Here is a 144,179-nt window from a genome sequence, read left to right as displayed (position 1 = left end):
GTTATAAGTGAGTATGCTCTCACGCCTCCAGACTCTCGCCCTAGTGCGAGTTATAAGTAAGTATGCTCTCACGCCTCCAGACTCTCGCCCCAGTGCGAGTTATAAGTAAGTATGCTCTCACGCCTCCAGACTTTCTCCCTAGTGCGAGTTATAAGTGAGCTTGCTCTCACGACCAATGACCTCTCGGTCAGGATTCCATACTTTCGTCCCAGTGCGAGTTATAAGTGAGCTTGCTCTCACGACCAATAACCTCTCGGTCGGCATTCCATACTTTTGCCCCAGTGCGAGTTATAAGTGAGTCTGCTCTCACGACCAACGACCTCTCGGTCTGGATTCCATATTCTCGCCCTAGTACGAGTTATAAGTGAGCTTGCTCTCATGACCAATGACATCTCGGTTGAGATTCCAGACTCTCTCCCCAGTGTAAATTATACGTGAGCTTGCTTTCACGACCAACGACCTCTCGGTCAGGATTCCAGACTCTCACCCAGTGAGAGTTATAAGTGAGCTTGCTCTCGCGACCAACGACCTTTCAGTCGGGATTCCAGACTCTCACCCTAACATGAGTTATAAGTAAGATTGCTCTCACGACCAACGACCTCTCGGTCGGAATTCCAGACTCTCGCCCCTGTGCGAGTTATAAGTGAGTTTGCCCTCACGACCAATGACCTCTTGGTCGGGATTCCATACTCTCACCCCAGCGCGAGTTATAAGGCTTCGAACTCTCGTCCTCGCATCACTACACTACCACGCTTTATAACTCATAGGTCAGCCTTTTGCACTCTTAAGGCCCGGGCGGGTTATTAGCCAACAAAGAAGGGCCAGAAAAAGGGGGGGGGAATAAACAAAGACTGGAGCCCAACCAGATTTGCATTTATTTAATGGAGTACATGGAACATCTCTCAAGCTCTCATTTCACAACTGGGGATATCTAAATTAATTAGAAGTCCGCGCCAACGTAAGTAGCTGGGCAGTACCTCGAGCAAAAGTATTCTGGGCGATCTGCTTGCCCCGAGTTAGATCATGCTTGAGCCAGCTCGACCTTGGTGAATTGGATAATATGGCGCTGCTGAGCAATAGTTTCGTCTTTGAGCTGATTCTCTTCTTGAAGAAGGGTTATGGAGGCAACATGGTTCTCTTTTAGATAGATCGGGAAGTGAGTCTGGCTCTCTTGATCCGCATAAGCTTTCTTCTTTAACACTACTCCGACTCGGATTTGAGATTTGGCGGCTAACTAGAGTTCGTCAATATCTTGGCGGAGAGAAGACTGTTTTGCGTCATCTCGACTAAAGCTATATCCTTGTAGGCAAGTAGCTGATTCATGTGGGCTAGTTGCTGGCGTAAAAATGACACCTCATCAGAGTCAGGGGTGGATTCCATGATCAGAAGAAGACAACAAGAAAAGTACAATGATACGAGAGGACTCGGTCCTTTTAAAGAGGAAGGCAGGAAGAGGTGGCTTTAAGGCATTTATTGGGCTCTTCTCTCAAGGTTGATTGAGTAATTAATCAGGTTGCCTAGCTGAGGAGCTCGGAAAAGATGCAGCATTTAAGAATGAAATAGTGGAACAAGTAAACTGGAGCCTGAGTCTAGTCAGTCAGACTTGAGTCTCCTTCGACTAGACTTGGGGGAGGCTTATGATACGGTGCGTGATGGCAGGGTCTGATAGGGCGTGGCAATCCAGAGTCAAGGGGAGGTGACAGTTAGAAGTCAAGGGGGTGTAGCGGTCAGAAGTCAAGGGGGCATGGTAGTCAGAAGTCAAGGGGGTGTGACAATCAGAAGTCAATGAGACGTGGCAGTCAAAAGTCAAGGGAACGTGTTAGTCAGAAGTTAAGGGGGTGTGTTAGTCAAAAGTCAAGGGGGCGTGGTAGTTAGAAGTCAAGGGGGTATGGCAGTCCATAAGCACGGAAATAGGAAGTAAAATCGGGTGACGACTCCAGCCACCTAATTCCCGGTCGGGTTCTCACAGATCAAAACTCTAGGTCGGGGACACCTGGGTGGGTAGTCGGGGAAATGCCTGGCTGGAATCTGACTGGTTGGGTTTTCGCAACATGATTGTACTGGAGCCAAGTGCACTCAGCAAGCTAACTCCTGGGCGGTCAACTCCCGGTCGACCCTTAGATGATCTATCTATAGCTCCTGACCCCCACAGTTTTGTTGGAGTGTATACTAAAAGCCTAAGCTTTTGTAAACATTTATTTTGAATAAAGAATCATATTTGATCAAATTATCTACATTTATTTGTAGTTGTTCAATTAATTTATTTTGTAGATAACATAGTATGTGGTGTCACATACAGAAGATAATGTTATCAGTACCTTATAAATTATAAACAGTAGCTCACGACCAAAATGGAAAGGAACAAACCATTGGAAGGTCGTAGTGTAATTAGGAATTAGTTTATCTTAACTATATAATTACACTAGTATACTTAGAGTGTATTGAGTAGGACCATTAGAGGTCGTTTTTTTATACTAACTTTATAAAGGAACAAAGACCTCAGTTATTATGGAAGTATGTGCTCTTAATCCTAATATAATAACAAGCACATATATTTGATATCTATTTCTTTAATTTATCAATGGGTGTGATTTAGTTCGATAAATCAATAAGCCCAATAAGTTGGGAAATGATATCACTTATAGTGTGTGTTGTTGATTATAGAAGGAAACTGTGTCCTAGTGATCTAGGTTGATAATGTCCCCAATATGAGCTCATAAGGATTGTCATGTTAAACCCTGCAGGTGGACTTAGTCTGACATGACGATAAGGTTGAGTGGTACTATTCTTGGATTAAGATATTAATTAAATGAGTTGTCAGTAACTCACTTAATTAGTGGACATTCGACATCTTAAACACAGGGAGACTAACAGACTCATAATAAGAAGGAGCCCAAAAATGTAATTTGGGATTGGTGTGGTAGTTCAATAATAGTTCTCTAGTGGAATGAATTATTATTGATAAAATTAAGTTGTGTGTTCGGGGCGAACACGGGATGCTTAATTTTATCGGGAGACCAAAACCAATTCCTCCTCTCGGTCCCTATCGTAGCCTCTTATTTATAGAGTACTATACCCACCTATACCCACCTTAATACCCATGATGTAGGGGCCAGCCAAGCTAGCTTGTGGATCAAGCTAGGGTCGGCCAAGCCTTGGTTCATGGGTGGTCGGCCCTCATTAAATTAAAAAGAATTTTAATTTTAAATTTTTCTTATGTGAAAGATATAATTTATTGGAGAGATTAAAAATTAAAATATCTCTTTTAAAAGGATCTACAAAAGATTAAAGAAAGAGATTAGATCTCTTTCCTTATTTGTAGATTGAAAAGATATTTTATTTTTCTTCTTTGTAAATTATTCACATGTTGAAAAATTAAAATTATAAAAATTTCTTTTTATCAACCATGAAGGGATTTTAAAGGGAAATTTTATTTTTTAAAATTTCCGAAGACAAATAAGGAATTTTAATTGTTGATTAAAATTGCCTTGTTTGCTCTTAATGATGTGGTCGGCCATGACATGAAGGTTTAGGAAATTTTGTTTAATTTTTCTTAATTAATTCATGTCAAGGAAAGTTAAAGAAATTTTATTATAATTAAATTTCCTTATTTGCCAAAGCTAAGGATTATAAAAGAGGGGGTTTTGGGAGCCTTCAAGGTGAACAATCTCTATTATTTTCTCCCTCTTTTTCTTCCTTCTTGTGGCCGGCCCTTCTCTTTTCTCTTCTCTCCATCCTTGTGGCTGAACCTCACATCTTCTTGGAGATCAAGTGGTGGCCGAATTCTAGCTTAGAGAAGAAGGAGAGAAAGCTTGTATCCCTTGGAGCATTGGTGGTGTTTTCTCTTCATCCTTGGAGAAGCTCTTGTTGTGGCCGAACCTTGCAAGGAGGAGAAGAACGTGCTTTGGTGGTTTCTCATCTCGGAAGATCGTTGCTCACACAACATCCGAGGTTAGAAGAAGAATACGGTAGAAGACCTAGAGGTTTTTGCTTACAAAAGAAAAGGTATACTAGTATTTAATTTTCGCATTATATTAGTTTTATCTTCATGTAAAAATACCAAATACAAGAGGCATGCGATTCTAGTATTTCGAATTTGTTTTCGATGTTGTGTTCTTTTGTTTTTCTTTTCCTTATGATTTGATTGTTCTTTTCGGTTGACCTAAAGTTATTTAAGGAAATTAAGTATTAGCTTTCCTTAAAAGGCTTTGCCTAGGCGGCGGTGGTTGTTCCCATATCCAAGAAGGTCATGTGCCTTGCTATGCAGTCCTGGAAGCTAATTCTAGAAATTAATATTTAATGAAATTAATAACCTAGGTGATTTGGATCGAACGTGTTAAGTTCCGCAGGAAATCCAAGTCTAAACCTAAAAGAACAAGTAAATTAAACTTTGGATCAAACGTGTTAAGTTCCGCAGACGATCCAAATTTAATTTAAAAGAACACATGGTAGCTAGGAAAGGTTCAGACTTTTGTATAAAAATTTTTGTACAGTGGAACCATTAGGTTTTCCGAGTAGCAACCAACAAGTTTGGGCCAGATGGTACACCCGACTGATTATCCCGAGCTACTCTATTCATATTCGGTCAAAGAAGGAGGTGTTACAGGATAACAAGGTCAGAGAATCATAACCGCTTGTCAGAGAAAACTGCCAAGTGTCAGGGAATATTCCAACGATTTACCATCACCTGCGAATGGAACCTTCCTTCAGGCTATAAAAGGATGTCACATGTCCTCCATCATCCGACAAGTCCTGACACTCGACATTCGCTGACATCAGTCAGGCTCCAGAAGGTACGCACTATCATAAAAGAGGAAGGACCTCACCCTTTCGCAGGTACGCTCTCTCGTGCATTTGCACTTGTCTTCTGTTTTATTTTCGTTTCGTACACTGTTTTCTGGAGAAAAAGTACCTGACTTGAGCGTCGAAGGGTCTGCTCCGGGGACTTTTTCCTTGGTTTCTGCCCTCTAACACCTGTGTGCTCGTCTAAGTGTGCGTAGAGCTCAAGTACCGTCGGCTCAAGCATCACCGGCCGTCAGCACCACGTGGGAGCCCCTTTTCAGAAGAATATACGAGAAAGGTGTTTCAGTTGCCCCCAACGTCCACACCAGTTCACCATACCTTCATCTAACTCAGATTTACAGGCAAATTAAAAATACACGATGTTTTCTAATTTTATACAATCATAGCTACTGTTCATCGTCTCGACTCGATCATTGACTTGAGTACTGGAGGATTTATGTCAGAGATCCCTTTCCTGATCTAATCATTGATGCCCCTTATAACACGCAAGACCATTTAAAACCACTTTTATTAAATCAGAGTCTTTAAATAATCAACATCAAAATCATCTTCTCAATCAACTTATCTTCTTTATTTTCAAACATCGTCAATGATATTTAATTTTTCTATTATAAATTTTTCTCTTTCTGTTAAGATTTTTTTAAACTGAGTTCCTTATATTATAATTTTTTTAAGTCTTAGGTAAGGTCTATATAAATATTTGTTAAATTAGAAATGTAATATGGATGGTTTTTGTAAAACTTTCAAAAAGCTAATGCATGTTTGATAAATTGGCCGAGAAGAAAATTTCAGATTTTGTTCAGGAAGGCAAGGGAAAGAGAGAGAAAGGCTGTTCATCAGAAGAGAAAACGCCTGGTTCTGCTTCTCTCGGCCCCCGTTTTGGTGTCGAGTCGAAGTGGCCCGCCGCGGCGGAGGTCGCCCCACCGGCGATCACTTCTCAACCCGACAACAAGGACGGTGACAGCCGCATTTACCCGACATCCCTGTATCCTCCTGATAAAGCCTGCAGCCCTGCACCCACTCCTTTCCTCTTCTTCTTTTTCTTTTCTTCTGCCTCTTTTACTTGAAAAAGATGATAACAATTAACTAAAAACCACAACACAAGCATGCTCTGCTCCTTCTGCTTATCACGTAAAGATTTATTTTATTAATAAGCTAGTGAGAGGAACAGTGGGATCGGCAGGAAAGAAATGAAATAGTGCAAGTTGACACAGTTTGAGATGCACAGCACAGGTTTAATTCCTTTGGCGAACTTCCCGTTTACTCCTGAAACTGTTTCAGGGTCATGGGACCTCTGAAACTGTCTTTTTTTTATTAACAAATCGGCCCTGCTTTCCTCCTATAAATACTCACTCCACTTCCCACATTCACTGCAAAGCAGAGCAGAGCAAAGCAAACAACTCCTCTCCATCGACAACTGTTGCACCGAGCGGGGGTTTCTGCGTGAGATCGACAGAAAATGCAGTATCAGGCTGCGGCGGCGGAGGCGTGGGGCTACGTGACGGCGGGGAGGGGAGCGACGATGGACGCACTGGAGCGGGTGGAGAGGCTGGCGTCGGAGAGCGCGGTGGTAATCTTCAGCGTGAGCAGCTGCTGCATGTGCCACGCCGTGAAACGGCTCTTCTGCGGCATGGGCGTCAGCCCCACGGTGGTGGAGCTGGACGAGGACCCGCGCGGTAAGGAGATGGAGCGCGCGCTCTCGCGGCTGCTCGGCGCCGGCTCCGCCCCGGCCGTCCCTGTCGTCTTCATAGGCGGAAAGCTCGTGGGTGCCATGGACAGGGTAATGGCAGCTCACATCAACGGCACCCTCGTCCCCCTCCTCAAGGAAGCCGGCGCTCTCTGGCTCTGATTCAAACAGACCGGAGGGCAGCATCATACCACAACTGCTTCTTATTCTCCTAACAAAAAAAAACTAAAATCTTCTTCTTATAAATCCTTGCGATCGAGTTTGTCTCCTTTTCAATTCATGTTCATTAACAAAATTAAGAGAAGAGAGTGAGGGAGATCAGGGAGGTTGGTTTTTTAGGTCCTCCATTTTGGTCACATCATCACCTCATGCACGATCACAGAGATGTGCATGCGCTTGATGGGGTGCATTTGTATGCCTTTTTTTTCTTATTGTCTTCCCTTTTTGATTTTTTTTGCCTTTGGGTTTTGGAGTGTAACTTGGTTTGATGATGATGATCTTTATGTATAGAAATGTCTTAAAAAAAAAACAAAACAAAATGCAGTGCTACTTTGTTCTTCTTTTGATATCTCCCAGGTTAAATACTCCAAATCAGAAGAACTCGATTAATAATTTATTAGATTTCAAAAACAAATTCCAAAAAAAAAAACAGAAGTAATAAAAGGAAAAAGGGAAAAAGAGAAGACAGTGTTGAAGATTAGCAATAAGAATGTGCATGCTCAAGGAATGCATGCGGGACATTGCGGTGCGAGTGGAGGACAAATTAACGCCTTCCAACTGCTTACCCTCCGTACGAAGTGACTTCTTTGTCGGTGCTCCACCATTTTTTTTATTTTTATGAAATAAGCATCTGTTAAAAAATTCACTCTTTTTAATGAGCTGGAAATAATTTGCATGTGTTCTATTTTTGTCAAGAAGGTGATGAATCGTATTGACAGTACTATTGAGTTTGGCAACAACAACGAAGAATTAATTCCCTCGCTTCCTGCAGGTTGTTTGGTAGCTTCTATTATGTACCATAACTGGTGATAGAATCTTCAGGCACTTGGGCGAGCTCGGACAAGTAATTGGCCCTCTTTATTGAGATGTAATATAGTCAACTATTTAATTACTTAATTATGTGACAACAGTCGAATAGTAAAGAATTAGTCGATAAATTTAGGAAGAGACTTGAAGGCTATAAAAGAAAAGCGACTTTATTTAAGGTTGACGAGAACGTAAATATCATTGTTAATAATTGTAATTGCCAAATAGTTTAAAATCACACTTACAAATTGACAATTGTATTGACCTCCTTGACTGGCCTCATAACAAGCTCAATTAGAAAATAACAGAAATCACGAAGATAATTAATTAAGGTTGGCTCGACTTAGATCATTTACAACCCTATAAATTATAAGGTTTAAAACTGTAATTTATTTTGAAATTTTTATAAGTTTTGTCTAAGAAGAAGAAATGAAAAATCAAATATCTATAAAGGAATAATAACGTAAATTGAAAAAGAAGGAGAAGTTAGTCGACAACTAGAGACAAAACAATATTTACAGGAAGACCAAACGGCATGTATGAGATTGGATGAAGAATTAGATGTCTCCATATATGTAAGTTGGTTAGGGGATAATAAATTTATTATATAAAGAAGAGATTAATTTTTGGTGGATACATGTTCTTCAAAAACAATCATTTCCATCTCCTAACTAATTTGACGGTCAGCTATAAACTTACCAATTATTTACCCCACTAATCCTGTCTGAAAACAAATAAGATGGTGCACTGGCAGGCGCGCGGCTTCAGTGTTAACTACGAGAAGAAGAAGACTTGGATGATGAGGACGAACTTGTGCATGCCACAGATAGAGAAACTATGGTGTTAGAGCAAGAATCAAAAAGGGGATCCTTAACACAGATACTTCGACGCTCAAGTCAGAATAATGGCTAAAAATGGAGAAAAAGATGAATAATAGCATATATGTGTGTGTCCATGTATTGTAAAAATTACCTGGTCAACGAATAGAATCCCCTTTGTATAATGACCCTGAGAACCTCTATAATAATAAGGCGTTAGAGAATGTTTGGTGTCAGAATATGTCGAATAATGAAAGATATACAGTTACCCTTCAAGGAAGGTTACATTACCTGTATATGAACTGTCTTTCATATCCTCCACAATAATGAAGCGGCTTAGAATGTTTGAGTCAAAATATGTCAGGTAACATCAAGTAATGGAAGGGGTATGACCACTCTAAGAGGAAGGTTTCATTGTAGATATATGTTATAATAGTAGAATATTCTTTGACGTATAGTTGTTATTATCTAACAAACTGTTACGATTTTCTAACAATGTTGTCTCTTATAGGCAGTCTGACCGACCTTGCAATCGACCGACCATATGATGAGAGACTAAGATATAAGAAGTGGGGAGCTCAGTCTCATAGCTTTGACCGGTACTTTGTGTAAGTACCCCGGGTGAGTTTTGATGTGATCAACTGGGTTAAGTTAGACTTTATATTAATTGACGTCTTGTGTCTAAGTGTGTAGGGACTTAGAAACACAAGAAGTCGAGTGGAAGACACAATAGATAAGAAGGATGATAGGGGAAGCGAGTCGACAAGCTTGGTGCATCCGAGAATCTGTGGAAGAGTACATAAGCGAATGAGAAAGACGTACATGACACTTCCGAGGGACAAGAAGTTAGAGAGGAAGGCTACTCGAGGAGAATGCTAGAGTTGGGTTCAGGTGAGTTCAACTCTGGATGTCCGGAGAATAACCTAAGCGATCGGAGAAGCTGTTAGACAAATCAACACGAAACTGACTTATCCAGTGCCCGTACAAGGTCCAGGTGCTCGAACAAGCTTGTGCACCTCGTCGAGCCGTTGCAACCAGGATCAGATTTAGAGTACTCTGCATCAGCAAGACTCCAAGAGCTCGGATCGGTCTAGGCGCCCAGACAGTGATAACTTCATTGACAAAAAACCGTTATAGAGTGGATCGAGATGACCACGTCCAGGCGCCCGGGAGTTGCCATGTCAGCAAATGACTAGTTTGACCAATGAGCTATAAATAAAGCTCTGGTTCTCAAAGTTTAAAACAACACACTATACTTACATTTCTGAATTCATGTTTTAATTCTGCTTGTTCTTAAACATTGTAAGGGGTTGCTTCATCTCCGGCTCTGTCAAAGAAAGAGCTTGATAGTGGGCATTCAACTGCCTTAAATTAGCAACCTTCCTGATTGTAAACTAAGTATTCTTAGTGTCCCTTTTTCTTTTTAGGCTATTAATTTTTAATTAGCATATGCTAACTAAAGTCCAAAGATTAAGAAAGGTGTTATCTTTTGTTGCAAGCAATTCACCCTCTGCTTATTTACATGGGATCTTCAATTGGTATCAGAGTCTGAACGCTTCAGAAGGACTAACTGTCAACTGAAACAGTCACTCATCTACACACAAAAATTAAGGAGCTGATCACTAGACTCATGAATCTTAGAGAAATGGTAACAAACCGAGATTCACTAAGGTATGCTTTAAATACTTTTCCGAGAACACCAGAGTGGACATCTATAGTAGACTATTTCTACATCTCCAAAGACCTCAAGGTAAGTATATTAGAAAATGTATTTTCCACTTTCAAATTACATGAATCGAGATACGCATGTCTAAAAAGGGAAAAGGAGCTAAGCCAAAATGTAGCACTGAAAGCTAACCAGAAAGACAAACTGGATTTCGACACATCACTCAACGAAAATGAAACAACCTTTATGGTAAGGAAGTTTAGTAATTTCTTTAAGTCTAATAAGTTTAACAAGTAGCAGGCTAAGAAGCTTTTACAAAGTAAACAAAAGATTTGGTGCTATAACTATTAAAAAGAAGGACACGTTAAAGACAACTTGCCTGAAACTAAAAACCAAGGAAAAAGACAAAGTCACAAAGACAAAGGGCGAAGACGGATGAAACACAAAAAAATCTAAAGGCGACTTGGGACTAGACTTCATCCTAATCTGAGACGGAGCAATACACCGGACTTGTGCTAATGGCAAGTCACCAAGATGAAGAAGACGATGAGACTTCATCCGAGATGAACATTAAGAGTATCGATGAAGATGGAACTTCGAATGATGAGTCCAACACAGTAAGTGAGGTATGACTCTTACCTCCCGACCTGCTTTAAGATGCTATTCAAATACTATCTAGAAATTTATGTAAACTGCAAAATAAATATATGAATTTAAAAATAGAAACCAAGGAGTTAAAGATAAATTTAACGAAAGCATGTCCACTAGAAGAATTCAATAACATTTAAAATAAAAATATAAAATTGAAAGGATAAATACAAATTTTTAAAAAGTATGCAGGTTTAAATTCTACTATTCCAAATTTCAAATAAATGATTTAACTGGTATATTAGGAACCATAAGGATCAAATTATAAAAATAGATAGAAAATTTATTCCAAAAAATTCTTTTGTAAATCTAATAAACATAAACTTATTTTGAGTTTCCAAATCAGGCTTAATCTAATTCTATTAATTTTTTAAGCACGTAAATTTAGTGTAATTTTAACATTGTTTAAGAATTTAATTGTTTCATTCAGTTATTGTTCATATTTTAAGTTGAAATTTTTACTGTGTTACATGATGATTTAATCGACCAACAGAACTATTTTTTAATTTTTGTTTACCTCCGTACAATTTTTAAATTTCTTCTTTTGAAAAATGAACTTTAAATGATTAAAAATTGTTATAAAATTTATTTTTCAAATTTTATTTTTTCTATAATAATGAGTTATGTTTTATGTTAGAGTAAAAATTTTTAGAATTTTTTGATTATTATATAATATTTTATAAATTTTTTATCCAAAAATATAATATAAAAATTAATTTTTTTTGGAGATTAATTTTGAAAGACTTGATTTTTCAAAAATTTATCTTTGTACTTTGGATAGTGAGAAAAATTAACAAGATTTTTAGGACTTGAAAACTATTTTTAATAATTAATTTTAAAAATATTTATTGACATCGCACTACAAATATTGGGTTGGTGAAAATTTTTATCCTGATGTAGCTATTTCTCTTTGACTTTGACATAAGTCTTCAAGATTTTTGGAAAAATAAAAGTATATATATATTTTTATTTTTCTTAAAATAGAGAATTAATCGATAAAAAATTATTTCTTTGAATATAAATTTCAATAAAATGACATATCTCTAGAAAATATGTTTTGTACCATTTGAAAAATTGTCAATATTTTTCTAAACTATTTTTTTCATATTTTTTCATATTTTGTTTTTATGTGAAGAGTGAGAAATTGGGATTAAATTAAGGGGAGGTTTATTTATTGAAATTTTTTTTTTTGTACTAATTGCATATTTCATTTACTTGTTCAAAATATTTTATTTTGGTTTAACCCTAACTTAATTTGAATTTCACATAAAAAAGGGAAAATTATAAGTACCCCGGGTGAGTTTTGATGTGATTAACTAGGTTAAGTTAGGTTTTGTATTTTTTGACGTAATTTTTTATGCTTTGTATTTAAGTGTGCAGAGACTAAGAATATAAAAAATTGAGCGAATGATACATCAGACGAAAATGATAATATGAGAAACAAGTTGATGGGGTTAGTGCATCCGAGGGACGAAAAGCTATGAAAGAGTACATCGGTAGACAAGAAGAATGCACGTGACGCTTCTGAGGACGAGAAGTCAGGGAGGAAGATTGCTCGAGGAGAATGTCAAAGTTGGGTTCGGATGAGCTCAACTCTAGATGATCAGAGAATCATTCAAGTGATCGGAGAAGCTACCGAATAAGTCAACACGAAGTTGACTTGTTTAGGAGCCTAAACCAAGTCCAGGCGCCCAGGCGCCCAGACTCCAAGAGCTTAGTCTAGGTTCGAGTGCTTGGACAAGCTTGGGCATCTCATCAAGTAGTTGCAGCAAGGATCAAATCTAGAGTCCATGTTAGCAAGACTCTAGGCGCTCGGATCAGTCCAGATGCCCGGACATTGATAACTTTGTTGATGAAGAGTCATTGTAGAGTGGATTGAGACGACCATGTCCAAATGCCCAGGCTGGGTCTAGGCGTCCAGGAGTTGTCACATCAACAAATGGCTAGTTCGACCAATATGCTATAAATAGAACTTTTATCCTTAAAGTTTAAAACAACACACTGTACTTACATTTTTGAATTCATATTTTAATTCTGGTTGTTCTTAAATGTTGTAAGAAACTACTACACCTTCAACTCTGTCGAAGAAGGAGCTTGATAGTGTGTGTTCAACTACCTTAGATTAGTAACCTCCCCGGTTGCAAATCAAGTAATTCTTAATGTCATTTTTTTTATGTTATTAATTTTTAATTAGCGTATGCTAACTAAAGTCCAAGATCGAAAGAGGTGCTACATTCTGTTGTAGGCAATTCATCCCCTTTCTTGCCGCCCTAGATGGGATCTTTGTTGATACGGTCTGACCTGGCTGCTGTTTTGATGTTGACACTGATTTAAGTTTGTATCAGATATTAATTAAACTCAGATTGATTACTGATCAATGTTGATCAGGTGGAAGGGAAAAGTCCAAGTATGGAAACTTGGCACGCGAAGTCAGAGAGGGCTCGGTAGCTCGTTCTCCGGACTAGGTCAGAGAGGGCTCGGTAGCTCGTTCTCTGGACCGGACGAAGTCGGAGAGGGCTCGGTAGCTCGTTCTCCAGATTAGGTCAGAGAGGGCTCGGTAGCTCGTTCTCTGGACCGGACGAAGTCGGAGAGGGCTCGGTAGCTTGTTCTCCGGACTAGGTCAGAGAGGGCTCGGTAGCTCGTTCTCTAGACCAGAAAGGCTTTAGGGTTTAGGGCTGGGAAGCGCCAAACCTACCTTACATAGGCATTGGATCGGTCTGTTGACCGATCCAGTGATACTATGGATATCTGATCGGTCAACAGACCGATCCAGTGATACTGTGGTTATCTGATCGGTCTGGTGACCGATCAGTAACCAAACAGTAGCTTTCTGTGGGTTATCTGATCGGTCTGGTGACCGATCAGTAACCAAACAGTAGTTCACTGTAAGTTATCTGATCGGTCTGTAGACCGATCAGGAAGCGATGGGATTCAGAGGACAATAGGGGATCGGTCTGTGGACCGATCCACCTATAGGCTGATCGGTCCACAGACCGATCAGAAGCCTCCCAGACCGATCAGGATATGTCCTGATCGGTCCAGAGGGCTATGGATCGGTCTGCTGACCGATCCACAACACTGTCTGTTTCTCTGCAACTTCTGATTCGTCTGATTTAACCATCTGGTGTGAGCTTTTTACGTTGCAGGTTGCAGGTATCATGCCAGTGCTTAAGTTCAAATTAAGGTCTATCAGAGGAATAAGACAAAGTGGTTTTTCTACTGTGTTTGGCTGCAAATGGTGCAATTGGAGCATCAACGGTTACTGGCGATCTGGCTGTGTTCTGGTTGCAATCAGCTTGACTCCTGGCTATTGGTTCGAGCTCAGAGACACCAGTGAAGACCATGGATGGTATTGGTGTGAGTTCAGAGAACCAGGTGAGAAGGAAAAGTGATTGGCGACGCCTGAGTTGGCAGCAGCGATTCAGTGCAGGTTGCAGTGATTCGATACAGGCAAACGCAATGGAAAAGGCAGAGGCATAAGAAGAAGGAGTATGAGATGTTCGAGATAACAACCAAAAAGGAAAAGGAAAAAAAAATCTCTCTCGGTCGATCAAGCTAGAGTGCTGTGTGTTTTTGAGCTCTTGGCTAAGGAACTTCTTCTGGTTTTGCGCTCTGCTTTCATCGTGGCTGTAAGCTTATTTTTCATACCCTTTAGCCACTAATCCCTGTAAGTCTTGTGCTTCATTTAAATATTTTCTGTGACTTTGTGGAGAGGTTACTCCACCGAGAAGGAGAAATTCTTAGCAGGAATCTATCCGGGGTGTGATCTACCGAAAAATCAAGGGATCGTCCACCTTACGGACACGCCGAGGAGTAGGGGCAAGTTATCCTTGAACCTCGTACATACTTGTGTTAGTTGTGGGTTGTTTCTTTTCCTTGTATTAGTTTTTCTTTTGCATATTTCCGCTGTGCTAACAGACTTTTGTGAGAAGATTGTTTAAGTTTTAGAGGAGGCTATTCACACCCCCCTCTCTAGCCATCCGAAGGTCCTAACAAGTGGTATCAGATCTTGGTGCTCTTCATCCGGATTAACACCCTAAAGAGCAAGAAGATGGCTATGAAGGAAGGGTTTAGCACCAATCGTCCACCCTACTTTAACGGAGCGGACTTTCAATATTGGAAGAGCCGCATGGAATATTATCTCAAGACCGACATCTCCATGTGGTTCTCTGTCAAGGAAGGGTTTGTTGATACAGTCTGACCTGGATGTTGTTTTGATGTTGACACTAATTTAAGTTTGAATCAGATATTAAATTAACTCAGATTAATTACTAATCAAGGTTGACTTGGTTAACCTGATTGACCTGATTGGGAAAAGTCCAAGCGAGGAGCTTGGCACGGGAAAGTCCTGGTGAGTGAAGCCAGGCAGTGGGAAAGTCCTAACTGGGATGTTAGGCAGTTGGAAAGTCCTGGTGAGTGAAGCCAGGCAGTGGGAAAGTCCTAACTGGGATGTTAGGCAGTTGGAAAGTCCTGGTGAGTGAAGCCAGGCAATTGGAAAGTCCTGGTGAGTGAAACCAGGCAATTGGGAAGTCCAAGTGTGGAAGCTTGGCATGTATGGTCGGAGAGGGTTCGGTAGCACGCTCTCTGGACCGTCAGGGGTGAGGGCAGCAAGCTTGGAAGCTTGACTCGAGACTCACAGCTTTGGATCGGTCTGCACCGATCCAGGAACATCTTGATCGGTCCGCAGACCGATCCGGTGATACTCAGTTTTCACGATCAGTAAGCTTCTCGATCGATCCGCAGATCGATCGCGGATCGATCCTCACTGTGGGTATATGATCGGTCCGGGACCGATCGACAACACTCGAGCACATCGAGTGTATATCGATCGGCCTGGGACCGACGTACAACACTCGCAGCACATCGAGTGTATCTTGACGTCCGGGACCGACGATAACACCGAAGCACATCGAGTGGATACTTGATCGGTCTTACGGACCGATCCAGTCGAGTCCTGATCGGTCCACAGACCGATCAGGCTTCGTTGCCAGATTCGCGTGAAGGGGTGGATCGGTCTTGGGACCGATCAGACAAGCACCTGATCGGTCACCAGACCGATCAGTGACGATAAATAGAAGCGTGGATCGGTCTGCTGACCGATCCACAGTATGGCTTGTTTTGCATGTGCTTTCTCTTATTGTTTCTGATTCGCAATTGCTTTTACCTATTTCGTTTCTAACCATCTGCTGCAAGCTTTCTCGAAGTTACAGGTTACAGATTACTTGATGTTGGGTGAATTCAAATTAAGGATCATTAGTAGAAGGCGACGAAAAAGCTTTTGCTGTGTCTCGCTGCGGACAAACCAGTTTTGGTAGCAACGTCTCGTTTGCGATCTGCTGGCAGCCGTTTGGTCGAAATCAGCTTGACTTGTGCTGATAGGTTCAAGCTCAGAGGTACCAGTGGAAACGAGGATGCCATTGGTGGGAGCTGAGACAATCAGACAAGGAAGAAGCGTGATTGGCGACGTCGTGGACGGTTGCAGGGATTTGCAGGGATTTGCTGCAGGTTTGGCAGAGATCCGTTACAGAGCAGAGAGGCATATGAAGGTGGAGAGGAGAGGCTCTCGTAACAATGCTTTTTGTGCTCTTACTGTGAAAAACACTGTGGAGAAAAAACTCTCTGGAAGATTGAAGCAGTGTGCTTGTTCTTCTCTGATTGTGGCTGTGAGCTTCCTTTGATCATCTTCACTTGAGCCACTACTTGTTTTTCAAAGAGGCTATTCACCCCCCCTCTAGCCATCTAAGGTACCAACAAGTGGTATCAGAGCGAGGTTCTCTTCATTTCGGCTTAACAACCCGAAGAGCAAAACAATGGCCATGAAGGAGGGATTTAGCACCAACCGTCCACCTTACTTCGAAGGAGCAGATTTTCAATATTGGAAGGGCCGCATGGAGTACTACCTCAAAACCGACATAGCCATGTGGTTCTCAGTCAAGGAAGGTTTCACACCACCAAAGGATGAAGAAGGTAAGGAACTCGAGTCGTCAAAGTGGTCTACCGAACAACTCCGCAAAGCACAAGCCGATGCCAAGGCTATGGTCACCTTGCAATGTGGAATCGCCAAGGACCAACTCGTCAAGGTAGGTCCGTTCTAAAGTGCAAGAGACCTATGGAACAAACTCATCGAGCTCCAAGAGGGAACTCGAGATTCTCGGATTGCCAAGAGGGACCTATTCTTGAATCAGCTCCAAAATCTAACCATGAAGGACAATGAAACGGTGAGTGAACTTCATGGGAGATTCAAGGAGATCATCAATGGTCTCCACTCCGTGGATGAACGGGTAGAAAACCGTGACCTAGTAAGGTACGCTCTTAAATCTTTTCCTAGGAATGCCTTGTGGTCATCCATGGTAGATGCCTACAAGGTATCCAAGGATCTTTCCATTGTTAAACTAGATGAATTTTTCTGTGAGATGGAACTTCATGAGCTTGCTAACAAAGGTCAAAAAGAGAAGGGTATTGCTTTATTTGCAGGACCAAAGAGCAAGGATGGAAGAAGGAAGAAGGAAAGAAGAAAGAAAGGGAGATTTCCTCATCCACCTCTTCTTCCGAATCCGATGATGAAAGTGGATCATCATCAAGCGAGATGGCGAACTTCGTAAGGAGGATTATGAGAAGAGGCCGAAGATACAAAGGAAAAGGTAAAACTAATGATCAAAATTTTGATAAATCTAATGTTACATGTTATGAGTGTAGCAAGAAAGGACACATTCGGAGCGAGTGTCCGAAACTAAAGAGGAAGGAGGAACGAGCCAAAAGGAAGGAGGAAAGAGCCAAGAAAAAGAAGGCTCTCAAGGCCACTTGGGATGAGTCCTCATCAAGCTCATCGGAGGAATAAGGGAAGATGGAAAAGAGCACTCGGCAATTGGCACTCATGGCAAGGGAAGAGTCAGAATCCGAGAGTGATGACTCAAGCGCTTCAACCACGGCTTCATCATCTTCGGATGATGAAGAGGTAACCTCTTCTCATATAGAAAAGTGTTATAAAACTATCACTCACTTATCTACATTGCTTAAAAAGTCAAAAACAGAAAATAAATTGTTGAAAGAAGAAGTAAAAACCTTAAGGACCCTTAGGGAAGATGAGGTCGATGACCTACATCTAGAAGTCCTTGAGGATGAGAACAAGGCCTTAAAGGGTGAGGTTGAGAAACTCAAGAAAATGCTTGAGAAATTCTCAACTAGCTCTAAGACTCTAGACATGATTCTAAATGCCTAAAGGGCAGTTTACAACAAAGCCGGGTTAGGGTATCAACCCAAGGAGTCGAGTTTCATTTCTCTAATGTCTAGAACTCAAAATAGTAGATCACATGTTTCTAGAGTTCATGGAACTAGGAAAGGTATGACCAAGGCATGGGTTCCTAGGTCTTTCGTTGTAGAAGCATTAGGTCCCAAGATTTAGGTACCTAAAATCTCTATTTTTCGTGTATTGTAGGCATTGGTCGAGGGAGAGCATCTATCAACTTGGTTTGTTGATAATGGATGCTCCAAGCACATGACTGGGAACAAATCACTGTTTACTACCATTCAAAACAAAAGTAGAGGTAATGTATCTTTTGGTAATAATGGTAGCCTTAAGGTTGTAGGAATTGGAGACATTCATATATCCGAATGTCTTCATATCAAGAATGTCCTTCTAGTCAAGGGGATGACTTTTAATCTCCTAAGTGTCAGTCAATTGTGTGATACGGGTTACACAATTGAATTTCATTCAAGTCAATGTTTGGTTAAACACATTGACACACTTGACACGGTACTAGTAGGCACAAGGGTTGACAATATTTATCAAGTATCATTTAAAAGTGCTACTAATGCTTTGATTAAGTGTTTCATGTCGAAAGAAGAAGAGTCTTGGTTATGGCATAGAAGATTGGCACATGTAAACATGAAGAACATCTGGAAGTTGGCCAACCAAGGATTAGTGCGAGGCTTACCAAGCATCAAGTTCCACAAGACCAAACTATGTGATGCATGTCAAAAGGGTAAGCAAACAAAAGCTGTCCATAAAGGTAAAAGCAATGTAAGTACATCTACTGCTTTAGATTTATTGCACATGGACCTATTTGATTGCAGTAGTGTAATATCATTGAATGGAAGTAGATATTGTTTGGTAATCGTTGATGATTTTACTAGATACACATGGACTTTCTTCTTGAAACATAAGGACCAAACTATAGATATTTTATTTCCTTTTGTAGAAGAACTGAAAATGAAAAATCGACAACAATTAAAACCATTAGAAGTGATCATGGTGGGAAATTTCAAAATCATAGGTTTTAGAGTTTTGTCAAGAAAAGGGATATAGGCATGAGTTCTCTACTCCAAGGACCCCACAAAAAAATGGGGTTGTGGAGAGAAAGAACCGAGTCCTACAAGAGGCTGCACGAAGCATGCTTCATGAGTACTCACTACCGAGCTACTTATGGGTGAAGCTGTGAATACTGCTTGCTATGTGTTTTAATACATAGGTTTTTAGGAAAGACTCCCCATGAACTTTGGTTTGGGAAACCGCCTACAATTAAACATCTTAGGGTGTTTGGTTGTAAAGTGTTTATCTTAAACACCAAGGACCATCTTGGGAAGTTCACGGCTAAGGCTGATCAAGGGATACTGGTCGGGTACTCTCTTACCAGCAAAGCCTATCGAGTCTACAATGAGAGGACTAAATTGATTGAAGAGTCCTCAGACGTAGCATTTGAAGAAATCCCTAAATCAAATGATCAATCAAGGGATGTAGGAGAAATTCAATTCGAACTTAGAAATCTAAGTTTGAATGATCAAAACATTGGAAGAGTCGAAGTTGACTCTGAAGATGATGAGCAAAGGCAAGAAAGGGCTCAATCTGATCTCTTGCCTGTGCCGAGTGAGACCACTCATGAGGCACCGCCAACTCCAAGGCAATCTAGGATAATCTCTAGTCATCCACAAGACCAGATTGTGGGAGACATCCAACAAGGGGTTAGGACTAGATCATTCTTCAGAAATGAGTCGAATGAGGTTGCTTTGATCTCAGAAATCGAACCTAAACTAGTTGATGAGGCATTGCATGATCCTGATTGGGTCATAGCTATGCAAGATGAGTTAGGTCAATTTGAAAGAAGCCAAGTGTGGGACTTGGTTCCTAGACCTAAGAAGACCACCATTATTGGAACTAAATGGGTCTTCAAAAATAAGTTAAATCAAAAGGGAGAGGTAGTAAGAAACAAGGCAAGACTAGTAGCCAAGGGCTATAGTCAAGTTGAAGGCCTCGATTATGATGAGACCTATGCTCCTGTGGCACGATTGGAGTCCATTCGTTCAATGCTAGCCTTTGCTGCACATAGAGGTTTCAAGCTCTATCAAATGGACGTTAAATCGGCCTTCTTAAATGGTTTCATTAAAGAAGAAGTCTACGTTGAACAACCACCGGAGTTTGTGAATACCGAAGCTCCAAACCACGTGTTCAAGCTCAAGAAAGCTCTTTATGGGCTAAAACAAGCACCTCGAGCTTGGTACGAAAGGTTGTCGACTTATCTATTAGAAAAGGGTTTTGTAAGGGGTCAAATAGACCCAACACTATTTCTTCGTCGAGATGGTGAAAATATTTTTGTAGCCCAAGTATATGTCGATGACATAATTTGTGGCTCAAATAACAAGGGCTATTTAAATGAATTTATCACTCACATGGAAAGTGAGTTTGAAATGAGTCTTGTGGGAGAATTGACATTCTTCCTTGGACTAGAAATCAAACAAACTAGAGATGACATTTATGTCCATCAAGCAAAATACACTCAAGAGATGCTTAAGAAATTCAAAATGAGTGATTCTAAGGAAGTATCCACTCCTATGGCGACGAGCACTCGCCTTGACAATGATGAGAGTGGAAAATCAGTTGATCTAACGCAATATAGAAGCATGATCGGTAGTCTTCTATATCTCACAGCTAGTCGACCGGACATACTCTTTCTGTGGGCATGCGCTAGGTATCAAGTCTGTGCCAAGGAATCTCACTTAATTGCAGTTAAGAGAATTCTGAGATACCTTAAAGGCACAATTAGAGTAGGTCTTTGGTACCCTCGTACTGAATCATTTGACTTGATAGGTTATACCGACTCCGATTATGCTGGGTGCAAATTGGATCGGAAAAGTACGAGTGGGGGTTGCCAATTTTTAGGTTCATGTTTAGTTAGTTGGTCAAGTCGGAAGCAACATTGTGTTGCTCTCTCCATGACCGAGGCTGAATATATTGCCATGGGAGAGAGTGTATCACAGTTGTTGTGGATGATACACACCCTAGAGGATTATGGACACTCTTATAAGGGTGTACAAGTGCTATGCGACAACATTAGCACAATCAACCTAACTAAAAATCCAGTCCATCATTCGAGGACCAAACACATTGAAGTGCGTCATCACTTCATAAGAGATCACGTAGCTAGGGGAGACATTGTGCTCACATATGTTGAGTCAAAGTCAAACCTAGCCGATATCTTCACAAAACCCCTTCCGGAGAATGAATTTAGTCATTTAAGGAGGGAGTTGGGAATGTGTTTGGCTCCTTAGGTCATTAGAACTTCACCATGATCAATAAGGACTATTAAAATGACAAGAGTAATTGGGAAACTGATTTGGGCAATTTGGGGACATCTCACACAAACGATAAGGTTTAACAAATTGTTTTTGTTTGCTAGAAATGGGGTGAGATGCTAGGAACAACCAATTTATTCAAAATGTATTATGCATCCCTTGAATAAGTAGGTTGAAGAGACATAAATTGAGTATGGGGAAGGTCATTACATAATTCATGTGTATTTGACTCCTAGATCTTACTCATATATTCCAACCAAGGAATCTTGGTTGGACTTTTGTCTAGAAATTATCTAATCATGATTGATGTGTTGATTGATACTTTGGATTGGTATCTTTAATGATAAGATGAGTTGATAATGTAAGAATAGTAATTTAGGATATATTTTGACAAATTTGAAACTAAACATGACAGGGTTGGATATTTCAGGTTTTGAAACTCTGAAATGTCTGAAACTAACTTGTAACTTAATAAAAAAAAAACCTAGAATGTTAGGACTTTCAGAGCTTGCAATTAGGAAATGTTCTTGTTCGTAGATGTTTAAGTTCTGTGTTCTGAATTTGAGAAGTTCTGAATTTTCAGAATTCTCGAGAGAAACGACTGCGAAATCAGTTGCTCGAATTCAGATATCAGAAATCTGAATTATCAGACACTGATCGGTCTCACGACCGATCAGGAGACTCTCTGATCGGTCCACAGTCCGATCAGGGGTCCTCCAGATATCTTCGTGCTTTCTGTTGGCTCACTGATCGGTCCAGGGACCGATCAGGAGGTTCTGGCACGCGACAATCACAAATGATCGGTCCAGGGACCGATCAGGAGGATCTCACGCGACAATTCACATCTGATCGGTCCAGGGACCGATCAGGAGAGTCTCAACCTCTTCAACCTCTCTGTTCGATCTCTGATCGGTCCAAGGACCGATCAGCTCTCTATGGTTCGCAGGAAGGCCCCTGATCGATCCGAGCACCGATCAGAGGGTTTCTTGATCGGTCAAGGGGACCGATCAGACCCTTTTTGTGTGCGTTAAAATCGATCCTGATCGGACAGCCGTCCGATCAGATTACACTGTGCGCTACCCCCTCATTAAATCCTCTTGACTTCCTCTCTTCCCGATCTTCTTCTTTCTCACAACCCTAGCCGACCGACGCCCCGACGCCCCTTTCTTCCTCCCGTATTCTCGACCCATCGTCTTCTAAAAGCCGAAGGTCAAAATGGCACCGAGGAAGAAACCCACTAGTGGTGAGGGTACCTCTAAGGAACCAACCGAGAATTCCAAATCTAAGTCCAAAGCTCCTGCTACCTCCCGACCTCAACCGGCTAGTTCGGGGAGATTCCCCAACCAACAATTTGAAAAATCATTTAAGGAGAGGACTTTCAAATTACTCCCTTGTCGATCTGTTGATAAGAAGTTCATGCAGGAATCTTGTCCCTCTATTTTAGAAACCATTGCCTACTACAAGCTCGATTCTTTGGTTTTTCTAGAAATGGACATCAACTTTGATCTAGTATCTGAATTCTATAACAACCTTCATCAGACTCCTGATGGTAGTTATAGAACAAGAGTGGCTAAGCAAAACGTTGATCTCAACATAATTGCCTTCTTTGCGTATTTAGGTTGTCGTTTGTGTTCGGGGACGGTGTTCTCCATCTATCCTGTTTTGCCTGAACCCGTACCTCATCCTCTTAATGTCTCTTCTGACTCAATCTATGAGTACTTCTTTGGTCATCCGAGACTGGATGGTTTAGATGAGTTAGATGACGACTTTCCTACATTTGCAGCCCTTAGACTCTCTGCTCCTGACTACATCCTTTTCAAAGTTGTCACACAATGTCTTCTACCTATCACCTCTAAACCGTTGGCAGAAATTCGACCATATCACTGTCTGATGCTTTATGGGTTACGTCGACGTCTAGATTTTGATATTATGTCGAGTGTCTATATGTCTATCATATCCCATAGCGAACCGAGCGGCGACAACATCTATATGCCTTTTGGGCATCTAATTACTGGTTGGCTCGAGTCCATGGGTATTGACGTCTCTAGGGGGAGGATAGTGAAGATGGTCAGGCAGGATTGTCGACTTGGGAAACGTGCGTTTTCCAAGTCCGGAATCCTAAGTCAGGATGGGTCGATTAGGTGGAAGGATGGGAGGGCACTGGGTGAGCTACCACTTCCACGACAGGTTGCTCGTCCTCCTGCTGCTGCTGCATATGGCGAGGAGGATCCAGATCTGCGCTGGCAGATCGCTGAGCTGGAGAGCCGGTTTGACCGCCACGAGGAGATGGTGGCTGCAGAGTTCGATGGCCTGCGCCTCCAGATTGATCAGCGCTTCGATACTCTACAGAAACAGCAGTTGGCGACACATCAGGCATTTCTAGGATGGATGGCCGGCCATCCACCTCCTCAGCACTCCGCGGGCGAGCTACCTTCAGGCAGCAGCATGCCTCTTCAGGATTCCACTCTTCCAGCTGATGCTGCGGATGATCCTCTTGATGAGGATGTTGGCTGACATTCTCTATGTTTTGATTGTTTTGTTGATACTATGTCTTTGATACATTTATCTGAACTGGATGTTAGTTGTGTTTCTTATATTCATGCTATTTATGATGCTTCACTATTCATGATACACTTATGATGTTTCATATGCCATTGTTTTTCATATACCGTATTTTTGTATGTGGATTAAGATTGAGGCGTTATTGGTTAATAGGGGGAGGTGCGTGTCAGTCTTATTCATTATTTTACACCTTTTCGGTGTTTGACAAAGGGGGAGAAAATAATTAAGTTTAGAGACGATTTGACCTTTTTGAATCAATATAAAAAAAAAAAGAGGAGAAGGTAACTGAGTTATATCCATCTTAGGGGGAGATCTTAATTTCCCTGAAATTATGGATATGAGAGTTTTTCTGATCTAAACTTAAATTGTGTTGTCAAACAACAAAAAGGGGGAGATTGTTGATACAGTCTGACCTGGATGTTGTTTTGATGTTGACACTAATTTAAGTTTGAATCAGATATTAAATTAACTCAGATTAATTACTAATCAAGGTTGACTTGGTTAACCTGATTGACCTGATTGGGAAAAGTCCAAGCGAGGAGCTTGGCACGGGAAAGTCCTGGTGAGTGAAGCCAGGCAGTGGGAAAGTCCTAACTGGGATGTTAGGTGAGTGAAGCCAGGCAGTGGGAAAGTCCTAACTGGGATGCTAGGCCGTTGGCAAGTCCTGGTGAGTGAAGCCAGGCAATTGGAAAGTCCTGGTGAGTGAAACCAGGCAATTGGGAAGTCCAAGTGTGGAAGCTTGGCATGTATGGTCGGAGAGGGTTCGGTAGCACGCTCTCTGGACCGTCAGGGGTGAGGGCAGCAAGCTTGGAAGCTTGACTCGAGACTCACGCTTTGGATCGGTGCGCATCGATCCAAAGGGCATACAGATCGGTCTGCACCGATCCAAAGGGCATGCATACCGATCGGTAGATCGATCCGGTTGCTGATCGATCGCGCAGATCGGGCAACACTCGAGCACATCGAGTGTATACTGATCGGTCCGGGACCAATCGAGACAACACCGAGCACATCGAGTGTATATCGATCGGGACCGACGACAACACTCAAGAGCACATCGAGTATATCTTGATCGGTCCGGGACCGACGATAACACCGAGCACATCGAGTGGATACCGATCGGTCTTACGGACCGATCCAGTGAGTCCTGATCGGTCCACGCACCGATCGGGTCCGCAGACCGATTCGCGTGAAGGGGTGGATCAGTCTTGGGACCGATCAGACAAGCACCTGATCGGTCACCAGACCGATCAGTGACGATAAATAGAAGCGTGGATCGGTCTGCTGACCGATCCACAGTATGACTTGTTTTGCATGCGCTTTCTCTTATTGTTTCTGATTCGTAATTGCTTTTACCTATTTCGTTTCTAACCATCTGCTGCAAGCTTTCTCGAAGTTACAGGTTACAGATTACTTGATGTTGGGTAAATTCAAATTAAGGATCATTAGTAGAAGGCGACGAAAAAGCTTTTGCTGTGTCTCGCTGCGGACAAACCAGTTTTGGTAGCAACGTCTCGTTTGCGATCTGCTGGCAGCCGTTTGGTCGAAATCAGCTTGACTTGTGCTGATAGGTTCAAGCTCAGAGGTACCAGTGGAAACGAGGATGCCATTGGTGGGAGCTGAGACAATCAGACAAGGAAGAAGCGTGATTGGCGACATCGTGGACGGTTGCAGGGATTTACAGGGATTTGCTGTAGGTTTGGCAAAGATCCGTTACAGAGCAGAGAGGCATATGAAGGTGGAGAGGAGAGGCTCTCGTAACAATGCTTTTTGTGCTCTTACTGTGAAAAACACTGTGGAGAAAAAACTCTCTGGAAGATTGAAGCAGTGTGCTTGTTCTTCTCTGATTGTGGCTGTGAGCTTCCTTTGATCATCTTCACTTGAGCCACTACTTGTTTTTCAAAGAGGCTATTCACCCCCCCTCTAGCCATCTAAGGTCCCAACAAGTGGTATCAGAGCGAGGTTCTCTTCATTTCGGCTTAACAACCCGAAGAGCAAAACAATGGCCATGAAGGAGGGATTTAGCACCAACCGTCCACCTTACTTTGAAGGAGCAGATTTTCAATATTGGAAGGGCCGCATGGAGTACTACCTCAAAACCGACATAGCCATGTGGTTCTCAGTCAAGGAAGGTTTCACACCACCAAAGGATGAAGAAGGTAAGGAACTCGAGTCGTCAAAGTGGTCTACCGAACAACTCCGCAAAGCACAAGCCGATGCCAAGGCTATGGTCACCTTGCAATGTGGAATCGCCAAGGACCAACTCGTCAAGGTAGGTCCGTTCTCAAGTGCAAGAGACCTATGGAACAAACTCATCGAGCTCCAAGAGGGAACTCGAGATTCTCGGATTGCCAAGAGGGACCTATTCTTGAATCAGCTCCAAAATCTAACCATGAAGGACAATGAAACGGTGAGTGAACTTCATGGGAGATTCAAGGAGATCATCAATGGTCTCCACTCCGTGGATGAACGGGTAGAAAACCGTGACCTAGTAAGGTACGCTCTTAAATCTTTTCCTAGGAATGCCTTGTGGTCATCCATGGTAGATGCCTACAAGGTATCCAAGGATCTTTCCATTGTTAAACTAGATGAATTTTTCTGTGAGATGGAACTTCATGAGCTTGCTAACAAAGGTCAAAAAGAGAAGGGTATTGCTTTATTTGCAGGACCAAAGAGCAAGGATGGAAGAAGGAAGAAGGAAAAGAAGAAAGAAAAGGAGATTTCCTCATCCACCTCTTCTTCCGAATCCGATGATGAAAGTGGATCATCATCAAGCGAGATGGCGAACTTCGTAAGGAGGATTATGAGAAGAGGCCGAAGATACAAAGGAAAAGGTAAAACTAATGATCAAAATTTTGATAAATCTAATGTTACATGTTATGAGTGTAGCAAGAAAGGACACATTCGGAGCGAGTGTCCGAAACTAAAGAGGAAGGAGGAACGAGCCAAAAGGAAGGAGGAAAGAGCCAAGAAAAAGAAGGCTCTCAAGGCCACTTGGGATGAGTCCTCATCAAGCTCATCGGAGGAATAAGGGAAGATGGAAAAGAGCACTCGGCAATTGGCACTCATGGCAAGGGAAGAGTCAGAATCCGAGAGTGATGACTCAAGCGCTTCAACCACGGCTTCATCATCTTCGGATGATGAAGAGGTAACCTCTTCTCATATAGAAAAGTGTTATAAAACTATCACTCACTTATCTACATTGCTTAAAAAGTCAAAAACAGAAAATAAATTGTTGAAAGAAGAAGTAAAAACCTTAAGGACCCTTAGGGAAGATGAGGTCGATGACCTACATCTAGAAGTCCTTGAGGATGAGAACAAGGCCTTAAAGGGTGAGGTTGAGAAACTCAAGAAAATGCTTGAGAAATTCTCAACTAGCTCTAAGACTCTAGACATGATTCTAAATGCCTAAAGGGCAGTTTACAACAAAGCCGGGTTAGGGTATCAACCCAAGGAGTCGAGTTTCATTTCTCTAATGTCTAGAACTCAAAATAGTAGATCACATGTTTCTAGAGTTCATGGAACTAGGAAAGGTATGACCAAGGCATGGGTTCCTAGGTCTTTCGTTGTAGAAGCATTAGGTCCCAAGATTTAGGTACCTAAAATCTCTATTTTTCGTGTATTGTAGGCATTGGTCGAGGGAGAGCATCTATCAACTTGGTTTGTTGATAATGGATGCTCCAAGCACATGACTGGGAACAAATCACTGTTTACTACCATTCAAAACAAAAGTAGAGGTAATGTATCTTTTGGTAATAATGGTAGCCTTAAGGTTGTAGGAATTGGAGACATTCATATATCCGAATGTCTTCATATCAAGAATGTCCTTCTAGTCAAGGGGATGACTTTTAATCTCCTAAGTGTCAGTCAATTGTGTGATACGGGTTACACAATTGAATTTCATTCAAGTCAATGTTTGGTTAAACACATTGACACACTTGACACGGTACTAGTAGGCACAAGGGTTGACAATATTTATCAAGTATCATTTAAAAGTGCTACTAATGCTTTGATTAAGTGTTTCATGTCGAAAGAAGAAGAGTCTTGGTTATGGCATAGAAGATTGGCACATGTAAACATGAAGAACATCTGGAAGTTGGCCAACCAAGGATTAGTGCGAGGCTTACCAAGCATCAAGTTCCACAAGACCAAACTATGTGATGCATGTCAAAAGGGTAAGCAAACAAAAGTTGTCCATAAAGGTAAAAGCAATGTAAGTACATCTACTACTTTAGATTTATTGCACATGGACCTATTTGATTGCAGTAGTGTAATATCATTGAATGGAAGTAGATATTGTTTGGTAATCGTTGATGATTTTACTAGATACACATGGACTTTCTTCTTGAAACATAAGGACCAAACTATAGATATTTTTATTTCCTTTTGTAGAAGAACTGAAAATGAAAAATCGACAACAATTAAAACCATTAGAAGTGATCATGGTGGGGAATTTCAAAATCCTAGGTTTTAGAGTTTTGTCAAGAAAAGGGATATAGGCATGAGTTCTCTACTCCAAGGACCCCACAAAAATGAGGTTGTGGAGAGAAAGAACCGAGTCCTACAAGAGGTTGGAAGCATGCTTCATGAGTACTCACTACCGAGCTACTTATGGGTTGAAGTGAATACGACTTGCTATGTGCAAAATCGAGTTTTAATACATAGGTTTTAGGAAAGACTCCCATGAACTTTGGTTTGGGAAACCGCCTACAATTAAACATCTTAGGGTGTTTGGTTGTAAAGTGTTTATCTTAAACACCAAGGACCATCTTGGGAAGTTCACGGCTAAGGCTGATCAAGGGATCTTGGTCGGGTACTCTCTTACCAACAAAGCCTATCGAGTCTACAATGAGAGGACTAAATTGATTGAAGAGTCCTCGGACGTAGCATTTGAAGAAATCCCTAAATCAAATGATCAATCAAGGGATGTAGGAGAAATTCAATTCGAACTTAGAAATCTAAGTTTGAATGATCAAAACATTGGAAGAGTCGAAGTTGACTCTGAAGATGATGAGCAAAGGCAAGAAAGGGCTCAATCTGATCTCTTGCCTGTGCCGAGTGAGACCACTCATGAGGCACCGCCAACTCCAAGGCAATCTAGGATAATCTCTAGTCATCCACAAGACCAGATTGTGGGAGACATCCAACAAGGGGTTAGGACTAGATCATTCTTCAGAAATGAGTCGAATGAGGTTGCTTTGATCTCAGAAATCGAACCTAAACTAGTTGATGAGGCATTGCATGATCCTGATTGGGTCATAGCTATGCAAGATGAGTTAGGTCAATTTGAAAGAAGCCAAGTGTGGGACTTGGTTCCTAGACCTAAGAAGACCACCATTATTGGAACTAAATGGGTCTTCAAAAATAAGTTAAATCAAAAGGGAGAGGTAGTAAGAAACAAGGCAAGACTAGTAGCCAAGGGCTATAGTCAAGTTGAAGGCCTCGATTATGATGAGACCTATGCTCCTGTGGCACGATTGGAGTCCATTCGTTCAATGCTAGCCTTTGCTGCACATAGAGGTTTCAAGCTCTATCAAATGGACGTTAAATCGGCCTTCTTAAATGGTTTCATTAAAGAAGAAGTCTACGTTGAACAACCACCGGAGTTTGTGAATACCGAAGCTCCAAACCACGTGTTCAAGCTCAAGAAAGCTCTTTATGGGCTAAAACAAGCACCTCGAGCTTGGTACGAAAGGTTGTCGACTTATCTATTAGAAAAGGGTTTTGTAAGGGGTCAAATAGACCCAACACTATTTCTTCGCGAGATGGTGAAAATATTTTTGTAGCCCAAGTATATGTCGATGACATAATTTGTGGCTCAAATAACAAGGGCTATTTAAATGAATTTATCACTCACATGGAAAGTGAGTTTGAAATGAGTCTTGTGGGAGAATTGACATTCTTCCTTGGACTAGAAATCAAACAAACTAGAGATGGCATTTATGTCCATCAAGCAAAATACACTCAAGAGATGCTTAAGAAATTCAAAATGAGTGATTCTAAGGAAGTATCCACTCCTATGGCGACGAGCACTCGTCTTGACAATGATGAGAGTGGAAAATCAGTTGATCTAACGCAATATAGAAGCATGATCGGTAGTCTTCTATATCTCACAGCTACCGGACATACTCTTTCTTGTGGGCATGTGCGCTAGGTATCAAGTCTGTGCCAAGGAATCTCACTTAATTGCAGTTAAGAGAATTCTGAGATACCTTAAAGGCACAATTAGAGTAGGTCTTTGGTACCCTCGTACTGAATCATTTGACTTGATAGGTTATACCGACTCCGATTATGCTGGGTGCAAATTGGATCGGAAAAGTATGAGTGGGGGTTGCCAATTTTTAGGTTCATGTTTAGTTAGTTGGTCAAGTCGGAAGCAACATTGTGTTGCTCTCTCCATGACCGAGGCTGAATATATTGCCATGGGAGAGAGTGTATCACAGTTGTTGTGGATGATACACACCCTAGAGGATTATGGACTCTCTTATAAGGGTGTACAAGTGCTATGCGACAACATTAGCACAATCAACCTAACTAAAAATCCAGTCCATCATTCGAGGACCAAACACATTGAAGTGCGTCATCACTTCATAAGAGATCACGTAGCTAGGGGAGACATTGTGCTCACATATGTTGAGTCAAAGTCAAACCTAGCCGATATCTTCACAAAACCCCTTCCGGAGAATGAATTTAGTCATTTAAGGAGGGAGTTGGGAATGTGTTTGGCTCCTTAGGTCATTAGAACTTCACCATGATCAATAAGGACTATTAAAATGACAAGAGTAATTGGGAAACTGATTTGGGCAATTTGGGGACATCTCACACAAACGATAAGGTTTAACAAATTGTTTTTGTTTGCTAGAAATGGGGTGAGATGCTAGGAACAACCAATTTATTCAAAATGTATTATGCATCCCTTGAATAAGTAGGTTGAAGAGACATAAATTGAGTATGGGGAAGGTCATTACATAATTCATGTGTATTTGACTCCTAGATCTTACTCATATATTCCAACCAAGGAATCTTGGTTGGACTTTTGTCTAGAAATTATCTAATCATGATTGATGTGTTGATTGATACTTTGGATTGGTATTTTTAATGATAAGATGAGTTGATAATGTAAGAATAGTAATTTAGGATATATTTTGACAAATTTGAAACTAAACATGACAGGGTTGGATATTTCAGGTTTTGAAACTCTGAAATGTCTGAAACTAACTTGTAACTTAATAAAAAAAAAACCTAGAATGTTAGGACTTTCAGAGCTTGCAATTAGGAAATGTTCTTGTTCGTAGATGTTTAAGTTCTGTGTTCTGAATTTGAGAAGTTCTGAATTTTCAGAATTCTCGAGAGAAACGACTGTGAAATCAGTTGCTCGAATTCAGATATCAGAAATCTGAATTATCAGACACTGATCGGTCTCACGACCGATCAGGAGACTCTCTGATCGGTCCACAGTCCGATCAGGGGTCCTCCAGATATCTTCGTGCTTTCTGTTGGCTCACTGATCGGTCCAGGGACCGATCAGGAGGTTCTGGCACGCGACAATCACAAATGATCGGTCCAGGGACCGATCAGGAGGATCTCACGCGACAATTCACATCTGATGGGTCCAGGGACCGATCAGGAGAGTCTCAACCTCTTCAACCTCTCTGTTCGATCTCTGATCGGTCCAAGGACCGATCAGCTCTCTATGGTTCGCAGGAAGGCCCCTGATCGATCCGAGCACCGATCAGAGGGTTTCTTGATCGGTCAAGGGGACCGATCAGACCCTTTTTGTGTGCGTTAAAATCGATCCTGATCGGACAGCCGTCCGATCAGATTACACTGTGCGCTACCCCCTCATTAAATCCTCTTGACTTCCTCTCTTCCCGATCTTCTTCTTTCTCACAACCCTAGCCGACCGACGCCCCGACGCCCCTTTCTTCCTCCCGTATTCTCGACCCATCGTCTTCTAAAAGCCGAAGGTCAAAATGGCACCGAGGAAGAAACCCACTAGTGGTGAGGGTACCTCTAAGGAACCAACCGAGAATTCCAAATCTAAGTCCAAAGCTCCTGCTACCTCCCGACCTCAACCGGCTAGTTCGGGGAGATTCCCCAACCAACAATTTGAAAAATCATTTAAGGAGAGGACTTTCAAATTACTCCCTTGTCGATCTGTTGATAAGAAGTTCATGCAGGAATCTTGTCCCTCTATTTTAGAAACCATTGCCTACTACAAGCTCGATTCTTTGGTTTTTCTAGAAAGGGACATCAACTTTGATCTAGTATCTGAATTCTATAACAACCTTCATCAGACTCCTGATGGTAGTTATAGAACAAGAGTGGCTAAGCAAAACGTTGATCTCAACATAATTGCCTTCTTTGCGTATTTAGGTTGTCGTTTGTGTTCGGGGACGGTGTTCTCCATCTATCCTGTTTTGCCTGAACCCGTACCTCATCCTCTTAATGTCTCTTCTGACTCAATCTATGAGTACTTCTTTGGTCATCCGAGACTGGATGGTTTAGATGAGTTAGATGACGACTTTCCTACATTTGCAGCCCTTAGACTCTCTGCTCCTGACTACATCCTTTTCAAAGTTGTCACACAATGTCTTCTACCTATCACCTCTAAACCGTTGGCAGAAATTCGACCATATCACTGTCTGATGCTTTATGGGTTACGTCGACGTCTAGATTTTGATATTATGTCGAGTGTCTATATGTCTATCATATCCCATAGCGAACCGAGCGGCGACAACATCTATATGCCTTTTGGGCATCTAATTACTGGTTGGCTCGAGTCCATGGGTATTGACGTCTCTAGGGGGAGGATAGTGAAGATGGTCAGGCAGGATTGTCGACTTGGGAAACGTGCGTTTTCCAAGTCCGGAATCCTAAGTCAGGATGGGCCGGTTAGGTGGAAGGATGGGAGGGCACTGGGTGAGCTACCACTTCCACGACAGGTTGCTCGTCCTCCTGCTGCTGCTGCATATGGCGAGGAGGATCCAGATCTGCGCTGGCAGATCGCTGAGCTGGAGAGCCGGTTTGACCGCCACGAGGAGATGGTGGCTGCAGAGTTCGATGGCCTGCGCCTCCAGATTGATCAGCGCTTCGATACTCTACAGAGACAGCAGTTGGCGACACATCAGGCATTTCTAGGATGGATGGCCGGCCATCCACCTCCTCAGCACTCTGCGGGCGAGCTACCCTCAGGCAGCAGCATGCCTCTTCAGGATTCCACTCTTCCAGCTGATGCTGCGGATGATCCTCTTGATGAGGATGTTGGCTGACATTCTCTATGTTTTGATTGTTTTGTTGATACTATGTCTTTGATACATTTATCTGAACTGGATGTTAGCTGTGTTTCTTATATTCATGCTATTTATGATGCTTCACTATTCATGATACACTTATGATGTTTCATATGCCATTGTTTTTCATATACCGTATTTTTGTATGTGGATTAAGATTGAGGCGTTATTGGTTAATAGGGGGAGGTGCGTGTCAGTCTTATTCATTATTTTACACCTTTTCGGTGTTTGACAAAGGGGGAGAAAATAATTAAGTTTAGAGACGATTTGACCTTTTTGAATCAATATAAAAAAAAAAAAGAGGAGAAGGTAACTGAGTTATATCCATCTTAGGGGGAGATCTTAATTTCCCTGAAATTATGGATATGAGAGTTTTTCTGATCTAAACTTAAATTGTGTTGTCAAACAACAAAAAGGGGGAGATTGTTGATACAGTCTGACCTGGATGTTGTTTTGATGTTGACACTAATTTAAGTTTGAATCAGATATTAAATTAACTCAGATTAATTACTAATCAAGGTTGACTTGGTTAACCTGATTGACCTGATTGGGAAAAGTCCAAGCGAGGAGCTTGGCACGGGAAAGTCCTGGTGAGTGAAGCCAGGCAGTGGGAAAGTCCTAACTGGGATGTTAGGCAGTTGGAAAGTCCTGGTGAGTGAAGCCAGGCAGTGGGAAAGTCCTAACTGGGATGTTAGGCAGTTGGAAAGTCCTGGTGAGTGAAGCCAGGCAATTGGAAAGTCCTGGTGAGTGAAACCAGGCAATTGGGAAGTCCAAGTGTGGAAGCTTGGCATGTATGGTCGGAGAGGGTTCGGTAGCACGCTCTCTGGACCGTCAGGGGTGAGGGCAGCAAGCTTGGAAGCTTGACTCGAGACTCACAGCTTTGGATCGATGCAGGCCGATCCGGTGCTGATGTACGGTGATCGGTGCAGACCGATCCGGTGCTGAGTGGCTCGATCGTCCGATCCGGTTACTGATCGATCTGCAACACTGATAACACTGCGAGTGTATCTTGATCGGTCCGGGGACCGATCGACAACACTCGATAGCACAGCGAGTGTATCTTGTCGATGCAGGGACCGATCGGACAACACTCGATAACATCGGTGTATCTTGATCGGTCCGGGGACCGATCGGATACCCTGATCACTGAGTGGATACTGATCGGTCTTACGGACCGATCCAGCTGAGTCCTGATCGGTCCACAGATCGATCAGGCTTCGTTGCCAGATTCGCGTGAAGGGGTGGATCGGTCTTGGGACCGATCAGACAAGCACCTGATCGGTCACCAGACCGATCAGTGACGATAAATAGAAGCGTGGATCGGTCTGCTGACCGATCCACAGTATGACTTGTTTTGCATGCGCTTTCTCTTATTGTTTCTGATTCGCAATTGCTTTTACCTATTTCGTTTCTAACCATCTGCTGCAAGCTTTCTCGAAGTTACAGGTTACAGATTACTTGATGTTGGGTGAATTCAAATTAAGGATCATTAATAGAAGGCGACGAAAAAGCTTTTGTTGTGTCTCGCTGCGGACAAACCAGTTTTGGTAGCAACGTCTCGTTTGCGATCTGCTGGCAGCCGTTTGGTCGAAATCAGCTTGACTTGTGCTGATAGGTTCAAGCTCAGAGGTACCAGTGGAAACGAGGATGCCATTGGTGGGAGCTGAGACAATCAGACAAGGAAGAAGCGTGATTGGCGACATCGTGGACGGTTGCAGGGATTTACAGGGATTTGCTGTAGGTTTGGCAAAGATCCGTTACAGAGCAGAGAGGCATATGAAGGTGGAGAGGAGAGGCTCTCGTAACAATGCTTTTTGTGCTCTTACTGTGAAAAACACTGTGGAGAAAAAACTCTCTGGAAGATTGAAGCAGTGTGCTTGTTCTTCTCTGATTGTGGCTGTGAGCTTCCTTTGATCATCTTCACTTGAGCCACTACTTGTTTTTCAAAGAGGCTATTCACCCCCCCTCTAGCCATCTAAGGTCCCAACAAGTGGTATCAGAGCGAGGTTCTCTTCATTTCGGCTTAACAACCCGAAGAGCAAAACAATGGCCATGAAGGAGGGATTTAGCACCAACCGTCCACCTTACTTCGAAGGAGCAGATTTTCAATATTGGAAGGGCCGCATGGAGTACTACCTCAAAACCGACATAGCCATGTGGTTCTCAGTCAAGGAAGGTTTCACACCACCAAAGGATGAAGAAGGTAAGGAACTCGAGTCGTCAAAGTGGTCTACCGAACAACTTCGCAAAGCACAAGCCGATGCCAAGGCTATGGTCACCTTGCAATGTGGAATCGCCAAGGACCAACTCGTCAAGGTAGGTCCGTTCTCAAGTGCAAGAGACCTATGGAACAAACTCATCGAGCTCCAAGAGGGAACTCGAGATTCTCGGATTGCCAAGAGGGACCTATTCTTGAATCAGCTCCAAAATCTAACCATGAAGGACAATGAAACGGTGAGTGAACTTCATGGGAGATTCAAGGAGATCATCAATGGTCTCCACTCCGTGGATGAACGGGTAGAAAACCGTGACCTAGTAAGGTACGCTCTTAAATCTTTTCCTAGGAATGCCTTGTGGTCATCCATGGTAGATGCCTACAAGGTATCCAAGGATCTTTCCATTGTTAAACTAGATGAATTTTTACGTGAGATGGAACTTCATGAGCTTGCTAACAAGGTCAAAAGAGAAGGGTATTGCTTTATTTGCAGGACCAAAGAGCAAGGATGGAAGAAGGAAGAAGGAAAAGAAGAAAGAAAAGGAGATTTCCTCATCCACCTCTTCTTCCGAATCCGATGATGAAAGTGGATCATCATCAAGCGAGATGGCGAACTTCGTAAGGAGGATTATGAGAAGAGGCCGAAGATACAAAGGAAAAGGTAAAACTAATGATCAAAATTTTGATAAATCTAATGTTACATGTTATGAGTGTAGCAAGAAAGGACACATTCGGAGCGAGTGTCCGAAACTAAAGAGGAAGGAGGAACGAGCCAAAAGGAAGGAGGAAAGAGCCAAGAAAAAGAAGGCTCTCAAGGCCACTTGGGATGAGTCCTCATCAAGCTCATCGGAGGAATAAGGGAAGATGGAAAAGAGCACTCGGCAATTGGCACTCATGGCAAGGGAAGAGTCAGAATCCGAGAGTGATGACTCAAGCGCTTCAACCACGGCTTCATCATCTTCGGATGATGAAGAGGTAACCTCTTCTCATATAGAAAAGTGTTATAAAACTATCACTCACTTATCTACATTGCTTAAAAAGTCAAAAACAGAAAATAAATTGTTGAAAGAAGAAGTAAAAACCTTAAGGACCCTTAGGGAAGATGAGGTCGATGACCTACATCTAGAAGTCCTTGAGGATGAGAACAAGGCCTTAAAGGGTGAGGTTGAGAAACTCAAGAAAATGCTTGAGAAATTCTCAACTAGCTCTAAGACTCTAGACATGATTCTAAATGCCCAAAGGGCGTTTACAACAAAGCCGGGTTAGGGTATCAACCCAAGGAGTCGAGTTTCATTTCTCTAATGTCTAGAACTCAAAATAGTAGATCACATGTTTCTAGAGTTCATGGAACTAGGAAAGGTATGACCAAGGCATGGGTTCCTAGGTCTTTCGTTGTAGAAGCATTAGGTCCCAAGATTTGGGTACCTAAAATCTCTATTTTTCGTGTATTGTAGGCATTGGTCGAGGGGGAGCATCTATCAACTTGGTTTGTTGATAATGGATGCTCCAAGCACATGACTGGGAACAAATCACTGTTTACTACCATTCAAAACAAAAGTAGAGGTAATGTGTCTTTTGGTAATAATGGTAGCCTTAAGGTTGTAGGAATTGGAGACATTCATATATCCGAATGTCTTCATATCAAGAATGTCCTTCTAGTCAAGGGGATGACTTTTAATCTCCTAAGTGTCAGTCAATTGTGTGATACGGGTTACACAATTGAATTTCATTCAAGTCAATGTTTGGTTAAACACATTGACACACTTGACACGGTACTAGTAGGCACAAGGGTTGACAATATTTATCAAGTATCATTTAAAAGTGCTACTAATGCTTTGATTAAGTGTTTCATGTCGAAAGAAGAAGAGTCTTGGTTATGGCATAGAAGATTGACACATGTAAACATGAAGAACATCTGGAAGTTGGCCAACCAAGGATTAGTGCGAGGCTTACCAAGCATCAAGTTCCACAAGACCAAACTATGTGATGCATGTCAAAAGGGTAAGCAAACAAAAGCTGTCCATAAAGGTAAAAGCAATGTAAGTACATCTACTGCTTTAGATTTATTGCACATGGACCTATTTGATTGCAGTAGTGTAATATCATTGAATGGAAGTAGATATTGTTTGGTAATCGTTGATGATTTTACTAGATACACATGGACTTTCTTCTTGAAACATAAGGACCAAACTATAGATATTTTTATTTCCTTTTGTAGAAGAACTGAAAATGAAAAATCGACAACAATTAAAACCATTAGAAGTGATCATGGTGGGGAATTTCAAAATCATAGGTTTTTAGAGTTTTGTCAAGAAAAGGGATATAGGCATGAGTTCTCTACTCCAAGGACCCCACAGCAAAATGGGGTTGTGGAGAGAAAGAACCGAGTCCTACAAGAGGCTGCACGAAGCATGCTTCATGAGTACTCACTACCGAGCTACTTATGGGCTGAAGCTGTGAATACAGCTTGCTATGTGCAAAATCGAGTTTTAATACATAGGTTTTTAGGAAAGACTCCCCATGAACTTTGGTTTGGGAAACCGCCTACAATTAAACATCTTAGGGTGTTTGGTTGTAAAGTGTTTATCTTAAACACCAAGGACCATCTTGGGAAGTTCACGGCTAAGGCTGATCAAGGGATATTGGTCGGGTACTCTCTTACCAGCAAAGCCTATCGGGTCTACAATGAGAGGACTAAATTGATTGAAGAGTCCTCAGACGTAGCATTTGAAGAAATCCCTAAATCAAATGATCAATCAAGGGATGTAGGAGAAATTCAATTCGAACTTAGAAATCTAAGTTTGAATGATCAAAACATTGGAAGAGTCGAAGTTGACTCTGAAGATGATGAGCAAAGGCAAGAAAGGGCTCAATCTGATCTCTTGCCTGTGCCGAGTGAGACCACTCATGAGGCACCGCCAACTCCAAGGCAATCTAGGATAATCTCTAGTCATCCACAAGACCAGATTGTGGGAGACATCCAACAAGGGGTTAGGACTAGATCATTCTTCAGAAATGAGTCGAATGAGGTTGCTTTGATCTCAGAAATCGAACCTAAACTAGTTGATGAGGCATTGCATGATCCTGATTGGGTCATAGCTATGCAAGATGAGTTAGGTCAATTTGAAAGAAGCCAAGTGTGGGACTTGGTTCCTAGACCTAAGAAGACCACCATTATTGGAACTAAATGGGTCTTCAAAAATAAGTTAAATCAAAAGGGAGAGGTAGTAAGAAACAAGGCAAGACTAGTAGCCAAGGGCTATAGTCAAGTTGAAGGCCTCGATTATGATGAGACCTATGCTCCTGTGGCACGATTGGAGTCCATTCGTTCAATGCTAGCCTTTGCTGCACATAGAGGTTTCAAGCTCTATCAAATGGACGTTAAATCGGCCTTCTTAAATGGTTTCATTAAAGAAGAAGTCTACGTTGAACAACCACCGGGGTTTGTGAATACCGAAGCTCCAAACCACGTGTTCAAGCTCAAGAAAGCTCTTTATGGGCTAAAACAAGCACCTCGAGCTTGGTACGAAAGGTTGTCGACTTATCTATTAGAAAAGGGTTTTGTAAGGGGTCAAATAGACCCAACACTATTTCTTCGTCGAGATGGTGAAAATATTTTTGTAGCCCAAGTATATGTCGATGACATAATTTGTGGCTCAAATAACAAGGGCTATTTAAATGAATTTATCACTCACATGGAAAGTGAGTTTGAAATGAGTCTTGTGGGAGAATTGACATTCTTCCTTGGACTAGAAATCAAACAAACTAGAGATGGCATTTATGTCCATCAAGCAAAATACACTCAAGAGATGCTTAAGAAATTCAAAATGAGTGATTCTAAGGAAGTATCCACTCCTATGGCGACGAGCACTCGTCTTGATAATGATGAGAGTGGAAAATCAGTTGATCTAACGCAATATAGAAGCATGATTGGTAGTCTTCTATATCTCACAGCTAGTCGACCAGACATACTTTTTGCTGTGGGCATGTGCGCTAGATATCAAGTCTGTGCCAAGGAATCTCATTTAATTGCAGTTAAGAGAATATTGAGATACCTTAAAGGCACAATTAGAGTAGGTCTTTGGTACACGCGTACTGAATCATTTGAATTGAGAGGTTATACAGACTCCGATTATGCTGGGTGCAAATTGGATCGGAAAAGTACGAGGGGGGGTTGCCAATTTTTAGGTTCATGTTTGGTTAGTTGGTCAAGTCGGAAGCAACATTGTGTTGCTCTCTCCATGACCGAGGTGAATATATTGCCATGGGAGAGAGTGTATCACAGTTGTTGTGGATGATACACACCCTAGAGGATTATGGACTCTCTTATAAGGGTGTACAAGTGCTATGCGACAACATTAGCACAATCAACCTAACTAAAAATCCAGTCCATCATTCGAGGACCAAACACATTGAAGTGCGTCATCACTTCATAAGAGATCACGTAGCTAGGGGAGACATTGTGCTCACATATGTTGAGTCAAAGTCAAACCTAGCCGATATCTTCACAAAACCCCTTCCGGAGAATGAATTTAGTCATTTAAGGAGGGAGTTGGGAATGTGTTTGGCTCCTTAGGTCATTAGAACTTCACCATGATCAATAAGGACTATTAAAATGACAAGAGTAATTGGGAAACTGATTTGGGCAATTTGGGGACATCTCACACAAACGATAAGGTTTAACAAATTGTTTTTGTTTGCTAGAAATGGGGTGAGATGCTAGGAACAACCAATTTATTCAAAATGTATTATGCATCCCTTGAATAAGTAGGTTGAAGAGACATAAATTGAGTATGGGGAAGGTCATTACATAATTCATGTGTATTTGACTCCTAGATCTTACTCATATATTCCAACCAAGGAATCTTGGTTGGACTTTTGTCTAGAAATTATCTAATCATGATTGATGTGTTGATTGATACTTTGGATTGGTATCTTTAATGATAAGATGAGTTGATAATGTAAGAATAGTAATTTAGGATATATTTTGACAAATTTGAAACTAAACATGACAGGGTTGGATATTTCAGGTTTTGAAACTCTGAAATGTCTGAAACTAACTTGTAACTTAATAAAAAAAAAACCTAGAATGTTAGGACTTTCAGAGCTTGCAATTAGGAAATGTTCTTGTTCGTAGATGTTTAAGTTCTGTGTTCTGAATTTGAGAAGTTCTGAATTTTCAGAATTCTCGAGAGAAACGACTGCGAAATCAGTTGCTCGAATTCAGATATCAGAAATCTGAATTATCAGACACTGATCGGTCTCACGACCGATCAGGAGACTCTCTGATCGGTCCACAGTCCGATCAGGGGTCCTCCAGATTTTTCTGTTGGCTCACTGATCGGTCCAGGGACCGATCAGGAGGTTCTGGCACGCGACAATCACAAATGATCGGTCCAGGGACCGATCAGGAGGATCTCACGCGACAATTCACATCTGATGGGTCCAGGGACCGATCAGGAGAGTCTCAACCTCTTCAACCTCTCTGTTCGATCTCTGATCGGTCCAAGGACCGATCAGCTCTCTATGGTTCGCAGGAAGGCCCCTGATCGATCCGAGCACCGATCAGAGGGTTTCTTGATCGGTCAAGGGGACCGATCAGACCCTTTTTGTGTGCGTTAAAATCGATCCTGATCGGACAGCCGTCCGATCAGATTACACTGTGCGCTACCCCCTCATTAAATCCTCTTGACTTCCTCTCTTCCCGATCTTCTTCTTTCTCACAACCCTAGCCGACCGACGCCCCGACGCCCCTTTCTTCCTCCCGTATTCTCGACCCATCGTCTTCTAAAAGCCGAAGGTCAAAATGGCACCGAGGAAGAAACCCACTAGTGGTGAGGGTACCTCTAAGGAACCAACCGAGAATTCCAAATCTAAGTCCAAAGCTCCTGCTACCTCCCGACCTCAACCGGCTAGTTCGGGGAGATTCCCCAACCAACAATTTGAAAAATCATTTAAGGAGAGGACTTTCAAATTACTCCCTTGTCGATCTGTTGATAAGAAGTTCATGCAGGAATCTTGTCCCTCTATTTTAGAAACCATTGCCTACTACAAGCTCGATTCTTTGGTTTTTCTAGAAAGGGACATCAACTTTGATCTAGTATCTGAATTCTATAACAACCTTCATCAGACTCCTGATGGTAGTTATAGAACAAGAGTGGCTAAGCAAAACGTTGATCTCAACATAATTGCCTTCTTTGCGTATTTAGGTTGTCGTTTGTGTTCGGGGACGGTGTTCTCCATCTATCCTGTTTTGCCTGAACCCGTACCTCATCCTCTTAATGTCTCTTCTGACTCAATCTATGAGTACTTCTTTGGTCATCCGAGACTGGATGGTTTAGATGAGTTAGATGACGACTTTCCTACATTTGCAGCCCTTAGACTCTCTGCTCCTGACTACATCCTTTTCAAAGTTGTCACACAATGTCTTCTACCTATCACCTCTAAACCGTTGGCAGAAATTCGACCATATCACTGTCTGATGCTGTATGGGTTACGTCGACGTCTAGATTTTGATATTATGTCGAGTGTCTATATGTCTATCATATCCCATAGCGAACCGAGCGGCGACAACATCTATATGCCTTTTGGGCATCTAATTACTGGTTGGCTCGAGTCCATGGGTATTGACGTCTCTAGGGGGAGGATAGTGAAGATGGTCAGGCAGGATTGTCGACTTGGGAAACGTGCGTTTTCCAAGTCCGGAATCCTAAGTCAGGATGGGCCGATTAGGTGGAAGGATGGGAGGGCACTGGGTGAGCTACCACTTCCACGACAGGTTGCTCGTCCTCCTGCTGCTGCTGCATATGGCGAGGAGGATCCAGATCTGCGCTGGCAGATCGCTGAGCTGGAGAGCCGGTTTGACCGCCACGAGGAGATGGTGGCTGCAGAGTTCGATGGCCTGCGCCTCCATATTGATCAGCGCTTCGATACTCTACAGAAACAGCAGTTGGCGACACATCAGGCATTTCTAGGATGGATGGCCGGCCATCCACCTCCTCAGCACTCCGCGGGCGAGCTACCTTCAGGCAGCAGCATGCCTCTTCAGGATTCCACTCTTCCAGCTGATGCTGCGGATGATCCTCTTGATGAGGATGTTGGCTAACATTCTCTATGTTTTGATTGTTTTGTTGATACTATGTCTTTGATACATTTATCTGAACTGGATGTTAGTTGTGTTTCTTATATTCATGCTATTTATGATGCTTCACTATTCATGATACACTTATGATGTTTCATATGCCATTGTTTTTCATATACCGTATTTTTGTATGTGGATTAAGATTGAGGCGTTATTGGTTAATAGGGGGAGGTGCGTGTCAGTCTTATTCATTATTTTACACCTTTTCGGTGTTTGACAAAGGGGGAGAAAATAATTAAGTTTAGAGACGATTTGACCTTTTTGAATCAATATAAAAAAAAAAAAGAGGAGAAGGTAACTGAGTTATATCCATCTTAGGGGGAGATCTTAATTTCCCTGAAATTATGGATATGAGAGTTTTTCTGATCTAAACTTAAATTGTGTTGTCAAACAACAAAAAGGGGGAGATTGTTGATACAGTCTGACCTGGATGTTGTTTTGATGTTGACACTAATTTAAGTTTGAATCAGATATTAAATTAACTCAGATTAATTACTAATCAAGGTTGACTTGGTTAACTGATTGATTTGGGAAAAGTCCAAGCGAGGAGCTTGGCACGGAAAGTCCCGTGAGTGAAGCCGGGCAAGGAAAGTCCTAACTGGGATGTTAGGCGTTGGAAAGTCACGTGAGTGAAGCCGGGCAATGGGAAAAGTCCTAACTGGGATGTTAGGCGGTTGGAAAGTCACGTGAGTGAAGCCGAGGCAATTGGAAAGTCTGGTGAGTGAAACCAGGCAATTGGGAAGTCCAAGTGTGGAAGCTTGGCATGTATGGTCGGAGAGGGTTCGGTAGCACGCTCTCGGACCGTCAGGGGTGAGGGCGCAAGCTTGGAAGCTTGACTCGAGACTCATAGCTTTGGATCGGTCTGCAGACCGATCCGGTGATACTGGTAGCACGGGATCGGTCTGCAGACCGATCCATACGTTCAATTCTCTGTGTCGATCGTTACTGATCGATCTGCGGACCGATCGGCAGCTCTGTAACAGCTCAGACCTTGATCGGTCAGGGGACCGATCGACAACACTCGATAGCACTGCGAGTGTATCTTGTCGATGCGGGGACCGATCGGACAACACTTCGATGCACCGAGTGTATCTTGATCGGTCGGGACCGATCGAGATAACACTCGATAACAGCGAGTGGATCTTGTCGGTCTTATGGACCGATCCGGTGAGTCTGATCGGTCCGACCGATCGAGGCTCGATGCGATTCGGCGTGAAGGGTGGATCGGTCTTGGGACCGATCGGACAAGCACTGATCGGTCACCGCACCGATCGGTGACGATAAATAGGCGTGGATCGGTCTGCGACCGATCCACGGTATGACTGTTTTGCATGCGCTTTCTCTTATTGTTTCTGATTCGCAATTGCTTTTACCTATTTCGTTTCTAACCATCTGCTGCAAGCTTTCTCGAAGTTACAGGTTACAGATTACTTGATGTTGGGTGAATTCAAATTAAGGATCATTAGTAGAAGGCGACGAAAAAGCTTTTGCTGTGTCTCGCTGCGGACAAACCAGTTTTGGTAGCAACGTCTCGTTTGCGATCTGCTGGCAGCCGTTTGGTCGAAATCAGCTTGACTTGTGCTGATAGGTTCAAGCTCAGAGGTACCAGTGGAAACGAGGATGCCATTGGTGGGAGCTGAGACAATCAGACAAGGAAGAAGCGTGATTGGCGACATCGTGGACGGTTGCAGGGATTTACAGGGATTTGCTGTAGGTTTGGCAAAGATCCGTTACAGAGCAGAGAGGCATATGAAGGTGGAGAGGAGAGGCTCTCGTAACAATGCTTTTTGTGCTCTTACTGTGAAAAACACTGTGGAGAAAAAACTCTCTGGAAGATTGAAGCAGTGTGCTTGTTCTTCTCTGATTGTGGCTGTGAGCTTCCTTTGATCATCTTCACTTGAGCCACTACTTGTTTTTCAAAGAGGCTATTCACCCCCCCCCTCTAGCCATCTAAGGTCCCAACAAGTGGTATCAGAGCGAGGTTCTCTTCATTTCGGCTTAACAACCCGAAGAGCAAAACAATGGCCATAAAGGAGGGATTTAGCACCAACCGTCCACCTTACTTCGAAGGAGCAGATTTTCAATATTGGAAGGGCCGCATGGAGTACTACCTCAAAACCGACATAGCCATGTGGTTCTCAGTCAAGGAAGGTTTCACACCACCAAAGGATGAAGAAGGTAAGGAACTCGAGTCGTCAAAGTGGTCTACCGAACAACTCCGCAAAGCACAAGCCGATGCCAAGGCTATGGTCACCTTGCAATGTGGAATCGCCAAGGACCAACTCGTCAAGGTAGGTCCGTTCTCAAGTGCAAGAGACCTATGGAACAAACTCATCGAGCTCCAAGAGGGAACTCGAGATTCTCGGATTGCCAAGAGGGACCTATTCTTGAATCAGCTCCAAAATCTAACCATGAAGGATAATGAAACGGTGAGTGAACTTCATGGGAGATTCAAGGAGATCATCAATGGTCTCCACTCCGTGGATGAACGGGTAGAAAACTGTGACCTAGTAAGGTACGCTCTTAAATCTTTTCCTAGGAATGCCTTGTGGTCATCCATGGTAGATGCCTACAAGGTATCCAAGGATCTTTCCATTGTTAAACTAGATGAATTTTTACGTGAGATGGAACTTCATGAGCTTGCTAACAAAGGTCAAAAGAGAAGGGTATTGCTTTATTTGCAGGACCAAAGAGCAAGGATGGAAGAAGGAAGAAGGAAAAGAAGAAAGAAAAGGAGATTTCCTCATCCACCTCTTCTTCCGAATCCGATGACGAAGGCGAATCATCGTCATCAAGCGAAATGGCGAATTTCGTGAGGAGGATCATGAGAAGAAGCCGAAGATACAAAGGTAAACCTAATGATCCGAACATTGATAAATCTAACGTTACGTGCTATGAATGTAGTAAGAAAGGACACTTCCGAAGCGAGTGTCCGAAACTAAAGAAGGAAGAACGAGCCAAAAGGAAGGAGGAAAGAGCCAAGAAGAAGAAGGCTCTCAAGGCCACTTGGGATGAGTCCTCATCAAGCTCATCCGAGGAATAAGGGAAGATGGAAAGAGCACTCGGCAATTGGCACTCATGGCAAGGGAAGAGTCCGGAAGTGATGACTCAAGCGCTTCAACCACGGCTTCATCATCTTCGGATGATGAAGAGGTAACCTCTTCTCATATAGAAAAGTGTTATAAAACTATCACTCACTTATCTACATTGCTTAAAAAGTCAAAAACAGAAAATAAATTGTTGAAAGAAGAAGTAAAAACCTTAAGGACCCTTAGGGAAGATGAGGTCGATGACCTACATCTAGAAGTCCTTGAGGATGAGAACAAGGCCTTAAAGGGTGAGGTTGAGAAACTCAAGAAAATGCTTGAGAAATTCTCAACTAGCTCTAAGACTCTAGACATGATTCTAAATGCCCAAAGGGCAGTTTACAACAAAGCCGGGTTAGGGTATCAACCCAAGGAGTCGAGTTTCATTTCTCTAATGTCTAGAACTCAAAATAGTAGATCACATGTTTCTAGAGTTCATGGAACTAGGAAAGGTATGACCAAGGCATGGGTTCCTAGGTCTTTCGTTGTAGAAGCATTAGGTCCCAAGATTTGGGTACCTAAAATCTCTATTTTTCGTGTATTGTAGGCATTGGTCGAGGGGGAGCATCTATCAACTTGGTTTGTTGATAATGGATGCTCCAAGCACATGACTGGGAACAAATCACTGTTTACTACCATTCAAAACAAAAGTAGAGGTAATGTGTCTTTTGGTAATAATGGTAGCCTTAAGGTTATAGGAATTGGAGACATTCATATATCCGAATGTCTTCATATCAAGAATGTCCTTCTAGTCAAGGGGATGACTTTTAATCTCCTAAGTGTCAGTCAATTGTGTGATACGGGTTACACAATTGAATTTCATTCAAGTCAATGTTTGGTTAAACACATTGACACACTTGACACTGGTACTAGTAGGCACAAGGGTTGACAATATTTATCAAGTATCATTTAAAAGTGCTACTAATGCTTTGATTAAGTGTTTCATGTCGAAAGAAGAAGAGTCTTGGTTATGGCATAGAAGATTGACACATGTAAACATGAAGAACATCTGGAAGTTGGCCAACCAAGGATTAGTGCGAGGCTTACCAAGCATCAAGTTCCACAAGACCAAACTATGTGATGCATGTCAAAAGGGTAAGCAAACAAAAGCTGTCCATAAAGGTAAAAGCAATGTAAGTACATCTACTGCTTTAGATTTATTGCACATGGACCTATTTGATTGCAGTAGTGTAATATCATTGAATGGAAGTAGATATTGTTTGGTAATCGTTGATGATTTTACTAGATACACATGGACTTTCTTCTTGAAACATAAGGACCAAACTATAGATATTTTTATTTCCTTTTGTAGAAGAACTGAAAATGAAAAATCGACAACAATTAAAACCATTAGAAGTGATCATGGTGGGGAATTTCAAAATCATAGGTTTTTAGAGTTTTGTCAAGAAAAGGGATATAGGCATGAGTTCTCTACTCCAAGGACCCCACAACAAAATGGGGTTGTGGAGAGAAAGAACCGAGTCCTACAAGAGGCTGCACGAAGCATGCTTCATGAGTACTCACTACCGAGCTACTTATGGGCTGAAGCTGTGAATACAGCTTGCTATGTGCAAAATCGAGTTTTAATACATAGGTTTTTAGGAAAGACTCCCCATGAACTTTGGTTTGGGAAACCGCCTACAATTAAACATCTTAGGGTGTTTGGTTGTAAAGTGTTTATCTTAAACACCAAGGACCATCTTGGGAAGTTCACGGCTAAGGCTGATCAAGGGATACTGGTCGGGTACTCTCTTACCAGCAAAGCCTATCGAGTCTACAATGAGAGGACTAAATTGATTGAAGAGTCCTCAGACGTAGCATTTGAAGAAATCCCTAAATCAAATGATCAATCAAGGGATGTAGGAGAAATTCAATCAAGTGATGGTGACACAAGTGACACGTCAACCGCGGCTTCATCATCTTCGGATGATGAAGAGGTAACCTCTCCGCATTTAGAGAAATGTTATAAAACTATTATTGCACATTTATCTACTTTGCTTAAGAAATCAAAAACTGAAGTTAAATCATTAAAAGATGAAGTAAAGCACTTGAAGGCTCTTAGGGAAGATGAGGTTGATGACCTACATCAAGAGCTCCTTGAGGATGAAAACAAAGCCTTAAAGGGTGAAGTTGAGAAACTCAAGAAAATGCTTGAAAAATTCTCAACTAGCTCTAAGACCTTAGATATGATTTTAAATGCCCAAAGGGCGGTCTACAACAAGGCTGGGTTAGGATATCAACCTAAGGAGTCTAGTTTCATTTCACTAGTATCTAAAACCCAATTTCATAGATCACATGCTTCGAGGGTTCATGAGACTAGGAAGGGTGTGACCAAGGCATGGGTTCCTAGGTCTTTCATTGTAGATGCATTAGGTCCCAAGATTTGGGTACCTAAAACGTCTATCTTTCGTGTCTTGTAGGCATTTGTCAAGGGGGAGCATCTATCAACTTGGTTTGTTGATAGTGGATGCTTCAAGCACATGACCGGGGACAAGTCACTCTTCACTACCCTTCAAAACAAAAATAGAGGTAATGTGTCTTTTGATAATAATGGTAGCCTTAAGGTTATAGGAGTTGGAGATATTCATATATCCGAATGTCTCAAATCAAGAATGTCCTTCTAGTCAAGGGGATGACCTTTAATCTCCTAAGTGTCAGCCAATTGTGTGATACGGGTTACACAATTGAGTTTCATCCAAGTCAATGCCTGGTCAAACACGTTGACACACTTGACACGGTACTAGTAGGCACAAGGGTAGATAACATTTATCAAGTATCTTTTAAAAGTGCTACTAATGCCTCTGCTAAGTGTTTCATGTCAAAAGAAGAAGAATCATGGCTTTGGCAGAGGAGGTTGGCCCATGTGAACATGAAGAATATTCGAAAGCTGGCCAACAAAGGATTAGTGCGAGGCCTACCAAGCATCAAGTACCAAAAGACAAAATTATGTGATGTATGTCAAAAGGGTAAGCAAACAAAAGCGTCTCATAAAGGTAAAAGCGCTGTAAGTACATCTACTGCTTTAGATTTATTGCATATGGATTTGTTTGATTGCAGTAATGTTATTTCATTGAATGGGAGTAGATACTGCTTAGTGATCATTGATGATTTTACTAGATATACATGGACTTTCTTTTTAAAAAATAAGGATCAAACCATAGATATTTTTGTTTCTTTTTATAGAAGAACTGAAAATGAAAAATCAACAACAATTAAAATAATTAGAAGTGATCATGGTGGAGAATTTCAAAACCATAGATTTTTAGAATTTTGTCAAGAAAAGGGATATAGGCATGAGTTCTCTACTCCAAGGACCCCACAACAAATGGGGTTGTGGAGAGAAAGAACCGAGTCTTGCAAGAGGCTGCACGAAGCATGCTCAATGAGTACTCACTACCGAGCTACCTATGGGCTGAAGCTATAAATACAGCTTGCTATGTGCAAAATCTTGATACATAGGTTTTTAGGAAAGACTCCCCATGAACTTTGGTTTGGAAAACCCCCTACAATTAAACATCTTAGGGTGTTTGGTTGTAAGGTGTTTATCTTGAACACCAAGGATCATCTTGGAAAGTTCACGGCTAAGGCTGATGAAGGAATACTGGTCAGGTACTCTCTCATCAGCAAAGCCTATCGAGTCTACAACAATAGGACTAAATTGATTGAAGAGTCCTCGGATGTAGCATTTGAAGAAATTCCTAAATCAAATGATCGATCAAGGGATGTAGGAGAAATTCAATTTGAACTTAGAAATCTAAGTTTAAATGATCAAAACATAGAAAGGGTCGAAATTGACTCCGATGATGATGAGCAAAGGCAAGAGAGGGCTCAGTCTGATCCTTTGCCTAATACTGAGTCTTTGCCTGTGTCTAGTGAGACCACTAATGAGACACCGCCAACACCAAGGCAATCAAGGATAGCCTCTAGTCATCCCCAAGACCAGATTGTGGGAGACATCCAACAAGGGGTTAGGACTAGATCATTCTTTAGAAATGAGTCTAATGAGGTCGCCTTGATCTCAGAAATCGAACCAAAATTAGTTGATGAGGCATTGCACGATCCTGACTGGGTCATAGCTATGCAAGATGAGTTAGGTCAATTTGAAAGGAGCCAGGTGTGGGACTTAGTTCCTAGACCTAAGAAGACCACCATTATTGGAACTAAATGGGTCTTCAAAAATAAGTTAAACCAAAAGGGAGAAGTCGTAAGAAACAAGGCAAGACTTGTAGCCAAGGGCTATAGTCAAGTCGAAGGTCTCGATTATGATGAGACTTATGCTCCCGTGGCCCGATTAGAGTTCATTCGTTTGATGCTATCTTTTGCTGCACATAGAGGCTTCAAGCTCTATCAAATGGACGTTAAATCGGCCTTCTTAAACGGTTTCATTAAAGAAGAGGTCTATGATTGAACAACCACTGGGGATTGTGAATACCGAAGCTCCAAACCACGTGTACAAGCTCAAGAAAGCTCTTTACGGGCTTAAACAAGCACCTCGAGCTTGGTACGAAAGGTTGTCAACTTACTTACTAGAAAAGGGTTTTGTAAGAGGTCAAATAGATCCAACCCTATTTCTGCGTAGAGATGGTGAAAACATATTTGTAGCCCAGGTGTATGTCGATGACATAATTTGTGGCTCAAATAACAAGGGTTATTTGAATGAATTTATCACTCACATGGAAAGTGAGTTTGAGATGAGTCTGGTGGGAGAATTGACATTCTTCCTTGGACTTGAAATCAAACAAACTCGAGATGACATTTATGTCCATCAGACAAAATACACTCAAGAGATGATCAAGAAATTCAAAATGAGTGACTCTAAGAAAGTATCCACTCAAATGGCGACAAACACTCGCCTTGACAATGATGAGAATGGAAAACCAGTTGATCTAACGTAATATAGAAGCATGATCGGTAGTTTTCTATATCTCACAGCTAGTCGACCGGACATACTTTTTGCTGTGGGCATGTGCGTTAGATATCAAGTCTGTGCCAAGGAATCTCATCTAATTGCAGTTAAGAGAATCTTGAGATACCTTAAGGGCACAATTAGAGTAGGTCTATGGTACCCTCGTACGGAGTCTTTTGACTTGATAGGTTATACCGACTCCGATTATGCTGGGTGCAAATTGGATCGGAAAAGCACTAGTGGGGGTTGCCAATTTTTAGGTTCATCATTGGTTAGTTGGTCAAGTCGGAAGCAACATTGTGTTGCTCTCTCCACGACCGAGGCTGAATACATTGCCATGGGAGAGAGTGTATCACAATTGTTGTGGATGATCCACACCCTAGAAGATTATGGGCTTTCGTATAAGGGAGTGCAAGTGTTGTGTGACAACATCAACACAATAAACCTAACGAAAAATCCAGTCCATCATTCAAGGACCAAACACATTGAAGTGCGTCATCACTTCATTAGAGATCACGTAGATAGGGGAGACATTGCGCTCACATATATTGAGTCAAAATCAAACCTAGCCGATATTTTCACCAAACCTCTTCTGGAAAATGAATTTAGTCATTTAAGGAGAGAATTGGGAATGTGTTTGACTCAATAGGCCATTAGGACCTCATCATGATCAATAAGGATAATTAAAACAACAAGAGAAATTGGGAAATTAATTTGGGCAACTTGGGGACATCTCACACAAACTATAAGGTTTAACAAATTATTTTTGTTTGCTAGAAATGGGGTGAGATGCTAGGATCAGCCAAATTATTCAAAATGTATCATGCATCTCTTGAATAATTAGGTTGAAGAGACATAACTTGAGTATGGGGAAGACCATTACATAATTCATGTGTATTTGGTTCCTAGATTTTACTCATATATTCCAACCAAGGAAACTTGGTTGGACCTTTACCTAGAATTTATCTAACTTTGGTTAATGTGTTGTTTGATACCTTTTATCGATACCTTTCATGTTTTTGATTGAAACTAGGACAAGTCGTTGAAATAATGATAGCAATTTGGATATATTTTGACAAACTTGAAACTGAACATAACAAGGTCGGAAATTTCAGTGTTTGAAGCCTTGAGTTGTCTATGTTCTTTTAAACGTCTGAAACTTTCGGGCTATAGACAATTTCATACCATAAGAGTTCATCTTTAGGGAATAGTTATGTTTGTAGATTCTTCATATTCTAGGTACTGAATTTGGAAGTTTCTGGACTTCTTGAGTTCTGAATTATCGAACACTTCTACGAATTTACGAATTTCAGTTACTGAAATTACTGAAGAGACCCAGTGTCAGACACTGATCGGTCTACAGCCCGATCAGGAGAGGGTGGATCGGTCTGTCGACCGATCCAAAAACTCTCCAGATTTGATATCTGATCGGTCCAGGGACCGATCAGGTTCTTCTTTACGCTAGGAAGCTTACTGATCGGTCTACAGACCGATCAGGAGGTTCCCTGATCGGTCCAGGGACCGATCAGGTTAGTCTGGTACGCAGGGGCTACTGATCATCTTCTGATCGGTCTACAGACCGATCAGGAGGTTCCTGATATCTCCTGATCGGACAGCCGTCCGATCATTTCAACACCTGGACACACCCATCTCTCTTAATTCTTCCCGATCCCTTCTCTTCTCATTTCACGCTGAAGCCCTAGCCGACACCCTCCTGCACCTCAACTCTTTTCCTCTCTTTGCACGCTGAAGCCCTAGCCAAAGTCCTAGCTGAAAGATACATCAATGGCACCAAGGTAACTCCATACTCCCCTAGCGCTACTCACCTTGGCATTTTAGTTTCATTTCTCACCGTATTTGTGTATTTTGTTTTGGTTATCAGTTGTTGGTGGCTCCGATGCTCACATATTTGCCCCATTGTGTCACATTGTTAAACATTAGGAAGAAACAAGTGGGTGAAGGAACCTCTAAGTCGTCTGAGAAGTCTAAATCTAAGGCTCCCTCCCGACCTCAACCATCTGTTTCTGGAAGATTTCCAAACCATCACTTTGAGCAAGCCTTTAAACAAAGAACCTTTAAACTGCTTCCTTGTAGGTCTGTGGATCGAAAATTCATGGATGAATTTTGTCCATCTGTGTCAGAAATAATTGCCTATTACAAACTTGATTCTCTAGTCTACTTAGAACGGGACATCAATTACGACTTAGTATCTGAGTTTTATAATAATCTTCATCAAACTAATGATGTTAATTATAAAACTAAGGTTGCTAAGCAAACTATTGATTTCAGTTTCTCGACTTTCTTTGATTATCTAGCTTACCGGAGGTGTTCAGGAAATGTCTTTTCTATATATCCTGATTTACCAGACCCCTTACCCTCTCCCTTTGATGTCTCATCTGACTTCATTTATCAGTATTTCTTCGGACATCCTAGACCAGGTGGACTAGATGAGTTAGATGTTGATTTTCCTACCTTTGCAGCCCTAAGACTATCTGTCCCAGATTACATTCTCTTTAAGATTGTCACGAATTATCTTCTGTCAATCACATCTAAACCCTTGTCAGAGATCCGACCATATCACTGCCTGATGCTTTATGGATTGCGTAGACGTCTCGATTTTGACATCATGTCGAGCATTTACTCTTCTATCATCTCTTATAGTGAGCCTAACAGCTTCACAGTTTATATGCCTTATGGGCATATAATTACGGATTGGCTTGAGACCCTACAGATTGATGTCTCCAAGGGGAGGATAGTTAAGATGGTGAGGCAGGACTGCAGACTTGGAAAACGTGCATTTTCCAAGTCTGGCATCATAGGACAGAATGGGGCGGTTCGTTGGAAGGACGGGAGAGCACTGAGTGAGTTACCACGGGCACCTCCCCGACAGGTTGATGCTGCTTCCGTTGCTGCTCCTCCTCCTATTGTTGCTGAGTATGGAGAGGCAGATCCTGCTCTGCGCTGGCAGATTGCTGAGCTGGAGAGCCGCATCGATCAGCACGATGAGCTACTGGCTGCTGAGCTCCATGGGCTGCGCGTTCGGATTGACCAGTGTTACGATGATCTACACAGTCAGCAGTTAGCGACACAGCAGGTGCTTCTGGGATGGATGGCCAGCTACCCACCTCCGCAGTATTACTCGGGCTATCCACCCTCGAGCATGCCACCTCAGGGATCCATTCCTCCAGCAGATGATGATGCTGCTCCTCATCTTGAGGATGTTGATTGATACACCTTATTTTATGTTGGTTATTTTGACTGCCTATGTTTCAGATACTGTTTGATAGATACTATGTCTGACCTGGATATTAGCTGTTTATGCTACTCATTTTTCTATTACTTGCTTCTCCTTATTTTTCAGTTCTTATTGACTATTTATATGCTTTTCATATGCCATATCTTGATTGTCTCTTATTTACTGTCCGATATTACACTTAGAGGGGATTCTGTGTGGATTAAGAAAGAGACAGTATGGGTTAAGGGGGAGTCCTTTGAGTCTTATTACCTAATTCACACCTTTTTGGTGTTTGACAAAGGGGGAGAAGATGACTAAGTTTAGAGATGAATGAAGTTTTGATTTTAGGGGAGAGGATAACCTTGAGGATTATTGACTTCCTTAGTGTTGTATTCGTCTTAGGGGGAGGATCTTGATTCCCCTAAAATTAGGGAAATATGAGCATTTCTGATCTAAACTTAAATCGTGTTGTCAAACAACAAAAATGGGGAGATTGTTGATACGGTCTGACCTGGCTGCTGTTTTGATGTTGACACTGATTTAAGTTTGTATCAGATATTAATTAAACTCAGATTGATTACTGATCAATGTTGATCAGGTGGAAGGGAAAAGTCCAAGTATGGAAACTTGGTACGCGAAGTCAGAGAGGGCTCGGTAGCTCGTTCTCTTGACCGGACGAAGTTGGAGAGGGCTCGGTAGCTCGTTCTCCGGACTAGGTCAGAGAGGGCTCGGTAGCTCGTTCTCTGGACCGGACGAAGTCGGAGAGGGCTCGGTAGCTCGTTCTCCGGACTAGGTCAGAGAGGGCTCGGTAGCTCGTTCTTTGGACCGGACGAAGTCGGAGAGGGCTCGGTAGCTCGTTCTCCGGACTAGGTCAGAGAGGGCTCGGTAGCTCGTTCTCTAGACCAGAAAGGCTTTAGGGTTTAGAGCTGGGAAGCGCCAAACCTACCTTACATAGGCATTGGATAGGTATGTTGACCGATCCAGTGATACTATGGATATCTGATCGGTCAACAGACCGATCCAGTGATACTGTGGTTATCTGATCGGTATGGTGACCGATCAGTAACCAAACAATAGTTTTCTGTGGGTTATCTGATCGGTCTGGTGACCGATCAGTAACCAAACAGTAGTTCACTGTAAGTTATCTGATCGGTCTGTAGACCGATCAGGAAGCGATGAGATTCAGAGGACAATAGGGGATCGGTCTGTGGACCGATCCACCTATAGGCTGATCGGTCCACAGACCGATCAGAAGCCTCCTAGACCGATCAGGGTATGTCCTGATCGGTCCAGAGGGCTATGGATCGGTCTACTGACCGATCCACAACACTGTCTGTTTCTCTGCAACTTCTGATTCATTTGATTTAACCATCTGGTGTAAGCTTTTTACGTTGCAGGTTACAGGTATCATGCCAGTGCTTAAGTTCAAATTAAGGTCTATCAGAGGAATAAGACAAAGTGGTTTTTCTACTGTGTTTGGCTGCAAATGGTGCAATTGGAGCATCAACGGTTACTAGCGATCTGGCTGTGTTCTGGTTGCAATCAGCTTGACTCCTGGCTATTGGTTCGAGCTCAGAGACACCAGTGAAGACCATGGATGGTATTGGTGTGAGTTCAAAGAACCAAATGAGAAGGAAAAGTGATTGGCGACGCCTGAGTTGGCAGCAGTGATTCGGTGCGGGTTGCATTGATTCGATACAGGCAAACGCAATGGAAAAGGTAGAGGCATAAGAAGAAGGAGTATGAGATGTTCGAGATAACAACCAAAAAGGAAAAGGAAAAAGAAAATCTCTCTCGGTCGATCAAGCTAGAGTGCTGTGTGTTTTTGAGCTCTTGGCTAAGGATCTTCTTCTGGTTTTGTGCTTTGCTTTCATCGTGGCTGTAAGCTTATTTTTCATACCCTTTAGCCACTAATCCCTGTAAGTCTTGTGCTTCATGTAAATATTTTCTGTGACTTTGTGGAGAGGTTACTCCACCGAGAAGAAGAAATTCTTAGCCGGAATCTATCCCGGGTGTGATCTACCGAAAGATCAAGGGATCGTCCACCTTACAGACACGCCGAGGAGTGGGGGCAAGTTATCCCCGAATCTCGTACATACTTGTGTTAGTTGTGGGTTGTTTCTTTTCCTTGTATTAGTTTTTCTTTTGCATATTTCCGCTGTACTAACAGACTTTTGTGAGAAGATTGTTTAAGTTTTAGAGGAGGCTATTCACACCCCCCCCCCCTCTCTAGCCATCCGAAGGTCCTAACAATCTTCACTTTGGGTTGACAGACTGAATGATAGGGTCCTTGCCCTTGAAGGGTGTGAGGGTAAGTCACGGAAGGTCTGACCTAATTTTTAGTTGACCGACTGCATACTATGATATTTGTCTTTGAAGAGTGGGGGCTAAGTCCCGGAATTCCGACTAGCACTCTGGGTTGACCGACCATATGCTGGCCTGGCCTCTAGGGGTAAGGATTTGAGTTTTGAATGTTTGACCAGCTTTGATCCGATCGGCTGTATGTTGTGCACTTTGGTATTAATTACTATGTGAATTTTGATGATATACTTTGCCACTGGTTACTTCGGCAATTGTTAATTACGAAGTAATATATGCTAATATACTTCGGTAATAAAATTGACATAGTAAATACTATTTTAGACTTCATAAATTAAAAAAAGTGGGTTTCTCTTATAATTTTAAGTGAGAATTTACTTCGTAATATGTATTTGATGAAGTAATAAGTGTCAAAATCAAATTTATAATTTTAAGTGATGAAGTAATAAGTTTGAACCAATTACAACATGAGTTAAATCGGTTAACTTTTCAACCCAACTAATCTCCACGGTACTAAACCCCTAGCTTTATTATGTTTTCTCTGCACATGCACACCCCTCTCTTCATTGCTTCCCGACTTTTGTTTTTCTCCCGACTTTTTTTCTTCCTGACTTTTTTCTTCGCGACGCGACATACAGGTTCAACACGGCGATTTCCTCTTCTTCATCAAGGTTCGACGATTTCCTTCTTCATCAACATGACTAGCAAGTTTTCCCTCTTCTTCATCAACCCGATAGGCTAGGGTTGTGTTCTTCAGCGACACGACAGTGCTAGGGTTGTGTTTGCCGCTCGATTCCACTGGAAGATCCTCTTTCTTACTAGTGTTGTATTTGTTTTCTTCTAGATTGAAACTCTTCTTTTGTTAATCTTCAAGATCTTAGAAATTTGTTGGTGAGATCCTCTTGTCAATCTTCCCGTGATTCCCATGAAGATTGTCTTCTTTGCTCTTGGATCCAACTTTGACTCCTTAACATGAGAGTATATGGTGGAACTAAACATATGTAATAAATCATATTCAATAGTAGGTTCTCTAGATCAATACTGTTGTTGTCCCAACAATCATACCACCTAAAAAATATTACACATATTTTTTTTTTCTGGATTCTCTTCATTATCACAAGTGCACCAGATATGACCCTCATTATCCCATCTTTTGCCCTTACCTAGAAACCTTTTGACTCTAAGGTTCCTACATAGATGAGATTTCTTATCAAATCCGACATGTAATAAACACCTGTTAAGGTTCTGACTAATCCATCTTGGTTCCTCAAGCAAATTAAACCAATCTCATATGTGTTCAGAGGGAAATTACTTGTTGTGTAGACAACTCCGCCTCTTAGTTCTTTAAAATTAGAAAACCACACTCGATTGGGGGACAGATGGTGGCTATAAGCTGAATCTAGCAACCATAAGCTATAATTACCTGTTAATGGTGTAGTAGCAATTGAGAGGTCTAAATCTATATCATCCCACTCAATTACATTTGACTCTGAGACATCCGTCCCTTTTTAGTTTGCTTTTATTTCTAAATTTGGGACAATCTTTCTTCTAGTGTTCTTTTTCTCGACAATAGGCATATTCATCTTTACTTAATTTGGACTTTGACTTATATCTTCCTCTCAATCCTTTCTTCTGACTCTACGAACGACCTCTAACAACAAGAGTTTCTACTTCTACACTTGTGTTTCCCTGCTTTTCTTTCTCTCTCAATTTATAACTATATAAGGAAGCAGTTACCTCAATAAGAGACAACAAAAATTTTTCCCATAAAGTAAAGTAGTTTTAAGATACTCAAAATCATCAGGAAGCAATGTCATCAACATCAAAGTAAGATCATCATCATCACAAGTCACATCCACATTTATCAAATTAGTTACCAGCTGATTAAAATTAGTAATGTGATCATTCATAGTGATATCTGAAACATAGTTAATTAAAGTGGAACAATCTCTTCTTCATGTAGAGTTTGTTCTGACTGTTTTTCTTCAAGAATTTTTCCTCCAGTGCTGTCCATAATCTATTTGCAAAAGTTCCTTTAGAAAATGCATATTTCTTCTCTCTAGAAAGGCACAATCTAATAGTAGCACACGTCATTCTATTGATCGTCTTCCATTCTTTTTCCTTAACTTCATCTAGTTTCACTCCTTCAATAGCAATGTCTAGACCCTGCTAAAAAAGGATATCATGAGCCTCACTTTGCTACATACCGAAATTATCGATGTTATCAAAAATCTCCACTACAAATCTAGCATTAAACACTGCATTTCTGGCCAAGATCGAAGATGAAGAAATTATTGTTGTTGATGTTATTTTTACTACAAATTCTAGTTAATAGTGGAACAAAACACAATGCTTAAATTTCTTTTCGATGTGATACTCGACAATAACTATTAACTAAACATGAAAGAGAACACTGGATATTGTGCTAACCAACTCATATTATAAACAACTCAATACCATTAGAAGTTAGTTTATTAATGCTAATAAAATTTATTCATACCACACACCTACCTCTTTAAAATGTCTCTTCTTAATTCTTTCATTAGAATTTATAAATTAAAGATGTTATGAGGAAGATGATGATGATTGGAGCAGTATTCCTGATTCTAGACCAATTGATGATGTTGATACTCATTGCATTCCTACTCATGAAAGATATTTTAGATCAGAAATTGAGGGTGTTTGGGTCACAAAAAAGAAAAAAATGATGTTTTGCATTTCTATGTAATGTTTTTGTTATGAACATGAAGGAATGTTTTATGCACTTTAAAAAATTATATTATGCAATTCTATGTTAAGTTTATGTCTGTGTTGCTATTTATTTATATTTGTGTTATTGTAATTATATATGTCATGTTTTTATTATTATTATTGTACATTTTAATTGGTTTCATTTATATTCTTATGCAGACAATACTCGATGGGTCGTAAAAAACAGGGAGTAGCAGTTGAGGAGATACATGGAGTAGTCGATGCAGAGCTACTTGGAGTAGCTGATGCAGAGTTACATGAAGTTACTGATAGAGAAGAACGTTCTGTAGATGTGCAGAAGAACAAACGAGGTCCTACATTAATGTGTAAACTCACTGCAGCTGCAAGATGGGGAAAAAAAGTGAAGATTGATTATGATGACATGGGGCGACCATTATACAATACAAATGGAAAGACATTGCAATCATACATTGACTCTGTTGCTAGAACCATGGTGCCAATCAACATAAAGTCTTGGCCTACTGTTCTAAAAAATATAAAACAAAAATTGTGGGAAGAGATCTCAGTAAGATTTATATATACATACAATCCAAAATCAAGTTAGCTTTCCAACTCTCTGCTGTCATTGTTTTATTTAATCCATTCTTGTCATATTAGTTGTATAATTATCCAGCTTGTATGTTTATTAGTTTCTTATTCCTATTCAACTTCTCTATTAATAGTACCAACTAATTTTTTGTGTTGCAGAATGTGTTCGAATTATCACCACAAAGTGAGACTGCTGTGATGAATTCAGCATCTCAAAAGTGGCGAGATTTCAAAAACAAATTCACTAGCAGATTTGCTTGGCCAAATAAAGGTAATCCTGAAAAATTGAGTTCTCCACCGAGTCAATATCCGATCCCAAAAGTAATTTGGAAAGCATTTGTAGATGAGAGACTTCATCCATCATGGGAGGTACGCACTCATATGGTGTTAGCTGCAAATTTTGCTTATATAACTTGTCGTCTTTGAAAGAATGGTGTTGTTTGTACTTTTGCATTTGCAAGTTCATGTATTTACTATGGTGTTATTTGTTTGTTTGCATTTGCAATTTTTTGAAATATCATTCAAATGCTTACACGTTTTTTCCAATTTGTTCATTCAAGTGCTTCATGTTCATTTTTTTCAAGTGCTTACACGTTTTTTTTTTCAATTTGTTCATTCCAATTTGTAATTCTTTGTTCATTATATTCATTCAAGCGCTGGATGTTTGGAAAGATCATGATGCTTCATGTTCATTTTTTTTTTTCAATTTGCAATTCATGTTCGTTTTTTTTAAGTCCACCATGGTTTTTTTTCAAGTGCTTCAAGTGCAGGATGTTTTTTTCAAGCGCTTCAAGTGCTGGACGTTGTTTGCTTACACCTACAAAATACCAAATAATTCATTAATGTTTGCTTACACCTGCAATATTAGTGTATGATAGAACTAATGTTGTATTATACATTATGTGTACATTATTATACACAGATGTATAAATACATATATACATATATATATATATATATATATATACACACGTTTTATAGTTTAATTGTTTGTTTACACGTCATATATTGTCTGCTATATATATAATGCATATAGTTGTTTATGAATGTATCTTCTATGTAGGTTATTGATGAAAAGCAAAAAAGAACGAATGATGCATTATAAATATCTTCACAGATTGTCTCGTAAAGGTTACATTGGCTTAGAGAGGCTGAATTGGTAAGCTACCATGTATTATACTTGGCATTTTCAAGTAAGTATTTAATATTATGTAATTGATCATTTTTGGAATTGTAGAGGGAGAAAAAATTAATTGCTGAAAATGAGGAAGTTGATAGATCGTTGCTTTGGCGTAAAGCTCGCGAGGACAAATCTGGCAACATTACAAATATGGAGATAGCAAAAGTCGCTGAACCAACTCGGTCTTAGATGAAGAAGCAGAGCTTCCAATCCCAATTCGATCTGGACCAACAATCGTCAATGATGCTATTGGAACAATTGTTGCTTGGCCTAAAGAGTTGGTAATTTTACCAACGAAGAAGGTACTTTCAATTTTCTTGGAAAGTTGGTTTTTGAAAAAACCTTAATCATTTGAATACTCATATGAATATTTTAACATATTGTAAAAGACTGTGCAACATCAATCATTTGCTCCTTCGGATGTTCATGGTGATCAAGACAAGTACAAGGAAATTGAAAAAACTTTGTCGATGGCATGCAAGTATATCTATTCGTATGTTATCAGATTGATACCTAAAGATGAGAGCATACACATAGAATTTGATGAAGTTATGTTTGGACGTCCTAAAAGTGTATGGTTGCTAAGAGAAGATATCTTATGCTTTATGGAGATGAAAGAGATAGGTGGCGCCAGACAAATTTTTGGTTTACATGGGGTATGTTATGTGTTAAATACAATATTTGTTCACATGCTTTGCTTTGTTCACAAAATTTATTCACATGCTTTTGCTTTGGTTTACATGGGGTTTATTTATATTTTTCATTACTTTGTCATTACCTTGCAATTACCTTGCAGTTACCTTTACAAATACATGAAGAAAGAAAATAGAGCTCAGTATGTGTCATTTGTGGATCCTGGTCACATACCTACATGCGGTGTGGGTGAAGAAGGTAGTAAATTATCATAACATATTGCTGCTCAGTTGGGAGCATCGAACAGAGATAACATATGCTTCATCCCATATAACACTGGGTAAGATTTTAATTATTTATCATTTCCTACTACATGTTAGTTAATGTTATATTTTTTATTTGTGTAGGTACCATTGGATCTTGATTATAATTAATGAAGATAAGAATATGATATATTTATTGGACTCTTTGAGTAACAGGAACCGAGATCGTGCTTGGCAAACTATTGTAACCAAGTAAGTAGTAACTTATGCTGATTTTGAATCCATTCAATTCATTATAGGTTGGAAAAATAATTTTCTATTTTTTACAATGTAGTGGAGTCAAGATATACAATGCATCCAGGGGTATTTCAAAAGGACCAGGTTTTAAACAATTGATTGTATGTATTGTGACTATGTATTTAGACATCAATTAATAACTTTTATTATTTGGATTGTGACTTCTTGCATGAGATTTTCAATTTCATTAGGGTAATTTTAAACAAAATGGTGGTGTTGAATGTGGATATTGTGTGATGCGGTACATGAAAGAGATAGTGTTGGATGAATATCCACAATTGGAGAGGAAGGTGAATATTTTTTTTATGAAATATTTTCTTTATAAAATATTAAGTCATTTTTCATTGATCCTCAAACTTTTGTTAATGATTCAGTTTGCAGCATAAAAAAACAAACAGTATTACAATCAATCTCAGTATGATGAAGTCAAAAGTGAATGGAGCGAATTCGTCTATTTCTATGTGGGTGCCTAAGTGTAGGCTATGTTACAAATTTTAGATTGTGTTTAGAGATTTTTGGATACAAAAGTTTTTGGGTTATGGTTAAACATTTCTTTTATGAATATACTTTTGGATTGTATTTGATAGATATTTGTGATATATCTGTTCAATTTTAGTGATGAAAATTATTGTGTTATAGCAAAATATTATGATATACATTTTTGTCAATTAAATTTGTATTGTAGTAAAATATAGTCAACTACTTCAATACTATAAATAAAAATGATGAAGTAATACAACACATAAGACTTCAATAAATTTAAATAGTGTCGTAATTAAAGAAACTATTTACTTTGCCACGTGTTTAAAATTATTGAAGTCGTTCGTATGTATTACTGCGCTAACTTAAATTGTTGAAGTGTAGTAAAATATGCTTTCCTACTTCCATACTACGACGAAGTAATACAATAACAATTACTTCGATCTAGCTAAAATATGCAGAAGTAATATTAAATATTTACTACACCATAATATAAAACATTGTGAAGTCGTATCTCCTTTAAATTTTGTCAGAGAATGTAACATATGTAGTAATATATTATCAACTACTTCGATTTTTTTACTGGCCTTGATGAAGTAATAACGCTTTTTTACTTCGAAAACGATTCGATTTTGAACCGATTTTGGACCGGTGATAGACTTCGGCAATTGTGTGCCAAAGTAAAATATATACCCTTTTTACTTCACGTACATCTACTTCGGTAAATATCTACCTATTACTTCGGATAATATCCGAAGTCTATTGTCGATTTTCACATAGTAAGAAGTGAGGCATTGAATTCTAAATGCCCGATCGACATTAAAAAATGAGAAGCTGAGCCTTGTATGTTTAACCAACTCTAAAGTCGATCGACTATATACTGAGAGAGGTTCGACTGACAGTTTGGATAGACCAATTATATGCTAAAAGCCTTTACGATGAAAAATAAAAATCTAAACCCGATAAAAATAACCCATTCAATTATAATATCATCATCTCTCCTTAACTTCAACTATCCTCTCATCTTAACTATCTATCACACCACACTATCACTCACTTTACATAATCAGACCGGGTCCCATTTGCTTTTTTCAAAGAATACGAAGTGAAAATTTTGATAAAAAATATATAAGTTAAATAAAGTGTTTTTTTTATAATAAATAAAACAGGCGCCGCTTCTAGAGAGAGAGCGAGAAAGGGATGCTGCGAAGGCACCTCCGTTTGCCGAGTTCTTCTGAGGACGATGAAGACGCCCCACCACCCCAAACCTTGATCACTCCGAACCCTAACACTCTGTTGGAGATCTCCGACGATGATTTCTTGGACGTTCCGGATGATCTTTCACCACCAGTGGTTGAAGCCCCACCCGGCCGCGCTGGAGACTCCGCCGACGCACCCGGAGGGATGGAGGAGGAGAGGGATGGTTTTACCAGAGAAATTGATGACTTTCTCAGGAGTCTAGGATTACGGCTCCGGCCAGAATGGCTGGAGTCGTGCGCCGCAACTTTGATGGCCAGTGGATCAGATTTTTCCCGTCTGGATGTCGCCGGAAGGGCCAAAAGGTGCTTCGAACAGTTCCTTATTTCCGACATGAATACTTCCGGTGCCGGCGTCCTTCCAGAATATGTTCACAGATTGCACAAGACCGAGCTCGAGGGCCCGTTCGTTCTTCAGGCAAGCGCTTCTTCCTCTAGGGATTGCGTTTTAGAAACAATTCCATTGCCCTAGATGCTTCCAAACTTGTTTATCTTGTCATTCTAGAGTAATTGAATAAAACTTTTCCTTCTTTTCTTTGTGTGAAAAAATGAGGCAACAGTGGTGCACTCAAAGATGCATTACAAGAGGTTATAAGTTACATGGCCTAGTCATGAGAGCAAGTCTATCTTATTAGCCATGGTCTTTGCTTTTAAGTTAAATTGGCGAATACTATTCTTGATGTCATCTAGTCACAAACTTGTTGCTAACAGGGTCTTCTGGGATTATGCTATTACATCTAGTGACAAATTTATTGCTAAGAGTGTCTTCTGGGATTTTGCTATTATATCTAGTCTCAAATTAGTTGCTAAGAGTGTCTTCTGTGTTTTTTTTGTGAGTATAAAGTAATTGTTTTAGCTAGCCAATGAGAAAGTATCTATCTGGAGAAAATTAAGGAAGAAGAGACCATGCAACAGAAAACTAAATATAATGTAACTGAATCAGACTTGGCTGTAGTAGTCTCTGTAAGAAAGGGGCCAAACTTTTATATATGTCATTGAATAAGCAATATGTGCTAGTTGGATTCGGTGGTTGAATGATCATTTGAAAAGAGCCGGCATTCAAGGTTGACTCAGAGAGTGAGGAAGTGAAGGTGCCTGACATACATGAATTACTAAATCAAAGATTGTTTTTAGTGTCAGGATAGGCTAGGCCCTATTATTCGTTTTGATCCTATAACTAGTTAGTTTCTTCATCAACTTAACTCAATCTTTATCTTTATCTTTATTTTTATCTACTAGTTATTCGAGGATGAGCCTTCATGACTCGAACTTTTATCATTGTTGTTGAAAGCCATGAATGCTACATTTTTAGTATTCTTGTTTGATTTTTCTTCTTCGGACGAAGGAAGATGAAGAGGATTCATCCCATGCTGCTTTTAGAGTCTTTTTTCTCATTCTTTTCTTCTTGCTCATTGAGTAGAGGGCACTCCAACTTGTAGTGACCCTTGCTATTTCACTCAAAACTCAAAAACAAGTTATAGTAGATTGGGTCTAGTTTTACCTCTAGTTTGGTTGTTTTTTTGGTTCCTTACAGATTTTCTTTATATTCATCTTACACTAATGGTTTTGCCTTTTCTACAATTGATTCATAAGTAAATCACTCTTAGCTATTTTAGAGTCATGTGTAGCTTCATGTAATATTTTGAGCTTGTCCCAATGCTCTTTTGTGCTTTTAAATGGTTTAATTTTGGCATATTGTTTGGGTGAAAGTCCACATTGAAGAGTGGTAGTAGTTTTAGCATTTGATTGCACCTTTTTTCATGTGCGCAGGGATTTGATGATGGAACTAAACTTGTCAATGGGCATCTTGAAACCTTAATAATACTTCAGCCTACCTTTTCAATATGAAAAATATGAGCCATTGAAACAGGAAGGTCTCATTGTACTAAATCCTTCTTGCATCACCATGAAAATATTCTTTCTCTAGCGGTTAGTCCTTTGGAACTAACTTGCTTTGATACCAAATGTAGGATCTAAGAGAGAAGGCTAGATGGTGGTGGGTGGGGTGAATAGCCTTCCTTAAACCTTTTATGCAACAAAGAAAGCTTAACTAAAAGAAAATCACAAGCACAATGCACAAACTGAAATGATAAAAGAATATAGGGTGAACAATAGAAACTCGAAGATTTTATGTGGTTCGATAGCCCATACACCACAACATAGGATATTTTGGCAAGTTACTCCAAAAAATCCACTACTTTTCTCCTTCTTGGATACCCTTTTGAAAGTGGAGAAACCTCCTTTAATTGTCATCTTTACAAGTAAAGCATTTAGAACAAATGGAGATTACAAATGGAATAAGAGAGTCAGAGACTTGAGAAAATGGCAGAGTAACAATGCTTTTGAAGTGTTGTAAAAACATAGCCTACAACCTTATATTTATAATCTCCACCCAAGTCCTCAAGCTGCCTCCAAACTATGTTGTTATGTTCTGGATCAGTTGACTGGTCTTTGCCGCACTTGGCCACGCAACTGTGTCCTGTCTTTTGCCATTAGTCGACTACCCTTTAGTGAAACTTCTGTCCACTGTTGTAATAGCTAACCATTTTGTTGTAATTGTTCAACTGCAATTCAAGTTCCCTTTATTGACTTCACGGCAAATTAATTATTCTATTACAACAATCAATTGCTTCTTTAGTCGACTTAAGCTACTGTCAGTTCAACTGGTACATAGTCTTAGTCGACTACCACATAGGTTGAGGTGAACAATAAGCTTTCATTTACCTTAAATCAATTAATTAGTCAACTTAGGTATTATTCGACTGAAAACATACTCCAATCGATTGGAGTACTAACTAAGCCACTTTGAGCGTGGGAGAGAGAAAAAATAGGGAATTGAATATAATTCCTAACCTCTTAAAATACTATTGTTCTAATTAAAGATGATTGAGCTGGACTATCCTATATATAAAAATTTGGTTCAATTTTAAATAGGCCAAAATAAATTTGAATCAAGTCCGGTTCAAATACCACTTGATCCTAAATACTATGTCTACTTAATATATTCCACCTATACCACTTGATCCTAATCACTATGTCTACTTAACCAACTTCAACTCAATTCTAAAAATTTTAAAAATAATTTAACATGAAAAGATTTAAATAGGATGAAATTGATTTTTTTTTTGTGTGTTATAACTTTTGTGATGCTAGAAGAGTCCAAGAGAGATTATGAGTAAGCTTTGATCAGATTATGTCAAGCTTATTGTCCTCCTTTGTGTCTTTCTCTTAGCTTTTGTTCGAGTGTCTATAAACACTTAGGTTCGACATAACACTTTGATTAAATGAAAAATTATTTGTTTAAGTTAAAAAATAATTTATTTACTTATCTTCACAATTTGTTTTACCAATTTCATTGGATTATTATTGAAAAAAGATGATGATTGCAATAGGCGCACACTAATCATTTTAGATTATTTTTTTTAAAAAATATCAAGATCAATTCTATGTAGATCAATTTGAAGGAATACAAAATGTTCAAATTCTAATTTGATTTTATTAAAAAGTCTTGAATCTAAAATTTTAGAAATTTGATTGAATCAAGTCATATTTTTAAATTTTTTTTACTTATAAAATTAAATTAAAAAATTTAAAATCCAATTTAAATCTAAAATAAATATTCAGATATCAAAAATTGAAAAATATTATATCACATTAGTTTATATCCACTCTAATAATTGTACTTAAGGGGAAGAAACAAAAAAACAACAACAATCAAGCCTTTATCCCACTAAGTGGAATGAGTTATGTGGAAGAAACAAAACTAAATTAAAATCAAATGAATTATTTCACAACATCTGAGAGTTATTTAGATTTTATACAAGAAACAAAGCAACATTTAATGATCTTTAAATCAAATGCTCAGGAACAAATTTCATTACATAAATGTGTAGGCTCATCTCAAAGAAAATTACATCCTCAACAATGAAAGACTCTTGGGTGTTCAAATCTGAAGTTTTTTCATTGTTGTAGAGCACAATTGAAGGATTCATTTTCCTTCTGTTCATTCTAACGTTCTACCTACAAAAGTTGAATACATTATAAATTAAATCATTATGAAACTGAAAAGTTAACAGTTCACGGGTGACTAAAGCTAAAATTAATACGTTGCTAACACATTTAAGTCTTTATGTGATCAAATTATCAACAATTATAAATAGAACAAACATGTTATTAATTATTAACAATCCAATTAATTATTTAGTAAAACATAATTACAATAAAAAGTTAATTAATTAATCATGTTATTATTAATAATTCAATTAAATAAATATCAAAATGGTACCATCACAACACAGAAATTGTATTGTTTCAATTAGAAATCAAAATTCTGGCACAATTCAGATTTTAAACCTTGGATGAAAGGTTGATCTGAAATCTACGTTATTTGTTCCTTTTGTGTTGTAATACGAAATTCAATTTGGTGAATTTGTTAAGGTGTTAGGGAATGATGCATAATGATTTTCATATTGTGTCTGTACTTTTCTCTTTACCGAGCATTCTTTATTAGTTATGTTGTCTTATAGTCTAAAATAGGATGATATAGCAGAAGGGAAAACATTTCCACTTGGTTTAGACTTTCCCAGAACAACTTCTGGAATCGTGATAAGAGGTTGCAAATCTTTGGCTGAAAGTTTCAAATTTATATTTACTTTGCTTTCACAGGGTATATAATAGAATTCAATTGGTCACCTGCAAATTGACTTTAATCTATTATTCAGTGTGATGCTATTGCAGTTTTATATTGCTGAACCTTGTCCTATGAAGGCTTTGCAAGTAAGCGGGTCTGCACATTTTGACATTGGTTTAGGTTTTAGTTGACATGTATCAATAGGTGTCTAACTTGATCACTTACATGGAAGTAATTAAATTATAAAAAATCAAAGTATATATATATATATATATATATATATATATATGTACTTTGATTTTATATATATATATATATATATATATATATATGGTAATATTTTACTTTCATGGCAAAGTAGTCCATGCATGTTTGAAAATACATTCGCCATTCACTTAACACTAGATTTTCCCTCTATGAATTCCAGATTGATGAAATTGTTAACATCTCTGCCCCCATTCGAGAAAGATATCATGAAGTACCAGTTGGATATAAGAGATGTCTAAAATTGTCAATGACAGATGGTGTGCAACGCGTATTTGGCATGGAATACAGACCCATTAAAGAGCTTGAGGTTCTTGCTTCTTCTGGTCTGAAGGTATGCTATTAGCTTCTGTAGCCTTTTTTTTGAACATTGCCTTGTCTTGTCTAATCTCAGTGAGCCTCAGTTCATTTTACATATTGATCTTTTTGTGAAACTTTGTATTCTCCATTACTATTCTTATCTCTCAACTATTTGAAAAATGTCTACTTTTTCTATTGTTTACTGAAACATTTATTGTGAACTATCTTTTAATCATTCTTGTCTTGTTCCTTTTTGCTAAGCCTCCAAGAGATCTATCATACTTGAGGAAGATAGTTTTAGTGTGTGGGTTATAAATACTTCAATTATGATCTTTTTGATGTGGGATTCATTACCTGAAAACATTGCCATCAACTTAAGAGGTGGAAGATAGTTTAATTTGTGGGTTATAAATACTTCAATTATTGAGGACGGTGAAGCTGTCACCTTAGCGGCCCCTCTAGGGCGACTCCACACACTTTGGAAGGGATAAATCATGGGGGATATTTGCCTTAGTGCAATAGTCCTTTGCATAGGGAAGGTCAGACACCTAACGATGCATTTTCACACCCATTCGGAATGACCCCAAGACTTATTGAGGCAAACTCTTATGCAAGTATTGACTGCGCCAACCTGTGGGGGCATAAGTACTTCAATTATGATTGTTATGACATGGGATTAGTTACGTGAAATCATAGCCATCAACTTAAGAGGTGGAATTTGAATATGTTATACATCTGCTTATTTAGTGAAAATATTGCCATTTCGGCTCAGCCCAGTCATGCTGTCACGCCCCGGAGGAGTCCCTGTCCGAAGAAATTTCGGCAGCATCTCCCCTGTACGGCGGACAATCTGAAACTTTTCTACATCCTCATATACCTCAGCCACATGCGGTTGGAATAAAAACAATAATAAAATACAACCACACAAACATCCACGCAGTTTATATATAAGTAAACAAAACAGTAATACCACGACTCGAAACCAACCCTACTCCACTACACCCATAAAACACAAATCCGACAAACTCACCTCTTCTGCCGTCCAGGCAGGCATGTAGTAAAACATATCGAATAAAAATCCATCGACATCACAAAATCCATACAATGTCTATACCATCAACCAGAACAAGTTTAGCATAATCTAAGTAAGAAAACCAAAAGACCAACAATATCTTTGAGATCTGCAGGGACTAGCAACTGGAACTCTCTCCTGACAGCATCAATCTGAAAAATAACAACAATGGAGGCAGGGTGAGTCCAACACTCAGCAGGTACAACTGATATGCAAAGTAGGGAAATAACATCTAGCACTAATCATGCCTACAGTCTCTTGATATAAAAGGATGAAATGCAACTGAAGTAAACAGGAGAAACAAACAGTCCGAGTGGCATAGAAATCCTGTATGCATGTCAAACATAGGCGTCCAAACAATATACAGTATATAAATGCAGCAAGCACAAACACAAGCAATAAATGCATCATGCATATGATGCCAATGACATGTGCTGACGCCAGCCGATCATCTCACACACAATAGTGAGGCCGAGTGGGTAGGGCTGTGACAACCGTGCACTCTGTCGTCACTACTCACGATGAGTGACCGAGTGGACGGGATCTTGTCGAGTACACTATCCTCCTACCCCAAATCATAAATGGGGAGCGCAATGTCACCTCCCGGTTCACGATGACGGGGAGGAATCCTGCCGTAACACGTTGCATCACGCTACCCACGGGCGGACCAACGAGGCAAACAAAGTCCTGGCCGCAACACACACCGCAATCGACCACTAACCCGCGGGTGGTGGTGTGTGCGATCCGTATGGCGGCGATGTGCTCAACAATAATGGGCGGACTATCGCACAACATACAATCATGCAAATGTTGCATGACACTAACCACAAAATATCCTGAGCTAATCCATATATATATAAAAGTGCACCTTAGGTCAACGAATCAAATCAAAGGTACACTGAAGGTATAAAACCTAGGTCCTGAACATGGTGAAGCATGGTATATCACTACTCCTATAAGCATGTATCAACAGGTAAGGAATACATGAGATGCAAAACAAGCAATCAACCAATCATGTAACAGGTATCGGGTAGTGATTAACCGAAACAAATAAGAGAATATAATTATTGCTACTTGTTAAATTCACTACTATGCATATCAAAACATAAAGTCAAAAGTACTCGCCTCCAATGTAGATCGAGCTAATCAACCTCTATGTCGAAGTGCTCGCCCCAAATCAACGTCCTGTAATAAATCGTATAGTTTAGCTAAGTTATTTATAAACAAATAGCTAAACAAATTCCTAATCCACCGACCATCTAGGGTTAGTTTCTTTAACCCTAATTACACCATTAGATTAATTCTAAACCTAAGTTAACAATTATTGCTAACACAACTAGCAATCATCAACCATGAGGGTCAAACCCCTAAACCTTACCTCAAGTTCCACAGTCGTTCCTGCTGCTGGAATCATCTTCTCTACCCGGAGCAAACTGCTGTCCACAAATCAATATCCTTAAATTAGCAACAATCCCATATAAATTACAACTAGAGCACGATAACAACAAAGATGGGACCACAGATCATGCAACAACCTAATCTTACCTCACTGAACCACACTGATATCAACTGGATCAAAGATGGATATCATGAAAACAACCGGTCATTCAGTGCTATGGTAGCCAGAATCCTGTGGCCAAATCCCAATTATGTGCTGGCATCTTTCCCCTTTACCAGAGACCAAATAGAAGGTGCTGCAGCCACTTCCCTGCTTGGATCCGCAAGCTAAAGAGTCAACACAAGAGATTCACATATCAGAGGAGGATCATCGACTTGTACCTACTGCGAGATGTGGATCAACGCTATGGCTTGTGACAAGGAACCAGAGCTAGGGCTTTGAATTCCCCCTTTCCTTTGCTTGAAGGTCTGCCCGGACATGGCAGCAACTCGGGAAGAGGAAAAAGGCTCGACAGTAAAGAACTAGGGCAGAGGGAAAATGGTCGCAATGTTGCTCGGCGCGAGGAGACTGAGACTCGATTTCTGCTACAATGATCAACACCACCCTCGTAGCGGCGGCAGTGTATCAACTCTAGGGCACGACAGTGGTGAGGAAGATCCCGGCGATCGTCGGCTGCTCAAGCAAAGAACAAGGCGGCGGTCAGCGCTGAGGACTGCGGAGAGACTAGGGCTCGGCGTTGCTCTCTCGTCTGTCGGCGTCGGCTGTGGTGGTCGGTGGCGCTGAAAAGGGGCAAACCGCGACTAAGGCGCTGCAAGAAGGAGAAGAAGCGAGAATCAGGCGAAGAGGAAGGCTTGGGTGCAAGCTAGGGAGAGGAAATCGGCGCAGGGAAAAGCTTGTATGCGTCGGGTTGGAGAAACCGCCGCGAGCGGCAGCGGTTAGGGCAGATCGGGTGCGAGGGGAAGAAGGCGCGAGGAACGGCGTCGGGGAAGAAAGAAAAAAAAAATAGAAGGGAAAATAAAATGGAAAGGAAAAGAAAAGAAAAATAAACTTTTCCTCATTTAAATGGGTACCTTAAACAGGCCTTTCCAGGGGCCCAAATTTATCCTCGTAAACTCGTCCATACGATCTTCGAAAAATTCCCAGAAAATTTCTAAAAATTCCGGAAAAATTCTCTTATCATTATTCGCTATTTTTCGGTATTTTACACATGCTCTTTATGTAGTGGTGTGATGCACATTTTGGAAAATGCATTAACATAATGATGACAAGGAAGCTAGATGTCAATACTTGAATGATTATAAGTATTAATAACAAATAAGTATTAATGGATAAATACTTATATAAGTAATGATCGACCAAGTAATTATTGTAATGAAAAGGTTAAATCATTTAATTGATTAACGTTAGAATAATAATATTATTAATTATATTAATTATTCAGCAAATGACATTCAATTATCAATAATCTAGTTTATATTATTTATAAATAATTAAAAGGGCATTTTGGTGCTCGAATCTCTTGCCAATGTGGGTTTCGGGGAAGAATCTATTGTACGTAGTCTTACCTTGCTTTGCAAGAGACTATTTTTGAGTGGGATAAGACTTGGTTGTTGTTGTATATTTTTTTATAAATAATATAGACTATCATAATACAAAAGTTATATTATTTGCTTGATTAATATTGATAATAAGATTGTTATTAATTATAATTTTTTTTCTGAATTATTTTAGAGTATTGTTATTATTTTTATGATCTTATTCACAATAGTTTGTAATAATGAAAAAAATATGCACAGATTATATGCTTTATGCGCCGTGCCGAGGTTTCAGTCCAGACTGAAATGATATAGTTTTGGTATCATGCCATGCCGATACGGATTCGGTATTTTTTTAATTATATATAGTAATTATTAGATAAATATATTTATTGTGTATAATTTAAAAATAAATTGTATATTAATTTTATATAAGTTCTCCATTATTGAACAACTTAATATTATTAGAAAAAATAATTAAATATAGTTTCTTTAAAAAAAATTAAAAATTGATGGCGTAAATCAGATGGAACTTGGAAGTATTGGTTCTCCAACGTCTAGATAATCATAATTATATAAATTAATACAAAGATGCTATTTTATATATAATAATTATATAAATTAACTATTTACTCATTTAATTAATTATTAATTTAAATAATATATGTTTAAAATAATAAAAAAATATCAGAATATCAATTAAGCATTAAAACAATAAAAAAATAAAATAAAAAAATTATCAGATATAAATCTGATTTATTAAAATTTTTAAATAAAATTTAAAATAGTAAAAAAAATTCAGAGTATTAATTAATAAAATTTATTATTATTATTTTTTAAATTTTAAATAAATTTTTTATATATTTGATTGGGATAATTTAATTAAGGTTTATAAAAGTCTCTTGGAAATATCACACTTAAGTTGAGAATTGTTTGAATTAATTAAATATAATTTTAATTATTTTTTGAAAGAACAGTAGCATCGCGCGTTGCGGGACACTGCTGGCGGCGTCGGAGGCATTCTGCGATGCCTCCGGGACGCTTCCGACCCATCTTCTATCGCGCAATACGCATGCGCTTGACACACGTGATGACAAGCAAAATTGTCATGCGTATGATGTCAGTTTTATTCCCGCTCGGTAAAAACCGTTTGTGTCTCCCGACACGGAAAGGTATTTCAATCACTAGCTATATGTATTGATATTTGATGACATACTTCATCCTGATATACTAATTAATTTTGCAATAATATCATATTATTTAAAAAGATATTATTATATTGTTTGATAATGTTAGACCAATAAATAATAATGATAATCATTTTTCAATTTATTTTATTATTGTTAGTTTTGTGGAAAAAGTTGATTTCTCTTGTACACCATTCATAATGGGAATACACAAGTGTTTATATACAAAATTACAATATATAAAATAGGAAATCTTCTACAATAATATCATATTATTTAAAAAGATATTTATATATTGTTTGATAATGTAAGACCAATAAATAATAATGATAATCATTTTTTAATTTTTTTATTATTGTTAGTTTTGTGGAAAAAGTTGATTTCTCTTCTGCACCCTTCAGAATAGGAACATACAGGTGTTTATATACAAAATTACAATATATAAAATAGGAAATCCGGAGTGAGAATAGGGAATTAACTTATTCCTAAATACAAGATATCTTTCTAGCTAAACCCCTTAATTTAAGGGATTCCTATTCTGTTTATTTCCTACCATGCACATAGTTGTTTACAACTCGATAGCCCCCCTCAAGTTGAGGAATAGATGTTTTCTATTCCAGTTTGATTATAAAATCATGAAATGGAATCTTGAACTGTTCGGTCCCTTTGTTAACATATCAGCCAATTGTAATTTCGAAGGGACATATGAAATATACACTAATCCTTCCTCTAATTTTTCCTTGATGAAATGTCTATCAATTTCAATTTGCTTAGTCTTATCATGTTGAATAAGATTATGAGCAATATTGATAACTCACTTATTGTCACACTAGAATTTCATGGGACATTCCCATTTGATTTTCAAATCATTCAAAATAATCTTTAACCAGACTAGTTTACATAATTCTTGAGCAATAATCCTAAATTCTAATTATGCAGATGATCTTGTGATCATATTTTTCTTTTCGCTCCTCCATGTCAGCAGAGAACCTGTATAGTCTACATCTGTGTAACCTTCTAAATTTAGCGTCTCATTTTTCTTGAACAAGATTCCATTTCTCTGAGTGCTTTTCAAGTAATGTAGTACCTTATAAGCAGCTTGATGGTGAAATTCTTTTGGATCATACATGAATTCGTTTATTACACTCACAACATATGCTATGTTTAGCTGAGTGGGAACAAGGTATATGACTACCAACCAACCTCTTATACATCCTTTTGTCAACGACAATTTCTGATACATCTTATGATTTGGATCTATTGGACTAGAAATCGGCTTACACTCAATCATCTCTGTTTCAGCTAACAGATCGGTCACATACTTCTGCTAGTAGAGTTTGGTATCTCATTACCAAGGAAGTACTTCAGTTTGCTTAATTCCTTTATTTCAAACTCCACTAATTTCTGCTTTAGATCATGTTTTTCCTTTTCATCATTTCCGGTTACAATGATATCATCTACATAGACTAGAAGAGCCGTCACCTTCCTTAACTTGCAACTGAGTGCTTAATAAAGAGAGAGTATGGTCCCTTGGCTTTGTTTAACCCAAACTTCTTCATGACTTTTGCAAATCTTCCGAACCATGCCTTAGGAGATTGTTTTAGACCATAAAGAGTCTTTTTCAATTTACATAATCTGTTACCAATATCCTGGTGGGATGTGCATGTAAATTTCTGCATCTAAATGAACATTTTTTACGATCCTAATATGTCATATCAACAATATGCAATGTTGCAGAAAGCGACGGGCGCTCGACTGATGCCTAGCGCCTAGGCGACGCCTAGGCGTTGTCTAGGCGGCGCCTAGGCGTTGTCTAGGCGGCGCCTAGGCGTTATCTAGGCGCTCTGAACATCAAATTGGCACAATGACAAGTAGTAGAAAACAGTAAATACCAAATGAATATCAAGTAAGTAAATACCAAAATAAACATCAAGTAGCCTAAGCCCAATAGCAAATAGTATTCAAAGTTCAAACTTCAAAGTTAAAAAAAACATGGAAACAAGCCTAGTAGTCTAGTACATAACACAATAGCAACTAGGATATAAAATCCACATATCACTTTATCTAAACTCCAAAGATAACATCAGTACAAACTATAAATCCTTAGGTAATTGCTCTCTTTCTCCATATTCTTGTATGACACGCTCTTCGTCTAATTCAAAATCAAACTCATCCACATTTGTCACGCCCAGAGGAGCCCTGCCAGACGAAAATCCGATAGCATCTCCTTTGTACCGGTGACAATCTGAAACATAAATACATTGCCATATGGCTACTCACAAGCAACATCAGCCCACACGGCTGGATAAAAACAACCACGCAGTTTATAAGTAGCCCACATGGCTGGAAGTAAACACAACCACGCAGTTAATAGACAACCTACACGGCTGAAACATCACACAACGAAAATCACAAAATAACGAACATGAAACGAACAAAAACAACTAACTGCGAGCCGACCCGACTTGACACGAAAACATCAAACCAAATACAAGAAAACACAAAGCTAAATTCCATACAAAGATACATATACATGAATAAGTCCAAAACTAATAAAGCGAACGGAAGCAAGAACGAAAGAAGTCGCTCGATGTGACATGAGATTGGCGTACAAGATCTCCAGGCGGCTTTAACTTGAAATAGGAATAAATCAACGGAGTGAGTTCAAGAACTCAGCGGGTATCGATCAGACATGCATAGTAAGATATAACTATCAGTAATAATCATGCACTACAGTCTCCTGAACAATAACAGGTAATGCAAAACTGAACAACAGAAGAAATTGTGCTCACCAGGACTTCCTATTTGAACATAAGGGTGTGAACCATACCAACAGGTGCAGGGTCGTTAGACCAAATACATAATGTCTCCTGTATGCATGTCAATCATATGCAACCACCAAAATGCAGCATCCAAAATGCAGCAATCACAAGCAATAAATACAATTCATATGCATATGATGCAAATGACATAGTTACCCCTGACGTCAGTCAGCCGCCTCACACGCGATGGTGAGGTCGAGTGGGTAGGGTATGACGACTGTGCACTCTGCCATCATTATTCCTGAGTGACCTAGTGGACAGGATGCTGTCGGAGTACACCTATCCTCCTACTCCAAACATAGTGGGGGAGCCTAAGCTCTCATCTCCCTGTATCATAGTCAAGAGGAGGGATCCCTGTCCGCTACCACGCTGCAGTCACACTATCTATGAGCGGACCAGCGGATCCCTGACAGAGCAAACTGCACACACCCTGCCTGATATACCATTAACTCATGAGTGGTTGTGTGTGTAGATCATGTAACTGGCGTTGTGCTCGACTATAAAGGAGCCGACAATTGCTCAGCATGCAATTATGCAAAATGGTGCATGACACTAAAGCATGTAACTCCTGAAAATATCAACCTCCATATAATATGTACCAAAAGGAAAACCGAGTCCATAATAAGAATCTAGATATGCATGTCAGGTAATAAATCTAGGTACACATGCTAGATAGTAAAACTAGGTACACATGCTAGATAATAAATCTAGGTACACATGCCAGATAGTAAAACTAGGTATACATGTCAGATAATAAATCTAGGTGCACATGCCACGTATATCTAGTAGCTAGGCCTATACTCGGTAATGCATTGTATGCCACTACTTCTATAAACATAAGTACATATGACAAGAATCAAGAGGCATAAACATAAATGCATAACAGATAACAATATGGGCATACTACGGGTATCAAGTAGTGACATACCAAGCAAATATAAATATAACCATTACTACTAGCTATAACCTATTACGCATATCAGAATGACAATATTAAAAGAGATAAGTCAAAGGTACCCGCCTTTATCTGTTGATCGTACTAAGCAATCCCACGTTGAGATGCTCGCCTCGAATCAAAGTCCTGCATCAACATATGTACGGTTTCAGCTAATTCAAAGTACATCAATTAGCTAAATCCAAAAATTCAATCCTAATTTAATTAGGTAACCATATTTAAATCCACCTAACGATCCAAATCTAATTAGATGATAAGTTCATCTTTAATCCACCAATCAATTCCTTAATTCTTACCAATCAATTACTAATCAAATCTTATCATAAATCCTTTTAAATCCACTAATCAATAATTAAATCCATAATCAAACACAATATTCCTAAGCATTCCATACTTGATTCAGATTAAGCTAAAAATGAATCAATTCAACAACTCACTAATTCTAGTGTGCTTTACTGTTGACTTGCGGCCGGAACAATCACTGCTAGAAAACTGGCCATAGCTCAATGAAATCGTTGCCCCTTCAAATTAAGCACCACAATCCACAATCAATACATCAACAACTGAGAATTAAACCCAAATCTTAATTCACAACCTTTAACTAAACATCTTACCCTTAATCGATCCCTAATTTTTGGTTGGATCAATCACAGTTGCACTCTGCTGGCCAAAACAATGCTATTTGGAGGATTCTGCCCAATAACCAATCCATTACAACTCAATCAAACGATCCTGTGAACGAACATGAAATTATCTAAATCAACCAAATCCTGCTAATCTGAAACCAAACACGTCTTACTTGAATTCCAACTCGTAGCTTCCTCTCTAGCGAAATCTGATTGCTGCTGTGGTGATGAACTAGGGCAGAGGAGAATGGCAACGACATTATGGCATGGCTCGATGGTAATCGGAGAAGAAGGATGGTCAATCTGTCCCACTCGAAGGATCGATAGTAGATCCACGCCGGCAAGGAAGAGGAAAATGAATCCAGTGGAGAGGAGAAGGTGATGGACCTCCCTAATGGAAACCACCTCTGCCTTGCTCAGATCCGCGAGCGAGAGGGAGAGTTTGTCCTAATTCCCTTCGTCGACTCCTCCCTCTCGGCGATGGCAACACCCGGCAGCAACTGTTTCCACGACGATCGAGTGGAGGAAGGTGCGATGATGGCAAATCGGGGCGTTGCAGTAACGCGAGAGGAAGAAAAGCTCGCCACTCAGGTGCTTCCATGATGTGCTCCGATCGTCGGTGTTGGAGAGGCCAGCGTCGCCAATCAGGTGGCGGCGACAAGGGATGGGGAGAAGAGGAGAAGCGTCGGCGCGATGAAGAATCGGGAGGTCGGCGGGTGAGAGGAAGTTAGGGCATGGGCGGCGGGTGAGAAGAAGTTAGGGCATGGGCGGCGATGAGGAGAAGATCGGGAGAGGCGGTAGAGAAGGGGGAAATCGGCGAAGCTTGGATCGGAAAGAATGAAGAGGAGACGGAAGAGGAATGAGGGAATAAAGGAAAACCTAGGTTTTCCCTTTTATACTTTAGATTTAATCAATTAAACTTTAAGTTTATTCCTTAATCAACTCCCACTTAAGTGGGTACTCCAAATAGGCTTCCTCTAAGCCCAATAAACTCATCCCTGTAAAATACGCCATACGAGCTCCGAAAAATTTCCAAAAAATTTCTAAAAATTCCATTAAGGTTATTTGTCTATTAAACCTTATTATTATTTTGTTACGGTATTTTACAACATTTACTTCCTCCTCTCTCTCAGATTGAAAGTCATCCTCATCAAGTTCTCTAAGTCTACTACTTCTTTTAGGCCTAAGCGCTTCATCTGTTCCCACAGCATCACTAACAACTTTCCAAGTCATGCCCGTGTCCGATTCAACCTCATCATCAACCCCATTGACAATCCAATCTTGTGCAGAACTTGCATCAATTGCTAGAAGCACTTCAATTTTCCTCTCTTTCTCCCTATTTTTCTTGTTCATCAATTTTGCATTGAATTGAACAAAGACTAGATTATTTAATCGATGCGTATCTAGTCTATTCATTTTCTTTGTATATACCTACAAATACAATTGATATTTATGAGAACATAATGAACTATCAATCTATTAGTATTAAAAAATAGTTTACGACTTTAAGCTACTAACCCCTTCAAATGTACTTTAATTAAAATTGTTATATTAAAATAAAATAAAAAATTATAAATATAAACAGTGTTTTATGGATTATATCAGTGATATAATTTTTTTTATAAATTATATATAATTTTTATTTAATATATAAATTATAATTATTTATTTTATAATTTAATAATTAATTAAATAAACTAGTAATTAACTAATATAATTATAATATAAAAATTTATATTTTTATTTAAAACAAAAAAAAATCACCTATATTGAAGAGACTGACCGCTTATCGAATAGGCCATCTATTTAGCGCTTAGGACTGCACATAAACAGTACCGCCTACTTTGGCTGAATAGATGGTTTTCGGTTCGGCTAGGGGCTGCCTAGCGCCTAGGCGGTCGCCTAGGTCGAACTTTGCAACATTGACAATAGGAAAACTCATTGAAACATCTTTAATGGTTAAAGCTCTAAATGAGCTTTGTTGTGATCCAATTTATAGCATGAGTTGCATGACTCCATGCATATTACATTAATTTTGAGACAAAAGAATAGGTTTGAGTTTTCATTACTTCTCTTAAAGTACGAACCTCAAACCCCACCTTTACAATGGTTCAAGGTTTTTTATTTAGTTTTTTTTGATTTTACAAACCTCTCATGAATCTTTCATTAGAGATGCCCTAAGTTTGAGTATTTCCTTTTGCCACCAACCTAGCTTTATATCTCTCAAGGGATCCATTTGCGTTGTATTTTATTGTGAAAATCCACTTACAAGCAACGATGTTATTTCCCTTTGGTTTATCAATAGCCTCCCATGTCTTATTCTTTTCTAATGCATCCATTTTCTCTCTCATGACATCCCTCCATTCCCTTTGTTGACAATGCTTTAGAAACAATGTTAGGAACAATGATGGTATTTAGACTCGCAATGAATTTTTCGTGGGCTGGTGATAGATGTTTAAGAGAAACATAGTGCGATAGAGGTCAGAGAGGGTGTTTGGTTCATTCTCTAGTACTTTTTCAAACAACAATGGGAAGGTCAAGGCTGTTTGTTAGGTTAATGGATGATTCAGTAGATTGTAAAGATGAGTTAGATCTTACCCTGATCCCAGTATCAGGGTCGGAGGTTTGTGGGTGAGGTTCTTGAATTTGTATCACTTCTGGAGCAACCTTTCTCCTTGAATACACTTGAGGAATCCTTGGAGTATCACGAGGGACACCGGATGGAAAGGAAGATGGAGGTGACTCACTAGATGGAATAGGAATATAATGTGATTCGGTATGTATTTGAGTAGGAGGAAGATCAAGAGCGTTAATGGGTTTAAATGACTCACAAGTGCTTTCTTTTGTCATTAAAATCTCCCCTTAAGGATAGGACTTGAAGGACAATGGATTATATTCAAAGAAGGAAATGTAAAACTTTTGAGATGAAGGGTGATACCACTTGTACACACCTTTTTTGAGTGGATGAGTATCCAAGAAAGACATATTTGATGGCACGAGGGTCTAGTTTACCTCGTAGTAGACCGTGGATATGGACAAAGACAGTGCACTCAAAAATCCTAGGAGTAACCCCATTTGTGATTCGGAAATGAGTATAGAAATTGTCGAGAAGTTGCATGGGATTCTTGTTGTCTAAGACACATGAGGGAAACCTGTTTATCATGTATGTGACATTAAGGACAACCTCTCCCCAATTGGATTTACGAACAAACATGAGTAGTGTTGAGTAAATGCCCATTTTCCTTTCTGCTATTCTTTCTATTGGGGTGTATGAACACAAGACGAGTCATAAATAATCCCTAGGATTGGAAATATGGGGATAAGATTTGGTTAAAGTAATTTCTCGCATTGTCGGCCCTAAAGCTTTTGATTTTCACTCCAAATTGTTTTTGAATCAATATCAACAACCACCAAGCCTTTTCCCACTAGGTGGGGTCGGCTGTATGAATCCTTTTACGCCATTGAGCTCTATCTCCTATTATATCATCATCTATATTTAAATAAATTTTATCTTGTTTTATTGTTGCTAACCAAGTCTTTTTTGGTCTTCCTCTTCCTCGTTTGATATGCATGTTTATCATAGTTTCACATCGCCTAATTGGAGCATTTATTGATCGTCTTACATGTCCATTTGATATGCATGTTTTTGAATCACTAAGTGGAAATTAGGAATAACAATGTTGACATCATATTTTTGTTTGACGAGAAACAACCATGTAACCCGAGTGCAATCATCAATTAAGAAGACAAATCATCAAGCCCCAGAAACATTGGGAATATTAGAAGGACCCTATATGTCATTATGAATCAAATGAAAGGGAATAGAGCTTCTTTTATTGCCACGAGAATATTTTGCCAATTTGCAAACATCAAAAACATCCAATCCTTGAAAAAAAAGAGGAAACATGACTTTTAAAATCCTAAAAGAGGGATGACCAAAGCATTTGTGATACAATCAAATGTTGTCTTTATTGGAAGAACGGTGAAAAGACAAAGACAAATTATTCCTAATCTTCTTATTTGATTCAAAGTAGTAAAGACCGCTATGTTCCTTAGCAAGTCCAATCCTCCTTCCTAGTCCTTATCCTAGAAAACACAATAAGAAGGGGAAAAATGGCATGATAGTGAAGTTCAATAATTAATTTTTGAATGGAAACAAGGCACAATTTTGGTACATGGACGTTTTTCAGGATAATGCTAGGGATAAGGTGAACATCTCCAAAATCAGCAACAGTTAAAGATCCATTAACTAATACAATTTTGTTGTTACTTGGGTTACGGTTATAAGTGTGGAAAAATTAAGAATTGGGAGTCATGTGGTTTGCGAAGTCTATTATTCATGAGTTATTAAAGAAATTGTTTGAGGTATTTATGCAAAAAAGGAGTGAAGGGATCCTTGAGAGAGTCAAAGAGCATGCGTTAGGTTTATAAGAGAATCGAACAGTCCTCGAAGTTTTCAATTTCTATATTATTGAATCCTCCTATGGGGATAGATAGACTAAATCACAAAATGTCCATCTCACAACTCTCAGTGATCTATTGAAAATCTCTAAAAGCCCCTCTCACTTTTTAATTAGTTCTCAGATTGAACAAGCCTCAAATCACATGGGATTCAACAGCCAATTAATCGGTGAGCACAATATCTGACCTTGTGTGATTGACACTCAGATTGGTCAAGTTGACGGACAATTTTCATCCTTTTTTTTTACTTCTTTTCTCCACTTTAACGCTTGGTTTTTCATGATGTCACTCAGTACTCAACCTAAAACTTTTAATTGAAATACATTACTTTATCAAAGGCATATTATTTATAATTGTAGGTTGTTGTTCATAATGTGCATATACGACGAGGGCTTTTAATGCTTGTCCCAGAAATTTTTACGGTGCTTGGGGGCCTAGTTGAGGATTTAGATGCAGCAAGGAAGAGGCTTGTTGCTGAAGTAAATAAACCTCCACGAGGCAAAAGGTACTATGCTTTATTTTCTCATTTTGTGCTTCCTATCTTTGGGGATACTGTTAATGGTTGATGGTGCCATGATGAACATAATCCATTAATCCTTCCTAAATGGTCATGGGAGGGCGTGTGTGTGTGTATTGGTTGGAAGGGGGGAGGGGGAGGGGGAGGGGGAGGGATTGTATTGGCGTAAACTACTAAGATAAATCTTTATTCTGGTTGAGTGAACATCTCCTCAAATGTTTGGTTAAAAAAATTCCTAACAAATATAGGATGACTAATTGTTATTGACAAGAAGCTTGGTAATACATGGTAATTTTAATATTCTCTTTTTCATTTGTTGTGATCATCTTGGGGCACAAAAATGTTATTTCACCTCATTAACTTCCACAGGAAGCGTGGTAATATAAGTCCATTGTCTACAAGGGCTTGTCTTGCAGCATGGCCCTCCAACAATGTTTTAGGTGCACCAACAAATTCAACAACACTAAATTCGCAAGTATTGGATCAAGGTACTTTTGTCACTTTATACCAAGGTGCATTGTCTAAAAGTAATTTAATATTTGGTAATCTGTTGTTTTACAATTTGTCGTTCAACAACATATAATGTTTGGAAAAATGCATTTAGAAATCATTCAATTAATGAGGAATTTCTCACAATACTTACACTTTAGAGTGAAAATGACATGACTCAAACCTAAAATATCAAAATGAAGTAAAACAAAAGGTGTAGTAGCACATTTATGGACTCTACTAGGGAACATAGACCAAGTATGTTTTCTTAATAAATATAACTTATACTCAAGACAATTAAAGACTAGAAGCACTAAAAACTATTTTTTAAACTTTATAGATTAACTTGATGAGGACAATTATAAGTCTAGAGACAGAGAGGGCCACTAAAAGATCCAAAGACGATAATGGCATATCCAATTAGTATTTAGTACAATCTATGAAACTCATCCTTAGATCCTAAATGAAAATTAGCATTGAAACTTAATTGTATAGAAGACTGAGAACAAAGGCAACAAAAGTGAAGCAGAAACATTCTTAACCCATGAGTGAGTAGGACCCATTAGCTCTTCTAACATTGGTAGGATATGGTCAGAGGAAAAGATGTTACCAAAATTATGCACAATGGCCACTATAGGTAATTTGTTGAGATAAGGTACTGATAGCATCTTAAGAAGCGCAAATATAACTCAATAAGAACTTTAATAGTGGAGTCAAACGCAAAGTATATATGGGTTGATGGATTGTCCCAGGAAGTAATGTGTGACTCAGCTACATGAGTTGCATGTAAAGGATGGCCTGGTGGGTAGCCATAAAGAGAGTAGTAGTTTCCCACAGTTGGAGCACTTGAGCATAGCCTATAGATCAGGATGGCTGCTACTACCTCCCTTGACAACCTTCTTCATTACCATGCGATCCTCGAGATGGCAATTTAATTGCCCATGTGAGTTAGTCTAACTCACCATAGGTGAAACAAGAGTGGAGTGAAATAGCCTACTAAACTCTAGTCTTCTCTAATTCAAACTGGACAGCATAAAGGAAAGTAAACGTAAGAAGTTTATCCTAGTAATCTTGCATAACATCTGAGTGATCTGAATGATGTTTCTGAAATCAAAACTCTGTAATCGTTCACTAATATTGCTTATCTTGGTGATTGATTTCCACAACTAAAAAGACATAATCACAACATAGGTCCGAGTCTTTGAGATGACTTGTATACAACCAAGACTTATAGCAGGAGAAAGATGCTAATGTGGCTGAGATCAATAGATTACCAAAGGAGAGCAACTAATTGATGATCAATTTGCTCCCACAAGGTTTTGGTGAATCTTTGTAGCTTGGGTGGTAAGGTGTTCCGAGTAACATTGGCCAGTCAACTAAATTCAAGTTTAAATTGTTGTAGGTTTGCAGCCCACAAAGCATATTGCTTTTCCCATTCAACTTTTCCGTGGCCATTGTCATGGATCTAAAAAGGCTTAAGAACCAATGGTAGGGGATAATTGGGAACTAATAGATGAATATGATATTCTATATTGATGATAGCTTTTGATCACCGAGGAGAGCAATGCTATTAGACTTTGAAAGAGAAGAAACAAAGATTTACTTTCTAAAACAATATATGCTGCCCAAAAAGAGAGGAAGAATGTGGGATCTAACAATGAGCTCACTGGAAAGAATGTATTGGGTACATAGATGGGGTTGCAAGAGACGATGCAGTTATCTATGCTTGTGTAGGAACTTCACAGAATTGTCATGCGGTGAGGTTGGTGCACGAGGAGATGTCTGTGAGGAAGGGACAATGCATGAGGAAGGCAGTCGGTGAGAGGTCTATATGCAGGCACAACAAGAGATGCTGTGTAGAGTTATGAGCGCTTGATGGCGTCATGGAGAGGTCTGGTTGCAGAATAAGTCATGAGCATGGAGTTGTTGGCGTCATGAATAGGTGGGTGTCATGTGCTTTTGGTTGCAGGTGAATGCCCCTATGTCACATAGGGAGGTTGTGAAGTAGAGCTGATGTGGATTGAGTCGTTATCAAAGCTTGATCTCAGAGGGGATAGAGTTGCATATTATCACAATGGCAGCTATATGGTATTTGCAATTAGGTCCCTAAAAACTTTAGGCAAAATCAAATCTCAGAGAAAGGGATTCTTTAACATATGACATGCCTGTTTTCATCTCTAGTATATGCATTTGAATGCTTACTTGTAATATTTTTGCCACAATACTAATACTGGCCCGGTTGTTTGTCTAATTTATGCTTTTCTACAACCAACCCTGATCGAGGTTGTATACATGTTATGTCAAATCTCTTAGAAGTTGGAATCTCAAAAGCCACTAATACACAAGCATACAACCTGATATGTTTGGATTCACCTGATTAGAATTTTCTTAGTCAATGCATTATCTTACTTGAAGGGAACCTTGATGCAACGACAAAATTGTTGTTGTGTGACCCGGTGGTCATGGTTTCGAGTCGTGGAAATAACCTTTTGCAATGCAGGGTAAAGCTGCATACAATAGACCCTTTCTCGAGACCCCATATCTGCGGGAGTTTTATGCATCGGGCTACCCTTTTAATGCATTATATTGTGTGTGTGTGTGTTTTCTTAGTCAATGCATTATCTTACTTGAAGGGAGCCTTGATGCAATGACAAAGTTGTTGTTGTGTGACCCGGTGGTCATGGTTTCGAGTCGTGGAAATAACCTTGGTAAAGCTACATACAATAGACCCTTTATCGGGACCCCATATCTACGACCTTATTACTTCAACAAGGAGGTATCGGTTACCCCTGCCCCTGGAACAATATTTAATCCTAACAATTTAATACAGGAGCAGCGAAATTATATTATATGGTGTGAAGAAGAAATAAGAAGATTGCAGGAAGAAGTGAAATACTTCAAGACTCAATGCGAGGCACTACAACTAGAAAAAGAATTACAAAAGGATTTTCAAGACTTAGGAGAAGAAGATGAGGAAGCCGCTCATATGTTAATTGAAGAAATAGCTGCCTCTAATTCTAGCCCCAGGTTGGTAAAAAATATGTTGTATAATTTAACAGTTGAAATAGATATTCCAGGAATTCCTAAGTTCAAACTGAAGGCAATACTTGACACGGGGGCAACTACCTGCTGCGTTGATCAGAGGTCAGTTCCAAAAGATTCATTGGAACAAAACACATTCACAGTATGTTTTAGTGGGGTAAATTCGCAGCAGACTGCAAAAATGAAACTAAAGAATGGCAGGATGATGATTGGTGACAATATCTTTAGAATTCCTTACACCTACAGTTTTCTATGACGCTGGGAGATAACATCCAATTTATCATTGGATGCAATTTTATAAGAGCTATGCACGGAGGATTAAGAATTGAAGGCAATACGGTAACATTCTATAAGAACCTGACAACTATAAATACATTGCCTTCTGTTAATGCAGCTATTGAGGAACTTGAGCTAGAGGAAGAAGAACACATTCAGATAAAGGAGATGGTTCATATATCAGTTGGAAGAAGAAATTTATCTTTTGAACAAAAATTTGGACCTCTCTTACAAAAGCTAAAGGAGCAAGGAGTGATTGGGGAAAACCCCTTGCAACACTGGCAGAAAAACCAAATCGTATGTCAGCTGGATATAAAAAATCCAGAGTTTATTATTGAAGATAGGCCTCTGAAGCATCTGACTCCCACTCAGAAGGAAGCTTTCTCAAAACATGTTAAGGCCTTACTGGATCTAAAGATTATTCGTCCAAGTAAAAGCCGGCACCGAACCACGGCTATTATTGTAAACTCTGGAACTACTATTGACCCGATCACAAAAGAAGAAAAGAAAGGAAAGACTGATATTCAACTATAAGCGTCTAAATGATATCACGCACAAAGACCAGTATAATCTACCGGGCAATGTTGTCAAAATCGCGAGTCGGAACGTAGAATCGCACGATTCTACGCATTTTTTGTGGCCTTCCGCGTTGCGTGCCCAGGCGGAAGCGGAATCGGGTGGAATCGTGCAGAATCGCGTGGAAGCGTAGCGGAAATCGTAGACTCGTGAGAGTCCAGCGATTCTACGCGAAATGTCCGCTGGTTTTCCAAGACCAGAAGGTCGATCGCAGCGATCGATCAAACACGGGTCCAAGAAACTTTTCTCCTTCAGAAAAATAGGGAGATCGGTCTGTGGACCGATCAGCCCCTAGGCCGATCGGCCCTTGCAGAGCCCTGATTTCCGCCTTCGTCACGTGTTTCTCACGAGCCGGTTGTCGTTTTCTGCGTGGGACAGAGGGACAGGGAGAGTTTCGGGACAGAAGATTTGATCTCAGAAGAAGGAATTGAGGAAAGTCAATGACTATAGCATTGATGACCTAGCTTCTGATGATGATTGGATTGTGGATGATAGTGAAAATTTAGATTTGGACGCTTCAAATGAAGATTTGGTTCCAGTTGAAGAAGGACCTAGTAGTGGAGCACCTCATGATGATTTGGAGCTGCCTAGTTATGATGATGATGAAGTTGAAGAAGGTGGAGATGCCATGGAGGATGCTGGAGATGAAGAACACATGGAGGATGATTATGAATTCATGAATTTATGAAGTTTAGAACTTGACTATTATTTTTCATGTTGTAGACTTATATGTTATCTAAAATTTGTGACTTATGACTTATTTTATGTGTGGATTGTAGAAGACCTTATAAATGTTTAGTTTAATCAAATGTTTAATGTGTTTTTGAGGTTATTAATCTTATCTATGTTATTTTCTATGAGTATATATATGTTTATATATAATTTTACATTTTGGTAGAAACTTACGATTCGTGTTACGATACTACGAGTTTACGATTCTACAACTCTCTTCCGTTTCAACGTAGAATCTCGATTTTGACAACCTTGCTACCGGGTATTAATACCATCAGTAATAGTTGTATATTTTCAAAATTTGATTTGAAAAGTGGCTTTCATCAGGTTGCTATGCAACCTGATTCTATTGAATGAACGACATTCTGGTCCCTGATGGATTATATGAATGGTTGGTCATGCCATTCGGTCTTAAAAATGCACCAGCAGTTTTTCAAAGAAAAATGGACTCATGCTTCAAAAGAACAGAAGAATTTATTGCGGTATACATAGACGATATTATGGTATTCTCCCCAGATGAAAAGAGTCACGAGCAACATCTTCAGAAGATGCTTAGTATTTGCCAAGACAATGGGTTAATATTAAGCCCAACAAAAATGAAGATAGCAGTACCAAAAATTGAATTTCTAGGTGCTATCATTGGCAACTGCAAGATCAAACTACAACCCAATGTAATTACAAAAATCGCAGATTTCAATGACAACGAGCTGAAAACTACCAAAGGGATGCGATCTTGGCTAGGGTTGTTGAATTATGCCAGAAACTATATTCCTAACTTGGGAAAATTACTGGGACCTCTATATGCCAAAACATCTCCTAATGGAGAAAGAAGATTAAGTCAGCAGGACTGAGATTTAATCCGACAAATTAAAACCAAGGTAAAACAATTACCAGACCTTGAGCTACCCCCACCAGAATGTTATATGATCCTTGAAGTAGACGGATGTATGGATGGATGGGCCGGAATTTGCAAATGGAAAAGAAAGAAATTTGATCCTATTTCCTCTGAGAAGATTTGTGCTTATTCAAGTGGTAAGTTTAACCCACCAAAGTCAACTATTGATGCGGGGATCTATGCAGTCATGAATACAATGGAAGCTTTAAAAATATATTTTCTGGACAAATCTGAGCTCCTCATTAGAACAGACTGCCAAGCTATTATTAGCTTTTTTAGAAAAACAGCTAACCACAAACCTTCCCGAGTTAGATGGATTTTCTTCACGGATTGTATTACCGGAGCTGGACCAATAGTACAATTTGAACACATAGACGACAAAAATAATCAGGTAGCTGACTCTTTATCCCTTCTAATTTCTGTGTTAATATTTTCAGAATGGTCGGAACAGCATTAACGAACCAGCCACTCCCGCAAGCGCAGGATCTACTGAACAAGATGATTCAAGCCCTTTTGAAATCGTTAAACAATACTAACAAAAGATCAATTCAAGACATGAGAGACCAGTCCCACTCGATGAGTACCACCAGATCTCAGAAGATTTACACACTATTGAACAAAGAGCAGCAATCCGAGCTGTCAATACTCTACAGCAGCTCAGGCATATCCACTCCCTTAAACGACAAGAGTGTAACACGAGGGAAGGACAACTGGTGGAACGACTGGTACCCAGCTAGAACAGTGTGATAGACAACTATCACATGCCGCGTATCTTCTTCAAGATTGTATGACAAGGATGAGCAACTTTAAGGTCTAAAGGATAGCAGGCGTGATGGACCCAAAGAAAAAGAAGATTCGCGCGTGAAGCAATATGTAATTAAAGTATGTACAATAATGCACTACTTTATAAAAAGTAGATGCGCTGTGAGTAGATAGGCACTACTAAGGATGTGAAGTGCTTCTTATCCCCTCACTAACAAACGTGATGATGGGGCCCAATGAGCACCCAGCGTTTGCTATAAGGAGGAAAGAGTAGCCTCTATCAAGGGCATCGAGCGTTCACTCGAACCTTACCTAAGGAGTAGTATTGTAGCAGTTTGTAAGTGCTTTTAAACTTATCAAATTCCTTTCGTTTCCGTCTTTTAAACTTAACAAGAGCTTACAAACTGCTACAATAAGGTTCACAAGGGCATCGAGCGTCCTTTACGTTTGTTAGTGAGGGGATAAGAAGCGCTGTGACATCCTTAGTAGTGCCTATCTACTCACAGCACATCTACTTTTTATAAAGTAGTGCATTATTGTACATACTTTAATTACATATTGCTTCACGCGCGAATCTTCTTTTTCTTTGGGTCCATCACGCCTGCTGTCCTTTAGACCTTAAAGTTGCTCATCCTTGTTATACAATCTTGAAGAAGATACGCGGCATGTGATAGTTGTCTGTCACACTGTACTGCTGGGTACCAGTCGTTCCACCAGTTGTCCTTCCCTCGACACTGGTTACACTCTTGTCGTTTAAGGGAGTGGATAAGCCTGAGCTGCTGTAGAGCATTAATATTTCGGATTGCTGCTCTTTGTTCAATAGTGTGTAAATCTTCTGAGATCTGGTGGTACTCATCGAGTGGGACTGGTCTCTCATGTCTTGAATTGATCTTTCGTTGGTATTGTTCAACGATTTCAAAAGGGCTTGAATCATCTTGTTCTGATTATTTTTGCCGTCTATGTGTTCAAATTGTACTGTTGGTCCAGCTCCGGTAATATAATCCGTGAAGGAAATCCATCTAACTCGGGAAGGTTTGTGGTTAGCTGTTTTTCCAAAAAAGCTAATAATAGCTTGGCAGTATGTTTTAATGAGGAGCTCAGATTTGTCCAGAAAATATATTTTTAAAGCTTCCATTGTGTTCATGACTGCATAGATCTCTGCATCAATAGTTGACTTTGGTGGGTTAAACTTACCACTTGAATAAGCACAAATCTTCTCAGAGGAAATAGGATCAAATTTCTTTCTTTTCCATTTGCAAATTCCGCCCCATCCATCCATACATCCGTCTACTTCAAGGATCATATAACATTCTGGTGGGGGTAGCTCAAGGTTTGGTAATTGTTTTACCTTGGTTTTAATTTGCCGGATTAAATCCCAGTCCTGCTGATTTAATCTTCTTTCTCCATTAGGAGATGTTTTGGCATATAGAGGTCCCAGTAATTTTCCCAAGTTAGGAATATAATTTCTGGCATAATTCAACAACCCTAGCCAAGATCGCATCCCTTTGGTAGTTTTCAGCTCGTTGTTATTGAAATCTGTGATTTTTGTAATCACATGGGGTTGTAGTTTGATCCTGCAGTTGCCAATGATAGCACCTAGAAATTCAATTTCTGGTACTGCTATCTTCATTTTTGTTGGACTTAATATTAACCCATTGTCTTGGCAAATACTGAGCATCTTCTGAAGATGTTGCTCGTGACTCTTTTCATCTGGGGAGAATACCAGAATATCGTCTATGTATACCGCAATAAATTCTTCTGTTCCTTTGAAGCATGAGTCTATTTTTCTTTGAAAAACTACTGGTGCATTTTTAAGACCGAATGGCATGACCAGTCATTCATATAATCCATCAGGGACCAGAATGTCGCCCATTTAGTAGAATCAGGATGCATAGCAACCTGATGAAAGCCACTTTTCAAATCAAATTTTGAAAATATACAACTATTACTGACCTTTTTAAGGATGATATTAATACCCGGTAGACTATACTGGTCTTTGTGCGTGATGTCATTTAGACGCTTATAATTGAATATCAGTCTTTCCTTTTCTTTCTTTTCTTCTTTTGTGATCGGGTCAATAGTAGTTCCAGAGTTTACAATAATAGCCGTGGTTCGGTGCCGACTTTTACTTGGACGAATAATCTTTAGATCCAGTAAGGCCTTAACATGTTTTGAAGCTCCTTACGGGCAGAAGGATCTGCAATATCTTGATAATAAACTCGGATTTTTTATCTGTGCTGTTGGTTTTACGCGGTTGCAAGGGGTTTTCCCCAATCACTCCTTGCTCCTTTAGCTTTTGTAAGAGAGGTCCAAATTTTTGTTCAAAAGATAAATTTCTTCTTCCAACTGATATATGAACCATCTCCTTTATCTGAATGTGTTCTTCTTCCTCTAGCTCAAGTTCCTCAATAGCTGCATTAACAGAAGGCAATGTATTTATAGTTGTTAGGTTCTTATAGAATGTTACCGTATTGCCTTCAATTCTTAATCCTCCGTGCATAGCTCTTATAAAATTGCATCCAATGATAAATTGGATGTTATCTCCCAGAGTCATAGGAAAACTGTAGGTGTAAGGAATTCTAAAGATATTGTCACCAATCATCATCCTGCCATTCTTTAGTTTCATTTTTGCAGTCTGCTACGAATTTACCCCACTAAAACATACTGTGAATGTGTTTTGTTCCAATGAATCTTTTGGAACTGACCTCTAATCAACGCAGCAGGTAGTTGCCCTCGTGTCAAGTATTGCCTTCAGTTTGAACTTAGGAATTCCTGGAATATCTATTTCAACTGTTAAATTATACAACATATTTTTTACCAACCTGGGGCTAGAATTGGAGGCAGCTATTTCTTCAATCAACATATGAGCGACTTCCTCATCTTCTTCTCCTAAGTTTTGAAAATCCTTTTGTAATTCTTTTTCTAGTTGTAGTGCCTCGCATTGAGTCTTGAAGTATTTCACTTTTTCCTGCAATCTTCTTATTTCTTCTTTACACCATATAATATAATTTCGCTGCTTCTGTATTAAATTGTTAGGATTAAATATTGTTGCAGGGGCAGGGGTAACCGATACCTCTTTGTTGAAGTAATAAAGTCCACAAAGATTGCAGACCGTGAGGAAGCAATCTGGGCAGTGGATTCTTGCCATTTTGCAGCAGGTGCATATATGGGATTGAGGAGAAAATATCCTTTCATTATGTTTCCACTGGTGCAGGCAATTAGACTGCGCATCTGTTAACTTAATTTGTTGCCGGTACCCTCCATCTTCTAAGCCAAGCATATATATAGAGTTTAATTGGAGAGTTTGCAGAGATTGTTGTACCTCATATATACCATCTTCTCCTTTAGAAAGGCTGAATATGACATCACTTTGGGCTTCTCCCTCTTGTACTGGAAGTATGTCGCAGTCATCAGGTAGGTCTAGTTGCTCAAATATAGCAACTATTTTTACATTTCGTTTTTCATTGGGACAGTCTTTAGCGAAATGGCCTTCTTGTCCACATAGATAACACTTACATTTCTTATTTCTAAGTAAGTGTTTTCTTTTTTCAATTCTTGCATGGGAATTATGGGGTTTACCTTTGTTGGTCTTTGACTGTCTTACCCCCATCTTTTTGGTTCCAGTCTTTTGATAGGAGCTCGGGATTGGGATTTGGCTACAGAAGGACAAGTCCTCGAGTGACCTTTTAAATGCCGCATCTTTACATTCTTGTTCTAAGAATTTGTGGGCAAAAATAATTCTGGGGAATACTCCCACTGTTAGACCAGAATGCTTTGCTTCAAAGGCTGCTTTAATTCGATTCCCGAGGTCTCCTGGCATTTTAAGCCAGAATTTTTCTGATAGCTCTGGTCCCGCATATAATCTTCCAGTCTTGGCTGCTAGCCGCATATAATCATTAATATGCTGGATTATATTTTTGACATTGTCACATGATAACTTCTCAAGGTCCTGTATGTAGAATTCTGGATTTCAGTAGATCCTTGGGTGGGATCTTTTGTAGAGAATACCCTTCTCATTTGGGATAATATATTCTGAGTCCCTTCCCTTCCTTCACTAATTGTTATGAGGGCATCATATTCTGTGGCATAAGTCATTCTCCATTGTACCCAGGTTATTTTTTCAATCTCTCCTAAAAGATTTTCAATAAACTCTACCTTTTCCTTGGTGTCTGAGAATGATTGTGCGGCTACAAAATTCTTCGTGATAGATTCCCATCTTGAAAAGGCATCATCAAAAAGATTCAATTGTGCCGGGATTACGAATATCGCCCCACTTTGTTGTTGTGCAGATGGGAGAGTCCATAACTCATTATTCATACCTCCTCGAAATCTTGTTCTCGGTGGTTGTTCGTATATGGGTTGAAAAGCAGAGGGATTTGTAGTGGTGTTGTCGGCTAGGGGATACCTAGGTGGTCCCATTGCCGTGTCTGTTGGAGGGCGATATGGAGATATTACGGTGCTGGTGGAGTAAATTTGCTCAGTAGTTGGTGTCACTTCTTCTACCAGCCTTCTTAAACAGGGGTACTCCATTTCAGCATTAGCAGCAATTAATTCAATAAATCCCTTACAATTTTTTGGAGATAACTCAATAAATGTTTCCTTTCTCCCATCACCTTCGCTCGCAAAGGGGTTAGTCCATTCAGGATCCGAGTCAGGATAAGTGTCCCATATTGGTTTGGTTTTTGTACTTAATTGGGACAAGTATTGGATGTAGTCCAGATAGGAGTTGTCAGTGTCTTCATAATTTTGAGTAGTTTCCATGGACCGTGGTACAGAGGCCCCTGGGCTTGTATCCACTGCATGGACTTTTTCAAAATTATTTGGGCTTGAGTTGTCCTGAACAAAGACTGCCGTTGTTTCCCTTGGAAGTAATAGGGAAAATATATCTTAAGTTGTAAAATATTTTGGGCTTTGAGAAGTAGAGGCTTGATTTTGGGTTAGTGTAAGCTGATTCTCAGTTGACCCAAATCCTTTAGTTCCCCTTTCTGTGTAGCTAAGATGAGGTACTTCATAAACCTCTGGAATAGCTATTTTTTCAAGTATCAACTGCGCAATCTTTTGCTGTTGAGAAATATAAACTGGGAGGTTAGTTCTATTAAACAAAAGCACTTGAACTTCACCTCTGTAGTCGGAGTCGATTACGCCTGCTCCGACTTCTATCCCTGTCTTCCATGCTAGTCCTGATCGTGAGGCCAACCTTCCATAATATCCATATGGAATTTCGATTTGTAGACCTGTATGAATTAGATCTCGGCCATATGGTTCTATAACTGCTGCGTGACTTGCCGCTATATCCAGGACAGCAGATCCCTCAGTATGCCTTGTTGGCGTAACTGTATCTGGAGAGATTTTATTTATGAGAATGTGTGGTTCAGTTATTGAAGAATACCTTTCACTTGAAGTTTCCCTTGCTTGCTTTTCTTCTGGACTTCTTGGTTTTGCTGAATTTATTTATTTCTTCATCACCCCAGCCAGATGGGGGTGGGAGTTCTGAATCCAGATAAGTTTCTGGGATATCATAACTGACATAATAATCAAACTTCCCGCTTGGTTGTCCCAAAGTATCCCATCTTCTAGTCTTTGGCCTTTCCCTTTTTATGCAATCATCCATTTCTCCATACAATTCATAATATTCTTCAACGGTACCATCATAATTTGTGAAAACTCCTGGCTTTGTCTCAATTAAGACTGCTAGAGTTTCATAAACTTCTTCATCTTTGTTATTGAAAGTCGGTTGCTCCGTTGGTCGTGCTGCTGCATAGCTGCTGAAGCTTACTGATATGCGCCCATCCATCATTGTTTGGCTATTTACTTCTGATGGCTGCATCGGTATAGAGACTTGGGTAGGGTTTATAACCCAATTTAAGCCTTGCAAGTTATTTGTAGAAAACTTTCTTCCAGGTAGAGCATTAACCCCATGAGAGGTTAGATAATCCACCACTCCCTGCACTTCATAAGCAAACCCTACGTTAGGTGTATTAGAAAGCCTACCGACCATCCCTCTGGTGATTAATAGGTTTGCTTCACTGTTCTGCCGTGCTTCATATCCTCTTGCGAGGATAGAGATTTGAATGTTGCGGTAGAAGTCTCCAATTGTCATCATTACTTCTGGAATAACATAAATCATCTGACTACCCCGTGTCAGATCTACTTCCATTGTTGCTAGAATGGCTTGATCACCTTGCCACCAGTTGTCTCTGAAGACTATGAGTGCCATAGTTCCTTCATGTTGCCTGTGTAATATTTGAATACGCACCTGGAGGACACCCAGGTGGATATACTGCATGCGGCTCCTTTATAGTTGCATAAAACTTTCTTCTTGAATGAAGTTTCTGTCGACTTGGTGATTGTCAGTCACTACTATGGCTTCTTCAGATCTATGAACATAAACTCTATGATGGGCGTCATCCCTTCTAGAGTGATAAAGAACCTCCGCCGGTACTATAGAGGCTCGTTCTTGCATGGATAGCTGCAGATGAGCTTCTGGCTCCAGTTGTTGTTCAGGGGTATACCTTGATGATGTTCCACTAGTAAGTTGACGTCCAAGCCTCCTTGCAGCTTGCTGAGTATTGTAAAAACGTCATTGATTTCTTCTATAGCTCCTTATTTGGTCTTCAAATAACGGTGTTGTGGCTACTTGCTGTTGCTCTGTTCTGGTGGCGGCCATACTCCTTTTAATTTTTCCTGCTCCTGTTTTAGTATTTTGTATGGGTCCTTGAATACTCTTAATTTTCCAGGCTTCTCCTTGGATTTTGATGGGCCAAGGGATAGATTTTGAAGTTTGGAAATTAAGTCTTGTGGAAGAGGAGTATTTTGTTTTCGAAGCTCTTGCTGAATTTCTCTCAAGGTTTTAGCTATTTGAACAAGCAAATGGATTTGTGTATTGTTCTGTTTTATGATAGTAGTGATTCCAGGAGTAGTTCCTTGGTAATCACTTGGTTTAGCAAAACCAATTGACGGGTTTTCTATGGGATCAGTTGCAGAAAGGGCTTCACGATATGAAATTGTATTTCTTGAAGTAACAAAAGTGCTTATAAAAACTTATGAATGGCTGGTCATGCCATTCGGTCTTAAAAATGCACCAGCAGTTTTTCAAAGAAAAATGGACTCATGCTTCAAAGGAACAGAAGAATTTACTGCGGTATACATAGACGATATTCTGGTATTCTCCCCAGATGAAAAGAGTCACGAGCAACATCTTCAGAAGATGCTCAGTATTTGCCAAGACAATGGGTTAATATTAAGTCCAACAAAAATGAAACCCTTTTAATGCATTATATTACTTGCTCACAAATTTAACAGTGGAGTGTGTGCGCGCGCGCGTCTTTCTGTTCTCTGCTCAACTGTACTAAATAATTTGTAAATTTCTCATCTTAGCTTCTCAAATTGGTTGCACAAGTTTCCATATAAGTTTTCTTATATGCTTGAACATTTTCTACTCTTATTACTTACACATGTCATGATCACGTAATGAAAATGTATCCCAGTGTAGTACTTCACCTATCATCCGAATATTTCATGGATTGTAACACAATCCAAAATTTTCTCTCTATCTAATGTGCAATCACTTTGTAGGTACCAATTTGGTTAGTGCTGGGATAGTCACTGCACGTACCACAATCCCAGAATTTGTTGAACTGGGTACTACAATTCAAGATGATCCCTGTATTGTGAGACACAGCAATGAAGTAGTTGCTGCTCAGAGTGCTAGGATCCCTCTAAGAGAAGAATACTCTGCTCATATTGAAGAAAATATTACTGAGGGACCTGCTTGCCATGGAAACAGATCGGACATGCTATCTAATTCAACCCATAATCCTCTCTCTACCATGGAGCATGCCCATTCTTCAGACGTGGAAGATGCAGTTGAAATAGAACATCCCTTGATTCTAAGTGACTTGGATTCAATCCCTTTCACATATCTGGCTTGTTTATTTGCTAAATGGACCACAGAGAAAGACAAGATACCACCGATTCACGGGAGGATTAAGGTCACTTTTTATTCTCATTCGTTATTTATTCAAACTTTTGTTGAAGTCCTTTGATTTTTATTTTTATTTTTTCAAAACAAGGTTTGTTTTCTTTCTTGAATTCTGTCGGCATTCACTTTGGTGCAGATACCCATTTTCATGCTTTATAATGCACATTTGTATTGATTTGTTGCAAGTATAATACTTAGAATATTTGTTGCTGTTTCTACGAGCAAAGCAGTTGAAAAATTGTTTTCATGGAAGGACTACACTGTAACACTAGAATAGAAAAGAAATATTAATATACTTGAAATACTTCTGATGATTGCTGTGACAGAATCCTAACATGCTATGGGGAGGAAATGCTTTCTTGCTAGCCTACATGGACAAATTTACGATGTGCATAATATAGTCATGCACATTAAGGATTTGATAACGAAAACTCACTGTTTGCTTCAATCTTTGATGTGAATGGAAGAATGGAAGCACTTCGTCTAGCTCACAGATTCTTATATAGTAATTTTCTGTTAATTTGATGAAGTCATTAAACATTGACTCACTTTTTCCTAAGTTTCTACCTACTGAAGTATAGTACATACTTAGGAGTTAATTATTTTAACTTGTAGATTGAACTATCACTGTTAGTTTTTTGCAGTGTTTTTTGACTGGTGTGAAAGGATTTCAATTCAAAGAAAGGAGAACATATGAACTCAGTGTTTATGTGGATGATGGAAGTCTAATATCAGAGGTCCTCATTGATCACAAAGTAAGTTTTTTCTTGCTTTTGATTGATATTGCCTTTTTTTTTTCCAATTTTTTGTTCATTGTTGATCATTTGTGGTAAACATTTTACCTTTTGTTCCTCAGGTTGTGCAGAATGGAATAGGCCATTCTCCAGAAGAAGTAACTGCTGCTCTTTCTTCCACAGAAAAGAGAATAGTTGCTGATATGAGGGAGACAATGAAAAAGTTCCAACTTTTCTTGGCCAAGTTTGAGGTAGTTCTATTTTGTGACAATTTGAACCTTATATTGTCTCATGTTTTATATGTTTTTCTTTACATATTTTGTAAATTTGCAACCCTTTCAATCAACAATTGGCAACCTTATGTGGAGCTCCTCTTCCCTCTGGTTTTGATTCAGCCGTTTTTGAAAAAAAAAATTTTCTATTGGCCAAGTTATCTTTTCCTCATATCATATTGATGTAACGTGTGGCATAAATCCTTGCCTCCACAAATAAGGCTGTAAATGAACTAAACATTCGTGAACAAATTTGGTGTTCCGCTTGGTAAGAATTTGTTTATGTTCGTTCAATATACACAAGATTAATTAAACAAACAAGCTGAACAACTCATTAAACTAAACAAACAAGCTTGAACATATATGTGTTCAACTCGTTAACGTTCGACCATATTCATTAATAAAACTCTTTTCAATGTGCTAAATGAATAATAAAATAAAATAAATAAGTTTAAATTATCAAGTTCAATAACCAATTAAAAGACAAAGTTTCAAACAATCAAACAAACAAACTTGAATTGAGAATTCGATAACATCTAAACGAATCAAACTCGAACAAAGCTCAAGCCAAGCTCAAGCCGAGCTCAAGTCGAGCTTGAATTGAGAGCTCGATAATATCTAAACGAACCAAGCTCCCAAGCTTCAAACAAGCTCGAGCTCGTAAAAAATAAATCAAACCAAGTTTGAACAATCATTTCAAAAGCTTAAGTTAATTTAAGCTCGGTTTGGCTCGGTTATATTATGAAACAAACTTAAACACCCCAAAGCTCAGCTTGGTTCGGCTCGTTTACAACCCTATCCACAGATGAAAAATCTCATGCAAGATAAAGTGGGGATATTATTAAATATTACATACGATGACAAGGATATTTATATAGACTCGATCTGAAGACTTAGTAAACAATTAACTCTATTCATTTTACTGCCAATTTAAATAACAAAATTGTAATTTAAAAATTTTAAATTTATTTCCCTTTCCAAGAGGAGTTTGACATCGTTGAGCAGGAGAAGAGGCGCTTTGTGATGCAAAACATAGGTGCATAATGGTGGAGCTTCTGTAGATGGATCAAGTGGCTATTATTTTATAGCTTCAAGTAACTTGGTGGCACACTGTCAAAGCTCATCTTTAGTAATCCATGTGTTGTTAATCTATGGAAATCCTTTCCAATACACTAAGTGACCATGAATACTGCCATGAGGTGCTATCACCGTCTAAGTGCCTATAATGCGTGTGATCTGAGAGGTGGGTGGTACCGTAGATAGAAGTGCAGGAACTGGTACTATAGAAGCATGACCTATAGGCAAATCAATAAACAAGGGGGAAGGCTTGAATATCTCTTAATGAGATGGTAAGTACTCAACATTGAAAATTAGGCTAATGTTTAAGTTAGTAGGTTAGTAAGAAACTATTCTTTTTTAGAATTTAGAAGGGATAGGAGTGAACTTGAATCTTCTTGAAGGAGTTTTTAGGAAAACTTTCAAAGTGATTATAGAGAAGCATATATTCCCCTATATTATACTAAAATTTATAATGTGCATCCATTGAAATTTTATAAGCTTCACTATTTAGTGCAATCTTCCTGCTGACATTAATATGAATATCTAATATGCTCAACAAATTTCTCTGTTAACTTAGATGAATAGAAAGTGTCGCTTAACAACCTCATTCTATCCATTACCCATGAGTTTGTAGGTGCAAGGCAGATGAACACTTGAGCTAAAATAACTTTAGTTTTCTAAAAATAGCTGATAACCCATGCAATAGACAATCTCCCTAAACAACAACGTGACTATCTATGAAGCATTGTTGGCCTTAATAAGGTATGCCTTTTTTAAATATTAGAGTTGTGGTTTCAATTAATTCAGAGGTAAACCTAAAACAAAGTCTATACTAATACTAGGGTTCAGGAAATTGGGGTGACGTGTAGAGAGACTTGTGTTGCCTAGCTGCCTTAGTTGTCTAACATGTGCGACATTGCAATACAATCCGAGCGACATCTTGTTGCAATAAAATAGATTCAACATAAGTAGGGGTGGAATCAGGTAGGGACCCGTCTCGTAACCATCTTATCCAATCCCCGTCCCGATAAAAATTGGGATTTTTTTTCTCCCGATCCCGTACCCGATAAGTGTTGGGACCTGAATGTTTGAGATCCTGTCGGGTAAAGATGATATCCCAAAAATATTTTTTAAAATTTCTTTAAGACTGATTTGTCATGTTCTCTTGATGCTGTTTTGAGCAATGTTGAACAAAAGAAAAATGCTACATGTGCATTTATTTCCACCAGACACTTGGTTCATTTTACATATGATACATGGCTGTAATGATAGCAATTGAAATTTCTATCACTCAAGTTGTAAATCATCCTTCTATACTTTTGACCTGAGACAAATGATATCAATTGAAATGAATTGCAATTGAGATGTCAGCCATTTGGGAGAGAAGTAGGTCATGAACTCTAGCCTTCAGCTGATGATGATAGCAGACGAAAAAAGAATCACAGAGAATTTAGAAATTTGCGTATCGTGCTTTTGTGATTACCTTGTCGACACCTTGATTGCTCATTATGGAGACATGAATGGAGCCATCAGGTCCACACATCTTATATTTACCAAATTCATCATCTTGTAAAATGCCGACAGGAGACCCTTGCAGGAGATCGCATTGGAAACAACATCAAGCCAGAGATCGCATTTGGAAACAATACTTTGCTACCTCAAGTCACAAAGTAATGGTAGATACAACTCATAGGTATCTAGTAAGGTAAAAATAACAGATGGAAAGGAGAAACATCACACAACAGGACTTGCAACGAGTCCAGAAGAAAATTTCACCCAAAAAAACAAATGTCTCAATATCATGATGATTCATTTTCAGTGCATGCTGAACTAAAAAAAATGCTATTGTTTGGATCACTAACCATCATGTCTTGTAAGAAGACCAGGAGTATCTATTACCTGTAGTTCAAAATTCAAATGTATTGCTATATTCAGATAAGAGAACACATCTAAAGGGAAAATCAATATAACTGAAGTACTAACTTGAAATCGTTCATAGTTCAACATGATACTTGCAACTGAAACTGAAACACACTAACATTGAGTAATCAAAAAGCGAAAAAAATACATGTGAATCGCAAAACCATCAACTTCCATTGAAACAATTTTTTGGTTAATCACTTAATCTAAGCAAATCCAAAATAAAATTTAACATATCACATCAATTAGCTATTCTTCTACCACAAGGCCTTTGGACTTTGGAGTTTACACTTGAGGAGGATGCATTACTTTATCGCGTGCATGAGGGTACCTACAAACAACAAATATCATATAAGCATAATCTCTAGTCTCTACCAAGATTAAAAATTACAAATGAAAAACTAAAGCAATTATCCGATCAAACAATAAATTCAAATGAATATGCCATCTTTTATAGTTACTGATTATTGAAGGCTTACCCAACTAAGGAGTAGCTAGAAATGCAACAATTACATAAAACCATAAATATATATTATATACCAAGCACCAACTTACCCTACTCCAACTTACTGAGCCACATTCCTCTTCATGAACATCAATGACTAAAACAAATAGATGCACTTCTGTTAAAAAAATCTTCATTTTATAAAAGTTAATTTGTAATGTGTTTCATAAAAGAATGATACAAAAAATCAAAGTACTCATAAAAAATAATAAACAAGTTAAATATTGACATACTTGTGACAACTTCTTCACAATCCTTATAAAAGTTGAATTTGTCTTCTGTCGGCTTCTTGTATAAGTTAATTTCTTCACCTCTAAGCCCGTCACTAGTATACACTAGTGCCTCCACCATTTTGGGATGCAATGATGTCCTAAATGGATCTACGACCCTCCTCCCAAGGCTAAAAGCATTCTCACTAGCAATAGTAGATGAAGGGATTGAAAAAATATCCTCGACAATCTTAGAAAAATTGGAAATGCCGTTGTATTCCCTATCCACCATTCCAAAATATCAAAGCTTGAGTTCTATTTCACAAAAAGGATCCGAGAAGTACTTGTCCATCTCATTGGTTATTTCTGCTTGCTTTTGAGTTTTTCTTACTTGAACTATTTTCAGATGGTAGTTTAGTTTAACGGGATCATTCTTATACATTTACATTAAGTCTTTGTCTACATCGCCATCATCAATCCCATTAATATGATCCAAAGGCGAATTCCCTTTATATGCATGATACAACTCCATTAGACAATTCTTTAAACCGTCAACAAAGGATTGTATTTTACTAGCATCTAATTTCATATTTCCCAAATGGATCCCAATCATTTGAAGTTTATAATGAGGATCTAGAATGTGACCTAGGAAAACAAGCTTGTTCATGTTCTTAAGATTGCGCCAATACTTCTTGAACTTACTCTCCATTCTCTTAGCAACTTCTTGCATTGAAGGATAAGTAGTGTCAAGTATTGTCTTGTCAATGACTACCCTCATTGAAACTAATTCCTCCCAAATCAAGGGTGATGTAGTTTTCTTGGTAGCACTAAGTTGTAATGTAGTATCATGAAATCTCTTGAGAAAATTCATAAAGACTTGTGCCTTCTCCCAATCTTTTTCCATAGGAGGCCCCACTCTTTTTCTTTTCTGAACCATCTTCCTTTTCAAAGTATTCAACAAATTGAACATTCTTTGTCATCCTACCAAGCACTTTCTTAAACTTGTATGCAACAAAAAGCATTGTATAGGTGGAATTCCATCTTGTAGGCACATTCATTGGAACGGTTGACTTTTTATCCATTTTCAATAGGATAACACACTCCCTAAATTGGTCCAACCATGCCCCAGAAGAGTGAATATACTTCACACAGTTTCTAATGGACTCAACTGACTTATTAAGAAACTTTAACTCACTCTTGACAATTAAATTTATAATATGACAACAACATCTCAAATGCAAGTACTTACCATCAAATAATAGAGTGGCCATTTCCTTTAGCCTCTTTCCCATGTACTCCACCGCTTTGTCATTCGTGCTAGCATTATCAACTGTGATAGTGAAAACTTTATCTATCCCCCAATCACTCAAGCACGTTTCTAAAACTTTGCCAATGTCATCTCCTTTGTGTGAGGTAATTTTGGTGAAATTTATTATTTGCTTATGCAACTTCCAATTATTGTCCAAGAAATGAGCTGAGATTACCATGTAATTGATATTATGAATTGAGGTTCAAGTATCGGTCGTGATACTTACCCTTTGATCACCAATGACACTCTTTATCTTAGTCACCTCCGCTGTATATAAATCCCATACAAGAGATTCAATTTTCTTTCTGTTGGGAATCTTTAATCGAGTTTGAGCTTCCTTCATTATCTCTACAAATCCTGCCCCTTCCATTACCCTAAACGACATCTCATCTTTAGCAACAAATGCGACAACCTTATCTTCAAGCTTTTTTTTTTGGCTAAAGATGTGGGGTGTCAAAAGCATTATTCATGGACGACTGTATTAAGATTGGTTGAGAAGAACCTGACTTCACCACATTATAAGGATTATTTTTGCATTTCTTCACATGCCCATCAATGTCATTATTCCCATGTGTTCTGCTATGGGCAAGAACTTCAGTTTTGCAATAATTGCAAATAGCGACAATAGCAATGACCTTATTTTTATCATTTCTCCTTATAATTTTCTTGGTGTGTGACCATACATCCGCTACTGTTTTCATTTTGCCTCCAATATCTACTATTTCCTCATGAATGATTGGTGTTTTGGATGGAGATAATGTGAGGTTGAGTGGTAGAAGGAGAGCTACCACTTCTGCTAGATGCATCCATGAATGAACGGCTGTTGAATGGAGTTGAATGCGACGTTGAACGTGATGTTGAACGAGATGTTATGCTACAATTTTCAAAGTGTCCATGAATGAACGATTGTTGAACGGAGTTGAATTCGATGTTGAAGGCTACAATAATATGAATATCGTTTAGAGAGCACAGTTAGAAACATTCAAATATTACTGAGAAGAGCATGCTAGGCTATAAAACCTTGTGCCAGCAAACAAAAGTTGATTGGAGAACAAGACAAGACAAGACAAGATAAATAAGATATGTAAATGGATCAGATGACATTATGCACCTATTTCCAGCAGATGGATTTAAATGCATTTTCAACCAGAATACTCAAATACTATCCTGAAGATCAGATTGATAATAATGGTAGGCTCACCAAAAAGTTGAACGAGAGCGGCTGTTGAATGCTGGCTGTTGAACAGCGAAGGCGTGAACAGCTGTTGAATGAGAATATGAGATGTGTTACTTACTCTTAAGTCTTTAACCCTAGTTTTCTTTCTATGTTTTTTTTTAAAACCGTCCTTCACTTTTAGATAGTTTAATTTTTAACAGCCGTTCCGTTCACACCTTCGCCGAGAGGCCCAAGACGGTAGATATTTTAAAACCGCCCTTCACTTTTAGTCTTTTAGACATTTGAATTTGAGGATATTGAACCCTAGTTTTCTATGTTTTTTTTTAAAAAAAGTCTAATTAAAAAATATTATTAATATATTTGGGTCGGGAATTCCGCCGGGTAGAGCTTGTGCTCCCGATCCTTTTCCCAATTTTGATTGGGTCGGAAAAAATCCGGATCACTTGGGTCGGGAAATGTTCGGGGCGGGAACGGGTTGGAAGTCGGGAAGGGTCGGGAATTTTGTCTCAAATGCCAGCCCTAAACATAAGGTTGATGGTCTTTTCCAAGAATGCATTTCTTAGTAATGGGATATCCTTTTTAAAGTGTCCAACTAAACCACCTACATGCATTTCTCAAATAAGGGTCACTTGTGAAGTCTCAGTAATGCATAAATGTGCAGTCTCTTATCATAAACTCATGATGGCTAAAGTGATAATAAGAGGGATATTCTTTCTTAAACTAGTCAAATCCCACCAATTGTACTTATAGCGTGTAATTTGGTGACAAGGTGACTCAATGCATTAGTGGGTTTGCTGTCCAAGCTAAATCAATGTTTAAGGCAAAAGTGTATTTCTGAGGAACTCGATACATCTAGCATCTACAACAGTTAGTGTCATGTGGTCAAAGTGAGGTTAAATTCATGAGGCAATAACTAGTAACACTAATGCTAAGGTCTTGGATGATATCATAAAGCATTTTATTGTAAGCCGATTAAAGTTTCATTAGTCTTTTTGCTAAAAAATACAATTCAATGCCTGTCTTAACTTCCTATATCCATACCTAGACATATGACGGCACGCCACAAAAGGTTTGCAGAGGGTAGGATGTTTAAGAAGGAGAGTCTTACTCATCCTTTCCTTAATCTCCTAAAAGGCGACAAGGGTGGGTCTAGACTATGGAAAATCCCCTTTCTTAAAGCATTTTTTACAAGTGTTGTGATGGTACTAAAGTGCTTATAGAAGGTCGCAAAGCCATGAAATTTCGAGCTTCCTAAAGGGTATGGGATTTGAATTAATCCTTGATTACCATGATTTTCTTTAGGTTTATCGAAATGCCTTCTTCGAAGATATTAATCCTAAGGAAGATGACCTATGGTTGTAAGAAATAGCACTTCTTCACATTGACCAAGAACTTTTCCAAAGGTCTCAAGTACGAGACGAATGTGTTCTAAGCGAGTATCATGATGATGTCATTAAAAGAAAGAATTTCCCTATGAAGACTTAAGTCATCACCCTCTCCTCTTGAAGGTATTAAGAGTATATTAATGTTCAAAGGGTATAACTAGCTCATACAGTCCATCCTGTGTCTTGACTTATCACCAATTCTGCTCCTAATTTGGTGATACTTGTTGGGACCCAAATGTGTGAGATGGCCAAAAGCTAGAGAGGGGTCAATAGCTATTATACTTTCAATTATTATTCTTACGACGTTAGCACACAAAATACTATATGCAACAAAATTGAAAACTAAAAGAAATATCGATGCTAACTCGTGAATTTACGTGGTTTAGAACTCATGTTCCACCTAAACGACCTCTGATACTTTGAAGGATCACTCTTGAAAGTCCTATATAGTTTTTCCTTCTCGGATTTCTTCCATAGATAGAGAAACTTCTTACGATCTTTCAAGGGTATTACAATTTAGGCTTACAATTGGGAAGTGAAGAGGTTACAATGAGCTTAGAGAGTTACAAGAATTGAGCAATTAACATTGGCTCTAAAGTGCTCCTCTTCGGTCATTTACATAGGCCTCCAACGTCTTCAAGTGAAATTTGGCCTCCAACGTCTTCAAGTGAAATTTACCGTTTTGCTGTGTTGACATTGATCAATTGACTCATTCCACCATTAATCAATTGAACTATAGTCGTTAAGCCCTCTAACCGTTGTGCAACGTTTTCTCATTAACGGTTCTCTCTAGCTTTTTATGGTGTAGCTTCAGTTGACTGAATGCTTTGATCAGTCGACTTCCGTGTTAACCCATCAACGAACAAATATTTTGTTTGTTGGCTGATCTGCTTAAGTCGACTACCTTATTAACTCAACCACCATTTGTCCGGATCAACTCAACAGTTGACTAACTCAACCTTGGCCTCGAAAATAAGCATTTTGTTTGTTGGTTGATGCACTTTGAGTCGACTCCTTGGTTGACTCCACCTCCAACTAGCTGAAGGCATGTTCAATCAACTGAAGGCATTGTTCACTCTATTAAAGTAACCCTTCGACTAGATTGTCAACTATAACTATCCTAATGGTTACGTTCACCTAAGTTGAGATGCACTCTCTCCAAGGTACATGTATCTCAACTCAATAGGAGTTTACCTTGTAGCTTCTTCGCCATGAGGCCATCTTTCGTCAAACTTTTCATCCCTTGCATGCACTAAATTGTAACACTTCGATGCTCCTTGTCCTATGGTCCCTTAAATGTACCATATCATCCTTCTCCTATGTCTTCATACCTTAAGCCTCATTAGGTATCCATCGAGCTTGGTCGCGCTAAGTCATCTCCATGTGTATATTATCAAGTTCTGCATACTCAAATACACACATCATAAATAAAATATATCGTGACTTAAACTATTTGCTCAAACATCAAAACCTACGATTTATCCTAATCACTTGGGGCTCAATTATATATGTTAAAGAAAATTTGCTTTTTTCAAAATCCACTAACTATTTTTATTGATGTTAGGTGTAGAAAGATGGAGACTAATAATTGTTATTTCAGTGATGAGTAGAATACACTTTTATAGATACAATGAGTCTATCAATCCTAACAAATTATGAAAAAAATATTATCTTACCAAATATACAAAACCAAAATATCTTGTCAATCAATTAAAATCCTATCAGATTAAATATATTGATACCAATTGATTTTAATTGATACTAAAAGATTTTAATTGATACTAATTAATTCACTAAGTAAATCTACACTCCCCCTCAAGCTTGACTGTAAATGTTGATAAAGCCAAGCTTGCTAATAAGAAATTCATGGGTTCGTTCTGATAGTCCTTTTATGAGTAAGTCAACTAGTTGATGAGAAGTAGGGATGTATTCAACATTGAGACTACCTTCTTCCAATTTTCCCTTGATAAAATATCTATCAACTTCAACATGTTTGGTTCTATCATGATTAACAGGATTATGAGCTATGCTGATGGTTGATTTATTGTCACAAAACAGCTTCATAGGGCTTTCAAGATTTATTTTCAGCTCTTTCATAACTCTTTTAAGCCAAATTAGTTCACACACTCCATGAGCCATAGCTCGATATTTTACTTCTGCACTGCTTCTTGCCACAATTGACTGTTTTTTGCTCTGCCATGGTACTAAATTCCCCCAAACTAACGTACAATATCCGGAGGTAGATTTTTGATCTTCGATTGATCCAACCCAATTGATATCAGTGTAAGCACTCACTCTTCGATCATCAGTCTTTTCAAAAAATAGCCCTCTCCCAGGAGTTTGTTTTAAATATCTCAGAATTCTATAGACTACATTGAGACGACCTTGACATGATGAATGCATATATTGGCTTACTAGATTCACTGGAAAAGCAATATCAGGGCGAGTGTGTGAGAGATATATGAGTTTCCCAACAAGGCGTTAGATACCTTTCTTTATCCACTAAATCTCCCTCAAACATTCTTCCTTTATTTCCTTGCTCAAGTGGTGTATTACTTGGCTTGTACCCTAGCATCTCAGTTTCTTACAACAGAGCTAAAATGTACTTTCTTTGAGAAACAAATATACCTTTTTTTTGCTCCTAGCAATTTCCATTCCCAAAAAATATTACAGTTCTCCGAGATCTTTAATTGCAAAATCCTTTGCCATCATGATCTTAATATTCTTCATTTCCTTGTTGTCGTTCCAGTGACTATGATATCATTAACATACACTATGAGAACAGTTCCTTGATAACCTTAGAGAATATGTCAAACTAGGCACGTGGAGATTGTTTTAAGTCATCGATAGACTTGTTGAGTTTGCCAACAATTTGATTTCCAATTTTTTTCAAATCCCGGGGGTTGGCTCATATAGACTTCCTTTTCAATTCACCATTCAAGAATGCATTTTTTATGTCAAGTTGATGAAGTGGCCAATCAAGATTTGTTGCCAATGATAGAAGTATCCGAATAGTGTTAAGTTTGGAGCAGGAGCAAATGTCTCAGTATAGTCAATGCCATAGGTTTAAGTAAATCCCTTGGCTACAAGGCAAGCTTTATATCTTTCAGTTGAACCATATGACTTATATTTCTTCATAAATATCCTTTTGCAACAAACTTTATTTTTCCCTCATGGTAATTCGACCAAACTCCAAGTATTATTTTGCTTTAAGGCATGCATTTCCTCAAAAATAACCTTTTTCCATTCAGGAACAACCAAAGCCTCTTGAACAGACTTGGGAATTTTTATACCAGACAAACCCAAGTTAAAGGTACAAAATGATGAAGATAAATTGGAATATGAAACACACTTTGAAATGGGATGTTGAGTGCAAGACCACCTTTCCTAATTGCTATAGGAATATTGAGATTGGAGATAGTACTTGATTGAGGATCCTCTACCTGTTCATTTTCTTGACTGTGTTTAGAATTCATAATGTCTTTAGTAGCCTGAGGTTTTCGTCTTGAGTAAACATGTAACTCTCGTTCTGGTATCATTTCTCCCCTTGTTTCTAATACCAGAAGATGGTCTAGAGTGTGATTGCTAGACTGGATTGAATCAGGTATGGGTGTTGGAAAAAGGGGATTATCTTGACAAGCTTCATCTCGATTCTCCCCCTGAAATGGAGTTGAGGAGAAGTAAGGTGTATTTTCTAGGAATTGCACATCATGAGAAGTATATGTTTTTTTGGGTTTGAGGACAATAACATTGATAAACTCTTTTGTGTTAGCGAATACCCAATAAAGACAACCTTGATAGCTTTTGGATCAAGTTTACTTTAGTTGTGGTCATGTACGTGAACAAATGCTATACAACCAAAGGTATTTAAGGGAAGGTTATTGGATGTAGGCACATGAGGGTGTCTTTGTATGAGAACAAACAACGGATTTTTAAAATTGAGAGTGCGACTTGGTGGCAATTGATTAGGTACGCAACGGTGAGAATGACATCCCCCATAGGTATTTTGGGACATTCATGGTGAACATTAGAGCGTGAGCTACTTCCAACAAATGGCGATTTTTTTCTTTCTGACACCTCATTTTGTTGTGGGGTATTGACATAGGTGCTTTGGTGGAGAATCCCATTCTCGGAAAGATAGTCACCTAAAATGGTATTGAAGTATTCTTTACCATTGTCGGTGCGAAGAGTTTGAATTGTGGTGTGAAATTGGGTTTGAACCATCTGGTGGAAGTTTTTGAATATTTGACTTGTGTCAGATTTGTTGTGAAGGAGATAAACCCATGTATGATCGTTAATAAAGGTTAGAAACCATTTTTTCCCTTGAGATGTGGCGATTGGTGAAGGATCCCAAATATCACTATGGATTAATGAAAATGATGTGGAAGGTGTATATGGTTTTGGAGAGAAAATAGTACGAGGTTGCTTAGCAAAGTGGCACATTTCACAGTCAAGAACACTAAGATTTTTATTATGAAATAGAGAAGGAAGCAATCTTTTCAAATATGAAAAACTAGGCCACACTAGGATGACCTAACCTATGATGCCACAACATTATTTCCCTAGGACTTGAAAGAGAAATAGAAACAATGTTAGACACTTGAGTTGAAAGACTTTAGATGTGATAACCTCAAGATAATATAATCCATTGTGAATTCTAGCATTGCCAATTATCTTTCCTGATAGTAGGTCCTGAAATTGACACGATAAGGGACAAAGTTAACAACACAATTATTGTCATGAGTGAATTTGCTAACAGAGATGATGTTGCATGTGAGGGAAGGGACAAGAAAGACAGATTTGAGGATAATATCCTTAGATAAACAAATATTACCAATAACGACAACTAGACTCAACGACTCATTAGCAATTTTCACAAATGTTGGACTAGGGCAGGGAGCATAGGAAGAAAATAAACTAGAATCCCCTGTTATATGGTCGGAGGCTCCGGAATCAATGATCCAAGAGCTTATACAAGCTAAGCTAAGGGTCGAATAGAATGTATCAGATTGGGTCAAGGAGCATGACCGGACGATAGAAATGGTGGAGGGGTTGAGAGCGATCTGCCGAAGAAGATGACAATATTGTTCAAACGACTCAATTTGTTCCTTTGTGAATGGAGTTGAAATGATAGAATTTTTAGATTGTTCGGGTGGTTTTGGGTAAATAACCATGTGCCTATGTTTCTTTCGGGGCTGCCAATTTGCTAGTTTGCCATGGATTTCCCAACACTTTTCTTTGGTATGACATGGATGCTTACAATGTTCACACCAAGGCGAATTTGCTGGTTTGCCATGGATTTCTCAACACTTTTCTTTGGTATGACTTGGACGCATACAATGTTCACACCAAGGTCTTTTGCTAGTGCGCGGAATTTGAGATAGCATCCTATGAGTAACCAAAGCAGAAACATCATGGGCAGATTGCTGAGAAGGTGAATCATCAGAGAGCATGACCTTCCTGCACATCTCTTCACGTCTGACTTCATCAAAGGCATCGTCGGTAGAAGGAAATGGGTCCCGAGTAACCACACGACCATGAACATCATCAAGATTGTGACTGAGGCCTGCCCGAAAATCGAAGGCTCTTTCTTTGTCAAGATTTGTCTTATTTTTAATATTGCATTCAACACACACTGAGGAATTTTCGAGGAACAGATTCAATTCTTGCCAAATATCCTGAAGTTCTAAGAAGTATTGAGTCACCAAATTGCTTCTCTATCTTATATCCTTTAGTTTGGAGTGGGGTTCGAATATTTGAGAGGCATTTCCAATATCTGAGTACATTCGATAAGCGGCATCCCACACTTCGTTTGCTGTTTGGAACCAGAGATATCGTCTGTTGATATTGGGCTTCATGGAGTTTATGAGCCACGCCAGAACTATTGAGTTTTCAGCCACCCAAACTTTGTACAATGCATCTTTGTGGCTTGGTGCAGGAGGATCACCAATGGGTAGCCCAGTTTGCCTTGGCCGCATATCATAATTTTTACAGATTGGGCCCACAGTAGATAATTACAACCATTTAGCTTGTGAGTCGTGAAGCAATATCACCACGTAAAAGAAAAGTGACTGATACAAATGATTTTTCTGCCAATTGGCTTGACGATGTGTTTGAATCATTCAACATATTAATTGGACTTCAATGAAATGACCTACACGTTAGGGAAGATGCAGCAGAATGAAGAAATTGGAGAAATCAACCTTGCTATGATACCATGTAGAAAGGTGGAGACTAATAATTGTTATTTCAATAATAAGCAGAATGCACTTTTATAGATACAAAGGGTCTATCAATCCATACAAATTATGGAAAAAATATTATCCTACCAAACATACAAAACTAAAATATCTTGTTAATCAATTAAAATCCTATCAGATCAGATAGATTGATACCAATTGTTTTAATTGATACTAATAGATTTTAATTGATTCTAATTAATTCACTAAAGTAAATCTACATTAGGAGTAGGCTATATAGATGTTTAATATTTTTTTTTAAATTATATAATGTTAATTCTAATATGCTTTTGTTGAATGATGATAGTTGGATGAAAAGAAGAAAAATTATTAGTATAGAAGATATCCGATCTTTTAATAGGTATAGGTATGAGGATGGATATCCGATACCCGATAGGTATGAGGAGGTAGATATGAAATCCAACCCGAATCTAACTCGTAAAAGATGTTTGACAATATGTTTAAGTTACGTAAATCGTGAAATAAATTCGGAACCTAAGCTAGGCTTCCTCTAGAGTTAGAATTTCAAATTCAAATTGGTCAACAAGAGGAGAAATTAATTGAAATTAAGTACATCCACATCAGTTACACTATCCAAAGATTTTACCCTAAATTTTGGATAGGCTAGCTAAAAAACTTGTACATCAGTTATCCTGTCCATTCCCTAAATTTAGCATTTATAAATAGTACTTCTCTAAATTTAGGAAATTGATTCTATTTCCTAAACACTATAGAGGTGAGAGCAATTAATAGAGAAGCTGATAGGGGTTCGGGCGAGGGGAGAAATAGGGGGAGATGGAACCGTCGCGTGCGGTTAGGGCAAGGATTTGCGCGAGTTCGGCGTGAGAGGAGGCTCGGCGCGGGGAACGGCGTCGGCCACGCGCACGGGGGAGGAGAAAAGACAATAAAGAAAAGAAAAAGGAAAAGGAAACTTTTCCTCGTTAAAACGGGGTAGCCTAAACAGGTTTTTTCGGGATCCAATTTTTATCCCCCTAAACTCGTCATACGAGCTCCGAAAAATTCCCTAAAATTTTTTAAAAATTTCGGAAAATTCTCTTATGGTTATTCGCCCTTTCGGTATTTTACATTCTCCCCTACTAATAAAAATTTGGTTCCCAAATTTTCGTTATCTACCATCAGCAAGTACTAACGACAGATAGATAGTATAAATGCTGAACGGAAATTAACTCACATACCTCAAATAAAAAGGTAGGGGTATCGAGCTCGGATCGTATCCTTGAGCTCCCAGGTGGCCTCCTCGTCTGTATGATGCTGCCATTCGACTTTAATCAGCCGGATAATCTTGTTCCGCAGCTGACGCTCTTTCCGGTCCAGAATCCGTACTAGAACTTCCTCATAAGTGACGTCAGGCTGAATGAGAACTGAGATATCTGTCATCACATGTGTCGGGTCGGGTATGTATCTCCTCAGCATAGATACGTGGAATACGTCGTGAATGCCTGCCAAGGACGATGGTTGTGCCAGACGATAAGCTACAACTCCAATCCTCTCTAAGATCTGGAAAGGTCCAATGTATCGCGGAGCTAGCTTACCCCTGAGGCCAAATCTCTTCACCCCTTTCGTGGGTGAGACTCGCAGAAAAACATGATCGCTAGTAGAGAACTCCGGGGGTCTGCGTCTCCGATCAGAATAACTCTTCTAGCGGTCCTGCGCCTCTGACATCCTCCGTCTGATAGTACGAACCAACTCTGCCTCCTGCTGAGCTCTATGAGGTCCTAGCAACTGGGCCTCCCCAACCTCATCCCAGAGGGTGGGTGTCCGACAAGGCCTACCATACAACGCTTCAAACGGTACCATCTGGATAGCCGAATGAAAGCTGTTGTTGTAGGCGAACTCTACCAATGGCAAATGGTCCTCCCAACTGCCTCCGAAATCTAATACACAAGATCTCAGCAAGTCCTCTAGAGTCTGAATTGTTCGCTCTGACTGTCCATCAGTCTGCGGATGGAAAGCTGTACTGAAACGGAGATGAGTGCCCAAGACCTGCTGCAAACTCTGCCAGAATCGGGACGTGAACCGAGGGTCTCTATCCGAAATAATACTCAAAGGAACACCATGTAATCTGATTATCTCCCAGCAATACAGGTCTGCCAATCGATCCAGGGAATCAGTCTTCTTGATCGCTAAGAAGTGCGCGGATTTGGTTAATCGATCAACGACTACCCAAATCGCGTCGTGGCCTCGTTGTGTCCTAGGCAATCCCACCACAAAATCCATAGTAATGTGATCTCATTTCTACTCAGGAATAGGAATCCGCTGAAGTAATTCGGCAGGTCTCTGGTGCTCAGCCTTCACCTGCTGACAGACAAGACATCTAGCTACAAATTCCGCGATGTCTTTCTTCATACTGCTCCACCAGTAGTAACGTCTCAAATCTCGATACATGCGGGTCCCACCTGGATGGATCGCAAATCGAGTGCGATGAGCCTCCTGAAGTAGCTCCTGATTGAGGTACGCATAATCTGCCTTGGAAATATATAATATCCTCCTCATCTCGTGTGAACTCGGTCTGCTGTCCGGAAGCTATCTGGCTGCCAATGAACTGAAAATGCTGATCACCGGCCTGGCCTCTCGGATCCTCGTCCTGATCGACGACTGAGCAACCATGGTAACAAGAATACCTTGCTCTGTCTGTCCCTGCTCCTCAAGGCCTAACTCGGAGAAACCCTGAATACTGAAGCCCGGTGGCAAGCCAAAGTCCCTCTGGACTTCCTGCTGAGTGCATCGGCAACCACATTAGCTTTCCCTGGGTGATAGCTAATGGTACAGTCATAATCCTTCAGGAACTCCATCCATCTCCTGTGCCGGAGATTAAGTTCCTTTTAGATGAAAATGTATTTGAGACTCTTATGATCCGTAAGAATCTCAAAGGTAATGCCGTATAGATGATGCCGCCAAATCTTCAAAGCAAAGATGATGGTGGCTAGCTCCAGATCATGTACAGGGTAGTTCTTCTCATGTTCCTTCAACTAGTGACAGCCTCGATCTTCTGAGGGTCTACTGAAATACCTCGGCTAGAGACCACGTGTCCCAGAAAACTGACTGAAGATAGCCAGAAAGCACACTTGCTGAATTCGTGTATAGCTAATGTCGTCGAAGAGTCTCCAAGACTGTGCGAAGATGCTGTGCATGTTCCTCCTCGGAGCGCGAGTAGACCAATATGTCATCGATGAAAACGATAACAAACTGATCAAGATACTTCAGGAAGACGCGGTTCATCAAATCCATAAATACCGCTGGAGCATTGTAAGCCCAAATGGCATTACCAAAAACTCATAATGGCCGTATCTGGTACGGAATGCTGTCTTCTGAATATCAGATTCTTTGACTCTCAGCTGATGATATCCGGACCGCAAATCAATCTTAGAATACACTGAGGTACCTCTGAGCTGATCAAATAAATCCTTGATCCGTGGTAAGGGGTACTTATTTCTGACGGTCACTGTATTCAGCTGTCTATAATCTATGCACAACCTCATAGTACCATCTTTTTTCTTGACGAATAGTACTGGAGAACCCTACGGAGAAGCACTAGGGTGTATAAATCCCTTGTCTAAAAGCTCCTGGAGTTGAACTTTCAGTTCATTCAACTCTTTTGGTGCCATACGATAAGGAGCTTTCGATGTCGCTGCGGTTCTCGGAATCAACTCAATAGCAAACTCTACTTGCCTTCTGGGAGGCAAGCTTGGTAGCTCCTCTGGAAATACATCCGGATACTCTCGGACTACTGGAACATCGGAGAGTTGAGAACTACTGTCATCTTCAGTATGAATCAAAGATAATAGAAAACCCTGATAGCTATGTGACAACAGCTTCTGAGCCTGAATCGTCGAAATAGTCGATATGCCGTCGTCTCTGATGCCAGTGAAACCCCACGAGGGTTGGTTCGGAGGTCGGAATGTGACCACCCTCGTCTGGCAATCAACAGTGGCATGATATGCTGACAAACAATCCATGCAAAGAATAATATAAAAGTCGACCATTTCCAGTACTAAAAGATCTACCGTAAGTATCTTGTGCCAAAGTCTAACGGGCAACCTTTGACCTCCTGGGTGACGTCCAAAGCATCACCGGACGGTAGAGACACGGTCAGTCGCTGCGGTCTGAAGGTGGGTAATCTACCAATCTCCCTTATAAACGTACGGGATATAAAAGAATGCGAGCTATCAGTATCTATCAGCATATCAGCAGATAAAGCATAAATGGAAATCGTACCGCGGAAAACGAATCCGTCGGCCCGCTGCACATCCTCTCTGGTGACCGCATGAATACGTCCCGTCTCTAGCGAAGGTAGAGGTGGTAATGCTGCCAGCGGCTGCTGCATCTGGGCAGGAGCCTGCCACTGAGGCGGTGCTGGAGACTGTGCCGGAGGTGGATGTAAGGGCTGCGACTGATACTGTACTAGTAGCTGGGACTGCGTCTGGTACTAAACCAGTGGCTGGGGCTGCAGATACTGGATTAGGGGCTGAGACTGCAGTTGATATGAAGATCTCACGACAGAACTCTGTGGTACCATGAGGGCACTGGGGTGCTCCTGCCCATACATGCCATAAGCAGCAGTTGCAGGGGGAGCTATCCTCTGCTGGGTATGCGAAGATTGGGCTCTCCGCCCTCCTCGATGAGTCCCGGACTGACTGAGCCTTTAGCAAACAATGTCGGCTCAGGTGCCCAGGCAGTTTGCAATAATAGCAAACTGAATATTCCAGGGAGCAGGCTGAGGTGATGTGGTCTCTGGACCCACATCTGGTGCCGCGAATGTCGCTGGCGGATTGTTTCCGGTTTTGCTGAGAAGACCGGAAACGTCCTGATGTAGATCGCCTTGACTTCTGAGGCTGACTAGAAGCCTCAGAAGTACCTGACCTGGCCGACTGCGACCACTCCGCTGCTGTGTAGCCTGTGGCTGCTGAATCTATTTAGATGTCTAACCCGTCTGCTTCCTTTTCTTGTCCGGATACGCTCTTTGGTGAGCTGACTCTATCATCAGGGCTCTGTCCAGTGTCTCTATATAGGATGAATTTCCAAAACCGGCAAGCTTTACTTGCAGGTGCCCATCCAGTCCCTGAATAAACTGCTGCATACGGGAATTGTCCTCAGCAACTAGTTCTGGACAAAATCTGGCCAATCGGTTAAACTCTGCATTATACTCGGTCACCGAGCGGTTGTTTTGCCGCAGACTCAGAAAATCCTGCCGGCGAGTCATCTGATATGCTCGTGGGAAGTAGCGGCTCTCAAAAGTCTCTCTGAATTTGGCCTAGGTGATGTTCTGCTCACCTATGATGGAACGTTGTATAACACACCAGGTGTCGACCTCATCTTGTAAATGGAAAGCAGCCAACTCTGCTTTCTCCCACTCGGAGCAAGCCATGTAGAAGAAGGTCCGCTCCATGGTCTCTATCCAGGATTGGGCCATGCTCGGATCAAGCTCTCCTCGGAAGAGTATGAATCGACTCTTCATCGACTCTGCCAACGCTGGGATCCGGGCTCGTGCCGCAATAATATCTGTAAGATGGGTAGGGATCGACGCGGAAACTGGAGGAATCCCTGGAGCTGGCGCTACAGGTGGTACCGCTGAATAGACCGGGGGAGGTACTCTCGGTGTTGCTGCATAAACTGGGGCATATACCGCTGGTGGTACTACAGAGTCGATATGAGTGGCCGCGGCTGGAGGTACGGGAGGTGGTGGTATCGGAAATGGAGCAACCGGTACCGCTGGTACAGGTGCTGGGTACACTGTAGGTACTGGGGGCACAGGTGCCTCTGGTGCCGAGTACACGGTAGGTCCAGGTGGCGGTGGTGCCAGGTATGTCGCAGGCTCTGCTGGTGGAGGTATCGGGTTTGCCACGTGTGGTACAGTGTGTACGATATGGGTGGGTACCTCCAACTAAGCCATCGGAGTTTGAGAGCTCGACGCACCCGCAGTATCTTGAGTCTGTCCCTGACCGACAGGCTCAAACCCAGTAGGGATCTCTGGCGAGTCTGTTGCCAGAGATTCCAAAGTCCTCCTACGTGGCCATCCAGCACCACGTCTCGCAGCTACTCGTGTAGATCTCCTCATATCTGTTAAGTTATAACACAAATATCACTACAAGTATAAAAATTATAAAATTATCTTTATACCTATTTGTCGTTTGGAGATGTTCCATCGCTGTCCAATTCCCATTTTTACCTCAAAATTTCGGACGAGAAAATCGACGGAAACCCGTATAAATCCGAAAATAAATACCCAAGTTAATTAGCAAACTTGGGCTAACCCTAAAATCCAGAACACCAAAAGCAGGTATCGTAACCCGCTCTGATACCAAATAAATTGGTATCAGATAAATCTCGAAAATCCCAAAATACTAAAACCAGACATTCTATACCTGTAACAACCCGACTCGCAAAACCAACAATACGAAAACCAAGCATTAGAAAACTTGGCTCTGATACCAAATAAATTGTCACGCCCCAGGGGAGTCCCTGCTAAAAGAAATTTCGGCAGCATCTCCCATGTATGGGTGACAATATGAAACTTTACTACATCATCCAGATACCTCGGCCAACACGGCCGGAACATACATATAATATAGAAGTAAAATAAACAAGCATCCACACAGTTAATAGAAAAAACTAAACAAATGCAACGATAAGGAAAAATCAAGTAAAAAATCCTACTCAACTACACCCATAAAGCTCAAAACTTATATCCTACTCCACTACACCCATAAAATACAAATCACAACGATAAAATCAACTCACCTCTTCTGCCGTCCAGGCAGACATGTAGCAAAATATATCCAATAAAACCCATTGACAATAAAACCATACAGTATCCATAGAAACAAAACTAGTACAAGTCTAGATAGTACAATAAAAAAAAAAGAAATCAAACAAATATCCTCGCGAACTGCAGGGAGACTAGCGACTGGAACTCTTCGGACAACCTCAACCTGAAATAGTAATAACCACGGGGTGAGTCAACTCCTCAGCGGGTAAATACTGACATGCATAGTAAGAAATATAATAAATAACACTAATCATGCGTACAATCTCCTGATATAAGAAGGATAAATGCAACTGAAATAAATAGGAGAACAACTGTACTAACCAAGACCTGGTGTATGGATAATAAACCGAGAGGTGTAGGAATTCTGTATGCATGTCAAACAAATTCATCCATCCAATATGCAGCATACAAGTGCATCAAACACAAGCAATAAATGCATAAATGCGTATGATGCCAATGATATGTCCTGGTCACCCCTACCGTCAGTCAGCCATCTCACACACGATGGTGAGACCGAGTGGGTAGCGCTGTGACAACCGTGCACTCTGCCATCACTGCTCCTGAGTGACCGAGTGGACGGGATGCTGTTGGAGTACACCTATCCTCCTACCTCAAATCATAAGTGGGGGAGCACAATGCTCTCATCTCCCTGAGCCAGTCCAGAGGAGGGATCCCTGCCGTCTACTACGCTGCGTCACACTACCCATGAGCGGACCAATGGAGCCAAACAGAGCAAACCTGTCTGCCGGCTACCACGCTGCGTCTCCAGACCAGCGGAGCATAACAGAGTAGAACTGTCTGCCGGCTACCACGCTGCGTCTCCAGACCAGCGGAGCCTAACAGAGCAGAACTGTCTCTCGGCTACCACGCTGAGTCACCGGACCAGTGGAGCCTAACAACAGAACTGCCACACACCCTGCCTGACATACCACTAACCCATGAGTGGTGGTGTGTGCAGATCTATGTAACTGGCGATGTGCTCAATAATAATGGAGCCGACTATCGCACAACATGCAATCATACGAGATGGGGCATGATACTAAGCATGGGAATATCCTGAACCTATCCATCTCTACAAAATGTGTACCATAGGACAAATAAGTCCAATCAATAGTCTAGTACACAGATCAGATAAAGTATAAAAACCTATGTCCTGAACATAATAGAGCATGGTTATGTCACTACCCCTATAAGCATATATAATCAGGTGGGTACTAACATGAAATACAAAACAGGTAAGCAAAACAAGCATGTAACAGGTATCCGGTAGTGACAAACCGATGCAGATATGAAACATAATTATTACTACTTGTTAAAAACTACTATGCATATCAAATGAATTTGATATATCTAAAAGATAAGTCAAGGTACCCGCCTCCAATAATAGGATCGTATCCGATCCAAATCCGACGTTGAGATACTCGTCTCGCGTCAAAGTCCTATGTCATCAATATATACATTTTTATTTAGCTAATATTCAATGAAATAGCTAAATAAAAATCTCTAACACTAAATTAGGGCAAACCCTAATTAACACATTAACAACTAATTACACAATCTATTTCCTACACTTAATTCAACCCATAAACCTAATAAATCTACACATGATCGTCTAACTACAAAACGTATCAAATACCTACCCTTACCTCAATTCACAGCCGAAAAGGTTGCTGCCAGAAAGGAGATATTGCTGGAATCTACCTCCCCGCCCTGATCAAGCTGCTGTCCACCAATCGAATACCCTACAATACACAAAACCTCACCGCTGGAATCAAACGGATCAAGAAGAAGATCACGCAATGGAGTTTACGGATCAAACATCAACCCAACTCGTAGCTTCCTCTCTGATGAAACCCGATTGTTGCTGTGCTGAAGGACCAGTGCAGAGTAAGCGGGCGACAGCATTAGTGCACAGCTCGATGGTCAGAGTTGGAAGGGAATTGGATGCCGGCGCTGGAGCAGAGGAAGAGATTGGCCGGCGATCTAGGGCACAGACGAAAAGAGTCAAATGTCGCGACCGGTTCCCCTGTGGCGTCGGCGTCGGAGGAAGATAAGGAGACGGTATCGGTGGCTTGGTGCTCGACGACTATGGACCCAAATCTAGGGCACGCTAGAGAGATTTGGTGGTCAGGCTGCGGTGGCTTGGTGTCGGGCGGTGCTCAAGTGCCGGCGAGGAGGAAGTCGGGCGGTTGTGAACCCAACCTAGAGCACGGGAAGATCGGCTGAATCGGGCGACAGACTGCGGCTAGGGCATTGCAAGAAGAAGAAGCAAGAAGAAGAAGAAGGGGTTCGAGCAAGGGGAGAAATAGGGGGAGATGGAACCGTCGCGTGCGGTTAGGGCAAGGATTGGCGCGAGTTCGGCGTGAGAGGAGGCTCGGCGCGGGGAACGGCGTCGGCCACGCGCACGGGGGAGGAGAAAAGAAAATAAAGAAAAGAAAAAGGAAAAGGAAAAGGAAACTTTTCCTCGTTAAAACGAGATAGCCTAAACAAGTTTTTCCGGAGTCCAATTTTTATCCCCTTAAACTCGTCATACGAGCTCCGAAAAATTCCCGAAAAATTTCTAAAAATTCCGGAAAACTTCTCTTATGGTTATTCACCCTTTCGGTATTTTACAATAATGTTCGTAAATTCTTCTAAGGCAATCTTAAGGGTATTTACTTGTTCCCTTAGCCTCTTGTTTTCTTCCTCTAAGCTATGCAATTTATCACCAGGGCAAACATTTTCTAATTTGTCCTAAAAAATTCCTAATAGTTTTACATGCATATTTTTCATTTTAGCCTTATCTAAGGATCTCATTAAACTAGAAATTGGATCAAGTAAATCTTTAACTCTTTACCTCACTTACCATGTCATCTGATTCATACCATGTAATGCTAGCTCTATGTTTGACTCCTTTCTCTCATGACGATGTATCATTCCAAGTGGGCCTTTAGGTTCCTCCTCTTTGACTTTTCCTCAACTTCTAGTTTTTTTTTTCTCCTTCTCCCTTTTCTTAAGTTTTGGGCATTGATTTTGAATTTGTACTTTATGGCAATTGAAGCACCTCACTGTTCTTCTACTTTTCCTCTTCCCTAGTATCTTCATTACATTACTCCTACCAATATTTAGTTTTCTAAAAGTTTTACTTGTCTTACCATGTACGCCTCCTCATTGTTATCCATGGAAGAAGATTCGGATGATGATTTTGGTGGAATTGGATACTTATTCTTCTTCCCCTTCTTTTTACTTGCTGCAAGGGCTACATCTTTTCTTCTAGAGGCCTTTTCTACTATTCCTACAATTCTTGTTTCATGCAATTCCATAATAGAGAAAAAAAATCTTTCTAAACTACATACTTCAAATTTCCTAGACATGTGAAACAAATCTACTATGGATACCAATTAAGGTCTTCTTGAGAATGAATTGACACTTTAAGTCATGTCCAATTTGACATTGTTTCCTGGATGCTTTTCAATTTGTTAGCTAGCTACCTTGATCTTGCAATGAAATTTTGCCACTATTTCCATTTTTTTTAATCTTGAATTCAGTTATTTGTGCTCTCAAGAGGATCCATTTTGCCACTTTGCCTTTATTTGACTACTTTATGGACTGGTATGCTGTAATTTGATTGATTTTGTGCATTGGGAGCACACTCAGTAGATGGCGCTCGACATTTCAATTTGTTGTGTATTCCTCTCTTTGTTTCTTTGTCCATTAGCACATTCAAAATGTTTTGGTTGACATCACTACGCATCTCAAAACCATTTTTCATGATTAACATCATATCAAAAAGTTGGTTTTGAAGAATGCCTTTATTCGTCACTTCCGCATAATTCGCTTTCAAAGGTAGATCCGCTACCTTAGTAGCTCCCCTAGTGCCGGCCCCACGGATATGGAGGGAGGTATGTGCAGGTACACAAGCCATAGGGGCATGGTGGGGTAAATCCCAGATCGTCAGTTCCTGAGAATTGACCCCCGACCATTACGCCAGAGATGCCATGCACCCACTATTTGCGCTACGCCCTCGGGGCGCATAATTCGCTTTCAAAAAAGGTAGATCCGCTACCTTAGCGGCCCCCCTAGTGCCAGCCCCACGGATATGAAGGGAGGTTCATGCAGGTACACAGGCCATAGGCGCATGGCGAGGTAAACCCCATGTCGTCAGTTCCTGAGAATCGACCCCTGGCCATTACGCCAGAGATACCATGCGCCCACCGTCTGCGCTACGCCCTGGGGGCTCATAATTCGCTTTCAAACTTTGATGGATGAATGCTCGATCCAATCACCATCTTGATGCTCTCTCGGATTTACGTGGTTTGAATCCTCGTTCCTGCTCCACGATCTATATGATCATTTGGTGAATAACTCTTGAAAGCCCTCTATACTTTCTCTTTCTTGGATTTTTTCCGGTTGTAAAAAATCCTCTTACAATCTTTCAAGGATGTTACAATTTAGGCCTACAACTTAACACACATTTCAAATACTTAAGTAAAACCTAACTTGAACCTTTGCCTGACCATTTAAACACATCAAAACTCATGATTGAGCACGACCACCTAGGGCACGATTGCATCAACATAAATCTATCAGTTAGCCTGGCCTTAAAGCTAGCAAATAATCATTTACTTCAACAGAAAGTTCACATTCATGATATCAACATACAAATTTTTCATAGACTAGCAGCAGAATGTCCTCATTGTGAGATCGAAGCATTTTTTCTTGCATAAAAAATACCACTAGATTAGAGCATTTTTATTAGTCCCTGTTTATTTTTTATTTTCCATTTCCTCTATCCACTGTAGGTGTCACTTGGTAGAACAAAAGGCAAAATATGGTTCTTGAGTATGATAGTTTCCCCATCCATTTGCTTATTCTCAATACAACAACATTTTGTGTTAATGAAAGTGTCGAACTTGGATCTCCTTGTCAGAAATGCTACAGTCAATTCTAGTCTACTAACTCTCGGTTGTAAATCTTTAATTTTTTCTGCTGTTAAGTTAGATTCTTCTCTCAAAGATATTTTATTTGAACAGGGCACAATGCTTCTGGAGATGAATAAAAGTTCTTCTCTTCCTGTTGTCCTTGAGATGAATCAAGGAATTTCTAGCTCTGATGCATGCCTGCTCCTCAAAAGATTGGAGAAGACTGTTTCACAAGAATTTTCAAACCGCAATTTGAATCTAATTGAGTTATCTCCTTGACATATATTTTCTTCATTTATGCTTAAAAGGGGCATGCCACAACTGAGTCATTTTGGAGGTAACTTGATGAGTCGTTTGCTGTTTTTCATAAGGGCTTCCAAATCTTTGCATAGAAGGGACCATGCTAATTAATTGTGAGTTAAGATTATCACTAGGAAATGAAGGTTGTCAGTTTTCAAAGATTTAACAATATCAGTTTTGTTATCATGTCAAGAGCTGGAGCCCTATACTGCGTCTACAGGTAATATATGTTGGATTTGTTTGTGATACCAAGAAGCAACTCTTAGCAACATTGGTAGCATAAAATTGGTCATTTCTAGAACAAGTTCTATTTTATGTTATACGAATAAACTGAGTGATGTTTGTCATAAATTAACTGCTAGGCCTCTACTTATACTTTGGTTTCGTATAGTTAGAATATTTGATCATGGATGAATCCTTTTCTCATTTATGAAGCTACATGTACCATTTTAAAACTGGATGAACGAGTCAGTTTTGCATAACTATTAATCAGTAACATACAGCTAAACTCCTTGGTAACTAGCCAGTTGTCTATAGATTTAAGCTATCAAGCTCCCAAATTTTCTGGTTTTGTTCTTGTGATGGCGTTATGGCACCACCCTTTCTAATTTCACATTCTACTGCAAGCTGATTGCTGCCGACACTGAATAATTCAGAGATAAAACTGAAATTCTCACTCTTGCATTGGGGCCTTTCTAATCAGATACTACAGCAGTGATTCATCAGTGGCTAATTTTACGTTTGCACTTGGGTAAATAGATTATTAGCACTTATGACACGGCAAATTAAATACATGATTCACTCTTAATATTCCAATGAGCAGAGCATTGAAAGCTCCTAGTAGATTTTCTGCTGTTTATTAACTGTTGTATGCGTGTAACTTGAGCACAATATATACAGGGTGATGATGTCATTCAAAGGGATAACCTGTTGAACAAGAAGCTGGATTGAACTGCATCAATCAGATGGTGATTCACTGCTAAAGAAGTTTATGGCTCATTAGCTGAATTATCTATGTGGGTATGAGGATTCAGTTGTGCTAGGATGACTTGCATGAACTTTTTTGCTTGAGATATGCGCAGCATGTGCATTCATGGACTGTAGAGAGTGAGGGATGATGCCTATCCAGCGGGGAAGACACTGAGAATCACCAGATAATCCAAACTAGGTGAACTTATGCATGTATTAGTTTCTTTAGATTTTTGTATCCGATGGAGAAATGTATAAATCTATCTTAGATGTCTTCAATCTAGCTGCTTGCATCATATTTAAGAAGATTTTGCACATGGATGGTGCTCTTGAAAAACACCCTCGCATGGACTTCTGTCTATACATCGGGGAAGTTCGTTTTGCATAAACACTGGAGAAGTTCGTTTTGCAAATGCAAACAATAACGCCAAGTTCCAATTCTGAATTTTCCAAAGAAAATGCATTTTGGAGAAAATTTGACGCAAATCTTTGAAATATAATAAGATGATGATATCCTTTGATTAAATTTCAAATTTCTATAATGGACTTTCAACTTCAAGTTTATGTGATTCGGCCCTAACACCGACAAAATTTGGTATAACCACCCACTACAGACTTGGTCCACTAAGACTTCCTATTGACATGTTTTCCTTCCATTTCTCTTATACCGGTTGAGATTGAATACTTTTATACTTGGTGGGTACTTAGTTCCTCCTAGTCTGTTTTCCAATTATATAAAAAGAGGTAAATTATAAAATTAGTTTATATTTAATCGTTAAGTTGGATAGGGGGTGAGACTATTTTCTGATTATATTAAAAAAAGTAAATTATAAGATCAATTTATAATCAATCAACAAATTAGTTAGATGATGAGGGAGAGTTTTTTTTCCTAAGAATATGTATCCACTGAAGAATTAATTTTTTATCTTATTATAATAAATTTATTATCTTCTAATCAATTGAATATCCCGTAATCAATTGAATATCCCGAGGGATAAAGGATTGATCCTATATCAAATGGTTAAAAGTATGAGTAGATAAAGGGTGATTAAAAATTTACAATCTTAAAAGTCAAAGTCCGTTGGATGTTAATAAATTTTAAAAAATGTAAATGTGAAACGTCGTAGAGGAAGATCTAGAAGCGAGATTTTTTTTTACAAATAAGGAAAACCTATACGTGTAGCTTCTTGGTAGATAAATTCTATGTGAATTATTATGAATCACTTGTACTTTGATGTTCAAGTGGATTTTAACTTACGCAATGCCTCAACTATAGTTTTGTTTTAGTTGATGATTCAGTTAATTATCATAAATGATTAATTAATTTATTTTTGATAAAAATTAATTAATTTTTAAATATATAACTCCGCTTTAAAATAATTAATTTACATGATCTATTAAAATAATTTACGATTCTAATATAAAAATAATCTAATTTAACTTTTTTTTTCATAATTAGTCACCTTAAGTACGTTAGCTGAAAAATATAAGATTTTAATTAATTTTCAGTTAAAAATAAATTAAATAGTAATTTTGATAATCAGCCACTAAATTATTAGTAATTAAATCTATTTATCAAATAATGAATAATTTTGACCACGTATTGCTAAACAATTAGTAATTAAATTTATTTTCTCAAATAATTAATAATTTGAGGTATCCCATATGGTGGTACCTGGTTATTTCTGACCAGCCGGTCTCGTTGCTCGATTAGCCATACCTGATTTCAGAGTACTTGATGTCCCCGAACACTCAGCATCCCCGAGCACTTGACATCTTTGACTACTTAGTGTCCTTAAGCACTCAGCGTTCCCAAGCACTCGATGTCCCCGAACACTTAACGCCCCTGATCACTCGATGCCCCGGACTTACTCTAAATCATCCAATCTAGTATTCGACCTCAACCTCCGACAGTCTGGCATAATATGTGGATATTCTTGGAGACACGATTGAATGACTATCACTCTTTGGTGTTGGTATAATTTTTCTTGGGATTAAGGTTGATCAGATTGACTAAACTCGAGTTGGCTCGAGCTTGAGTTTCAATGTTTGGACAATATATGAATAAAAAGTCAAGTCAAAGTTGACTAGAGACTTGAATGATAAAGTCCTAATTAGAAATTAGACAAATGAGAAGTTCTATCTGGAGGTTAGGCAAATAGAAGTTCTAGTGGGACTAACTAAACCTAGTTGGGAACTAAGATTAAGTCCAAGGTGGGTTGACTGAGAGCTAAACACTTAGCACAAGGGAAGTCCTAGTGTGACTAGGCATACCTAGTTGGAAACTAGGTTAAGTTCAAGGTGGGTTAACTAGGAGCTAAACACTTGACACGAGTGAAGTCTTAGTGGGACTAGACAAACCTAGTTGAGAACTAGGTTAAGTTCAAGGTGGATTAGTTGGGAGCTAAACAGTTGGCACAAGTGAAGTATTAGTGGGACTAGGTAAATCTATTTGGGAACTAGATTAAATCCAAGGTGGATTAGCTGTGAGCTAAACACTTGACACGAGAGAAGCCCTAGTTGGGAACTAGGTAAGGGAAAGTCCAAGTTGGTCAAGAGTTGACTGAATATTTAGTAAAAAAGTCCTGACAGGTCATTGTTGACTATATTCTAGGCAACAAAAATCCCAACAAGTCATGGAAGGGTTCGGGTTGGGAAAAGGAACCCTAAAACCAAGTTTAGGGAATTAGGCATGGGCAATTGATTGGGTAGTCAATCAAGGCTATAACCAATCGATCAGGTGATCGATTGAAAGTTTTTCCTCAGGAAAGAGTTTTGGGTATATTGGGTATTGATTAAGGCCAAAGCCAGATGATCAATTGAGAGTATTTCCTTGCAATACAGAAGGGTTCTTGATTGATTGGGTAATTGATGTAGGGGAATAAACTCCAGGTGCGACATTTGAATTAGAGGTTTACAGAGAAAGACATAGAAAGATAATTTATAAACAAAGAGTAGTCACTGTAAGTACCCCGTGGTAGTTTTAGTGTGATCATCCAAGTCAAATTAGGTTATGTTGTGTTTGATCTTTGTGTTTAACTGTGTAGGAACTTAGGAATATAAGAAGTCGAGCGAAAGACGCATCTAAAGAGAACAATGATATGAGAAAGAGTAAGAGTCGACGGGCTCGATGCATCCAAGGGATTATGTGCCGCGGAAGAGTACGCTTACGGACAAGAAGGAAGCACCCGACATTTCTAAGGGACAAGAAGCCGGAGCGGAAGATTGCTCGAGGAGAAAGTCAGAGCATCACACAATGAAGATCAGCTAAGGAGTTGTTCTGCTACAAGGAAGGCGCCTTCAATGGCTTGGAAGGCACCTTCCATGAACAATGTTGAAGGTGCCTTCTAGCATATTGAAGATGTTTTCAGATGACCTTTGGTTGAAGATAAGGTTTTATCTTCGGTGATAAAACTTGGCTGACTGAAGGTGCCTTGAACCCAATTTAAGGCACCTTCAAACTTCGGATAGGGTTTTCTAGGGGCTATAAAAAGACCCCTAGAGCTAGAAAAAAATAACAACTTCTGTATTCATTTCCTAGCAACATTCTGAGCTATCAAAAAGTGTAAGAGACTTTTCTGCTTTCAATGAAGGAGATCTTTCTAGTGCCTTCTGTCTTGGATTAACAACCACCTATGTTATAATCATGTAAATTTTGGTCTTCTTATGTATTTCTTTTATAAGTTGTTATTTCTTTTATGTTAATTATTTTGGTAAATTAGTTGTGCTTACTAATCAAAGTCAAAAGACCGAGAAAGGGCTGCATTTTATTTCAGGCTATTTATCCCCTCTAGCTAGCCGCACTGAGACTAATAAGTAATATCAGAGCTCAACCGCCTTAGAAAGACTAACCGCTAATTGAAGCATAAAGATGATGGCCAGATCCAGCATCTATCCGGTGAAATTCGAGGGAGATTTTGCAACATGGAAAAAGCGCATGGAGATCTTCTTTAAAATTGATGTTGAAATTTTCTTAATTATAAACTATGATTTTGTAGCACAAAAGGATCAACAAGGAGTTAACAAAGAAGAGTACATGTGGATGAAAAAGGAACAAGCCGACTTCGTAGTTAATGGCTAAGCGGAATTCCATCTGCTTAGCGTCCTTCTGCCCCTGGAGGTTAGCTGGATCAGAAGGTATGACTCTGCAAAGGAGCTCTGGGAGAAATCCTGGAACTTCACGAGGGCACTTTGGAGACAAAATTAGTGAGACGGGACATCCTCTGAAGTCAACTGATGAATCTCCGGATGAACAAGGGAGAGAAGGTAGCTCAACTCCATGCTAAGATCTAAGATCTGATCACCCAACTCAATAACCTCGGAGAAAAGGTAACAAATCATGACTCTTTAAGGTACACACTTAATGCCTTTCTGAGAAATCCAAAGTGGTCAGTCTTAGTAGATGCTTACTATATCTCTAAGGACCTCAACGTAAGTACATTTGAAAGTTTATTCTCTACTTTTGTACTTCAGGAGTCATGTTGTGTAGATACTCAGGGCATAAAAAAAATCAAACAACATTGTCCTAAAAGCTAAGGAGGAATTAGAGGCCGACACTTCCCTTAATGATGACGAAATGACATTTATGGTAAGAAAATTTAAGAAATTTTTTAGATCTAATAAATTCAATGACTTGACAACTAGTGAGAAGACTTGGTGGGTCGAGAGACTGGTCAATAGACAACTGTTGGTGTAGCGGGGCCGGCAAGAGGGGGGTGAATTGCCTACAAAAAAATATACCCTCCTCATACTTTCAACTCAAAAATGCAACAGTAAGAATAAGATAAATCAATAATGAAAGTAAAGCAGAGAAAAGAAGACTCAGTATTTTACTTGGTTACAACTTAGATGGTTGTTAATCCAAGGCAAGAAAAAGAGCACTACGAATCTCCTTCACTGTAAGCAGAGAAGCCTTTTTACACACTAAAAGAGTTCACAAGTTGATAGGAATTTGTTACAGAGTTGATTTGTTAATTTCCTAGCTCCAGGGGCCTTTATATAGCTCCTTGAAATCTTATCCTGAGTGTTGAAGGCGCTTCTAAGAGGGTTGAGGGCGCCTCCAAGCAGTTTGACTGGATAAAGCTCTATCCGGTTGCAAACGATCATGAAGATTGGGTCTGAGGTGCCTCCAATGCTCTTGAAGGCGCCTCGGACAGGTCTGAGGTGCCTTCAAGGTGATGGAGGTGCCTCAGACTGGTCTGAGGCGCCTCGGACTGCATGGTATAAATAGTTTCCAGCTTATCTTTTTCCTCTTCTTCCAAAGCTCCGATCGCTTGGGTGATTTCGGTCAACCGAAATAGGGCTCACCCGAACCCAATTTCCGGCCTTCTCCTCGAGTAGGCTTCCGACCCGACTTCTCGTCCCTTGAACGCCGCACACGTTCTTCTCGTCGACCAATGTACTCTTCCGCAGCTCTTTCGTCCTTCGGACGCACCGAGCCCGTCAACTCCCTTTCCGTGTCGTCCTTCTCGCTAGCTGCGTCTTCTGCTCAACTTCCTGGGTTCCTAAGTTCCTGCACATTTAGACACAGGGATCAAATAATAAACAGGACCTAACCTAACTTGGTTGATCACATCAAAACAATCATGGGGTTCAACAATCTCCCCCTTTTTGATGTGCATCAACTCAAGTTCAAGTTAGGGTAAAACAAACAAGTAATAATTTAAAGAAATGATTAAACTACCAGTTTAAGCATAAATTTGTAATTAAAATAAATTGCAACATTAATTTTTGAAAAGAATATAAAAAATTCAAATGAAATGTGAAAATATTTCTAACTCAAATGTGAAAATATTTCTAACTCCCCCTTAACTTATACCTATCTCTCCCCCTTTGATCATAGCAAAAACGGGGTATAAAACATGTTCAAACTAACTTCTAAGTATTTTAAAATAAATTTCTAAGACTTTTGAAAGAATTTCTAAGTTAAAAACAATTTAAGAATTTTCTAAGTTAAAACTTAGGTAAGAGAAAAATTTTTCTAATTTAGTTCTAATTTCAGAAGAAATTTTAACTTAGGCAAAAAATATTATTTGAGAATTTTCCTAAGTAAAAATTTTATGCAAGAAATATTTTTCTAAGTTTAAAAATATTTTTGTGGAATTAAAAAAAATGTTAAAGAAAAACTTTCTAAAGCATTATTTAATTCCAATTTTAATGCTTTTCCAGAAAGTTAATTAAACATTTTATTTCAATATTTTGGCTTCCAGGTCGTGGCGAGGCACTAGGTCTTCTTGGTTATTGGAGCAACAACCACTTCCTTAGACAAAACCACATAAAGAAACTCATTGTTTAATTTTTTCGCTGTAAGCTCTAACTTAAAAAAATATTTAGTCTATAAATGATTTTGGAACTAGTAAAGGTTCCTTCCTACTGGATTAATTAAGAACTTAGGGGTTACATAGTTTCTAGGAACTTTTCTAAGTTGTCCTTGATGCTTTTTAATATACCAATTTAATTTTTCATAAACTCTAAGTTTTGATTTTGGAAATTAATTAAGCATGCTTGATTATTTATTTCAATTTTTAATTTCTCATTTTTTTAATTTTAAAATATCATACATTTCTAGTGGACATGCTTTTGCTAATTTTAATTTATTCAACATTTTCTTTTTCTAACTTTGCTAGATCTTTTGTAAGTACTTTGATAAATTCAAAAGACTGAGTAGGGGTGAGATCACGTACCTTACTTACCTCACTTGGTGATGCTCCCCCTTCGTCGCAGCTTTCTTCTTCTTCTGATGATCCTCCCTCTTCATCTATGCTCATCTCCGAGTTGGTTTCTTCGAAAAGATGGTTGGCCATCAGTGCTAATCCCGAGAAGGCTTCGACTTCGGATTCCGAGGATGATGATTCATCCCATGTAACCTTCAGACTCTTGCTCTTCGAGGGCGTTGGTATTTGAGACTTTTCTTTGTCCTTTTTCTTTAATTTGGGGCGGTCATCCTTGATGTGCCCTTCTTTATTGCAGTTGTAACACCGGACCATCCTTATGTTGTGCTGATGCTTTCCCGGTTGCGATCGAAATTTTTTAGTTTTAAGAAATTTATTGAAACGTCTTACTAGTAGCGCCGCTTTGGTTTCGTCGATCGATGCTTTGGAGTCGGGATTGTCCTTTTCGGCTTGTAGGGCAATGTTGAGATTTGACTTCTCTACCTGTTTAGGCTCTGCAAGTCGAGACTCGTGAAGTTCGAAAGTAGAAAATAAACTGTCTAAACTACTTATCTCAAAGTCCTTAGATGTGTAGTAAGCATCTACTAAGGACTCTCATTCAGGAGTTCTGGGGAAGGAGTTGAGCGCGTATCGGATCGAGTCTCGGTTCGTTACCGATTCTCTGAGGTTGTTGAGTTGAGTTATTAGCTCCTTTATGTAGGGACCTTTGTGCCCGTTAGAAGGGGGGGTGAATAGCGTTTCGTCGCGCTTGCTTGTTCTTGCTTCGTTTTGATAATGTGCAGCGGAATACAAAGGCAAAACAAAACAAAACAAAGCACTCACAACGCTAACACCTAGGATTTACTTGGTATCCACCTCAAGAAGAGGTGACTAATCCAAGGATCCATACACACGACACAATCTCCACTATGAACACCTCCTTCTCGGTCACAGCCGGAGGTGGAGAAGCCTCGTACAAGCTCACACAACAACACCACACCACTACAAGAAGAGAATACAGAAATACAAATGAAATACACTTCTTCTTGCTTACTTGTTGCTCGTTGTTGCCTCTTGAACCTTGGAGAAACACCTCTAAGTGCCTTCAAGAACTGACAGTGAAGATCTGAAAGCTCGTGTGAAGAATCGCAGAAAAATCACAAGAGAAATCGCAAAGATCTAGCAAAGAAAACACTCCGCCAAGGCTTTATATAGTGCTCCCAATTGACCCAAAATCGTCCCAATCGATTGCCACGTCAGCACCCAACAATCCCAGCCGTCCATCTCCTGCAGCCTGCCCAACGGTCACTTCCCAATCGATCGACTGATCGATTAGGAACATCTGAATTGATCGACCGATCGATTGAGACCCATTCTGTTCTCTCTGGAAATGGCTGGATCGATCGACCGATCGATCCAGCTATTCTTGCGGCTCCTCACGCGAGAACTCCAGGTCCCAATCGATCCACTGATCGATTGGGACACCCAATCGATCGCCCGATCGATTGGGAAGCCTTCTGTGCTTGCGAGTGATACTCCCAATCGATCGACCGATCGATTGGAGCCATCCCACACTCGCAGCACACTCCAATTGATCAACCGATCGATTGGAGCCGTGTTCAATCGATCGTCCGATCGATTGAACACCCTGGACTTGACTCAAACTCAAGTCCAGCTCCCCAAACCCAACTCTCGGTCAACCGTGACCAGTTGAGTCTGTATGCCTAGCATTTGGCCACACCCGACTAACCTCGAACTAGCCATTCTAGCCTCCTCCATCAACGTTGCGCCCCTCAGATATCTGCCCATCCTTCACGCCTTGCCTTCAGGAGCTTCCTTCAGCCTCATCCTAGTTATCGAGTTTTCCTTGCCAAATCACACTAGGATTTACCAATTGCCTGACTCCTCACCAGGACATTTCCTTTGCCAAGATCACACTTGGACTTTCCAATTGCCTGGCTCCTCACCAGGACTTTCCCTTTGCCAAGATCACACTTGGACTTTCCAATTGCTTGATCTCACTTATCAGGACTTCCCCTTGCCTAGATCACGCTAGGACTTTCCAATTGCATAAACTCCAGTTAGGACTTCCTCCATTGCCTAAACTCCATTTAGGACTTTACCAATGCCTAAACTCCAGTTAGGACTTCACCATTGCCTAAACTCCAGTTAGGACTTTACCAATGCCTAAACTCTAGTTAGGACTTTCCCAGTCAAGTCTCCTGTCAACACTGGCCTACTTGACTTGTCTTCTCATTAACCTAGTCAACCCTTTGACCATCTCCACAACTGGACGATTGCCCTAGCAATCTCCATATATTGTCAAACATCAAAACTTAAACATTATGACTCAAGCTTGACCCAACTCAAGCTTAGTCAAAATGGTCAAACTTGACCAAGGGAAATTGCCCCAACAATCTCCCCCTTTTTGATGTTTGACAACACCACTAAGTTAGGCTAAATCCCATAGCCTTAACCTCTTCTTTATCACAAGGCTAAATCCCATAGCCTTAACTCCTTCTTTATTACCAAGGCTAAATCCCATAGCCTTAACTCCAACTTCATAATAAGGCTAAATCCCATAGCCTCAACTCTTCCATGACAAAGTATGAATGAAGGTCTAACTACCTCCAATTCTCCCCCTAGAGGACAAAACTTCCCCTTCTCGAGATGAAGGCCTAACTTAACCTCCAATTCTCCCCCTTTGTCACACATCAAAAATATAAAACCAACTCTTCTCCATAAGAGTTAACTCCACGTTGTTTTACAACCTCACTTGTTGTTAACAATACCACAATGAAGATTAGATCCTCTTCATTGTCCCCAAAGCTCCCCCTTGAGCCTTACTTCACTTCACTATGCTCATCCTAGAGCATTCATCATCGCATCAATGAAGGTACCATCCCCCTTCATTCTCTCCAATGCTCCCCCTTGAGCCATGATCTCCATTACCATGCTCAACCTAGAGCATTCACCATTCTAACAATGAAAATCCCATTTATTGTATCCCAATGCTCAACCCCGAGCATCAATCTATCAGAAGGATTAACCACCTTCCATGGTCTTTGAAATAAGATTTATGTTTTCAAAGAGTAACTCCCCCTAAAAATATGGTTAAACTTCTATCATTGCACCAACAATGACTTGGGGTTCCTAAATAATTAGGAAAACCAAAACTCGAAGTTTTGAGGTTCAAAATTCAATATGAAACTAACCTCAATCTAAACTTCACCTAAGTCGACATTAACTAAACTATGCTTGTTTTCATCATGAAAACTCCCCCTAAGTATATACAAATGTATTCCAAAGGGTTAGGAATGGTTAATGACCCTTGAAAACCAAAACTTGAAGTTTTAAGGTTCCAAAATTCAGAATTGAACCTAAACTTTATCCTAAACTTCATTTTGGTATTTCTTAACCAATCCATACCTGTTTTCACATGAAAACTCCCCCTAAAGGTATACAAATATATTCCAAGGGGTTCAGAATGGTTATTGGGATTCAAAAGTGACTTGAAGTACTGAAATCAGGCTTTTCAGGCCAAAATCAGACTCCCCAATCAATTGATGTTGAGACTCAATCGATTGAACTCACTCCAATCGATCCATTGATCGATTCCACGCACTTCTGTGCGTAGAAATTCCCTTTGAATCGATCGGCTGATCGATCCAATCACGGGTCAATCGATCGCCTGATCGACTCAACACCCTTCTGTTCGCGGGAATTGACTTCCCAATCGATCGGCTGATCGATTGAATCCAATCCAATCGGCTGATCGATTGAATCCAATCCAATTGATCGGCTGATCGATTGAGTTTCTGATTTCCTGAAATTCAATTTCAGCGAGCTTCAGAAACTCCCCAAAAATTCTACAAAAATCTAAAAATCATGAAAATTCATGTAGACACTACTTAGGGTATATACTATCAAGGAAAAATAGTTTTCTATAAAAATACTTCTTATTTTCAAAGATTGACATAAATTTGAAAACTTGTAAAAACTTTAGTGTTTTCTTCAAGTTTGTGTCTAACTATTCAATGATGATCACTATCAAAAGATAGTCTTCACCAAAGTTTTCCAAAAGTATTTTAAAATCATTTTCAAAACCAATATCCAACCATGTTCTTTGGGCTCAATGCACATGACTTGTATATTAGCTTTCCCAATGATTGGAAAACACATAACTATGTGTTTTGATGAACCTAAAATTCAACGAGATGCACTAAATCAACATCTTGAGTTTTGTTCATTATCCTAACATCTCACTTGTATCTAATGTGTACTAAAAACACATACAAGTCACCTTATAGTTCTTTGTGAGATGTAAATTTGGTTTTGCCCTAAACTAAGGGATCATGCATATCTATCTAGGCATTATAAGCGTTATGATCATCCACCTAGGACGTCATTTGGTAAAATCCCACTTATTAGGATATTTACCATTCATAATAAATGCCTTTTGTCCTTAATTACAAGGAAATTAAAATAATTCACGACGTGTTATGACATACATCAAAATGAATAATTTTCAAAAGAAAATTTCCTACAACTACATGATGTATGTATGACATGACATGATATTTTTGTATTTTTTCATAATAAAAATGAATGCAACACATGATGTCATGACATATGATAAGCAATCAATCAAGGCATTTTAGCATAAATAAAATCTACCTAGATAATTTATCCAAGTACCCTTAAACCTTAGCTAAACCTTAAGATTTAATCTTAGATTACCTATGTCTCCCTTAAGAGAATGCCGAAACCCAACTTGATATTTCTTTTGCCTTTATATGTATGTGTCAACTTAAATTAGGCATTAAATCCTCAAATTCTATTTGGCATATTTTACTCCTTTTAAGGAATAATCCTTGAGACTTAAGACTTAGTTCCTTTAGAACACACTAAGATCTCAACTAGACATTTCTTATCCTTCTTTCAAGTGTGCCAACTTACATTAAATGTGATTCCTCCAAGTTTGGCACAACCTACTCTTCCAAGGAGTAATTAATTTGATTAAGGCTTGAAATTTCTTTAACCCATTAAGAGAACACCAAAATTATAGCTTGGTATTCCTTTTTGTAATTGTGCCAATTTAAATTAAAAATCAAGACCCTCAACCTTTGGCACACTTTACTCTTTCAAAGAGTATCTTAATAATCATTCTCATTTTCAAAGGTTAACAATAATCTTGAAAATGCTCTTAAGTGTCAACTTTAATAAGGTTGGGTTAAACTACCCTTCCAATTGGAGTTGACACTCTCTAAACTCATCTAGGGTGTAGAGAATATGTTCCTAGGAACCCAAAACCTATTGGTGCTCCTTGGATACTCTAGGTACTCACTAGGGATGACTTCCCTAGATACCTTCCTAAGGACCTTTCTAGGCTTCTTAAAAGCCTTGGTCACTTCTACTAGGTCACTCCTAGGGATTGCCTTCCTTGTGACTTTCCTAGTGACTTTGTTTGACCTTTTAGGAGCCTTAGTTACCTTTACTAGATCACCTCTAGGGATTCATTCCCTTGTGACTTCCTTTGTGACATTGTTAGACTTCTTAGAAGTCTTTGTCACATTGGTCTTAGTAAGAGTCCTTTTAGGGATAACTTCTCTAGTGACTTTAGCTTGACCCCTAGACCTAGGTTTTGTTCCATAGCTATATGGAACTCTATGATATGAAGGAGCATCCTTCTTAGCTTTAGGTTTGTATCCCAAACCTCTATAGCCATTGGATGGCTCTTGTCTAGCTTTTCCTAGGTTATGCTCATTTTGACCCACAAGCAAGTTTTCCATTCTTGCTAGGGTTCTCTTTAAGTTGTCAAGTCTTGACCTTAAGACTTGGTTTTCCACTCTTAAATCGATAGATTTGGATTTTTTTGACCCCTATGAGCATTTCTATCCTTAGGCATATATCTATAATCCCTAGAGTTATTGCCTAAGTTGTTATTTACCTTCCTAACCTTATGTGTGGTAAATCTAGCATGAGAAGGAATGTATTTATCCCTAGTTTGATCATGCTTTCTATTTTCATGGTAAATAGCATTTGAATGATGTACATTATTTCTAACATGCTTTTTACCATTTCTAATAGGAATTGCATTATTGAGGGTTACCTTGGGTTTGCTTTTCAAGGCTCTCCCTTGATGTGTGCTTCCTCCTCTAACTTTGATTGGCTTCTTCCCTTTAGGGCATTGACTCCGGTAATGCCTATTTTGATTGCATGAGAAGCACACAATGTGCTCCTTGCTCTTGCGCTTCGTGGGACCAATCTCCTTGGGCTTCTCCTTGCCCTTGGGTATCATTTGGCCCTTCTTCTTGGCCAATTTTGGACACTTGCTCTTGTAGTGCCCATGTTCCCTACACTCAAAACATATGATATGATTTTTATTATTTATTGACTTTGTTATACCTTCACGTGTAGGGTTGACGCTTGATTCTCCATTTGATGTAGCTTGAGTTGTGGAGGTAACATCACCTTTTTCTTCTTCTTCTACTTCTCTTGAGGATATGGATGCTTCCATCTCTTCTTCTCTTGAGGATGTAGAAGATCTCTCCTCATCTTCTTTTTCTTCCTCTTCTCCTCTTGAGGGTGTAAGTGCTTCCACTTCTTCTACCCTTGATGATGTGGATGCTTCCTCATCATCTTTCTTCTTAGACCAATGAGCCATTCTCCTTGGGGTCCTCCACTCCTTGAAATCTTGTAGGGTCTTCATGATAAGCAATGATCTTTTTCCAAAGATCACTTGCATTTGAACATTCACCTACATTGACAAAATATTAGAGGGTAATAAATTATTTAATATTCTTGTTACCTCCTCATTTGCCTCCGATTGCTCCTTTTGTTCTTCGGTCCAATGCCGAGCTTTGAGGCGTTTACCCTTCTTATCCGTTGGAGCTTCAAATGGGTCTTCCAAGACCACCCATTGGTTCCACTCCATTTTGAACCATGTCTCCAATCGGCTTCTCCAAAATTGAAAGTCCTCTTTCTCATATGGCGGTGGAATTCAGATGTCCCATCGGAGAGGTCCTCCCATATCCATCTTCTTCTTCTTCCTCTAGCTTCTTGCTCTCTTGATGGTTAGTCTTCAAAAGAGCGGCCTCGCTCTGATACCAATTGTAGGGACCTTTGTGCCCGCTAGAGGGAGGGGGGGTGAATAGCGTTTCATCGCGCTTGCTTGTTCTTGCTTCGTCATGATAATGTGCAGCGGAATACAAAGGCAAAACAAAACAAAATACTCACAACGCTAACACCTAGGGTTTACTTGGTATCCACCTCAAGAAGAAGTGACTAATCCAAGGATCCACACACATGACACAATCTCCACTATGAACACCTCCTTCTCGGTCACAGCCGGAGGCGGAGAAGGCTCGTACAAGCTCACACAACAACACAACACCACTACAAGAAGAGAATACAGAAATACAAATGAAATACACTTCTTCTTGCTTACTTGTTGCTCGTTGTTGCCTCTTGAAGCTTGGAGAAACACCTCCAAGTGCCTTCAAGAACTGGCAGTGAAGATCTGAAAGCTCGTGTGAGGAATCGCAGAAAAATCACAGGAGAAATCGCAAAGATCTAGCGAAGAAAACACTCCGCCCAGGCTTTATATAGTGCTCCCAATTGATCCAAAATCGTCCCAATCGATTGCCACGTTAGCACCCAGCAATCCCAGCTGTCCATCGCCTGCAACCTGCCCAACGGTCACTTCCCAATCGATCGATCGATCGATTGGGAACATCTGAATCGATCGGCCGATCGATTCATACCCATTCTGTTCTCTCTGGAAAGGGCTGGATCGATCGGCCGATCGATCCAGCTGTTCTCGCGACTCCTCGTGCGAGAACTCCAGGTCCCAATCGATCCACTGATCGATTGGGACGCCAATCGATCGCCCGATTGATTGGGAAATCTTCTGTGCTTGTGAGTGATACTCCCAATCGATCGACCGATCGATTGGAGTCATCCCACACTCGCAGCACACTCCAATCGATCGACCGATCGATTGGAGCCTTGTTCAATCGATCGCTCGATCGATTGAACACCCTGGACTTGACTCAAACTCAAGTCCAGCTCCCCAAACCCAACTCTCGGTCAACCGTGACCAGTTGGGTCTGCAAGCCTAGCATTTGGCCACACTCGACTAACCTCGAACTAGCCATTCTAGCCTCCTCCATCAGCGTTGCGTCCCTCAGATATCTACCCATCCTTCACGCCTTGCCTTCAAGAGCTTCCTTCAGCCTCATCCTAGTTATCGAGTTTTCCTTGCCAAATCACACTAGGACTTACCAATTGCCTGACTCCTCACCAGGACATTTCCTTTGCCAAGATCACACTTGGACTTTCCAATTGCCTGGCTCCTCACCAGGACTTTCCCTTTGCCAAGATCACACTTGGACTTTCCAATTGCTTGATCTCACTTATCAGGACTTCCCCTTGCCTAGATCACGCTAGGACTTTCCAATTGCCTAAACTCCAGTTAGGACTTCCTCCATTGCCTAAACTCCATTTAGGACTTTACCAATGCCTAAACTCCAGTTAGGACTTCACCATTGCCTAAACTCTAGTAAACTCTAGTTAGGACTTTACCAATGCCTAAACTCCAGTTAGGACTTTAACAATGCCTAAACTCTAGTTAGGACTTTCCCAGTCAAGTCTCCTGTCAACACTGACCTACTTGACTTGTCTTATCATTAACCTGGTCAACCCTTTGACCATCTCCACAACTGGACGATTGCCCTAGCAATCTCCATATATTATCAAACATCAAAATTTAAACATTACGACTCAAGCTTGACCCAACTCAAGCTTAGTCAAACTGGTCAAACTTGACCAAGGGAAATTGCCCCAACACTTTATCCTCGCTTGAAGTTGTGCTACCTTCTCACCATTATTCATCCCGAGGTTCGTTAGTTGAGTCCGGAGTATGTCCCGCCTTGCCAATTTTGCTTCTGAGATACCTTCGTGAAGTTCCAGGAATTTTTCCCAGAGGTCTTTGGCGGAGTCGTAGTTTCTGATCCGACTTACCTCCTCGGGCGGCAAAACGCTGAGCAGGTAGAATTCTGCCTTTCCATTGGCCACAAAATCTGCTTGCTCCTTTTTCGTCTAGTTGTATTCTTCCTTTTCTTTAGGTGCTGCAAAATCATATTTCATAATAAGAAAAATATCAAACTCTATTTTGAAAAATACCTCCATTTTGCGTTTCCACGTAGCGAAGTCTTTGTTGAATTTCGGGGGATGAATGTTCGCTTCGACCATTGTCTTGATCTTTGTGCTTCAGTTGGTGGTTAGTCCTTCTGAGGCAGTCAGGGTCTGATACCACTTGTTGGTGCAGCGGGGCCGACAAGAGGGGGATGAATTGCTTACAAAAAAATATACCCTCCTCGTACTTTCAACTAAAAAATGTAACAGTAAGAATAAGATAAATCAACAATAAAAGTAAAGTAGAGAAAAGAAGTATCAATATTTTACTTGGTTACAACCTAGATGGTTGTTAATCCAAGGTAAGAAAAAGAGCACTACGAATCTTCTTAACTGTAGTCGGAGAAGCCTTTTTACACACTAAAAGAGTTCACAAGTTGCTAGGAATTTATTACAGAGTTGATTTGTTAATTTTCTAGCTCCAGGGGCCTTTATATAGCTCCTAAAAATATTATCCCGAGTGTTGAAGGTGCCTCCAAGAGGGTTGAAGGTGCCTCCAAGTAGTTTGACCGGATAAAGCTCTATCCGGTTGCAAACGGTCACGAAGATTAGGTCAGAGGCGTCTCCAATGCTCTTGAAGGCGCCTCGGACTGGTCTGAGGCGCCTTCAAGGTGATGGAGGTGCCTCGTACTGGTCTGAGGTGCCTCAGACTACATGGTATAAATATTGCATGGTATAAATAGTTTCCAACTTCTATTTTTCCTCTTCTTCCGAAGCTCCGATCGCTTGGGTGATTTCGGCCAACCGAAATAGAGCTCACCCGAATCCAATTTTTTGGCCTTCTCCTCGAGCAGGCTTCCGACTCGGCTTCTCATCCCTCGAACGCCGCACACGTTCTTCTCGTCCACCGGTGTACTCTTCTGCAGTTCTTTCGTCCTTCAGATGCACCGAGCCCGTCAGCTCCCTTCTCGTGCCGTCTTTCTCGCTAGCTGCATCTTCCGCTCGACTTCCTGCGTTCCTAAGTTCCTACACACTTAGACATAGGGATCAAATAACAAACAAGACCTAACCTAACTTGGTTGATTACATCAAAACAATCATGGGACTCAACAAGAACAAGTTGGTAAGTGAAGGTAAGCCACTGGAGGAGAGCATTCTGGTGAGGACAAGTCCAAGTTTGGACTTTAGGCGCTGGTCTAATTTTGGTCTATTTTGGATCTCTAAACTGAGACCTTGACTAATTGCTGGTCCCGGAAGGATATAAACTAATTATTACTGCTTATTATTATTATGCTAATCTTAATTTATAGGTTAGATGTTTTAGTATTGGATTAACATATTTTACTGGACAAAAGGAGCACAAAGTGCCTCAGGTAAACAGTACTCGAGGCGCCTTCGAGAGCTTTGAAGATGCCTTGAGTACTATTCATGGAAGGCGCCTTCGAAGGCTTGGAAGATGCCTTCCATCAGATAAAATTAGACTTCGTTGATGATAAGGAGCAGTGTTTATCAGGATAAAATTTTGCCTATAGAAGGTACCTTTAGCACTTTGGAAGGCGCCTTCCACACTCCATAAAAGAGCATCTCGACCAGCCCTTCAAGACACTTGATTTACGAGCTTCTATGCGTCTGTTTAGCATTCCCATTGCTCCAGCTTCCTGATGCTACTTTAAAGAAGTCCTTCTGCTATTGAGCTGCTTTTCTGAGTCATCCGATCATCTTCGACAAACCGACAACAACACATGAACGTGCTCTAAATTGTTGCTAACTTTAAATAATATTGCAATTTTCATACTATTGCTTTAAAAGGAAAGTGTAGGCTATTACATTTCGTCTCTATTTTTATATTCGATTACCTCTTCTGGCGGTTACAGAATAGGCGTTTAGTAGATTATCCATCGATAGGTCCGCGGAACTTAGGTCTTGGAGTAGGAGTCACCAAAGGTTGCGAACCAAGTAAAACTGATCAAGTTTTTTCTTGTGTTCTTTTAATTTAAATTTTTTGCTATGATTTTACTTTAAATTTATAAAATAACTTTGTTTTCAAAAGCACATGATTCACCCCCTCTCCTTTGCTCTCACGTACTCACGATACAACAACTTCATATGGTTCTCTACTTATATGGATATGTCTGTGAAGTTCTTATTGTTGCTTGAGTGCAAGTTTCCTTTTACTTGAGGTATACAAGTCATCTTGGTCATGAAGACTTATACTTTGACATCTTAAGTAAACATCTCTTGGAGGTATGAACCCGAAATGATTAGGTATAAGTCGAAGTGCCCAAAGGTGTTTGGATAGCCCATAGAGGATGCACCGCTCCTAGCGAAGAGACGTATACTCTATGGCCACTCGTTAGCATTATTACTCAAAGTTTTTAGCCAAATTATCACATGTTAAGAGTATGAGACTCTTGTATACATGTACGAGTAATTTAAATCCCTAAAACGAGCAAGTATTACTTGGGCTAGGTGTGACATAGTCAGCCTAGTGGAGGCAGACACATAGACCATGTTCTGAACCAAGTGGATATAAGACGAGCGAAAAAATGAGGTACAACTCACTGTAGCTGCTAAAGGATTCAAAATTAGTTCTGAGATCAACTATAATTTTTCGGTTAATTGGGGATTATGATGTATTACTAGGTGACACTTTTGATCGTTCCATAATTAAGTAGTTAATTATGGATGACTAAGATAAATCAGGAATCTATTGGGTCACACATA

At 39.7% G+C, this 144,179-nt stretch overlaps 2 protein-coding genes across 5 annotated transcripts; both read left to right on the top strand.

Moving 5' to 3' along the window:
* Positions 1-6,178: 6,178 nt before the first annotated feature.
* Positions 6,179-7,026, top strand: LOC122044446 (glutaredoxin-C3-like). The gene has a single exon (XM_042604922.1). It carries the CDS (start codon positions 6,263-6,265, stop codon positions 6,650-6,652), a length of 390 nt encoding a protein of 129 aa, XP_042460856.1. The 5' UTR covers positions 6,179-6,262; the 3' UTR covers positions 6,653-7,026.
* A 56,262-nt stretch (positions 7,027-63,288) lies between these two features.
* LOC122040908 (recQ-mediated genome instability protein 1-like) lies at positions 63,289-125,973 on the top strand. Of its 4 annotated transcripts, XM_042600397.1 has the most exons (10): positions 63,289-63,798; positions 68,438-68,608; positions 82,991-83,136; positions 83,518-83,636; positions 97,496-97,911; positions 98,546-98,656; positions 98,758-98,886; positions 124,510-124,735; positions 124,822-124,918; positions 125,599-125,973. In XM_042600397.1, exons 1-8 carry the CDS (start codon positions 63,325-63,327, stop codon positions 124,675-124,677), a joined length of 1,734 nt encoding a protein of 577 aa, XP_042456331.1. In that variant the 5' UTR covers positions 63,289-63,324; the 3' UTR covers positions 124,678-124,735; positions 124,822-124,918; positions 125,599-125,973. The 4 variants fall into 4 exon arrangements, with proteins under 4 accessions (XP_042456331.1, XP_042456329.1, XP_042456330.1 ...); XM_042600395.1 differs by lacking the exon at positions 124,822-124,918; XM_042600396.1 differs by having other exon boundaries at positions 124,510-124,918.
* The last annotated feature ends 18,206 nt before the right edge of the window (positions 125,974-144,179 follow it).

This window comes from Zingiber officinale, chromosome 2A (genome assembly GCF_018446385.1).
Source record: "Zingiber officinale cultivar Zhangliang chromosome 2A, Zo_v1.1, whole genome shotgun sequence".
Lineage (NCBI taxonomy): Eukaryota > Viridiplantae > Streptophyta > Magnoliopsida > Zingiberales > Zingiberaceae > Zingiber > Zingiber officinale.
This window is presented reverse-complemented; position numbering and strand designations above follow the sequence as displayed.

What these genes read in the sequence shown, in the direction of transcription:
- LOC122044446 (XM_042604922.1), top strand. Translation starts at nt 6,263, where the DNA reads ATGCAGTATCAGGCTGCGGCGGCGGAGGCGTGGGGCTACGTGACGGCG.
- LOC122040908 (XM_042600395.1), top strand. Translation starts at nt 63,325, where the DNA reads ATGCTGCGAAGGCACCTCCGTTTGCCGAGTTCTTCTGAGGACGATGAA. An exon ending in AAACCTCCACGAGGCAAAAG is followed by an intron (nt 83,137 to 83,517) that starts GTACTATGCTTT and finishes TAACTTCCACAG; the next exon opens with GAAGCGTGGTAATATAAGTC. An exon ending in CGATTCACGGGAGGATTAAG is followed by an intron (nt 97,912 to 98,545) that starts GTCACTTTTTAT and finishes AGTTTTTTGCAG; the next exon opens with TGTTTTTTGACTGGTGTGAA.